We start from the raw sequence: 144179 nt of genomic DNA on the forward strand, positions 1-144179 counted from the left end.
ACCCTGTTGGCAGGGCGGTTTTGTTGGAAAAGTCTAGTATTTGACTTGTCTGTATGTGTGTGGAGTTGGAGTGGGAGAGGGAAGCAAACAAGGGAGGGGAAGAAATGTAAAAAAGGAAGGAAGGAAGGAAGGAAGGAAGGAAGGAAGGAAGGAAGGAAGGAAGGAAGAAGAGAACCTAGAGATGGTATTTGGGTAAAAGAAGAGGCGGAAGCTTTAATCCCAGCACTCGAGAGGCAGAGGCAGGCAGATCTCTATGAGTTTGAGTCCAGCCTGGTCTACAGAGGGAGTTCCAGGACAGCCTCCAAAGCTACACAGAGAAACCTTGTCTCAAAAAACCACACAACACACACACACACACACACACACACACACACACACACACACAAAAAAAAAAAAAAAAAAAAAAAAAGGCAGAAGGGGGGCTGGAGAGATGGCTCAGCGGTTAAGAGCACTGGCTGCTCTTCCAGAGGACCCAGGTTCAATTCCTAGCTCCCGCATGGCAGCTCACAACTGTCTGTAACTCCCGACTCCGGGGGATCTGACACCTTCACATCAATGCACATAAAATAAAATTGAAGAGGAGGAGGAGGAGGAGGAGAGGCAGAAACCAAGCCTTTGCATTTAAATGTTCAGCAGCTCTGGCTCTGTCCCTCTGCAGCTGGCTGCCATGCTGGGGCTTGTCATGGGTTGGGAGTGGTTTAGAATCTGCTTGTGTTTGGCAACTTGCTTTTCTCACTTAGTCATGGAGCCTGAACCTCTTTCCAGGTCACTGCTCTGGCGTTCCCCACTTTTGCTAACATCTCCAGTGCATACATGATGGTCAGTCTTGAGACCCAGTTTCTCTGTGTAGCCCTGGCTGTCCTGGAACTCACTCTGTAGACCAGGCTAACCTCAAACTTCGAAATCTGCCTGCCTCTGCCTCCTGAGTGCTGGGATTAAAGGCGAGTGCCACTACCCTCCCACAGAGTGATGGTTAGTCTTAACCATTAGTTTGACCCAGTCTACAATGATCTAAGAAGAGAGTCTTAAGGAGGGGTTGTCTAGATTAGGTTGGTCCTTGGGTGCATTAGTGAGGGATTTTCTTAATTGAGGTGGAAGACTCCTCTCAACTTCGGGCAGTTTCATTGGCTGGGCAATAGACCTTAAAAAGGCCTGAGCTGAGAAGTGCCCATTCAGGTGTTCTCTCTCTCTCTCTCTCTCTCTGCTCTTGGCTGTCATGTGACCAGCTCCTCCAAGCCCCTGCCACTGGAACCACCCTGCTGTCAGGACTTGAGCTTGCCAGTGTGAGCTAGGTTAGCCACCTCCCACCCCACCCCATTGCTTTTGTAATGACAGTTTATCGCAGGAGCCGAAATGAAGCTCATACAGTTTGTCACTGCGTAGATGCTTCACGGTTGATTTTACAGATGTCTTCCTGTGTTTCCAGTGGCACCCGGCCATTCACTGTCAAGCTGGAGGGCAGTCTTGCTTCTCCATTTTACCATTGTAGCTCATTTCCTATTGAGCAAAGCTTCCTCCTCAGGTCCATTCTTGCCACACCCTGCAGGGGTGAGCCCTTTTTCCACAGAAAGAAGAAGTAGAAGGATCTGCCCTGGGCCTGAGGAAACACACCCGTACCCCTGGTGCCTGCACACTGCCTCGTCCAGGGGCTCCCAAAGAGCTCAACAATCTGCTGGACAAAAGTAAAAGTCAGTATTTCCTCGGGCTCTAGTGCAGGTTGGTTGAACTTACAGGTTCTGGTTCTGGCAGCAGACGGCCCCTCCCATGGAATAATTTACTGCCTCAGTGCTGTCTGGGTACATGCTCCTGCTTTCTGGGTCACCAACAACATGATTCCTGTGTCAGGAATGCCCTTTCCTCTTCCTCCTGAAGAGATGAATTTTCCTTTGAGGATGAACTTGAACCTTGTCCACTTTTTAAAATGTCCTGGTTGTTTCAGCCTACATCAGTCCTTCCCCTGCATAGTGCCTGTGTGAGGGTGAGCTAGCCAGCCACATGTCCAGAGGGTTGTGGCTGTGGGAAGGTTTGAATGGAAGGCATAAGAAAACCTGGATCTAAAGGAATTATTATGGGTGTTCCATAAGCAGAGAGCTGCAGTGGGATAGGACGGAGTACCAGGAACAAAGGAGAATTGTGGATATCCAAAACTGAAGAACAAAAACCTAGTACAGTGGTTCTCAAAGTGTGGTCTGGGGGACTATTAGAATGCTGGTTCTCCGCCCTACCCAGGCCAGGCCTGTGGAATCAGAATCGATGGGCCAGTGATCTGAGTTGTGATGGGTGAGTCTGCCCACCCTGAAGACAGAAAACAGGGGAAGACTAGACTGATTAAGTTAGAGGCTCAACAGTCATGTCTTGATAAAGTAGTGAATTTTGTACTGAAAACTCCCAGAAGATATGAAGCAAGTTGAAAACAGTTACTATCATCCCATTTTCTGTACAAGTGGGTGCCATTGAGATGGTTCAGTGGCAAGGGACCCACCACCAAGCTGAAGGCAATTGACCCATGAAATTCACATGGTGGAAGGAAAGAACTGACTCGGGGGAGTTGTCATTCCAACTTTCCACGGGCACACCTGGTACATGCTAAGCTCCATCCCCACAATTAGTCAGTATTAATTCAAAATAAAACTGGTACTCAGGCAAGAACTGAGTAGCATTCTCTTCATTGAGGTTTTCTTTTTGGGCCACCAGTCTCAGGAATGACCAAGCATACAGATGTCACTGTCTATGCAGACTCTGGAGCCACAGCTTAAAGTATCACAGGAGGAGGTGCCAGGCTCAGCAGTGATCAGATGAAGGCCTCCGATTTGGAAGGAGAGAAAGAACTGCTGGTCCCTTCCACAAGGGGTGACAGGTTTTCAGCCTTGTGAACAAAGTCAGAGAGAAAGAAGTCCAAACTACAAGGGTAAAGCTGGATTTAAGCATAAAGCTTACTGAGCATAAATTTCTATAAAATGTGACTTGGTCATGCAGTATCCTATCTGTATGAAACTGTAGTTTGCAAACAGTGGCTCTCTCCAGTGGGCTCACACTCTTCCCTCCTTGACTTTTCAGGTTCAGCAGTGGGGTGATGACAGGGGAAGACTGGCGTCTTGTCATCCTACTTCATCTGCACTGCACTGATGGCCACATGACATTTTTATTGACATTCCTCTTACTGAAATGTGAGCTGCTTGTCCTCTATGTTCCATTACTGGGGATGGCACTTGGCATCTTGTCAGTGCTTGAAATGAATCTGATGAGTAGAGATGACTCTAACATATCCAGATAACCCAGCATCTTGAAGAGATTAAAAGGTGCCTGGAGGCTGAGCTAGGCACGTTGCTTAAGTTATAAAACATATTGCTTACATCCTTCTGCTGCCTAGTGAAAGGCACCTTTTGGTTAAGTTAAAAAAAAAAAATACTGCCCTCTGATGGTAGGTTTTTTTTTTTTTCTTCCACTTTTCGTTTTAGCAGCAATAAACATCCTGCTTTTCTTCTGATGAATATGTGCTGGGTGCAGGCTGGGCATGGTGGCACACACCTTTAATTCCTGCACTCTGGAGGCAGAGGCAGGTGGGTCTTTGTGAGCTCGAGGCCAGCCTGGTCTACAAAGCAAGTTCCAGGACAGCCAGGACTACACAGGCAAACCCTGTACTGGGGTGGGTGGGGCGCAGTGGGGGTGGTGTACTGGGTGTTATGGCTTCCAGCACTTTGGAAGTTAACACACGGGGACTATTGAGGACAGCCTAAGGTAGAGTAAGATGCTGTCTCAAAAAAAGGGTGGTGGGACTGGAGGTTTGGCTCAGTGGTTAAGAGAACCTATTCTTACAGAGGACCTGGGTTCAATTCCCAGCACCCACATGGTGGCTCACAACCACCTGTAATACCAATCACAGGGGATCTAAGGCCCTCTTTAGATCTCCAAGGATACAAGACACACATGTGGTGCATATGCATCGTGCATATTAAATAATAAAATAAGGGGCTGGAGAGCTGGCTCTGTAGTTAAGAGGACTGACTGCTCTTCCAGAGGACCTGGTTCAATTCCCAGCACCAGCACGGAAGCTCACAACTGTCTGTTGTAACTACAGTTCCAGGGGATCCATCATCTTCACACAGACATGAATACAGACCAATGCACATAAAATTAAATTAAATTAAATCTTTAAAAAAATAAATAAAATTTGCCAGGCAGTGGTGGCACACACCTTTAACTCCAGCACTCAAGAAGCAGAGGCAGACACATCTCTGCATTTGAGGCCAGCCTGGTCTACAGAGCAAATTTCAGGACAGCCAGGGCTACACAGAGAAACTCTGTCTTGAAAAACCCAATAAATAAATAATTTAAAAATTGCAATTAGGGTTGTATGAGATGTCTTAGTGGGTAAAGAAACATCACATTAAGCTGCATGACCTGAGCTCAAGTCCAAGAGTGGCAGGAGAGAACTGACTGAAACTAACTGTCCTCTGGTCTCTACACATGAAAGAAACTCAAGCTAGATATGGTGGTGCAGGCCTGTAATCCCAATATCCAGGAAACTGAGATAAGAGGAACAGGAGTTCAAGGCCAGCCTTGACTATCTAGTGAGTTTAAGGCCAGCCTGGGTTATATGAGACTGTATCACAAAAGAACAAAGTAATACTCAGATTGACTGCAGTAATGCATGCCTGTAATCCCAGATCCTTGGAGACTGAAGAAGGACTGTTTAAGCCCAGCAGTTTCAGACCAGACTGGACCACACAGACCCATTGTGTGAGTGTGTGTGTGGTGGGGGATCGTGGGGCATGGGGCAGGGCAGTGAGATGAATTAGTGAGAAAAGGCCACCAAGCCTCATGACTAGAGCTTGATCCAAGACTCACATGGTAACAGGAGAGGATTCCTGAAAGTTGTCTTCTGACTTCTATACAAGCATGTTTGAGCTAGAACATACACATTGGTGTACACACAAACACATACACAAACATACACACATGCAATTAAAAATAAAGAACTCATATAAATATAAAATGAATACATATTAAGATGTATTAACAGCCGGGAGTTGATGGCACACACCTTTAATCCCATCACTCTGGAGGCAGAGGTAGGTGGATCTCTGTGAGTTGGAGGCCAGCCTGGTCTCCAGAGTGAGTACCAGGATAGGCTCCAAAGCTACACAGAGAAACCCTGTCTCGAAAAACAAAAAACTAAAACAAAAAGAAAGAAAGAAAGAAAAGAAAAAGAAAAAGAAAAAGAAAAAGAAAAAGAAAAAGAAAAAGAAAAAAAGGTGTATTAACTTGGGCCAGGCAGGGGCATCTCTGTGAGTTCAAGGCTACCCTGTTCTACAGAGCACTCAAGCTCCAGGACAGTCAGGTCACTTCCACAGAGAAACCCATCTCAAAAAAAAAAATGTATTAACTAATTAATGAAGAGGATAAAAGGCAAGTCTGACTTAAATACTTTATTTAATACTCCTACATGTGTAAGTATGTGTTTGGATCAAATCCACTCACTATTCCTTCCCCTCTTCTCCTGTCCCTCCACTATTCTCTCTCCCAACTTTGTGTGGTCTTTCCCTTTCTCTGTTTTGATAATTTTGAAGACTGAAGAATTTACAGGCATTCACAGAAAGATGTCAAAATGATTTTTAGGTTAGATAAAGTGGTTAATGGCTATAGGAAAATAAACCAAATTCTCTGAGGTTATCTTCTTTATCAGACAGAGATTTTCAAGTTAACATATAAATGCACAATACCCAGGCTCTAACAGAAGCAAAAATAGCAAAGTTAAGCAGTCATTTCATGGAAGACTAGGGTTGGGGTATAGGTCAGTGCTAGAGTGCTGGGTTCAGTCTTCAGCTCCAGAAAAAAAGAAAAATCCCTAGTGAAGCTTATAAGCAATGCTCTAGAACAACAAAACTACAGGCCAGGGGCTTGAAGAGATGGCTCAGAAGTTAAGAGCACTGGCTGCTCTTCCAGAGGACCTGAGTTCAATTCCCAGTAACCACATGGTGGCTCACAAACATCTATAATGAGATTTGATGCCTTCTTCTGGCCTGCAGGCACACACATATGCAGGCAGAACATTGTATACATAATAAATAAATCTTTAAAAAGACAAAAAAAAATGGGCTGGAGAGATGGCTCAGCGGTAAAGAGCACTGGCTACTCTTCCAGAGGTCCTGAGTTCAATTCCCAACAACCACATGGTGGCTCATAACTATGTAATGGATTCTGATGCCCTCTTCTGGTGTGCAGCCATACATGTATATACATAACATACATTATGTATACAGAGTTCATATACATAATAAACAAATCTTAAAAAAGACAAAAAATTACAGACCAATTTTCATGAACATACATGTAGAAATTTTCAATAAAATACCTCAAAACTCATTAAGAAAGATCACCTACCATAACCAAGTTGGCTTCATCCCAGGGATGCAAGATTGTTAGTATGCCAGGCGTTGGTGGCACACACCTTTAATCCCAGCACTAGGGAGGCAGAGGCAGGTGGATTTCTGGGAGTTCAAGGCCAGCCTGGTCTACAGAGGGAGTGCCAGGATAGGTTCCAAAGCTACACAGAGAAATCCTGTCATAAAAAAAAAAGAAAGAAAAAAAATACTGCTTTAGTATATGCAGATCAATAAATGTAATATAATACATACATGGATAGAAATCACATGACCAGTACAGAAATGGCCTTTGATGAAGTTCAACATTCCTTCATGTTAAGTCCTAAAGAGACTAGAAATAAAGGAAAATACCACAATACCATAAAGAAACACATCACTGTTGCCACTTGCAATATAGAGTGTGCTTACTGTCTGCCTTTGGCTTTTCACTTGCTGAAGTAAATAGTGGCTATTTGTTCAAATGAAAAAAAAAATAAAGGTAGTCAATATATCCTACACGAGGAATTTTAAAGCATTTCTTCTAAATCAGGAATGAGACAAGAACACGTATAGTTGGATTTTTTTTTTTTTAAACTCTTTGGCTCTTTTGGAGGCCCACCACCCAGCTCCCAAATAAGCCATATGGAGACGTATTCTTACTTACGAATGCTCGACCCTGGCTTATTTCTCTCCAGCTTTTCTTAAATTATCCTGTCTATCTTCTGCCTCTGGGTTTTTGCTTTACTCCATTTCTGTATACCTTTCTTTACTTCTCACTCAGTGGCTGGCTGTGTAGCTGCGTGACTAGCCCCTGATGTCCTCCTCGCCTTCTTTTCTTGCTATCCGATCTCTATTCTTTCTGCCTGCCAGCCCCACCTATCCTTTCTCCTGCCTTGCTATTGGCTGTCCAGCTCTTTATTAGAACAGTCAAGTGTTTTAGGCAGGCAAAGTAACACAGCTTCACAGAGTTAAACAAATGCAATGTAAAAGAATGCAACACATCTTTGCATCATTAAACAAATGTTCCATAGGATAAACAAATGTAACACATCTGAAAATATTCTACAACAAGCACCTACTCTGCTTGAAATGTTCCCCAACACAGTGAACAAATGAAAAAGGAACAAATAGGAAAGTGTGCTGGTTAGGTTTTTTGTTTTTGTCAACTTGACCCAAGCTAGGATGACCTGAGAACAGGGAACCTCAACTGAGAAAAGAAAATGCCTTGATTAGGTTGCCCTGTAGGCAAAGCAGTGGAGCTTTTTCTTGACTAATGATTGATGCGTGAGGGCCCATCCCAGTGTGGGTGGTACCACCTCTGGGCAGGTGTCCTGGGTTGTATAAGAAATGAAGCTAGTGGTGGTTCACACATTTAATCCCAGCACAGGCAGAGGCAGGCAAATCTCTGAGTTAAGGTCAGTCTCGTCCACAGCATGAGTTCTAGGACAGCAAGGGCTACACAGGGACAGGGAGTGGGGAAAATGTCTAGCTCAATAAAAAAAAAAGTGACAAAAAATAAATAAATTCAAAATATCTAACAAACTCCAAATGGGTCAAAAACTTCAATATAAGACCCAAAACTCTGACAGTGCTGGAGGAAAACATGTTAGATATAGGTGTAGGCAAGGACTTTGTGCAAAGGACTCCAAGAGCATAGGGAATAATCCTAAACTTTGACAAAGGTTCTGTACAGAAAAGGAAACAATCTGCAACAAAGAGATTATCTACAAAATGGGAGGAATGGGCTGCACACACTCTTTTCTGGAATCCTCAAGCACCTGTACACACACACACTCTCTCTTCTGGAATCCTTAAGCACCCCCCCCACACACACACACACTTCTGGAATCCTCAAGCACCTGTTTTTCTCTCTCTCTCTCTCTCTCTCTCTCTCTCTCTCTCTCTCTCTCTCTCTCTCTCTCTCTCTCTCTGGAATCCTCAGGCACCCATTAACACACACTCACACACTCTCTCTTTCTTCTGTACACACACACACACACACACACACACACACACACACACACACACAATTTTAAAGAAATGTGTTGGTTGTTTTGTCAACTTGACAGAACCTAGAGTTACCTGGGAGGAGGAAACAACAGTTGGGGACTTGCATCCATCATACCGGCCTGTGGGCATGTCTGTGGGGCATTTTCTCCATTGGTGATTAATATGGTAGGATGCAGCCCACTGTGTATGGTGTCACCCCTGGGCAGGTGGCCCTGACTGTATAAGAAAGCAGGCTGAGCAAGCCAGGAGAAATAAGCCAGTAAGAGGTATTTCTGCCCTGACTTCCCTTCATGATGGACTGTAAACTGTAAGATGAAGTAAACCTTTTCCTCTCCAGGTTGTTTTTGTTAGTGTTTTATTATAGCAACAGAAAGCAAACTAAGACAAAAAATTAAAAAGAATGATCTAATGTTTGCCAACTATATATTATACAACAAAAAAATCTATCATCTATCTATGAAAGATCTTAGATTATATAAAGAACTCACAAAATTAAGTATGAACTCCCACCCCCTAAACCATCCAATCAATAAATGTCCAACAAAAAAACCTGAATAAACACTTATCAGAAGAGGAAATACTAATGGCTAGTAACTAATTGAGCAATGTTCACATCTGTGGTCATCAGACCCCAGTCAGAACGGCTATCAGGAAAGCAAATAAATGCTTTCACGTTTGCAAAGGAGGAGGAACCCTATGCACTAGTTGTGGGAATGTAAAGTAGAATAGTAGTCCTCATGTAAACTGTGGGAATCTGTATGAAATCTCAGAAGAAAATCTAGAAACAGGACTACCAAATGATACAGTTACAGCCTTCCTGGGGGGAAGACTTGAATGATTCTAAGGCAATAACTACAGACATACACACACATCCAAGTTTACAGCAGCTGTATTCACAATGTAAACAGCCTAGATAGATAGCCACCAATAGAGAAGTTGGTAAAGGAAATGCATACATATACCACACAATGCAATTTTATTTAGCCTTAAAGAAATGGAATCATGATATTAACAGGAAATGGAGAGAAAAGGAAATCATCATGCTACATAAAATAAACCAAGTTCAGAAAGATAAATACTGCATTTTCTCTCCTATACAAAAATCTAGGGGTTTTCTTATTGTTTATCGAGATACGGTTTCTCTGTGTGGCCCTGGCTGTCCTAAAACTCCCTCTGTAAACTAGGCTGGCCTCGAAGTTACAGAGATCAATCTGCCTCTGCCTCCTGAGTGCTGGGATTAAAGACATGCAGCACCAGCACCTGACCAAAATCTAGGTTTTTATAAGGGTATGGATGTGGGGGGGGCAGGGACTAGAAAGGGCACTATGAGAAGGGAGGAAGGAACTTTAAGTGGGTACAGAAGGTAATGGAACACACGGGACATGAAAGCAGAAGGGGCCGGCTTGGGAAGAAGGGGATCAGCAAGCAGACAAGGGACACAGGTGGGGTTGGAGTGGGGACAGAGGATACTGATGCCATAGTAAAGAGCCATGCTTTGTCTGCTAACTCGCACAAATCAGCAACACCCCAAACCCCAGCAAACAAAACACCAGACTGAAGGGAGGAAAAGAAAAACTGGTAAGACTTAACACTCACAGTTATAGCTTTATTCAATGAATAATAGCTTCCTTGTAGAAAACATATGATTTCTATCAATCAGTTAATATTCTAGCAAGAACAAACCATCTGCGCACGGTGGCCTTGTTAGATGGAGATCACTGTACATTTCAACTGTGCAGGTCTGAACAAGAAGACCTAGTGCTCACTCACAGTGGGTAGCTTCCCACTGTCTAAACCAGCCTCTCACAGGAAGTGGTTCTGGGTTTCACAGTAACATTTCCTGAGCGTGGAGGGACACAATTGCCTTTGTCTCTCAGTCTGCATGCACTTGTAGCTGTGAAGCACTTTGCAGGTGTTTTTGTCTACCCGAGAGTTAAATACCCATAGAGACATAATGAACACAGGTTAATCTCAATCTTGCCAAACTATAATTATTCACTCTTTCTCCAAATTTTCATGTCCTGTCTCTTTACTACACCCTCCCCCTTTGCTTCATCTACAAAACCACCTGTAGCATTCCAGGGCCATGCTCAGGTCCCTTTCTGCTGAGGGAAAACCTTCCTTGCTATGTCAGCCTTCATTGAAAATCTGATTCTAATCTCGTTTCTGAGTAATATTATTCAAATATCTTTTTACAAGTTTTTGAGTTACTTTCCTTTTAGATTGCCAACTCCTTAAATGGCATTCCTATACTGTTTGTTGTTGCTGTTGTTCCTCACAGGCCTACGCAGCACACATGAGTCTCTTGGTTTTATATGTACCTTCGTGTTTACAGATTTTCTAGGGCCAGTCCTTGTTCTTTGTGGAGACATGGATCAGCAGGTCTCAGAACTCATCGGCTGACTCGGTGTCCCAGCTGCAGGACAGCAGCTGTTCATCCTGAGGGAACTCAACTTCAACGTCATACACAAAACTGGGGTCATCCTTTCTCTTCTGATTTTTCTCAAAAAGTTCATCCATGATGCTCTTCCTTTTGGCGAGCTCCTTGTCATCTAGTTTGTTCAGGTCTTCCTCGGGGTCAATGGTCGTTTCCCGTTGAATTTGTTCCTTCGTTTCTGCCAAGCTCTGCCCCTGCAAGTAACCTCGTAAAAAAACAAACAGCTTCTCCAGCTGCTTCAGGGACACCAGTTCTAGGTAATTCTTGTGCCGTGGGTTATTCTTTAATTGTTCAGCAGCTCTGGTGCAATCTAGGAGGGAAAAAAGTGTATATACAGCACACATATCACACCCGTCACAAACTACTATGAGGCTGGAAATAGACCAAAACCTGAGATCACTAGCTCCAAGGTAGCCAAGTGGCTAAAGGGGTTTATTAAAATCAATTATTACTCTTTAGAACTATACTTCTAGCAATTCATTTATTTATTTTTCTGAGATTAAAACATACCAACCTGGTAGGGGGAGGGAAAGGGAAGAGAAGAGAGTGGGGAGACTGTGGTTGGGATGTAAAATAAATAAATAAATAACATTTAAAAAACAAAACAAACATTCTATCCTATAGGGAAGCTCCTTCAGACAAAAAGTAAACAGTTCAGAACAACTCCAGGAAGTCCCTAAAGCTGAGCAGACTCACTTGGCCCCTTCCTTCTCTAGAATAAACAATAAAGACTTTGAGAGCCTCTCCCAGAGGAGCCAAGCCACACAAAAGACTCCTGAGAGCCGCCAAACAGACCAAAAGAAGCAAAAACAAAACAAAACAAAATAACAACAGCAACAAAAAAACCAGTGGAGCTGCACAAGAGGCTCAGACCAACTGACTCAACTAAAAAGGACACTCTGCCACTTGTTAGGCTACATGTGGGCTGTGCAGTGAGCTCCAGGTTTCCAGCTTTTGTGAGCTGTCACCCATGCTGGGGTGGATTTTGGTGATGCAGCTGTCTTTAAGTCATTTCTTCCCCCATAAGTAACCCCTCACCCATATTCCGGTAAGTAACCCCACTAAAGCTGAGTGGTTCACCAAATTGAACTTTAATGGTATCCACACTTTGGTCTGCCATGGGCTCCCTATCTGAAATAAATACACAAAAATATGTTGTGTCTCCCTAGGAAAAGTTTGTCACACAACACACACATACCTGTAATCCTAGCATTTGGAAGAAATGGAAGATAGAACGTTTGAGGTTAGCCTGAACTACTTAACTAGATTCTGCCATATAAACAAAATCCACATCAGGCTGGGTATGGAGGTGCATGTTTATAATTGCTTCTTATCCCGGCATTAGGGATATTCATGAATTCATGACAGCCAAGGTGGCAGACAGAGATCCTGCCTCAAAACAAAACAAAACAAAACCAAGATAGCTGGTTGGTGGTGTCACATGCTTTTAATCCCATGCCTTTAATTTTATTTGTATGAGTGTATGTATGTGCACCATGTGTGTGCAGTGCCAGCAGAGACCACAAGAGAACGACAGTGAGCTGGAACTGGAGTTAGAAGATGGCTGTGAGCCACCAGGCAGGTGCTGGGAACTGAACCCAGCTCCTCTGCAAGAGCAGCAGGTGCTTTTAATTGCTGAACCATCTCTCTAACCCCCCAAATAAAAATTTTAAATAAACAAACAAACAAACAAACAAACAAACAAACCTAGCTTTGGTGTCAAGGCAGACATGTAGACTTTTTTCTTTTCTTTTTTACTTTCTTAACCAAAAATTACTTTGTGGGATGCTAAAAACTTTCAACTGAAGAAACTGTCTAATGATGAAAAATGCCATAATTTTTATTTATTTTAGAGACTGAGTCTCACTATGTAGCCTTTGCTGGCCTAGAAGATTACTCTGTAGACCAGGTCTGGCCTCAAACTCACAGAGATCCACCCACCTCTGCCTCCCAAAAGCTGGAATTAAAGGCATACAGATTAAATTGCCAATTTCTTTATTTTTATTTATTTGGTTTTTCAAGACAGGGTTTTTCTGTGGCTTTGGAGGCTGTCCTGGAACTAGCTCTTGTAGACCAGGCTGGCCTCGAACTCACAGAGATCCGCCTGCCTCTGTTTCCCAAGTGTTGGGATTAAAGGCATGCGCCACCACTGCCCGGCTAAATTGCCAATTCTTTAACTGTTAAAAAGTATAGAAATTCTTAGTTAGGGCTTCTATTGCTGTGATAAAACACCATGACCAAAAGCTAGTTGGGGACGAAAGGGCTTATTTGGCTTAAACTTCCATGTCATAGTCCATGACTGAAGGAAGTCAGGACAGGAGCTCAAACAGGGCAGGAACCTGGGGACAGCAGCTGGTGCACAGGCCATGGAAGAGTGCTGCTTACTGGCTTGCTCCCCCTGGCTTGCTCAACCTGCTTTCTTATTCCACCCAGGACCACCAGCCCAGGGGTTGAAGCACCCACAGTGGGCTGGGCCCTCCCACATCAATCATCAATAAGTGATTTCACCAAGATAACAATCTAGGCCCCAATTAAGTCATGATTTAAACCTAAGTTTATTTCTGAAGAAGTGTTCATTCTATTGCATGAAACTAAATACTCCCCTCCCTCCCTCCCTCCCTCCCTCCCTCCCTCCCTCCTCCTCCTCCCTCCCTCCTCCCTCCTCTTCTTTTTCCTCTCAGTGGGGACTGCTTCCAGGACCCTGCACATGTTAGGTACTCTACCACTGATCTATATTCCCTTCACAACCAATCTTTTTTTCTTTTCTTTTCTTTACTTTTTTTTTTTTTTTTTTTTTGAGACTGGTTATCTGAAGTTATCCAGGCTTAAATTTGCAATTTTCCCACGTCAGCCTCCTTAAGTGCTTGGATTATAGGTATATGCCACCTGATTATGTCAGGCTATTTTTATTAAGTGATGTAAGGATATTGAAGACAGGAAGCAAGGGCTGGAGATGGCTCAATGGTTAGGTGCATTTGCTGTTCTTGCAGGGTTCCCAAGTTTAGCAACCCAATCAGGTAACCCACACCTTGTAACTCCAGCTTCAGGGAGTCTGATGCCCTCTTCCAGTCTCTGTAGACAGCTACATAGATACATACACATAAATAAAAATACATCTTAAAAAAGATAGGCAGCAAGATAAAACAAGGGGTACCTGAGAACTTGGAGAAGTTTCGGACTGGCATGATACGCTGGCGACTCTTCCCCTCGGTTTCATTGTCATAAATTAAGATGATAGCTGGGGGCTGGAACCTAACTCCACATTTCTTGGCAATGTATTTCATTTTCACGTATAATTCAGGGTAAACTGGAGGAAAGCTGATAAAAATGGGATAGCTGTATAACAAGTTCCAGAAAAAGGAAAACTGAATGGAAGTAGGTACTGAATAAACCTGCCTTTTCCTTCTCCTCTTCAGCAGCTCTTAGCCCCGGAACTGTGTACTCAGCTAATGAAGTTCAGCACTTTGAGGGCCACCTGGACAGTTCAGTTGGCCCAGGCTGGCCTCTGTTGTTGGATCTCTGAGTCTCTGCTTCGTTGGGATGCGGGTCATTCTCACTTGAGCGACGTAATGCCACTTGGTCTGGACCCCTTAGTGTACTCCACTCTTACCAGAGATCACACATGAACCTCAAGCAAACCCAAGAACTGACCTACAGAACCATTTTGATCTTTCAGTCAAAGGATGTCTGAATCACCCTCTATTGATAGCAAGGTATTATGGTCTTTTAAACTTTTTCCTTTTTTGAGTCAGCGTCTCATTTAGCTCACACTGGATTTGAACTTGTTATGTAGTGGAGGGTGACCTTGAACTTCCCCAGTGTTGGAATTACAGGCATGTGCTAGCAAGCTTGGTCTAAGATGGAACCCAGGGCTTCATGCGTACCAGGCAAGCACTCTGCAGGCTATGCTACATGCCCAGCACTTTTTTCCTTTTAAGTAAACACTTAATACTGAGAGGTTCACTAGACCAGGTCTACCCCTTGTACTTTCTGAATTATTTTATACATCAAGAGGTTATTTTTAAAATAATTACTTACCATTTATCTTCCCTGTTAGTCTACTCGCTCTAGGAAGGCAAGAAGTGAGTTCATTTTCATCATGCCCTTAGCACAGGTCTGGAACATAGTAAGGGTAATATTTGTTTAATGTTGTGTAATCATATAAACTAAAGTTCCTATATATATGATCCTGGGGAACTGGGGCAGGAGTTAAGTGCTGTTACATACTGTGAAATAACATTAAGCACTGTTAACTGTTACTAGAATAGATGGTTTTGTGTTGCGGCTTCTTTCTGTGAATGGCTCAGACCATGTAGGGCAGTGGTTTCACAGGTCCTTCTCTTACACCTAGCAGCCTGGAGTGGGGAACTGTCAGCTAAGCATTCCTTCCTTCCCTTCCTGTTTCTCTGGGGATATATACTGTGGAACCACATCTGAAGACAGCTATCATGAGCACAGCAGCCACAAACCTCACTGAGTGTTAGTAATCCTATGTTCACCCAAATCAGAAGGGCACTAATCCTGGTGGCTAAGCAGCAGATCTGTGATGCAGATCACAATATTCATTTTCATGAAGGGTTGTGACATTATTGGTACAAATACCCTTCCCTTGCAGCCATCTAGCAGCTCACTTTTGGAGTCACCTGGGGTACACTCTCATTGTGCTGCTCCAGGTGTTACATGTTACAGTATTTGGCTCAATAAAAGTCTTTGCAAATGGCCTTTTCTTTTCTGCTTTTGATCTTTAGTATTAGCAGACCAGACTGAGCTATCAACACAAAGAAGACATAGTAAAATTGGCACACTGGTAGCAGCCTCCATCCTGGCAGTAGTAGTCCCCAAGAAGGCAACTGAAGGTCCTGAAGTAGGCAACTGTGGTGATCTGAATAAAAATGATCCCTATAGGCCCATAGGGAGTGGCCTTGTTGGAGCAGGTATGGCTTTGTTGGAGAAAGTGTTGTAGAGGTCTTTCTGCTGTCTGGATATCAAGTTGTAGAATTCTCAGTTCCTTCTTCAGCACCAAGTCTGCCTGCATGAACTAAACAAACCTCTGAACTGTAAGCCAGCCCCCAAAGAAATGGTTCCCTTTATAAGAGTTGCCATGGTCATGGTGACTCTTCATAGCAATAGAAACCCTACTAAGACAGAAGCTGGTACCAGAAGTGGGGTATTGTTATGACAAGGCTGATCATAGTTTTGTTTGGAGGAATGTGGACTTTTGATTAGAAAAGCAGTTGAAATATTTAAGTGGGGCTTAATGGGCCATGCTAGTGGGAACATGGAAAACAGTGAGTGGTACTGAGGGTGATTTGAACTGTGGGGGCCTGGCTCAAGAGGTTTCAGAGGAAAAGAATGTTATTATGTGGCCTAGAGACAGTTGTGATATTTTGGTGAAGAGTGTGTCTGCTTTCTGCCCCTGTCCAAAAAAACAAAACAAAACAAAACAAACAAACAAACAAACAAAACCCTGCCTTGGACTAAATTGAAGATTTTTGGATTAATTGCATTAGTAGAGGAAATCTCAAAATAGCCTAGTATTGACTTTGTTGTTCGGTCATTAGTGTTCACTCTTATGTTTTATGCAGATTAATAATGAAAAGAAGCAAACTGAACAAGGAAAATACAAAATGTACAATTCAAGGAGAAAGGGGGCACCAGGAAGTAGAACTAAATTCTGTGTTCAAGAGATACACAGATTAAAGAAAAGCCTGATGTTAAATGAAATAAAGGGAGTGGTGACTTCAGGGCAAGATCCTACACAGCTAAGCTTCTGATTTGTGAAAAGGAATTAAAGAAAAGCTCAGAGTCAGTGTGGTGGTACATGCCTGTAATCCCAGCACTCCAGAGGCAGAGGCTGGCCCATCTTTGAGTTTGTGGTCATTCTGGTCTACAGAGTGAGAGCCAGGATAGCCAAGCTCAGGCAGTGAAGACCACCTGAAGGGACCAGCCCCTCTGTTTTGTCCGCCATGACAGGCTAACAGGTGCTTGCCTGACCTTGTTAGGCATGCCTTGGTCACTAGGAGGTCAGATGCCCACCTTGTGGCAAGGAACCAATCAGAAGTTAGCTAGTGGGGCTATGCTTTTTGGCTCTGGGTGTGCTTTACAGACAAGTGCACAGCAGTGATGCTCAGAGCATAGCAACCACCCTGGGAGGGCCTATGGGCCATAACAACCAGTTGACCAATCAACACAGGGCAGGTCGTCTAAGCCTGAAGGCACACCAATCCTGAGACTGTGCGTACCCTTGGACACTCCCTTTTTGCTGCCCTATAAGATCTCTATCTTGTGGTTTCTCGGGGTCTTTCCCCAGCCATCCCCCAAAGCTAATGGGGTTAGCTCATTAAACAACTGCAATAAAAGACTCTCTGCTTTTTCATCGAAATGGGCCTCTTGGTGATTTTGGGGTTCAGAATTTGGGCACAACAACATCAAAACCAGAAAGCTGGTGAAGATGTATTTGAACGAGGGGGTCATGTTCCAACCACATCAAACAGCAGAGCTTGGCAGTTTCAGCCATGTGGTTCTGGCTTTAGAGTCAAGGATAGAAGAAAGGAAATCCCCTCCCACCCACAATGGCTAAGGAAAGCCATTGAGGCCAGGCATTTGTCAAGCATGTCCCTGCATGGAGGGCCTACAGAAGCCATTGTATGAAGCTGTGAAAGTGAAGCCTTGTGTTGGAGAACCCCAAGATGTTGGAGATGCCAGAGTCATGAGATACCTGCCAAGGAAAGCTGCTAACAGGGAGTGGAACCAACCCAAGAGAAAGACGTGTGCTGCAGTCGACAAAGCTGGGAGGAATTGGAGATCTGAAGAGAGTTTTGACATCAGACATGGAGATGCAAGAGTTTGGAGTTTGCCCAGCTAATTTTTGGTCTTGCTTTGATCTAATATTTCCTTGCTATGTTCCCTTCCCTGTATTTTGGAATTGTAATGTATATCCTGTATCATTCTATGTTGGAAGTATGTGATTTGTTTTTTTATTTTGATTTCATAGGGGATTAAAGTTAAGAGAGTGAATGAATCTCAGAAGAGACTTTGAACTTTGGCCTTTGAAACATTTTTGAGACTGTAATAATCTAAGAGGACTGTTGAAGTTAAACTAAATGAATTTTCATTATGTTATGGCTCCAAGCCTGTGTGGGTCAGGGAGTAGAATGTGGTGGTTTGAATAGGTATGACCCCCCATAGACTCATGTGTTTGAATGCTTGGCCCAGAGGGAGTGGCACTTTTAGGAGGTGTGGCCTTGATGGAGTGGCTGTGGCATTGTTGGAGGAAGTGTCACAGATCTCTTCCTGCTGCCTGCAGAGATGCAGAACTCTCAGTTACCTCTCCATCACTGGCACACTGCCATGTCCAGCCCTGATGATAATAGGCAGGACCTCTGAACTGTAAGCCAGCCCCAATTAAATGTTTTCTTTATAAGAGTTGTTGTGGCCATGGTGTCTCTTCACAGCAATAGAAACCCCAACTAAGGCAGTAACTAAAGCTGAGGCAGCAGAAGCTATGAGGCCTAGTTGCTGAAGAGTTTCAGGGGGCTTTCAGGCCTTGAGACTTAGGGTTCTCATGGCCTAGGCCCAACAGCAATAATAATACTAGCTATTGTAGGAATGAAGAATCTCAAGGCCCTTAGGAGTTGTAAGTTAGTTCTGTTGAAGAATAACTATAGGCACATTAAGAAATTGATAGTAGCCCCCCCCACCAAAACAAACAAACAAACAAACAAAAACAACAGCCAGGCATTGGTGGCACATACCTTTAATCCCACACTCTGGAGACAGAGGCAGGCGGATCTCTGTGGGTTCAAGGTTAGCCTGGGCTACAGATCAAGTTCCAGGACAGGCTCCAAAGCTACACAGAGAAACCCTGTCTCGAAACAAATAAACAAACAAACAAAAAAAAACAAAAAAAGAAGGAAAAGAAAATTGATAGTATTTATATCTGTTCATTATTAAAAAAATAGGGACAAAAGAAAGAGGAAGAAAACATAAAATATTCACCTAATTTCCATTCCTTTTTTTCTAGCTATAAGTATATATACATTTACTACAGTATATTTAAATGTCATATGAGTTCCTGAATTAAAATGCAAATTTTATGGTTGCCAAGTAGATTTGTTATATAGGACCATAATCTGTATTCTCACCCCTACTGTTAGATGTGAGAATTTTTACTTTTTTTTTGAGAATTTTTACTCTTAAGAGGTTAGTCATAATATAGAATTGTTTTTCATATTGCTATGCTCTGCCTTTGATCTGAGTCAATGACCAGATACTACTCCCAGTTCACCTCACTAAAGTATGATGCTAGTATGCTTTCTAAGAAATACGACTAAACACCCTATATGGTCTACAAACACAAACAAGAGGCCACACTTGTGAATAGAATTGACAATGTAGGGTTTTGACTATAGAGTCTTCATTTTTAAATTCTAGAGTTTTCCTTTTTAAATTTTTTGTTGTTGTTGGTTTTTGTTTTGTTTTTTCAAGACGAGGTTTCTTAGTGTAACTGACCTGGAACTCACTTTGTAGACCAGCCTCGAACTCAGATACCCACCTGCCTCTGCCTCCTGAGTGCTGAGATTAAAGGCAGCCAGCTTTTTTTGGAGGGCTTGGGAGGCTATCTCTCTCTCTTCCTTTTTTCTTTCTTTCTTTTTTTTTTTTTAAAGCTTTTTCTGTGTGACAGCCCTAGCTGTCCTGGAACTCGCTCTGTAGACCAGGCTGTCCTTGAACTCACAGAGAGCCACCTGCCTCTGCCTCCCAAGTGCTGGAATTAAAGGAGTGAGCCACTACATGTGGCTGTCCGCATTTCTTAACAGAGTGCTTGCAGTGTTTGTTGTATTATACCCTCTTCCCACCTGGAGACCTCATAGCCTGGCCAGCACCAGCACTCTCCACAACTGCTAACATATTCCAAAGAGTTGGGAGGAGTGACAGCACGTTTACCTAACTGTTCTTGGACGATATACTTTTCTTCCCAGGGATCAATGACTGTGTTCCCTACAACACCTAAGGGGGTACGGCTTTCCCACCTTATAGACCCGACCTTTCTCTACTGATGTCCTCACTAGGGCAAGGCGACCCTTCTTACCCTTGAAGAAGTACAGGAAGTGCACATCTGAACAGCAGCGAGAGGGCTGTTTCCATCCAACCGCATTGCACAGAGGATCACTTATATCATCTTTGAGGCGGAGTGGAGCCTGACGCTGCAGGAAGAGGCGACACCCATTTCCTACAGGGGTAACCATGGGGTGAGTTCAGAGGCAGGTGGCCCCAGCCCGCACGCGTCCGGCTGAGGACGGGAAGCTGGCCTGAGCGCGGCGTGTGCGGTCCTAAGTCTGAGCTTGGTCCAGAGGCCCGCCGGGCGCCCGCCTAGGCTGGTTTCCAAGGCAACAGCGCGAGCGCGCGGACTGCGCTTGCGCAGATTTTCGCCCCGCCCCAGCTGGGATGGCCAGGGGCGGCGCCAAATGCGGGCCTCCCGGGGACCTGCAGTTCGTGGGACTGAGCTACCCAGTGCGAGTGCTCAGTGGGTCCAGGGCCGTTTGCGCGCGGAGCGCTCCGTCCCAGTCACCCGGCCGGTGGGAGTGCGCGCTGCGACGTGAGCAGCCTCCTTCCGCGACCGCAGCTCGTCCCGCGCGCCCATTTCGGGCGTCGGCGCTCCGGCGTCCTGGCTGCGGGCGCTGTGGCCTGGCTGCTCCTCTGGGCGGCTGGGCTGGTCGTCAGGCTCGCCGCGGACTTGAGCGACGCCCCCTTCGGCTCTGGTAAAGGGCGGGGGGGGGGGGGGGAGGCTGAAGGAGCGCGCGCGGATCTGGGGCAGGGGTGGGGAGCGCCCGCGGCCCTTCAGCTCCGCGGTTTGCCGAGGTGTTAGACATACCAGGGGCGGGAGGAGGTTAGCCACAAAGGCCGCGTGCGTCCCTGACCTCCCTGTGATCTTTGCTTGGTGTTCCATCCCGGACATCGGAGCCATGCTTTGTCCCTCTGAGGCGGGGCAGGCCACAAAAGTACTAAACAGGTACAGCCACGGAGCATCTTGGGATGCTTGTGGTACCCCCGAAGCTGCTTTCTGCTGCCGGGAGAGGCCAGGGAACCCTTCGCGTCCCCGAAGGTGTGAACATGGCCAGTTTGTAGAGAAGGGATGAGGTGGTGAGTTGGTGTGTTTCGTGACAGACTTCCCAGGGAGATGCCGCTCTCCCTCCCTCCCTCCCTCCCTCTCTCGCTCCTCCAGAAAGGTAACCTTTGTACTAGTAGCCAATTTGATGAACCAATGAATTTTTTTTATTGGGGTTACTGGTAGGAATGTGGGTGAAGGGTTACTTGCAAGGAGCAGGGATAACTCAAAAGAATCTGCATCACTAAAAAATCCACCCCAACATGGTTGACCCCGCCCCTGAAACTGCAACCCTGGAGCTCCATAGCCCCAATATCTGTTTTTTTTTTTTACCCCCATCTCTTTCTCTCTGCAGTTTGTCCCCAGCAACTGTTGACTCCCTTTTATACTGTTGATAAGGACCCTCGAGAATCTTACAAGTTTTTATTCTCCTGGCTACACATGCTTTTTTTTTTTTTCTTCAAGTTACTGAGTAACAGGTTTATGTAGTGCTTCACTCTGGTTTAATGTTCTTCTCGAACATTTCTAGCCAAAGTTTTATAGCAAGGTGTCTAGCAACTGAATAGTGAGGTTTTTTTTTTTTGTTTTTTTGTTTTGTTTTGTTTTTTTGAGACAGAGTCTGTGTCACCCTGACTGTCTTGAAACTTAGTATGTCGTATTCTGGGACCAAAGGTGTGTGCCACCTCACCAGTCTTGAATTTTTAGTCATTGGGTAATAGTTTTAGTGTCCAAAATTTGCATGGCATCAGTTTATGACGACTCCTGTTTATCCCAAGTTTGTAAATGAACTCTGAATCTTCAGGTGCCTCTCATGTTCTTGTGCTTTTTACTTTTTAAAAAAACTTTTCCCAACATCTTCACAAGGCATGAGTGTACCATTTTCCAACATTTGTAGGTATGGACATAAGAAAACAGAAGTTGTCCTTATATCTCTAATAAGGTTTGGTGAGCTCGGATGATTTCTTAGGATGGTAAGGATAAAGTCTTTCATGTATGGTGGCTCTGTTCTGACTGATTCTACCTATATTAAATTACTAGGACAACCACAGAGAGAACTGTCTAACTCAAAGTGATGGACTAGGGTCTGAAACCAGACAAGTCAACTCCTGTGGTGATATTCACTACCTCCATGATGTACTTACTACTGGAAGTAGATTTATATGTAGCTCAAACTGCTTTCATTTGACATTGTTTTTTTAAAGATTTTGTTTATTATGAATACAGTGTTCTGCCTGCAGGTATCCCTGCAAGGCCAGAAGAGGGCACAAGATCTCATTACAGATGGTTGTGAGCCACCATGTGGTTGCTGGAAACTGAACTCAGGACCTCTGAAAGAGCAACCAGTGCTCCTAACCTCTGAGCCATCTCTCCAGCCCCTTTCATTTGAAATTTTTACCTTGCTGTTAGATGGTTAGATTTTTCTAGTTAGTAAAGCTTATTCTAGTAATTATTTTCTATTTAATATTCATTTTAATATGCACATTTTCATTTTTAACATCTTCATTTTTATAGGTATAAGGGCCACTTGTTCTGAAATCATTTTGAGGCAAGAATTTTTGAAAGATGGTTTCCACAGGTAAGTTGCCCATTGACTTCTACTTATATAAAAATGTTGGCTCATAATTTACATCAAGAAATGAATAGTTGAAATATAGATGAACTGAAAAATTGTTTCTATTTTTTGTTTGTTTGTTTGTTTGTTTTGAGATAAGGTCTCTTATAGTCTAGACTGGCCTCAAATTTGCTATGTAGTTTGGGATAACCTCAAACTCCTGCTCTTCCTGTGCATTCAAGTGCTAGGGTGATAGGTGTGTACACACACCACCAAGCCTGGCTGGCTGGCTAGCTCTCTCTCTCTCTCCCCCCCCCTCTCTTTCCTTTCCTTCCTTCCTTCCTTCCTTCCTTCCTTTTTTTTTTTGAGACAGGGTTTTACTATGTAGCCCTGGCTGTACTGGTTTTCACTCTGTAGACCATGCTAACCTCAAAACTCAGAGATCTGCCTGCCTCTGCCTCCCCAGTGCTGGGATTAAAGGCGTGCATGGCTATCTTTTTCTTTCTTTCTTGAGACAAAATATTGCTGAGTAGCTTACATTGGATTGGAACTTAAGGTGATCCTTCTGACTCAGCCTTCCAGCTGCTGGAATTGGAGGTGTCTACCATGATTTCTGGCTTGTTTTACTTTTATTTTTATTGTTAATTATCTTGAAAAATCACTTCTTAGCATTTTGTTTATGATCCAGTATGTTTTGCTTTTGGATAGCCAATTCCAGACTGATACGTCCTTTCTCTTCTGGCTTATCCTTGTCTTTGTTGTTCTCTATATTGTAGCTCTTTTGTTTTGATAGCCTTTGTCTCCAGTGACTGTACAGTAACATGCCTTGGTGTGGTTTTGTTTATGTATTCCCTGCTTGAGCTTCTTGGATTTATGAAATCATAGTTCTCACGGAATCTGAACAATTTTTGGCCCTTTGTATCCTTCCCTGTCTTTCCCAGGTGCCATTTAAGCAGATTGTGACCTTTGAGTTCACTGCTTTAGTTCCTTCTTCCTTGCCAGACTTTTTACTTTTTGTTTGTTTTTCTTCTTCTTATGCTCCAGTTTTCATGGTTTTCTATGGCTGTCTCCTAGTCATTGGTCTTTCATTATTCAATATTTAATTGCTTTTAATCACACATTTAGAAATTTTATTTTTACATATTTTGAAGTTACAGTCAAGTCTTTAAAAATTAAAAACAAAGTTGGGCTGTTAAATGGCACAGTGGGTAAAGGTGCTTGCCGCCAACGCCAAGGCTGATGACCTGAGTTGGAGCCCCAGGACAAACATGGTGGGAGGAGAGAACTGACTCCCATAAGTTGTGCTCTGACCTTCACATGTGAATCATGGCAAATGCATGCCCACACATGTATACACATAGAAAATAAATAATTATTAAAAACACTTCCCTTCCCCTCATTATGTTCTTGCTTATCTTTAAATCCCTTGACATATTAGGTATATTTATAAACATTTAAAATTTTTTTATTAGATTTATTCATTTGATTTTATGATGTTTTGCCTGCATGTATGTCTGTGTGTGTACCACATGCATGCTTGATGCCCATGAAGGTCAGAAGATGGCATTGAACTCTCTGGAATTGGAGTCACAGACAGTTGTGAAACACTGTGTGAGTGCTGGGAACCAAACCCAGGTCCTCGTAGGAGTAACAAGTGCTGTTAATTTCTGAGCCAACTCTCCAGTCCCTTATAGAGACTTTTAATGTCCACTTGCCATTCCATTTCCTTTTTAACATCATAAAGAAAAGAGGTTTGTTTCGGCTCCTTATTCTGGAGGTACAAGGTTTAAGTAGGTCTTGAGTTAGGGTTTCTAGTGCTGTGATTAAACACTAGAACCAAAAGCAACATGGGAAGGAAAAGGTTTATTTCATCTTAAAATTCTCAGGTCACACTCCATCACTGAGAGAAGTCAATTACCATAGAGGAGTGCTGCTTTCTGGCTTGCTCAGTTTGCTGTCTGTACAGCTGCCCAAGGGAGGCACCACCCACAGTAGGCTGGGCCCTCCCACATCAGTCGCCAGTTAAGAACCCCCCCCCCCCCCCCCCCCCCCCCCCCGCACACTTGCCTATAGGCCACTCTGGCGGATGCATTTTCTCAATTGCAGTTTCCTCCTCCCAGATGTCTCTAGCTTCTATTAACAACAACAACAAAAACTTTTAACCAGCCCAAGAGGCCACACCTGGTAGTGGCTTTCTTGCTGGCCACTTGTAAAGGTAGCACTGGACATCACAGGATGACGTGACAGAAAGCAGCTGGTCTCTTTCTGTCTGATTGGTATCTTCCTGGTGGTTGCTCATACGTTCTTGACTCTTGACATGTGTGTAATAACATTTGATTAGACTGGACCCTGTCAAAGCTTTGATATTTATAGACCTTGTTTTCTTCCTTTAAAGACTACAAGCCTCTTCCCGCTGTCAGTAAAGGTTTTAATATATCAGCTTTATCCTGTAAACTTTTTGTTTGTTTAGTTATAAAGTTACATGGAGCTAATTTGTCTCAGACGTTACCCTATTGGGGAGTCTGTCCTGAATGTTCTGTTTTATGTTTTGATTGGTCAGAACTTGAATGCTTTCTGATCATGCATGAAATTTTGAAATGTTTTACTTTTCATCTCCTTGGTCACTTTTTTGCTCAGTCTTCTGGGCTGCTTATTTATACTTATCCTTAGCATTCAGCAAAATAAAGGAATTTCTAGTTGGATTTTTTGAACTTTTAAAATATTTTATTTATTCTTCTCTCATACCATACATCCCAACTGCAGACCCCCCTACCCCCACTTTATTTTTAATATAAGCTCCTTTCTGGATTTAGTCCTGTGACTTCTCAGCCACTCCAGTCTCTGGCAACCCATCTTGCTGTTTCCCTAAGCAAAAGCACCATGCCATGCTTGGGTCCCTGCACTGTAGTGCAGAATTTGCCTCTGGAAAGAAAGCTTAGGCAATTACACATCTCATTTCATATCATTCTTTTGTTTGTTTTGAGATAAGTTTTCACCAAATAGCCTAGGCTGACTTTGAACATGGCAGAGATCCTTCTGCATAGGTCTGAGTACTGACTGAGATTATAGGCATGTGCCGGCTCCCCCAGTTTATAGTTTTAAAGTTATGTGTACATGACTGCAGGTATGTGGATAACTGTGGTATGTGTGTGTGAATGCATGTGTGTATGTGTGGGCATGTGTAAGCGAATGCATGTATGTGTGTACCTGTGGTATGTGTACATGAATGCAGGTGTGTGTGTACCTGTGGTATGTATAAGTGAATGCAGGTGTGTGTATCTGTGGTATGTATAAGTGAATGCAGGTTTGTGTGTAGCTATTGGCATGTGTACATGAATGCAGGTGTGTGTACCTATGGGCATGTGTGTGAATGCAGGTGTGTGTGTATGGTTAAGCCAATGCAGCTGTGTGTGTACCTGTGGGCCTGTGTGTGAAGGCAGGTGTGTGTGTACCTGTGAACATGTGTATGTGAGTGCAGGTACCTGAAGAGAGACATCTGATCCCTTGAATCTAGAGTTACAGGCTGTTGTAAACCACCTGGCATGGGTGCTGGAAACTGAACTCAGGTCCTTTGCAAGAGTAGCACTCTCTTGACGACCATTTCCAGACTTAATTTTTGTAGATGTTTATGAAGTAAACACTTTTTCTACAGTATTAGTACCATTGTTGAAAAGATGCTGCTTTCCTGTCAAATCATATTAATTCTTTTCTTGGAAATATTAATACATGTGTAGCTACTTTTGATTTTATTCCTTTCAATTGATCTTCATCTGTTTTTACACTAATGCTATGCTATGGCTCATGACATGAATTGTGAGACATCTAATGGGTGATCTCTTGTGGTATAAGTATTTCATTTGACATGATAATCTACTTTTGGAAAACGAATTTAAAATATAGTACCTGTGCTATTATGGATGTAATATTAATCTATCTTATTTAATAACTGGGTGAAGAAATTTCTTCTAAATGTCCTTTTCTTACAGAGACCTTTTAATAAAAGTGAAATTTGGAGAAAGCATTGAGGACTTAGAGACTTGCCGGCTCTTAATTAGACATCGCATCCCAGCAGGACTTTTTGTGGATCCATATGAGTTGGCTTCATTGCGAGAGAAAAACATAACAGAGGTACAGCTATTGGAGAATTTAAAGAGAAATAATATAGGAGTGCTATGATTTGGATTAAGGAAAATAGTAAATAAGACAACATTATACTTTAAGTTTTGTTAAAGTTTTTAAAGACCTTTTTTGTAGTTGTATAGGCACATTCTTCAACAGTTGTCAGGACTAAGCCAACTAACCTGAGGTAGTCGAATGCTTTTCAGTGTTAAGTTCATAGTTTAGTGACTAAGAAAGTTAATGTATATCTGTGTAATTCTCTATATCTAAGAAGATTAGGGATTGATAATATTGCTCGGCTTTGTTAACAGCAAAGGCATATGGCTTTTTGCTGTACTTCTTAGTGTATATGTGTGCTTGCATCTGTACATGCACATGTGAAGGCCACAGATTGACATGGGATGTGTTCCTCTGTCTCTCTCCATCTTATTTTTTATGGCTGAGTCTGTATTAGGTACTTTCCTATTGCTGTGATAAAATATCAGAGCAAGACAAATACAGAAGAGATTTTCATTGGGTTTATGGTCACTGATGTTAGAGTCTGTGGCAGGCGACTAGAACAGCAACTGAGAACTCATCCATAAGCAAGAGGCATAGCCCATAACACTGGGGTGAGTGGAAGCTTTTGAAACCTAAAAGCCTACCCCAGTGACACACCTCCTCCAATAGGGCCATATCTCCTCATCTTCCCCTGATAACCACCAACTGGGCACCAGGCTTTCAAGTATATAACCCTGTGAGTTTATATACTGTCATTCTCATTCAGACCACCATAGATAGCAACCATCACTGACTCAGAGTGTGGCCTTTTTTGGCAAGACTGGCTGGCCAGCTAAGACCAGAATCCACCTATCTCCCCACATCCCTCACCAGCTCTTATGGTTAAAGGTAGGCAGGATTGTGTCTGGCTTTTATGTGGGTTCTAGAAATCTGAACTCAAGTCCTCAAATTCTCAGTGAGCATTTTACCTACTGAGGCATTTTCCAGGCCTCAGGTATTTGAGGACTAATAACATATTTCTTTTTTGTTTTTGTTTTTCAAAATAGGGTTTCTCTGTGTATCCCTGGAACTTGCTGGCCTCGAACTCACAGAGATTCACCTGCCTCTGCCTCTGCCTCCCAAGTGCTGGGATTAAAGACCTGTGCCACCATGCCCAGCATAATGACATATTCTAAGGGAAATAAAAAAATAGTGAATTAAAGATAAGTGAAAAAACACCTTTACAATTAGGAGGTTGCTACTAAAACTTCTTAGGAAGAAATTCATAGCACTAAATGACTATATAAGAAAGAAAGTTCTCAAATAAATAATTAAGGGTCTGAGCCAGGAGGTGGTAGCGCATGCCTTTAATCCCAGCACTTGGGAGACAGAGGCAGGTATATCTCTGTGAGTTTGAGGCCAGCCTGGTCTACCGAGTGAGTGCCAGGACTGTAATACAGAGAAACCCTGTCTGGAAAAACAATAATAATAACAACAACAACAATAACTGAGGCTCTGAAGAGAAGGCTCAGTGGATGAAAGCACTTGCCATACAAACATGAGGGCCTGGATTCAAGTACCCACAATCCATGTAGTGCAGGTGCTAAGGAGTAAGCATCTGGGTTACGGAAGGTTTGCAGATGCTTGCTCTTCTATAGGGAGAAGGGAGGCACAGGGAGATGGATTAATGGGGATCCCCAAAGCTCACAAGCCAGCGATGCTGGCATAGCAGTGTCCCAAATAAGTTGGAGGGCAAGGACTGACACCTGAGGTTGTCTACACAAATACGCGCATGTTTGTTATGTGAGTGTGCACACACACACACACAGAGACAAAAAAGACTTCAGCTTCCTAAGTGCTGGGATTATAGGTATGAACCACCATGCCTGGCTCAGGATAGTTATTTTTAAATGGTTCTAACACATTTAATTTTTGTTTGTTTTCATTTTTTGAGACAGAATCTCACTATGTAGCACTGGCTAGCCTTGATCTCACTATGTAGACCAGGCTAGCCTTGAATTCATAGAAATCTACCTGCTTCTACCTCTCAAGTGCTAGAATTAAAGGCATACACTACCATGCTAGGCTATTAGAATTTTTTTAAAAAACACATAATATTTTGTTGTTTTGAAACTTAATTTTGTTTTTAGTTGTGTATACATATGTGTGTGTTGTGGATGTGTGCATGTATGAGTGGGTGCCTATAGAGATCGGGAAAGGAATTAGATCTCCTGGAGCTGGAGTTACAGGCAGTTATAAGCTGGCCAACATGGGCACTGTAAACCAAACTCAAGTCCTTCATAAGAGCTCTTACCACTCACTGAGCCATCTGTCTCCAGCCCCTATTTTATTCAATGTTGTGTGCATGCCATGTCACGCATGGAGAAATCAGAGGACAACTTTTTAAAACATTTATTTATATTTTTATTATTGATATTTACATATGTGTCTGTGTGAGTTTATGTGTACATATGTGGGTGTCCAGAGTCAAGAAGAGGGTGTCAGCTCTTGTGGACTAGAGTTCACAGGCGTTTTTGATCTACCCAGCGTGCTCCATTGATGGTTTAGAAGGTAGAGAAGCTTGTGCTCTTAACTACTGAGCCGTCTCTTCAACCTGGTGGAAAACTGGGAGGCAGCTCTCTCCTTCCACCATGTATTCTAGAGTTTGAAGTCAGGTGGTCAGACTTGCATGGCAAGTCCTCCTATGTATGGAGCCATCTTGGAGCTTTTTTAAAAATGTAATTTGCTGTTTGGGAATGATGATACATACCTATAATTTTAGCAAGGTGGTAGGGTGAGGTTTAGCACCCTTGGTAGGGCAAGGCAGAAGATTTTTCAAGTTTGTAGCCAGTCTGAACTTCAGAGTGAGTTCAAATCCAGCCTTAGCTAAACAGTGAGACACTCTGTGTGTGTGTGTGTGTGTGTGTGTGTGTGTGTGTGTGTGTGTGTGTAATTTGTTTGAAGTGGTTAAGTGTTGTTCAGTAGTAGATCCCTTGCCTGGAGTGTAAAAAACCCTGGTTTTGAGCCTCAGCACCACAAAAATAAAGTTGTTTTTAACATTTCCATTATATACCCACTCTAGAAAGTTGCTGACCTTTTCTTGGCTTCCTGCCTGCCGTGCTCTGTCTTACTCACTACCATTTTACTTCACCAAAGAACAGGAAATGGCCAGGATGATATCAGTCATTTTAACCTAACACAAATTAAATGGTTTTTGTAATAGTTGATCCCTCGTTTACTTTTCTTATTCAAGGATCATATCCTATGTTTTCTACATACAACTGAGGATGAAAAGGGAATGGAAATGGCCTATAACAGAATAAATACACTTGATGCTTCTGCCTATGTGTACAGCAGTCTTGGGGTTTTACTTTTGTCTTTTTTATTTTTCTTCATTAGTATTTTCTTCTTGATTAATATTTGTTTTCTCTTCAACAGGCAGTGATGGTGTCAGAAAGTTTTAATATAGAAGCCCCTGACTATTTGTCCAAAGAATCTGAAGTCCTCATTTATGCACGGAAAGATGCTCAGTGCATCGATTGTTTCCAGGCCTTTTTGCCTGTGCATTATCGCTATCACCGGCCACATAGGAAAGATGGAGACACCCTGATTGTGGTCAGCAATCCAGATTTACTGATGTACTGTGACCAAGGTGAGGGTTGAAAATAAGAGTAAAGGCATGGTGGCAGGCCTTAGTCAAGGACAGGGATGCCAAACGCATCTTCCTTTAATAACTTTCAGTGAATTGTTATAAGTACCACCTAGGTCAGGAAATAAAACTCTACAGGCCCCTAAGATGACTCAGCAGGTGAAGGTACTTGTTGCTAGGCCTGACCAGCTGTGTGCATGATCCACCAGCCCCACATGATGGAAGGAGAGACCAAGTTGTTCTCTGACTTCCACATGTGTGCAAGGTACACATGTATACACGCACACAGAGACACACACACAATGTAGTAGAACATTTAAAACGAAAAACAACTTTTCCATCTACTCAGACAGCTATCCTATGCATTCTGTCCCTATCATAGTCTCTTTCCTGTAAGATTTAACTCACTTTACTGAGTTTAACACTTGCTTCCTCTTTTAAGATTTTTTAACATTCTTTGTATATTTGTGTGTCTCTGTGTGGGTATGTGAACCTGTGAACCTGTGAGTACAGTGCCCAGAGAGGCCAGAATCAGGTGTCCAATCCCCTAGAGCTGGAGTTAAAGGCAGTTGTGAACCAACCACCATGCATGCTGGGAACCAAACTCAGGTTCTCTGGAAGAGCCAGAAGTGCTCTTAACCTCTGAGCCTTCTCTCTATCCCCAGCCCTCACTTCCTTAATGGTCATGATTCTTTTGCGGGGGGTTTTCGAGATGGGGTTTCTTTGTGTATCCTGGAACTTACTTTGTAGACCAGGCTGGCCTTGAACTCACAGAGATCCACTTGCTGCTTCCTCCCAAATGCTAGGATTGAAGGCTTGCACCAACACTGACAATGAACACGGTTCTTAAATAGTATGATTTTAGTATTGTCCATAACAACAACAACAAAAATGTTGTTTCTCTTAAGTCTTTAGTTTGCAGGTTCCCTTCTATCTCTGTTTTCTTGAAACTCTTTTGGAAGGCCCATTGATCTGAAGGTTTTTTCTTCTGGTTTGGGCTTTTCTGATTGCACTCATGTAAAACGCTTATTTCCTGGAATTGACTGATGACTCCAGAGATAGGATCAGTCATTCATGTTTGGTTCCTTTGGGGTAATATAATATTTTTTATGAGTAGACATGTAATAGCTGGTCGGTCCTCTTTTGGTTTTTCGAGACAGGGTTTCTCTGTGGCTTTGGAGGCTGTCCTGGAACTAGCTCCTGTAGACCAGGCTGGTCTCGAACTCAGAGAGATCCACCTGCCTCTGCCTCCCGAGTGCTGGGATTAAAGGCGTGCGCCACCAACGCTGGTCGTTCCTCTTTTCAGGGGAAGGGGATGAGAGAAGATCTTCCTGTATAGGCCACTCTTGCCTTAAACTTTTTCTTTTCTTTTTTCTTTGTTTTTTTTGTTTTTTTTTTGAGACAGGATTTCTATGTGTAATAGTCCTGGCTGTCCTGGAACTTACTTTGTAGAACAGGCTGGCCTCAAACTCACAGAGATCTGCCTGCCTCTGCCTCCCAAGTGCTGGGATTAAAGGCATGTGCCACGACTACCACCAGGAGCCTTAAACTTTCTTTGCAGTTCACAGCTCAGCCTTGAAAGTTTTGATCCTCTTGTCCCATACTCGTTGAGTGGTGGGGTTGCTACTCTAAGGGTGTCTCCTGTTTATAGTGCTGCTTTGATTATTTTACTTATGAGTGTTTCCCTGCATGTATGTATATGCACCACATATGTTGCCATATGATATGGGTACTGGACCTGGGTCCTCTGTAAGAAGAGCAAATTCTCTTAACTGCAGAGTCCAGAAAGTGCAGAGCAAAAAGAAAGTGAATAGAGCATAAAACCTCTAATAATCTCATCAGGAAAGGCATAACAGTGACAATCTAAGATTAAAAATTCCCTGCTTTCTGTTTTTAAAACTGGCTCATAGGACTGTGAGGGTTTGTGTGTTGTTCTTGTGTCCTGTGCTGTTTGTGGAGATACTTGATCACCTACACTGGCTACAGACTTAGCTCATGAGCTGTGGGGCTCACTCTGCAGTTCTGTTTCTATGTCAAGATGTATTTGGTGGTACACACCTGTAATCCAGTATTCTGATGGCTGAGATAGAAGGATCAAGAGTTTGAAGGCATTCAGAACTGTGTAATGAGCCTCTGTCTCAAAAATACAAGAGGGGAAAAAAAAAAAACCCAAGTGTTTATACACCTGTAAAACTTAGGTTCTAGAGACAGGAGGATCAGGAGTTGAAGACCGTCCTTGTCCATGTAGTGTGTTCAAAGCCAATTTAGGCTACTTGAAATTGTTCTCAAACAAGAAACTAAAAGTCCTGTCGTTGATTATCTCTTCACAGTGCCTCAGAATTGAGGTCTTTTTTTAGTTTAAGAAGCTCTTTCAAATTTTGCTTCTTCCTCATCTCCAAATGTGGGTTACTTATAAAAGCTAACAACATTGTTACTAATAACCAGCAGAGGGAATTTTTAATCTTAGGTTGTCACTGTTATGCCTTTCCTGATGAGATTATTAGAGGTTTTATGCTCTATTCACTTTCTTTCTGCTCTCATATTTTCTGTTCCTGTTAATGACACCATTGTTTGTCCTAAATAAACTTTGAAGAAGTGTTTCTGCTGAGAGAACACAGAATTCTATAGTTTGTTTTGATCTAAGTGCTCTTCTTGTTGTCCGGGTTTGACATGGAAATTTATCAGGCTGTGTACTGAATATGTGTTCATTTTTCTGAATATAATTCTTATCCTTCAGAACAGGTTTTTGAAACAATATGTCTTTTTTTTTTCTGAAGGTAACATTATATCTTTAATGGAATCTGTTAACAGACCGTGCTTCTGGAATCTTCATTGCAATTTCTTGTATCTTAAGCATCCACATAAGAAAGGACATCAGCACAGCAGCCTGTGATGGATGCGGTCCAAATCTGCACCCTGTGTTGAGATGTTTCAATTCTCATATCCCAGCATGAATGATTCCTGGTGAGGTGCAAGACGATGTTTCCTGACATCTTGTTTCCCCCCCTTTTTTTCAGAGTTCCCTATTTTGAAATGCTGGGCTAAGTCAGAAGTAGCAGCTCCCTGTGCTCTGAAAAGTGAGGAGATCTGCCGGTGGAACAGCATGCAGTATAAATCAGTAAGATGATTTGTGTGCTTTAAATAGTGCTGCCTCATTCAGTCTTCCCGCTATACTTAATTCAGGGTTAGCATGTTATATTCTAATACAGAGCACGTGGTTGTTTCAGTATTGCTTCTTTGCCACTGATGGCCTCAGTGGATAAAGTCAGTATCATCAGCTGGTGGTGAGTGAGTCCCATGCCTCATTGGTTCAGACTGTAAGTGTAGCTCGGATCTTTTCTAAAGGTATGAAACGGCAAAGAAAAACTGCAGATTCATTGAGTTTTCCTTCAGCAGGAAGATGAGAAGTTTAAGGCCATCCTCAGCTATAGTGAGTTTAAGGCCTGTCTAGGCTGTATGAAACACTGTATCAAACTAAAACAACACAAAGCCAAAAAAGAATGTACCATTTCTAGAAAAGGAGGACTTAGGATCTAGGTTAGTGGTGGAGTGCTTGCCTAGCATGTGCAAGGCTCTGGGTTCAAATCCCAACATAGAAAAACTAAAACTTTAAAATGGAGAAAGGGCCAAGTATGATGTAACATGTCTGTAATCCCAGCACACAGGAGGTTAAAGCACAAGGAATGTGAGTTCCAGGCCACTATGGGTGACACGGAAAAAAAAAAGTTTTCTTTATACAATGTATGTTGATAATATCTATCTACCACCACATCCCTCCAGCTTCCCCTAGTGCCACACACCCTCCCAAGCTCATGTCCTCTTTAAAAACTTATTTATGGGGCTGGAGAGATGGCTCAGGGATTAAGAGCACTGACTGCTCTTCCAGAGGTCCTGAGTCAATTCCCAGCAACCACATGGTGGCTCACAACCATCCGTTATGAGATCTGGTGCCCTCTTCTGGTGTGCAGATATAAATGGAAGCAGAATGTTGTATACATAATAAATAAATAAAATATTAAAAAAAAACTTATTTATAACATGATGATGTAGTCACTGCTGTTCGTGTGCTGTCCACATGGGTGTGTGGTGTGGCCATCCACAGGGGCATGAGCCACTCACTGCCAGTGACATGTCCCCAAAGGAGAGTGACTCTTCCTCCCTGAGCAGCCATCAATTGCCTATAGTTCCTCCACCTGCAGTAGGTCTCCAGCGGCCCCTCCCCCAGCCCCTGCAGTGGGGCCTCAAAGGCCCTTCCCCCAGCCCCTGCAGAGGGGCCTCAGAGGCCCCTTCCCCAGCTGTGCTGGGGTGCTGCCTGGCTTGATCTTGCTCATGTCTGGTGCATATCACTCCAGCTGCTGTGAGCCAGTACAGGCAACAACCATGTCATGTCCAGAAGTGTGCACTTCACAGCTGTCTTCACATATTCCGGCTCTTTCTTTCTGCCTCTCTTGTGAGACGTTCTAGAGCCTGGAATGGTAGGAGTTGATGTAGATGACCCATGTATAGTTGAGCACCCAGAGTTATTAATGTCTCTAATTTTCTGTTCCCTTCTCTCCACAGATACTTAAGAACTTGACCCTACAAGTTCCAGTGGGACTGACTATACACACTTCTTTAGTGTGTTCTGTGACTCTGCTCATTACAATCCTGTGTTCTACTTTAATCCTTGTAGCTGTTTTCAAATATGGCCATTTTTCCCTGTAAGTTTTATACAGTTACATGTTTTCTATGAACCTAATAAATGAGACCTATTCATTTGTGACAAGAAGTGTTCCTCTCATAATTAACTGGCTATTTTGTCTTCGTTTATGGTTAAAATTATGTTTCCAGGCAGATCTCTGTCACTTCATGGCCAACTTGGTCTACATTGTGAGACCCTGTCCAGTAAAACAAACAACAAAAAAATTAGATTTCCCATAGGAAATTTTGGATCATTGCCAGCTAATTGCAACATTTAGCATTGTGTTCAATAACCCTCAAGTGTTCTTGGGTAGTCTAGTAGAGGAGGCTTCGCTCTATGAGATTAATACTTAGAAGAAATGGCTGTCTTCATTTGGCATGGAATAAGTTCATTGCTTATTCAATTATTTACTTGTATTTTATGTGCATTGGTGTTTTTTCTGCATGTATGTCTGTATGAGAGTGTCAAATTCCCGAACAAGAGCTGCAGATAATTGTGAGCTGCCATCTGGGTGCTGGGAATTGAATGTGGGACCTCTGGAAGAGTAGCCAGTACTCTTAACTGCTGAACCATCTCTCCAGCACTGAGTTCATTATTGGTGTCAAATTGCTCTAATTTTGTGCATAGAATCTTTTAATTTACACTAAACTTGGAGACACCCTTATAATTAAGAATAAAATAACTTAGATTGGGTGGTGGTTGTGCATGCCTTTAATCCCAGCACTCTGGAGGCAGAGGCAAACTCTGAGTTTGAAGCCAGCCTGGTTTACGGAGCGAGTTCCAGGACAGGCTCCAAAGCAATACAGATAAACATTGTCTCAAAAAACAAAAACAAACAAGCAAAAAGAACAAAATAATTTAGATGAAAATTAGAGTAATTTACAGTTGTTAAGAGCATTTGCTGGTTGGGCAGTGGTAGCTTACTCCTTAAGTACCAGCACTCCAGAGGCAGAGACAGGTTGATCTCTGAGTTCAAGGCCAGTCTGGTCTACTGAGTGAGATCCAGGATAGCCAAGGCAGTTACACAGAGAAACCCAGTCTCAAAACAAACGAACAAACAACCACCACCACAACAAAGCATTTGCTGATTTTCCAGAGTACCCTGGGTTCAGTTCCTAGTACTCACATGGTGTCTCACAACCATTAGTAAGTCCAGTCCCAGGGGACCTAGTGCCCTCTTCTGATCTTAGACACTGGGCACACAAGTGGTACACAGACATGGATGCAGACAAACACCCATACTCATAATTTTTTTAAAAAAGTAATTTAAATTTTAGCTTCATGAAAATACTAAAGTCACTTATACAAAGTTTTAAAAATTATAAAGTTGTCATTTAAGCAATTATTAATATAAGCTGGACTAGGTAGTACACATCTTTAATCCCAGCACTGGGAGGCAGAGGCAGAGGCAGACAAATGTCTGTGAATTGGAGGCCAGCCTGGTCTTACAGTACTGTTCTAGTGCTCTTACCCACAGAGCCATTTTTTTAGCCCCTAAAGTGAGCACCAGGATTTATCACCTCATTTAACACCTCATCTGTTTACTTATTTATTTTTAGTTTTTTTGAGACAAGAGCTCTTGTGTTCCAGACTGGCCTGAAACTGGCTAAGTATATGAAAGTGATCTTGAACTCCTGATCCTCCTGCCTGTGTCTCTCAAATACTGTAATTACACAAATCCCCACCACCCCTGGCTCAGATTGTCATTTTAAGAAATATATTTTATGAACTTAGTATTTATAAAAAATACTCCCCAACACCCATGTAAAACACTGTGTGCTAAATGCTTATCATTTGAGTCCTGGAGGGAAGAGGTGGGAGGCAGAGGTCCCAAGCCAGCCCAGACTGATTGGTGAGCCCCAGGTCCCAGGGAAGGAGAGACTTGGCTGAAAAACAAAAACTAATCACACTAGGTGGATGGTAACTCGGGAGCACCTATCCAAGATTGACTTCTGGCCTCTACAGATGTGTGTGTGTGTGTGTGTGAGTACACACACACATACCCTTTAGAATAAAGTTGGCGAGGTGTGGTGGTGCATATCTTTAATCCCAGCACTTGGGAGGCAGAGGCAGGAGTCAGAGTGGATTGACATTGTTTTATATTGAGTAATGGGAGATGATTGTTTATATACTTAGAATTATTTATTTTTCCAAAGTATTTGTGTTTTTATGAGAATAAATCTTATAATTTTACATATATGCTTTGATTTGCCATAACCCTTCTTGAAGTCCTATTTGGATTTAAATATTAGAAGAGAAAACCCAGTGCCATAAAGTTAGGAATATTAGAAATCTTTTTTTTTTTTTTTTTTAAGTTTTGTTTGTCTAGACAGGGTTTTCCCTAGTCCTGCCTCTGCCACTCAAATCCTGGGATTAAAGGCATGTGCCACCACCACCACTAATCTTTAAAGTGACTATAATGTTTAATGTTTCACCCTAATCTAATTCTTTATCTGTTGTGTGTTTTTGTGTAAGAATTCTAAGCTGGGTGTGGTAGCACCTGACTACTTCTGTGCTAGGGAATCTAAGTCAAAAGAAGGATCAGGGTTTTGAGGATAGTCTGGACTACATAACAAGATTCTGTTTCTTGTATACATATGTATTTCATATGTATTTGAAATGCATGTATATATTTGATATTTATATATATATTTGTTAATTTTTTTCTTTCTTTAAATTTTTATTTATGTGCATTGGTGTTTTGCCTGCATGTACATCTGTCTGAGGGTTTCTGGTGCCCTGGAACATGAGTTACAGATAGTTGTAAGCTGCCATGTAGGTGCTGTGACTTGAACCCAGGTCCTCTGGAAGAAGAGCCAGTGCTCTTAATCATTGAGCTGTCTCTTCAGCCTACTATGCCTATGCTGTACAAGCATCACTTGCTACTTGTTACTTGAAGAGATGAAGAACTGGACTCTTATCAAGGCTACAACTGCTAGTGGTGGTGTCATCCTGCACCTTCACAAACCTGTAACTGGGAAGAAATGACAACAAAAGAAATGACTTGGGTACCTTGATAAGTATTGTCTTAGGACACTAAGTTCTCTCCCTCCCTCTCCCTCTTCCTCCCTCTTCTTCTCTCCCTCCCTTTCTCCCTCCCTCCCTGTCCAGGCTGACCTTGAATTGGCTCTACAGTGAAGGCTAGCTTTGAAAACTTGATTATCTTCCTCTGCTATTAAGTGCTGAGATTATGGGTGTGAGCTATCAACCCCAACACCCTTCCCACTCTAAATAGCCTGTTTTTGTTAATTTGGGGAGTTTGGGGTTTGTTTTGTTTGTTTTGTTTTTTGAGACAGGGTCTCAAAAACACAAAACTCTGGCTGTATTGGAACTTACTGTGCAGACCAGGCTGGCCTTGAATTGATAGAGATTTGCCTGCCTTTGCCTCCCAATAATAAAATTAGAGGCATGAGCTACTCCTAGCTCTAAAAATTTCTAGCAGCTGTCCAACATTGGTGAATCTAGTGGACTCTCTCTGTGAAGACACAATTGTACCTCTTTGTGATTCTGTTTAAGCAGGCTGAAGTTTAATTAGCTTACCAACCAACCAACCAAACTTCTGCATTTAATTCTTAAATCCTATTTAAGTATTACTGTGGCTTAAAAGAAACTATTGATTCAGAAGTAATGAATCAAGTTTTTTTAAAGATTTATTTATTATGTATACAACATTCTGCCTCCATGTATGCTTGCAGGCCATAACAGGGCACCATATCTCTTTACAGATGGTTGTGAGCCACCATGTGGATGCTGGGAATTGAACTCAGGACCTCTGGAAGAACAGTCAGTTCTCTTAACCTCTGAGCCATCTCTCCAGCCCCATGAATCAATTTTTAAAAGCCACTTCACCTCCCACCCCCACCCCAGTCAAGAGTTTCTCTGTGCAGTTCTGGCTGTCCTTGAACTCACAGAGAGCCACCTGCCTCTGCCTCCCATGTGCTGTGACTAAAGGCGTGCACTGCCACCACCTGGCAAAAACCACTTGGATTTTAATTGTATTATGGAAGATTGTAACGATAAATCTTTCCACAATGCCACCCGAGCCCCGCCATCATGTGGGTGCTCAAAATAACACACAAGAGACTTATATTAGGTACAATGCTGCTGGCCAATGACTAGGATTTCTTATCTGCTAACTCAGTCTTAATTATCAACCATAACTACTAATCTATATATTTTATAAGACTTATCGAGGACACCAGCCTTAGCGTCCTCTCTTGCCAGCAATCACATGGTGACTCCACAGAGAAGAGAGGAGGGGGAAGATAGAGAGATTTCCTGCTTGTCCCTACTTATATTCTGAGTCTGCCTGCTATGTCACTTCCTGCCTGGATCACAAGACTTCTCTTTACTACATTTCCCAGAATCTTCTTCGACTCCTAGTCCTGCCTAACTTATTTCCCCATTGGCCAACAGTACTTTATTTATCAACCAATAAGACAAACATATACACAGAAGGACCTCCCCCATCAGAAGATAGTAACAAACATTTGGATGTTTATAAACACTATTTCCACTCTAGCAGATAAACTCAATAAATGTCATATAACCACTCCAAAAAAAAAAAAAAACCCAAAAAACAAAAGGTAATCCCATTTCAATGTCTCATTACTAATCCCATTGTTAATGCTTGTTCAGCATAGGCATAGTAGACTGAAGAGATGGCTCAGTGATTAAGAGCACTAGCTTTTCTTCCAGAGAACATGGGTTCAATTCCTAGCATCCAAATGGTAGCTCACAACTGTTTGCAACTCAAATTCCAGGGCACCAGACACCCTCGTACAGATGTACATGCAGGCAGAACACCAATGCACATAAATAAAAATCTAAAGAAAGAAACACACACACACACACACACAGACACACACACAATGACTTAGAGGTTAAGAGCACCTCTTCCAGAGGTCCTGAGTTCAATTCTCAGCAACCATATGGTGGCTCAAAACCATCTATAATGAGTCCTGGTGCCCTCTTCTGGTGTGCAGGCAGAACACTGTATACATAGTAAATAAATCTTTAAAAAAGATCAAATATAAACATGCATTTCAAATAAATATGAAATTCATATATATATAAGAAACAGAATCTTGTTATGTAGTCCAGACTATCCTCAAAATCCTGATCCTTTTTTTGACTTAGCACAGATTCCCTAGCACAGAACTAGTCAGGTGCTACCACGCAGTTTTTAAGTATAAAGTTAATATTTAAAATTGTGTCTTACTATATAATCCAGTCTTGTATTCACTTATACAGGTGTCAAGAAGTACAAGAAAATCATGTGACTGAACCAACACAAACTTTGATATGACTCTTATTGCCTGTTGAGTAGATGATGCTAATTTTGATATATGCACATGCCTTGGTTTGGCCTCCTTATATTATCTTCCTTTGATAGACACAAGTAGGTTTTATATTTCAGTCAGTTTTGTGTGTGGTCTTTTTTGTTTCAAGCCAAGAGAATGGATACTGCTCTCTTGTTCATTATGTCCTAGTATTTTTTCCACTTTTATGATTTATTTATCTTAAAGAATTTTGTTAGGTTCTTTTGGATGCAGAAAACAAAAAAACAGCTCATCTCAACTAGGGGTGGTGGTAGGGTGTGTATTAATGTTTATCTTAGTCATTTATCTATTTTGGAAAATATTGCATGCTTTAGGAACTAGAATGATCTTTTGCCTCACTAATGAATTGGAAGCTACTTATTTTGATAACCCATGTTCAATGCTAATTATATGGGATTTGAATTAAAGTAGCCAACATCTGTATCCCTCAAATATACATCCTGTGTTGCTAGCAGGTGGCTGAATGTAGGATTTGATCGACTACAAGAGAGTAAATGGTATGCACTAAGTACGCACTTCAGAATTGACCTAAGTAGTGATAGCACTGGTTAGTCATCTTATTTCTTGACGCTTTACCTTAATACATTCATCCCCCCGTCCCGCCTCAGGTGTCAAATAGCTCATCTGGCCTCCAACTCACTATGTAAACCTTGAACTCCTTCCTCTGCCTCCCAGGGGCTGGGATTTCCAGCTGGCATCACTATGCCTGGCATGAATTATATCTTTTCTAGATCTCTGTTGGCAACGTTTCTATTTTAGTTTGATGATTTAGCTACGGGTACATTTCTAAATTTAGTTACGTCCCTCAGTACTTTTAGGTTTTTATTCCATTACAGACTGTGACAGGGTGTCATGTTATAGTACAGGCAGGCCTCAGATCCACAGGTGTGAATCACTCTGCCCAGCTAAGAAATCTGGTGTGAATTCAACAGTTGCTCATCTGTGGAGAACCGTTTGGGTTTTTTTTTGTTTTTTGTTTTTTTTTTTTTTTTTCCTGTCACTTTATCTTTGGTATTCTGCAGCTTCCCTGCCATCTAAGTGGCTATCAAAACCCCTGAGATTTTCAAGGAAAGTTGGTATCTTAACTGAAACCAGCATGGCTTCCTTCACTCTGCTTTTCTCCTTGTTTGGGGCTGAGCTTGGGGTTTGGAGAACTACCAGAGAGAGGCATTCTTCTCTAGTGACAACTTAGCTATGTTTCTACTAGGATGTCACATTTTAGCAAATGCTTCTATGTTTGACAGTGAGAACACTTCGAGTTATCTTGTGTCTTTCTCTGCTCTTCATAGCAGTTTTTCTTGAAACAGAGCACAAACCACTACTGTTTTCTAGAATTTTTTGGATCACTCTCCCTAGTTCACTTCTCCCTCTCTCTCTCTTTTTTTTTTTTTTTTTTTTGGAAGTGGGGCAGGGTGCAGGTGTGGAGATCAGAGTTCTCTCCTACCATGTGGATGCTGAGGATCAAATTCAGGTGGGGAGTCTTGATGGAAACCCCATTACCTGCTAAGCTATCTAGTTGCCCCTCCCTCCTCCCTCCCTCCCTCCCTCCCTTGCACCCTCGCTCCCTCGCTCCCTCTCTCTTTCTTTTAAGGTGAGTTATTATATGTGATCTAGGCTGGTCTTGAACATTCCTGCCTCAGCCTCCTAAATACTGGGATTGCAGGTATGCAACATCACATCTGACAATCTAATGAGCTTAAAGGGTAAACCAGGTAACGTTACTTCTCTGCTTGAAATTGTTTAATGGCTTCTTGAAGTACACACTTCTTACAGCAATCCTGTCTGCTGTGAAGTTTGTTTGGCTTGGTTTTGTTTATTTTTTTGAAATGGGATCTTGGTTTATAGCCAGCCCCATCCTCAAATTCCTTATCTTACCTCAGTTATCCAGGTGCTGGAATTGCAGGTTTGCTCCATCATATGTATTGTACTCCAGTGTTTTCTAATATACCCAACTTGAACCAAACTGCAACTACACAGATCTCAGCCTTTAATGGCTGAGTCATCTCTCCATCCCTACATGAAGCTACGGACTGAACCCAGGACCTTGCACTTGCTAGGCAAGTGCTCTACCAGTGAGCTGGATCTCCAACCCTATGTGGGTCTTCTTAACTGACCATGGCATTCCTTTTCCTTCCTACCTGTAATCCTTGCCTCTGGGTGCTTCTGGCTTTCTCTTCCTGTTTTCACTTTAAATGTCACCTTCTCTGTCCAAAGTAATCTCCCTCGGTTTTTGCAGAGTAACAGATATCAATACTTTGATTATTCCGTTTTCATTCTTTACAAACTTTAAAAGGACGAGGTAAAGCATTTCCAACTTCAAATCCCTAGTACCTAAAGGTGTCCTTTATAGGCATTAGACACTGACGAAATTATAGAATAAGAATACTTAGATTAACTCCTCCGTTGATAAATACAGAGGTTTTTGTTTGAGAAGAGGGAGGACATAATTTAGCAGTATAATTTGATTTGTAGGTTTAAAAAAAAGCAAAGTGGTGAATGAATGAATTCTCAGAAACAAAGATCCTGTATACACAAACATATATGGATCAGATGTTCTCCGTCAGTATCTTCAGTAGGTAAAGCGTAACTGCAGACAATGCAAAATGATGAATTAAATGAGGGACAAGTTTTCTCTGTAATCCCAAAACGACCTCTGCGCCCCCCACCCACCCTCCCATCCCGCCAGCAGATGACTGGACTACGATTCCCAGCAGCCCTGTGCAGGCCCGCCCATCTGGAGTGACGCAGGGGAGGGGCGTGTCTTTACTTCAGGCCCTGCCCCGCGCCTCGCCGCCGCCCTCCCCCAGGGTTGTGGCCACGCGCAGCGGCAGCGGTTGTTCCGCTTCCCCTCCGGCCCGGGCCGTCGCCATTGCCGAAGGCTCCTGCCCTCCCCTCCCTGGCCCGCGGGGCTCCGCGCCTCACGGCCTCGGTAGCGACGGCCGCGCCCCGAGCCGCTCCCCTCTGCCCTGCCCTCCTCCCTCTCTGTCTCTCAGAGCAGCGCTCGCTCGCGTCGGCCCGGCAGCCCGCCCCGGGTCGGGCGGAGACCTTCCCTCTCTGGTAAGTGCGGACGCTCTCGATCGGGCCGGGCCGCCGCCCTCCTCCCGCCTCCGCGGCCTGGGCCCAGCTGCCCGGGACGCAGGCACCTGCGAGCGGGCCCTCGGCTCCGGGCGGTGGCTCATTGTCTGCGCCCGGGTTCTCCTCAGCTTCGACCGGGAGGAAGCTTGCCGGGCTGCGCGGACCGGCTGTGCCCGGCCCCAGTCCGGCCGCCCTCGCCCTTCTCTGCCGCGGGCGCTGCACCGGACGGCTCGGGTTTGTTCCTGGATGTTCCCCCCTCTACCAGCTGCGTTCGCTGCAGCCTTGGGGCTCCGGAATCCTGTCGCGAACCCCTTAGGTTCCGTCTGTAAGCTCTTCCTCATTCTCCACATCAGGAGAAAGTTTTGCAGGGCTCCGGGAGCCTCCGCTTGAGAACAGAACTTAAGGATCTTCTCACAGTTTTTGCTTGATCTTCAGCCAGGAGGTGAATATTTGCTTCTTAAGGTTAACTTGGACTGAGGTTGGCTTTTCACCATGTTTGGCTGTCTGAAACACGCGCGCCCTCACTCACAAAAACGTTGCCGCAAGTAACTTTGTGGACTCCAACCTTTTGATTAGTTCTTTAGAGATCAAGTCATCCAAGACAGCAGTGTGTAAAAATAATTGCCACTGTGGCTTGATGAGAGGCTCTTGCCATCCTCTATCTTAATTTTAATAGGAATAGATAGAGTGGGAGAGATTTGTTTCTTCTTTGGTAAGTAACTCCCATTGGTAGCGGCCAGGTTCTTCTTTACAAGTGACCTGTAGATTTTCTATCATTTCGTTTCTAACCTTTTTAAAAAGACAACCAAACCGGTTAGGCCCAAAATTAGACGGCCCACGACGAACTGTGTTTTGGATGAAGGTTGTGCACGTCACGTTTTTCCCCTGCTGTGTTTGACTCTTCCGCTCTTATAAGTAGGCAGGATATTGAAATAAATACACAAGAATTTGCTCTGGGGATTTTTTTTTTTGTAGTTATCCAAAAGAATAGCATGAATAAAATTAGGTCGGAGTGAAGGCAGTGAATAGTAATTTTTAAAGCAGGTTAGGGCATGTCAACTTTGCCAGAAGCCCTGTGGCATCTGTAGAACATTCTTGCCCATCTCTATCCCAGCTCTTCAAGGTGTGTGTGTGTCTGTATGTAAAACCCTTTTCATGTGGTTTTACACCGATCCTCTCTTTTTTTCCTCCCCCTGGACAGGGCTTCATTCCTGCTCAGTCTGGCTTGACACTTCCTTATGTGCCGGGATTGCACATGTGAACTAGCATATTTGGCAATCTCTGCCTTTAAGTCTTTCTGGAGATTAATTAGCCAAGAACACTATTGTACATTTACATTATGGAAACTGAATTTCATGCTGTTGTTTAGACAGCTAGGTAGGTAGACAGGTCTGTAGATAGATACTGAATTTCATGTTGTTGCTTGGATAGGTAGCTAAGTAGGTAGATACTCATTTTAAAGTAACTTTTCAATTTTGGTAAAAGAGGTTGACCTAAATTCAAAATGTTTCATTGTTTTCATTAGACTATTATCTTTCCCTCTACTAGGCTGTGGGGAAAGTTCTCAAGTACTGTCATTCTTCGGTACTGTCAATTGGTTAATGAGATGCCTTGAGATCAGCTTCTGCTATTTCTTTGTCTTTTTTAATCCCTTGGACTAGATTGCACCAAAGTCCTCCCTATGTCTCTAGGCAAGCACTCTCACTGAGTTACAACCCCAGCCCTTTTTAACTTTTTGAGACAGAGTCTCAGTTTTCTAGGCTGGTTTTCTCGTTGTCGATGAGGCAAGTCTTGAACTGGTGTTCTTTCTCTGTCTCAACCTTATCTGGGATCACACGCATGTGGAATTGTCTTGCGTCAGCTCCTAGTCACTGAGATTAGAGGTGTGTACCATTGTGTTGGTCAAGCAGACATTAAAAAAAAAAAAAAAAAAGAATTCTTGGGTATTTCACTTCTTGGGGCTATGATTCCAATTTTCGATCAGAGGAAAAAGATTAATTCTTCTGGACTTTGTGTTATATGATACTAACACTGCAAACCTAAATTCATGAAGTATGGTTTTTAGTTGATGTATGTCTGCCAAAGGAATGGGGTTCTAGTGTTTCTTTGATCTTTATGATAGGCAGATTGCCAAGTAGATATGTTGGGGTAGTTTATATTTCAGTTCAATTACATGTTTTAAATGAGGGAACTTAGAACTTGTTCTGGTTAGGTACGGATTAACTTTGAATTATACTTTCACAGAACCTAAGAGCTAGTATAAGTAGCCAAGTATAAAACAAGTAGGTATGGTTGAATGCTTACTATCTTTATCATTATTGGTTATTACAGTAATAATATTAAGTGTATATTTCTTTGGCTTTCTGAGTTTTCTGGTTTTGGTTTAAATTGGACTGGTTCGTCTTGAGACTAGTTCAGGTCTTTTCCCCTCAAGTGTTTCTGTTTACAGAATTAACTGATTCTTGTCTAATGAGAAGGAGGTTGTTACTTGCAAATTGTGCTTCTGAGTTCTTCTTTTATTTATTTATTTTTTTAATGGTCAGTGATGTTTTGATTGCATGTATGTCTGTGTGAGTGTGTCAGTAGTTCTGGAACTGGAGTTACAAACAGCTGTAATGAGCTGCCATATGGGTGCTGGGAATTGAACCTGGGTCTTCTAGAAGATCAGCCAGTGCTCTTAACTGCTGAGCCATCTCTCCAGCCCCTCCTTTTTAATTTTGAGGAATTGGATTTTATGTGTATGTGTGTTTTGCCTGCACATGTGTATATGCACCACCTGGAAGCCTATGAAGGCCAGTATAGAGGTCAGATCCTTGGAACTGGAGTTACAGACAGATAATTGAACACCAGTTCGCACTCAGTGCTTTTAACTGCTGAGCCATCCCTCCAGTCCCCATTGCTAACAGTCTTATTTAATAAGTTAGAAGTAAGCTTCTGGTGAGGGTGTGTGTTTTTTACTTGATTTAAATTCTTTTGTTTAGTGCTTCTGGGACAGTGTCTTCATAAATGTAGTCTGGTGGTCTTCTTTTTCTGAGCCATCCAAGTGCTAGCTAGGATTATAGATTGGGGAAAACTCTTGTATATTGATTTCCATATCAATAACCACAGTGGCCCCTCATCTCCAACAGTTATGAGTTACCCCATTATATAGTACTCCTACTATCTGTGCTCATTATGGTTTTCTAGTTCTGAGTGGGGAGAGCCTAATGCCTGTCCCTGTCGTGGAGTTTTGCACATGGGTGTGTTCATGTGCTTCCTCTAAGAAGATTAAATGTTTCTTATTTTATTTTTGTGTGTATTGTGGGGAGGGACATGTTAAGATCAGAGGACAACATGTGGGAGTCAGTTCTCTATGTTCTCTCCTTCCATGTGGGTTGTATCGAACTCAAGTCATCAGGCTTGGCAGCAGGCACCGTTTACCCACTGAACCCATCTTCATGACCAAGAGGATTTTTAAATTTTTATTTATTTATTGGCTTGGTTTTTCGAGACAGAAGATTTCTCTATTAAGCATGTTTCTTTGTGTAACAGCCCTGGCTGTCCTAGAGCTCACTCTGTACCAGACTGGCCCCAAACTCACAGAGCTCCATCTACCTCTGCCTGCTGGGATTAAAGGCGTGTGCCACCACCGCCTGGCTTGATTTTCAGGTGTTTCTCTTTCTGTCTTGTGGCGGTGAGGTAAGGGGAGAGAGGCTCTCAGATGTCTGTCTTTTGTTGTGTAGCTCAGACTGGCTTAGAATGCATCAACCTCTCATAGTGCTGGCATTCCAGACCTATGCTGTTACCACACTTGACTGCCTTTCAAGGTGGTTTGTGGTTGGTTGTTCAGGTCCTGAGGAATAAACTCAGGTGGTTTAAGTTTGGTTGCCTTTACCTGTGTTTTTTGCCCATCTCATTCTACATTTTGATGGTTGGTAAACTGACTTCTAAAAAGATTTCACTGATATAAATGTCCTTATCTATATTTCTTTATTGAATGGATATTTATTTTGCTTCTGTTACCTGTTATACTTTCACAAAAAAATCTATTTTATTTTGAACTTCTAGTAATATTTATATGTGTGTATGTATTTGTGTGTGGTTTGAATGAAAGTCCCCTCCACCATGTTTGAATGTTTTTCTTTCTTTCTTTGACCCACATCTTCAAACAAGTAGATAGACAATAAATACTGTTTGTTGAGTAAATGTGAATTTCTTACATTTTTAATGTAATGATTTAAAATTTTATTTTAGTAGACTTTATATAGCAATTTTAGGTGTACAGCAGAATGGAGCAAAAAGTATAGAGTTATCAGTTTCCCACCATCAGTAACTGTGCTAGTACAGTAGTTCTTTGATACACTTAGGAATGAACAACAGTGACATGTTAGTACTACCCAGAGTCCAAGGTTTATGCTAGCATTCGATCATCATGCTTTGTGTGGGTTTTGACAAATGTATAAGAATGTGTTGAAGATTTTCCATTTGTACAGGGGTAACGCACTGTATTAAATATGTAAGGTCTTAAAAAAAAAAAAAAAAAGAAGGGATTTTGAGAGCCCATCCCATGCGAAGGGATGCTCTCTTGGCCTGGACACATAGGGAAGGGCCTAGGCCTGGCCCAGGATGATGTGGTAGACTTGGGGAGCCCCTTTTGAGGGCCTTACCCTGCCTGGGGAGTGGAGGGGGGATGGCTAGGGGCAGGTGGGATGTTGGGGGGGGGGGAGAGGGAGAAAGGATTGACATGTGAAGCAAGCTTGTTCCTAATTTGAACTAATAAAATAAAAAAAAAGAATGTGTTGAAGAAACACACACAATCATTTCATTCATAGTCAAAATTCTTTGTGCTGGCTGGGCATGGTAGTGCAGATCTTTATTTTCTTTTTTTTTTTTTTTTAAGATTTATTATGTATACAGTGTTCTGTCTGCATGTGTGCCTGCAGGCCAGAAGAGGGTACCAGGTCTCATTACAGATGGTTGTGAGCCATCATGCGGTTGCTAAGAATTGAACTCAGGACCTCTGGAAGAGCAGCCAGTACTCTTAACATCTGAGTCATCTCTCCAGCCCAGGTAGTGCAGATCTTTAGCCCTGGCACTTGGCAGACTTGGTCTACGCAGTGAGTTCCAGTATAGCCAGGGGTACATAAAATGAACCTGTCTCAAAAATTTAAAAAACACCCCCCTTCAAAAAAATCTTCTCTTCTTTCTGTTCATTTTTCTTTCCTTGAATCCATGTCAGAAAGTGAACTTGGGCCCTCTGAGAAATCAAGAAGCCACCTTACCTACTGAGTTATCTCTTGGTTCTGTCTGCATGTGTTCCGGATGGGCCTCCTGTCTTTACTCCTGACCCACTGTAGCAGTGCATGGCACACACAGCGTCTAGCTTTTGTGTTCTGGGAATCAAACTCAGGTCATCAGGTTTGCATGGCAAGTGCTTTTACACACTGAGGTGTCTTCTCAACCCAGGATTTTGTTTTCTGTTTTTTCATTGTGGTCTAAAATATACCTAAGAATGCTTTTGCCATCTTAACAGTTGCTAAGTTTACAGTGCCATGGCATTACACAAATTCACTCTGTTGCATGGTACCACTAAGACATCACTCTATAGCTCTTTTCATCTTTGTTTGGGTTTTGGTTTTTCGAGAAAGGGTTTCTCTGTGGCTTTGGAGCCTGTCCTGGAACTAGCTTTGTAGACCAGGCTGGTCTCAAACTCACAGAGATCCTCCTGCCTTTGCCTCCTGAGTGCTGGGCTTAAAGGTATGCACCATCACCGCCCAGCAGCTCTTTTCATCTTATAAAACTAAAAGTTTGTGCTTGCTAATTAATAATTCTTTGCTTTTTAGTCTCCATGATTTTTACTTCTTATGTAAGTTAGTTTTACCTTTGGCTTATTTCACCTATCCTAAGATGTTCAGTGTCCATCCATGTTGTTGTAGCATGGGTACGTATACGTATACTCTTCCTTTTATGGCTGAACATTTCATTCTGTGTATGAACCACATTTGCTTAACCTAAAGAGCCAAAGAACACTTGAATGATGCAATATAGAAAACAGTATAGATATACAGGTACTTCTTCAGGAAATCATTGTCTCCCAAACGGAAAGTGCTGGCTTGTATGGCAGCTACTTTTACTTTTTTGTTTTTTGTTTTGTTTTGTTTTGTTTTTTTGAGAGAGGGTTTCTCTGTGGCTTTGGAGGCTGTCCTGGAACTAGCTTTTGTAGACCAGGCTGGTCTCGAACTCACAGAGATCTGCCTGCCTCTGCCTCTGCCTCTGCCTCCCAAGTACTGGGACTTAAAGGCATGCATCACCACTGCCCGACCTACTTTTACTTTTTTGAGGAGTCACTAAACTGTTTTCCGTAGTGACTGTATTGTTTTACATTTCTACCAGCTGTGCACAGGGTCTTCAGTTTCTCCACACCCTTGCCAGGTCATAATTTTCTGTCCATTTTTTTAAAATAGTAGCCATCTTACTAGTATGAAATTAGTTTGATTCACATTTCCATTATTAGTGACATTGAACGTCTTTTCAGTATGTTTGTCATTTATATATCTTTGGAGTAATGTCAGCTCAGATTCTTACTGATGGGGTTAAATTAAGGAGCTAGATTGTGGTGGTAATATATTTAGTTGCATGAGAAACTTCGATACTGTTTTTCAAAGCTGCATATTCTTGCATTCCACATCCTTGCCAGCATGTGGTGGGTTTTAGTTCTTCTAAAACGTGTAGTGGCAGTATATGCTTGGCCATTGTTTATTAACCTCTGATAATGATGTGTAATGTTGAACATCTTTTTTGGTTGTGAGCCTAGCCTTTAACGGCTGAGCTATCCGTCCAACCCTGTTGAACATCTTTTCATATGCCATTTGTGTGTCATCTTTGATGAAGTGGGTCATTAGCTATTTTGTTCATTCTTAAAAATTTGTTCATTTTCCTATAGCTGGGTTTTGAGGGTTTTTTTTGTATTTTTTTCATGTAATAGTCTTTTCTATCAGGAACATTTTTTTGTGAGTGTCTTTCCTCATCTGTGACTTGTCTTCTTCTCCTATATATAATGTGTTCTGATGTGAGATTATTTGATGACTGTAGGTTCTTCGCTGCTTGTTTTTGTTTTGTTTTGTTTTTTTGATTGTGTGTTATCAGTAAAACAATTGTCCTATTTAGTATTTTTTCATGAAATGTGTATTTTTGGTATTTATTTCTGTGGTGGGGCACAGGTGCAGCAGAGGACACCTGGCAGAGTTCTCCCCATACGGGTTCAACGGATGAAACTCAGATTGTCAGGGTTGGCAGTAGGTGCCTTTCCCATCTCACCAGCCCCCTATTTACTTTTTGAGAAGGAGTCTCATGCAGCCCAAGCTGATCTAGAACTCACTGTAGCTGAGGATGAGCTTGAACTCCTGATCCTCCTGCCTAGCCCCCCACTCCCCTCAAGTGCTGGGATAACTGGCATTACAGGTGTGTGCTATGCTGCCTGGTTGTTTCAGGTTTTGTCTCAAAAATCTTATCTGTCTTATATATTAAGCTTTGTCTTTCTGGCCATTTTGATTTTGTTCTCTCTTTTAAATTGCATGTAGTATCGTGTGGTAGCACTTGGGAGACTGAGGCAAGAGGATGAAGAGTTGGAACCTAGCCTTGGTTATATACTCATAAGAAAAACCTGCATATAGTTTATTTTGTTTCATTCTAAAATGAATATTCAAAAATTTTATGTTTTATTGTAGTAGGCAATAATAAATGATTGCTTTCTGATGTTTATTTTACTTAATGATTGCCTTTTAAATTGCTGTTGGAAGGTATTAATAGTACCCATGTACTATTAAATGATTATCTTAATGTTTTTGTTTTTTATGGTACAAAGCTAGTTTATTACAAGGCATATGTGGTGGTGTATGTCTTTAATTCTAGCACTTGGAGACTGAGGCAGGAGGATCTCTGTGAGTTTGAGACCATCCTGACCTGTGAGTTCCAAATCAGCCAGGGCTACATAGTACACCCTGTCTAAAAGAAAAAAAAATGTTGCAAAATAAATGCAACCAAAACATCTAGTAATTTACATTGTCACCAGTGCTAACTCCAGACCCTTCTGTCCCTCCTTTCCTGCCAGAATGGGGGTGTCGGGGAGGGGCTGTTCTCTAGTTCCCCAGTTCTGGGAATAACAAGGAAATGAATAACCCCCAGTGCATGAACCATGTTGTCATGTGTAAAGTTCCCATTCCAAAACTGACAGATTGAGCTGTCCCCCGACCAACTCCAATTACTCTTTTTGTTTTATTTATTTACTTAGAGACAGGGTTTCTCTGTATTGCTTTTGGAGCCTGTCCTGGAACTCACTCTGTAGATCAGGCTGGCCTCAAACTCACAGAGATCTTCCTGCCTCTGCCTCCCAAGTGCTGGGATTAAAGGCTGACACCAACACCTCTATCACCACGGCCCGGCTTATTTTAGTTTTTCAAGACAGAGTTTCTTTGTGTGGCCCTGGAACTCGCTCTGTAAACCAGGCTGACTTCCAACTCAGAGATCTGCCTGCCTCTGCCTTCCAGTGATAGGAATTAAAGGCTTTCTTTGTGTTTAGATTACATTTATGGTTTTGGGTTGGGCCACATTTACTGCTACGAATTGAACACTGGACACTTTTCTCTAGGCAAGGATCCGAGTATGAGAATAAAGTGGGACCCTGGCCAGGGGTGGAGATGAGGGTGTCTGGTCCCAAAGATGAGGGAAAAATTGAGATTTTTCCTTTCTAGAGGGGTTGGTTCCCCAGGGATGGACAAGTCAGCCTCTGCTCAGGAGTTCTTATCTGCCCCCATCTCTTTGAGCTGCCTGCTGGGGCCGGTAGTAGGCACAGGCCAGCCAGCCAGCCATGCTTTTGAAGGCATGTGGTATTGTGTGTGACAGGAAGTTATGGGGAGACTTGCCATGCTAGGAGTGGTGACTACACAGAAGACTGTTGAAGCTGTGGAGGCTGCTGCTGTGGGGGAAGGGAGGGTTGGTGACCTGGTAGGAGCTGGCACCAGTTTCACAGGTGTGGCCCTTAAACACTAGGTACATTCACAACTTTGGACAGTATCACCGTCATTCCTCTCCAGAATTTGCCTCTTCCCCAACACCACTTACTTCCTTAAAAACCTCTTAGCCAGTCTGCCTAGTTGTTGTCCTCTGATAGCCTGTCTAATCTGCTTTCTGCTTCTGAATTTGCCCTTTTCTGGGTGTTTTATAAAAATGGGATCATACCCATGAAGTCTTCAGGGTTCATCACACTGGCATGTACTAGTACTTAATTCCTTTGTAAGGCTGTTATATTCCACTGTGTGAAATATACTAATTCATCTACAAATGGTTTATGTTTTTAGTTTGTAAAGTATATTATGTTTCCTTTGATCTCAGATGTTTGAAATGAATGAGTCCTATAAAAATACTGGATTGAATGAATATTGATGTCTAATCTCCCCCTCTTTTCAAAAATCCAAAGCAGAGGAAAAGCTCTGGTCCTTTTCTCCCTGGTAACTTAAGTCTTTTGTTTTTTGTTTTTTTGTTTTTTTTTGCTTTTGTTTTTGTTTCGTTGAGACAGGGTTTCTCTGTGTAGCTCTAGCTGTCCTGTTTGTAGACCAGACTAGCCTCCAACTGAGAGATCTGCCTGCCTCTGCCTCCAGAGTGCTGGGATTAAAGGTGTGTGCCACCATAGTCAGCCGATGTCTAAATCTTAGTGGAAAAATGCAGAATCATTTCTGATTTGTCAGTCTGAAAATTCTGAACACAGCCATACTTTATTGCTCTTGGTTTTCCAGGACAAGCTTGAAGCACGATATTTAATACATCATTACATTTTAACTTATTTTTCATATTTTACTGGTAATTACATTCTGTGAAAGTAGATACAGGTTTTACATTTAGGTTGGCCATGTGTAAGTCAGTGTGCAGCAGGAGCACTTGAAAGCCTCGACTAGCATTTGCAGCATTGCTGACCTCAGGACTTCTGTCAGTATTATCCTGTGTCATCTTGAATAGTGACATACCAGATGTACATTTTAAGAAATGTTTGTGAGCTGGCCATTGGTGGTGTACACCTTTAATCCCAATGTTTGGGAGGCAGAGGGTCAGGGGACCTCTTGAGTTCGAGACCAGCTTGGTCTATAGAGTGAGTTCCGGGAGTACTGGAACTACAGTCAGGGCTACATAGAGAAACCCTGTCTCAAGAGTAAGGGGGGGGGGTGTGTGTGTGTGTGTGTGTGTGTGTGTGTGTGTGTGTGTGTGTGTGTGTGTGTGTGTGTGTGTGTGTGTTCTCTTGCCTCTGCGGCTGACTAAATCTGGATGAAACTTCTGCTAGGGGATGAAAACACAGCTATTAACTTGACTTCCAGTGGTGTTGTTATAGGCATGCTGAGTTTTGATGTGGTCTGTGAATATCCCCGATCTTTAGAATGTGGTGTTGCAAGGGGTTCTTCTGACTGTGTGATTGTACTTCCCAGGAAGGGATGCATCACATCAGCCCAGGTTTTCCTGCTCTTACACTCTGTATCCAAACTCTGTTTACACACAAACACATAGGATTTTCTGGAATTTTCATGGTCATCTGAAGTGTGTAGAAAGATGAGAGGAGAAGATGAGGAACTGCCTGCAGTAGATCCTGTGTCTGTAGCGTAAGATACAGGTTGAGAGCCAGGAGATGGTGGTGCATGGTCTACAGAGTGAGTTCCCGGCCAGGCTCCAAAGCAATACAGAGAAACCCTGTATCTGAAAACAAAACAAAACAAAAAAAGATACAGCTTTAGATTATTAGGGTATCTAGTAAGTAGAGAGGAACAAGGTATTTATTTAGACATATGGTTGAATTTCATTTTATGAGACAACATACCTGATGAGGTCATGAAATCCCTTTCAACTAATAATGATCTTGTAGCTAGTAGAAATCCACCATCAAAGATCAAACATGCTGTCTTTGTAGAAACCTGAGGCCAGCTGGCAGTGGTGGTGCACGACTTTAATCCCAACACTTGGGAGGCACAGGCAGGTGGAATCTCTGAGTTCGAGACCAGTCTGGTCTACCTAGTGAGTTCCAGGACAGCCAGGGCTATACAAAGTGTCTCAAAGAACCAAAGTAAAGACCAGAGACCAACTATTTTGTGTAACATCAGATTGTTTAAAGACTTCAAAAGGTTGGTTTTTTGCTGTTGTTGGTTTTGTTTTGTTTTATTTTTTGAGACAGGGTTTCTCTGGCTTTGGAGGCTGTCCTGGAACTAGCTCTTGTAGACCAGGCTGGTCTTGAACTCACAGAGATCCGTCTGCCTTTGCCTTTTGAGTGCTGTGGCCAAAGGCATGCACCACCACCACCCAGCTGTGTTTTTTTGTTTGTTTGTTTGTTTGTTTGTGTCTTTTTTTTCCTTTTGGAGATTTCCTTTAGATTTTAATGATGTGTCTACATGTGGGGTTGTACAATGCCCATGAAGGTCATAAGCATCAGAACTTTTGGGAACCAGAGTTACAGGCAATTGTGAGCAACTTGACATGGGTGCTAGGAACCAAACTCAGAGAGCAGTGTGAGCTCTTACTCTGAGCCTCCCTCCAGCCCCAAGACTACAAATCTTTTCATTCCAAATTATCACTTACAGGTAAGTTTTTTAGAGGATTTATTGTTGTTTGTTTGTTTAATCCCTGTCAGGCTGGAGGGAAAACTCAGTGCTAAGAGTGCTTGCTGCTCTTCAGAGGACCTGAGGTTTGGTTCCCAGAACCCACATCTGGATTCAACACCCACTTCTGGCCTCCATGAGCACTTCATTCCCCCACACAGTGACATACATATACATTAAAATCTTTTAAAAAATCTTTTTCTCTCAAAACGTGACTTTCCAGATTTGGTGCTTGTTGTTACTAGAATTACTTGCCTCACACACACACACACACACACACACACACACACACACACACACACACACACACACTTTAAGACTGCATACACTAAGAAAGTTTTGTGCCACTGAGCTACATTCCCAGCCGTGTTTGTTTTGTGCGCCTGTGTGTGTGTGTGTGTGTGTGTGTGGTGTGTGTGTGTGTGTGTGTGTGTGTGTGTTGTAAGAGAGAGAGAGAGAGAGAGAAAGAGAGAGAGAGAGAGAGAGGTTCATGTGTGCTTGCATGTGTGTGGAGGCTACAGGCTGACATGGGGTGTCTTCCTTGATCCCTCTCTGCCTTATCCATTAAGTCAAATTTAAGGAAAGCTAGATTTCTAGTACTTTGTCCATTTTTTAATTTTTCATAATCTTGGTTGCTTGCCTGATCTCTTTCAGAGCGTTTTCTGAGCCACGCTACACTTGGCTTCACTGTTGTAAGGTTGTGTGCTATGAGTATGGTGCTTGGGTGGAGACAAAGGAGAAAAAAAAGTATCAGTGTGAATAATGAAATTTCTTTACACTTGCTGTTCCCTCTGAATACCTGGCAAATTCCTTCTTTAGTTTCAAAAGCCAGGTGTGACATAAGGCATAGAATCAGGAGCCTTTTCCCATGTGTTTCACCAGCCCCTGTTAGCGCCTCGTAGCCTTGCCTTGTTGCAGCATGATGTTATTTTCCCATAGACCAGTCTCAAAACCAGGACTAAATCCTTGCTCTTTAGGATCTGGCAAAGCTTGTACACCAAATAAGTATTTTAGTATTTTGTTGTTCAAATCTGTCTGTCTATTTGGGTATAGGGTTTCTCTGTGTAACCCTGGCTATCCTGGAACTTTGTAGACCAGGCTGGCCTTGGACTCAGAGATCCAACTGCCTCTGCTGATGGGGGAAGTGCTTCTGTGTATGTGTTTGTCTTAAATAAAGTACTGTTTGGTCAATGAGGCAGCAAGTTAGGTGGGACCTAGGAGTCAAGGAGGATTCTGGGAAATGTAGTAAAGAAGTGGTGATTCAGGCAGGAAGTAACATAGCAGGGAGACTCCTATATAAGCAAGGACAAGAAGGAAGTCGTTCCCTTCTCTTCTTCCTGGTCTCTGCTCTAGAGTTGCCATGTGATCCGCCAGCAAGAGCGGATGCCAGTGGAAGGCATCCTCTATAAGTCTTATAAAATATATAGATTTATGATAATTAAAACAGAGCTAGCAGATGGGAAATCCTAGTCATTGGCCAAGCAGCATTTGTACCTAATATAAGTTTCTGTGTGTTACTTGGGACCTTAACGCGACATTGGACGGAACTTGGGCAGCTGGCAGAAAAGCACCCACGTGGCCACAGGGCTCTGGTGGCTGTGTCGGAAAGACTTATTGTTACAGAATGGTGGAGTGGGATGACCCGAGGTTCCCAGAAGAAAAGGGGAACCTGCCGCCGCAAGCTGCCAGTCACTGCAAGTGCCGCCCACATGTGATCCTCATATTTAAGGCCTTGCTACGTCACTGACCACTCCATAGTGTGCGTGGTCTGTGTCACCTGTGCCAGCCCCCAAGAGGACATGGCTAAGATTTCCCCTATACTCTGCCTCCCAAGTGTTAATATTAAAGACATGAGCCACTGTGTCCACCTTAAGTAAATATTTGAATGAATGAATGAATGAATGAATGAATGAATGAATGGAGAATTAATAAGAATCTTTATTCTCAAGTAGTGTCATTTAACTTCTTGTGTAAAAATATAAAAAAATAGGTTATTTCTGGAAAGTAGGATAATGAGTATTCTTTTTATTTCAGACTATTCTGGATTGAGAAGGGTTATTTTTGGATGGTTATTAAGATATTTTAAAGTAGGTTTAAGAGAAGATTAAGGGATGGGACCCTGGGGAGACCTGCCCCAGGACATGGGTGTGGTCTCTAAGAGAGCATTGTAGGGTTTGGGATTTTGTAATGAAGGGCTGTATACTGCTTTTATTTTCAGAATAAAACTCTAATAAACTAACCCCTCGCTGGGCGTTGGTGGCGCATGCCTTTAATCCCAGCACTCGGGAGGCAGAGGCAGGTGGAGCTCTGTGAGTCTCTCTGGTCTCCAGAGCGAGTGCCAGGATAGGCTCCAAAGCTACACAGAGAAACCCTGTCTCGGGAGGGGAAAAAAAAAAAAAAAACTAACCACTCACAAACTTGTAGGTGTTTCCTGGTTGCCTAGGAACTGCAGATGTAGCCACATTTCCTACCACCTGCCATGTACCCTCTGACCTTACTGTCTCATGAGTTGGATCACACTTGTTTCTCTTGCCCAAATCTACCTCCTGCCAAGTGCTACTTGGGTGAGTAAATTGAGAGCATTTACAGCCCTGGTTTTGTCTTGAACATGAAGTGGTGAAAGTGGGAGGCTTCTGGACCTCTTTGGCTAATTATTAGGATAAAGATAAATGAAAACTTTTATTGTCTTGGTTTTCTAGAGTACAACCTTAAAGAATAGTGATATGACTTATAATATCAGGGTCTTTATCAACCTAAAGACCAAAAAAGCCCATTTTCAACATAAAAATTCTTTCATCCATGCTTACTTTACAGATAATTTAAGTTTTTTTCAGTGTGTGTGTGTGGGAGTGTGTGTGTGTGGGTGTGTGTGTGTGTGTGTGTGTGGGAGTGTGTGTGTGTGTGTGTGTGTGTGTGTGTGTGTGTGTTGTGTGTGTGTGTGTGTGTGTGTGTGTGTATGCTAGAGGGTGCACAAGCCCAGGTACTCAGGTATGTCAGCAGGAGTCAGTGTTCTCCCACCATGTGGGTCTTGGGGATTGAACTCAGGTGGTCAGGCTTGGTAAGCAGGTGCTTTCACGTGCTGAGCATCTGGCCAGTCCAACTGATTGTCCATTACTATTGTGGACTGAGACAGTGCTAAGTGAACAGTCCCATTAGTTAACCAGATGATTCACTGGATTGCGCTTGTGGGCTGTGTAAGTAGCTAGGGAAGAAACATTGATTCACTGTAGTATTAAGTTAGAAGAAAATGGATGCCATAGGCATAGTTGTTAGTTTCCTGGGAATATGACAATTCCTGCAGTCCTTAGAGTGGGTAGAGTGGGTGCTTACCAGATAGCATTGAGGTAGAGAAAGTATGGTGATCAGCTCTTCCTGGTTTGCCCCAGGCCTGATTTTAGCACTGAAAAGTCCTGTGACCCAGGAACTCCCTTGGTTCTGGGGAGGAGCGTATGTAAATGTTTTAGGTGGTTGGTAGAAAAACTAAAGAATGGACAGATATACTTAAAGCTTAAAGAGAAAAACTGAAATGATACACATCTGGATAGAGTGGCCTGGTCCTGAAGGTGTCATTGGGTTTTATCCCAAACCCTTTTGAAAGGCTTTGTGAACCGATCCCTTGTGGTCTTTCTAAAGTTACTAACTACCTTGTGAGGGCTAGACTCTGGGAATCTGAGAGTGAAAGTAAACTTGGGGATAATTGGTAGCAGTGATTAAATCATAGGCAGAGATGACTTGAGAAATGTGTGTTGGAAGGCATGGACAGTTTGGGGATTGGAAATTGGAGCAAGGTATGAAAACTTAATGATTTAAAAAATCTCTTCTATCCATGTAATTATTCTTCCAAAGCATCCTTACTGTGTTCCCTGGGCTTTGGTCTTCCATATAAATTTTAGAATTGGTTTCCATTGTTTCACAAAGGCTTCTTGGAATTGATGATCATTGTAATGAATCTGTAGATCAGTTTGAGGAAAGTCTGCATGTATGTATGTATGTATGTATGTATGTATATATTCTTGGGTATTAATTGATAGTTGTTAAGGCTCATTTCTCTTGAAAAGGTTTGTATGGTTTTGTTTTTTGTTTTTTTTTGACTCACCAGAGAATGCTACCAAATCAAACTATGTCCCACAGAGTAAGTTTAGACCACTGAAATGCATTTAGAGCTGGGTGAGGTGGTTCATTCCTATAATGTCATTGTGCACAAGGATCACAAGTTCCAAGCCAGCCTTAACTACACAGCAATCAAAGACACACAAGTGGTTTTGTTTGTTTGTTTGTCTGTTTGTTTTGGCTGGGCAGGGTGGGGGTGTAAGGTTGTATTAGGATTTCTTAGTGGTTTTGTTTGCTCCCTTTCACTATGATGAGGCTAACTGATTAAGGCTTTTTTATTTTTCTGCCCAGAGATTTATTTTGATTTGGCCCAGTAGACCATAGTTTTTAGATCCTAGCTTTATGTGAAAGGTACTTCTATTAAAGTTTTCAAACTTAGGCAGACTCAGGTTTTGTTGCCTGTCCCTTTTATCCCATCAAAGTAGAAGCTTAGTGAGTTTAGTCAAACATCATTGAGAATAAGTGGCCTAACAAATGACTTACTCTTTTGAGTAACTTTTAAAACTTTTTTGTTTTTGGATTACTGAAATCATCTCCTTTTATTTACTAGTATCATTTGTGTACTAAACTTTTTTTTTTTTTTTTTTTTTCTTTTGGTTTTTTGAGACAGGGTTTCCCTGTGGCTTTGGAGGCTGTCCTGGAACTAGCTCTTGTAGACCAAGCTGGTCTCAAACTCACAGAGATCCACCTGCTTCTGCCTCCCAAATGCTGGGATTAAAGGCGTGCGCCACCACCGCCAGGCTGTGTACTAAATTTTAAAAACTTTTCGTTTTTTACACTCAATTAATTGGTGTATGCATGCATGTGTATGGAGATCAGAGAACAGCACTGTGTAGGCGCTGTTTCCACCATGTGGATTTTGGAGTTAGAACCTTGTTGTTAGGCTTGACAGAAAGTATATCTGCCCACTGAGCATCCCTCTGGTCCTGTGATTTAAAATCTTTTCATCAGTCACCCAGACTTGTATTCATTTAAATTTGATGCAGTTTATTTCCATTTGTTTCTTACAAGTCCTCTCTGCCTCACCTCTTTGCTTTGGAGCTTTGCCGTATTAGCCTGATGATCTGCCTGGTGTTCCCATCAGGTGGACACACTGCCTCCTCTCCAGTGTGGAAGCCTGTCCCTGTGGCAGCACCTGCAGGTAGTTTGGGTGTGTTTTCATTTGTACTCACTGAGGTTCTTAAGGTTTGGGGTGCAATGGTATCAGCTGATGGAGAGATTGTTAAGAGTTTTGGTCAGTGTTACCACATTAATAAGTTACTGAAAATACATAAAATTTAAGTAAAATTTTGAATCAGAATTCCACTTTCTTATCATGTTTTCTAGTAATGTGTTTTTTCATTTGCTATGCCATTATTTGGACTGACTGGTTCCAGGCACCACTTCTTTATTTCTGCCATGTATTTAACTACTCCTGGTCTTCTTCAGTACACAATGAGTAATTGTTGTGCTTGAGGCTCGTCACACTTAAACAATGGGCCTGCTAAAGAGTACAGTGTGTTTTGGGCACACTTTTTGTTTCGCCTACTTGTTTGTGACTGAAAAGTATCAAAAAGTGAACAGATTGGAGAGAGGCACTACTTATTTGCTTTTTTTTTTTCTTCCATATGTCATTTTTAAGTAGTAGTAGAACAGAATCATTTTATCATGAAGTTTATTTGGCTTGGCTTGATTTGGGGCAGGGTCTCATGTATCTCAGGCTGGCTTCAACTCCTTGAGCAGCCAAGAATGACTTTGAACTTCTTGCCTCCAACCTCCCTTTGGTAGGATGCATGCACCCACCCCTTTGTCTGGTTTTATACAGTACTGGGGTTGAACCCGGGGCTTCTGCACACTAAGCAAGCACTCTACCACCTAAGCTACATCTCCAGTGAATTGTTTTTGTGCCTAATGTTCTTGTCTAAAATATAAGATTAAAAAATTTTATCGCGACCTTAATAGGGACTTTTCAGGCACTTAGCACTGTCAGTAGAAGCAGTGTACAAAAAGCTGCTTTGTAGGAAAGAGACTAAGGTCATAAGTCAGCTGTGAGGGGCAAGTACAAAGCTTTTCAAAGGTAATCCTGTTAATATGGCTTGCTTTGTCTGTGTCTAGTGAACTGCTGTGTGAGAAAATGACTACTACATTCAGGAAGGATAGACTTCATCGGAGGATAGAATATGGTCCACATGAGTCAGTCAGCATTCCTGTCTAAGACATGCAAAGCCCTTGCCCTTTGGACTGAGTGAAGTGTTGGGGAGGAAAATGACATAAATCATGACTAATTGTCACAGTTGTAATTCAGTGCCAAAAGTCATCCAGTACACTGTATTAGCAAAGAGAAAAGCATGAGGAAGGAGCTAGGATACTTGGATAGGGTCCTAGTATTAGATCTGTTTGCAGGTTTTTAGTAAGTCTCTTTTTGGGTGGATTATTTCTTTGACGTGCCAAACGTGGCAGATAATGTATGTCAAAGTAATGCACCAGAATAAGTAGCATTTGTGACATACTCTGTGAAAGAAATAAAAGCTGCAAGATTCAGAGGGAAATAATAATGTCTGCATCTCAGTTGTTCTCAAATTATAGCAGCTTTTCTCCAAGTCTTAGAATTTGAGCTAAATTGAAGAAGTAAAGATTACTTTAAATTTTATGTGGATGCAGTAGCCTTCTTTTTATTGTAGATAAACAACGGTTTCTTCACAAAAAAATCAATATCCAATTGCCATTCAAAACCTTGTTTACTGAGGAGTTGTCTGGTTTCCTAACATACATACTTTCATATCAGAATTTATGTAAGGTAGAGATATTTTACGATGTAACCCACTCACTGTTTTAATAAAAGAGAGCCAGTGAGATGGCTCAGCTGCTTCCAAGCCTGATGAACTGAGCCTGACCCTCAGGACCCGCACAGTGAAAGGAACAAATGCACTCCTATAAAATAGGGCTGGAGAGATGGTTCTATGGGTAAAGCACTTGCCAAACGAATGTCAGGATCTGAATTTGGATCCCCAGAGTCCATGTAAAGCCATGCATGGTAGCACACATTCCTGGTATTCTAAAACAAGATAGGACACAGAGATAGGATTCCCCAGAAGCTCATGAGCCAGATAGCCTGGCATGCACAGCAATAAATGAGACCCTGGTTCAAAAGATGGTGGAAAGCAAGGGCTCATACCTGAAGTTGCCCTTTGACCTCCACATGCACACATATGGACACTCTCAGGAAGACTAAAAAACAGAGACAATGGAGACTAGGAGAGGCAGCTAGCTTAGCAGTTGTCTTAAAGAAGACCAAGTTCAGTTTTTGGCACCTACATCAGGTAGCGCACAAACTCCAGGAACTTCAGTTTCAAGGGGATTAGACACCTACTTTTGGCCTCCTCAGGCACCCTCGCACAGACTGAATACCCTACCCAAGCATAAACACATAAAAAAATTTAAATATAAGAGACAGAATATATATCTGTACTTGTCTGTAAATGAGATTAAAATTTTCACCAAGTTAGCTATGGGGAATATGTCACCTGTGTATCGGAAGGGAGCGTTACAAGGTGACAGATGGAGTCTTGACATTACAACCACACTAATTCTTTGGAATGCTGTACATTTAACTTTATCACTGTCAGGATCCTTATGTCAGATTTTCAGAGACTGATTCTTGTATCCATAAAGCACATCCCTTCTTTAAGTTTTAGTGTGAGTATATATTGTATTTGAGCCCTTAACCCCCAACAGTGCCCTATGCTCCCTTTTCTTTGCCTATCTCATTAGTCCTCTTTGTCCCTTTAGACACTTGTACTTCCAAGTCACATGTTGTCTAGATTTCCTTTATCCTCTTGTTGGATGCCTATGTCCATGCCATAGTGTAGCTCCAGAATAGTGAACTGGCCTTCTAATGTCTCTCTGACATGCTGACTCGGAGACTGTTGGTAAAAGCATCAGTGATATAACTGGGTCTTAACAGAAGTTCTTGTTTTAGTTTTGGAAGAAACCTCCACTGGCCTGATAGTTTACTCCCACCAGTAAATGTTTAAGGGCTCTGTTTGGACTCTGATAGATAGCATTTGTTACTTGTTTTTTTAATGACTGCCATTCTGACTACCCTTAAGATGGAATCTCAGTCTAACTTTGATTTGCATTTCCCTGGTGGTTTCTTGAGGTTGAATATTCTTTATATGTTAATTGCTGTTTGTATTTCAGATTTATTTTGTGTGCATATGTTTATGAATGTGACAGTGCCAGAGGACATGGTTGGAATCAGTTTGCATCCTGTCACCTTAGCAAGGTTCTATCAAAATGTTGTCAGATCTGGATGCAAGCACCTCCACCTACTAAGCCACCCCTCTGGTCCTGGATTTTTTTTTTTTTTTTTTTTTTTTTTTTTTTTGAGAACTGTCAATTTCATTAGCCCACTTATTGATCAGGCTGTTTTGATTTTTTGTTATTTAATTTTTTTTTTTTAGTTCTTTGTATATTCTCCCAGGCATGTCCAATCTTCAGTTCATGGACCACATGGGTAGAAAGAGACAAAAAACAAAATATTCAGTTTAGTTCAAATATTATGAGTTTGTGTGTGTGTGTGTGTGTGTGTGTGTGTGTGTGTGTGTGTGTATGTGTGTGTGTGTGTGTGATTCAGTGGTTTTGTTCTGCTTTGTAGATGACAACAAACACACGTTTGATATTAAGCCTCTATAAGCTATAAAAGCAGCCAAGTTTTCCCCTTGTTATCTGGCAGTCTCTCATTTGATTCACTATCTCCATCCCTGAGCAGAAGCTTTAATTTCATGATGTCCCATTTGTCTTTGTTGACCTTATTTCCTGAGCAAGTTGGGCCCATTCAGAACAGTCTTGAGTATTTGCCCTAGTTTTTCCTCTTGCAGTTTCAAAGTTTAGGGGCCCTGTTTAGAACATCTTATGCCAGTATTTGCCTATGTCAGTATTTGAATGGTTTTTCCTCTAGCAGTTTTAGAGTTTCAGTTCTTACATTAAGATCTTTGATCCATTTGGAGTTGATTTTTGTGAGAGATAAGTATCAAGTTCTTCTGTCTATGGACATCCGTTTTTCCTAACACCATTTATTGAAGAGGCAGTCTATCTTTTCTCCAGTGTGTGTTTGTATTTGTGGGATTTCATCTGGATCTTCTGTTCTGTTGATCTGTGTGTCTGTTTTTGTGCCAGTACCATGTTGATTTTATTACCATGGCTCTATAGTGTAACTTTTGCTAAGGATTGTTTTGGCTCCCTTGGTATTTTGTGCTTCCATGTGGACTTTAAGATTTTTATTTATTTATTTATTTTTGGCGAGGGGTGTTCAATGTAGTGGGGGTTTTTTGGAGGGGGGTTGTTGTTTTTGTTTTTCAAGACAGGGTTTTTCTGTGTATCTCTGGCTGTCCTGGAACTCTCTCTGTAGACCAGCCTGGCCTCAAACTCAGAGAGACCTGCCTGCCTCTTGGGGAGGGGGGTGTTTATTGTTAGTGTGTAGGGAAATTGTTAATCTCTTTCTATCGAAGACGAAGTGCTGTCTTGAAATACGAATTGAGAAAGTAGATGTCTCATTTGGGCCTGACTTTGCTTGGTTGGAAGGGTTTTGTTGTTTTAATTACTGTTTCATTATCGTTGCTTATTATAGACCTACTTAAATTATTAAGGTATTTATTCTCATCTTGGTTTAATTATGGTAGGCTATATGCATGTCCATTTTTATTATGGAATCATCTGTTCGTTAGTTAAATTGTTTGTAATGTGTTAGTGTGCACATATTCTTCAAATGTTTCTGTGGTTAACTATTTAGTGGAGATTGGTTTTATTAAGACAAATTTGTTTTGATCATTTATTTATCCAAATTTTGCTAATGTCACTAACTGGATCACATTTTCTAATTTACAGCTGTGGTGGTTGTAATTACTGTCTGTGCTGTCTTTAACCTTGTTATTAATTGAATGTTTTGGGGGGTGTTGCCTCTCTTTTAGGCCATTTGATAATTCTGAATCATGTCTGATAACGGAGAACTAGAAGACAAGCCTCCAGCACCTCCAGTGCGAATGAGCAGCACCATTTTTAGCACTGGAGGAAAAGATCCTTTATCGGCCAATCACAGTTTGAAACCCTTGCCTTCTGTTCCAGAGGAAAAAAAGCCCAGGAACAAAATCATCTCCATATTTTCAAGCACAGAAAAAGGTAAACAGCTGCTGTCATTTCAGAAGTCTCATATTGACTTATGGTATGTTTCCCATCTTGGTGTCTTCTATGGTGAGTATAAACAGATCTAGGAAAACACTTGAGGGCTGGAGAGGTAGTCCAGCAGTTAGGATCACTGGCTGCTCTTGCCGAGGATGACCCAGGTTTGATTCCCAGCACCTATATGGTGGTTTAGCACTGTCTAACTCCAATCCCAGGGCCTCCAACACCCTTTTCTGGTCTCTACAGCCTCCACCAACACTAGGTGCACATGTAGTGCACATGCATACATACATACATACATACATACATACATACATACATACATACATACATACACACACACACACACACACACACACACACTCAAACACATAAAAATAAATAAATCTTAAAAACACACACACACACACACAAAGAAAACTCTTGATGTGGATAATAGACACTGCTGAACAGACTTTTGTGGGCTTGATGGCACAAACCCTTACTTAGTGCTTGGAAGACTGAGGTAGGAGGATCACTTGAATTCAAAGTCAGTCTAGAGGACACAGGGATACCCTGTCTCTGAAACAGAACAAAAACAAACAAGACTTGTTCACCCAGCATTTTACTGTGTGTAGCCAAAGCTGTTGGTCCTCCTGCCTGCAGGTGTGTGCTGTTATGCCTAGCAAGACTACCTTTTAAAGTGTAATTGACTCTTCAGTGTGCTTGCTACAGGCACTGAATTTCTATACTTATCTTCATTTTCTGATAACTTTATACAGCTTCCTGACATTAGTTAGATTTGTGATTGCCCTAGTCTATTTTGTGTGGCTTTAACAATCTGAGGTGTGGTGGTGCACACTTATAATCCCAGAACTCAGGAGGCAGAGGCAGGTGGTTCTCTGAGTTTGAGGCCAGCCTGGTCTACATAGTAAGCTCCAGGTCATGCAAGGCTACATAGTGAACGTCTCAACCCTCACCCCACTCCCCAAAAAGATGTTTATTTTGTCTGGACTTCTGGTGGCTAGAAACGCCAAACAGCACAACCCTGGTGTCTGAGGAAGTCATTGTAAAGCATGGTGAAGATTTAGGAGAGGAGCCAGTTGCTCATGGGAATGTTCAAAGGGTGGGGGGGCACATGACACCAGTCACCCTTTTTGGGAATCTGCTCCCTCAGAAATCACTGTGCTCTCTGACACCATTAATATATTCTGAAGGTAGTCATCACCTCCTATGAAGTCCTTCCCCTTAAAGTTCCAACTACCTTTCTATACTATTTTTATTGATGTTCTTTGGTTGATGTTTGTTTTGTATTGTTTAGACATTTTTCTATAGCTGAGGCTGGCCTCAAACTCTGTGTAACTGGGATAGACCTTATGACTGGTAGTCCTCCTGCCTCCACCTCTCTCAAAGAACATGAACCCCACTCTTTTCTCTTCTGCTGACTGGGGATCAAGCCTCTAGGATATGAGCCATTAGAGAACAAGCCATATCTAAACTACAGCAGTGATACTGCAGTACATCCTCATGATGGAATGTCTCGATTGTCAGCTTGATCTAGAAGCAAGATAGTAACACCTGCCCACTGTGGGTGGCCCTATTACCTGACTGGATCCTGGACTATATGTGGGAAAAGGGAGCTGAGCCAAAGGAAGCATTCATCTCTTTTGGTTCCTGGTTGTAGGTTCAACATGACAGTAAGAGAACATAAAACAGTGGGTGTTGGTGGTGCACGCCTTTAATTCCAGCTCTCGGGAGGCAGAGGCAGGCAGATCTCTGAGTTTGAGACCAGCCTGGTCTACAGAGTGAGTTCCAGGACAGACTCCAAAACAATACATAGAAACACTCTCGAAAAACAAAAAAACAAAACCAAACAAACAAAAAAAAGAGAACATAAAACTAGGATACTGCTGGTATAAGAATGGTAACATGGAAGCCTGAGTTCAAGTCCCAGCACCCACATAATGAAATAGAACAGACTCCCACAAATGGCCCTTTTATTTAATCACACTCCACGTGCACACATAAAAGAAGAAAGGAGGCAACATGGGATGGGATTCGGTGGGTAAAGTGCTTGTTCTCAAGAGTGAAGGTCAACACCTACATAAAAAGCCAGATGTGTAGTGTGTACCTGTAACCCCAGCCTTAGGAGGGAGGGGACATATCCGAAGGGTTCTGGCCAGCCAATCTAGCCAGCTGAGGAGCTCCAGGCTCAATCAGAAACACTGTCTCAGAAGATAAGGTAGAGGATGATAAAGACAGTGTAGACCTCTGGCCTCCAAGGTGTGCTCACATACATAGAAAAAAGGTTGACAATGCAGGAGGATACATTCTTCTGAAATCTTTACTCAGTTATGATTTGAAATTAAGAATTTTTCTTATTTTTCAGTGGTAATGTAACATTTTGTTCTATGTTCTGTTATAGTCAGAAGTAACTGATATAGCTTCAACATGTATTCTTTTAAGAACTGTCTATCAGGGCTAAAAGTAGTGGCACATACCTTTAGTCCCATAGTGCCAACACTGAGGCAGAGACAGGCAAGTCACTGTGAGTTCCAGGCCAGCCAGCCAAAGCTGCAGAATGAGACCCTGTCTCAAAAAAACAAACTGGGTGTTGGTGGTGCACTCTTTAAACCCAGCACTGGGGAGGCAGAGGCAGGCAGATCTCTTGTGAGTTTGAGGCCAGCCTGGTCTACAGAGTGAGTGCCAGGACAGGCTCCAAAGCTACAGAAAGAAACCCTGTCTCGAAAAAAAAAAAAAAAAGAAACAAAGAGGGGGGAAAAAAAACCAACCAAATAAGCAAAAAAAAATCTGTTCACATCACCAGTCCATTTTTAGTCAGTTATTTGTAAGGTAAGTTCTTTTTTTTTTTTTTTTTTTTTTTTAATTGTTGAGTTCCTCGTATACTCTGAATATTGATCCCTTATTGATTAAATAGTTTGAAGATTTTTCTCCCATTCAGCAGTTTCTTTCCTCTCTCTCTGTTGACTGTTTTCTTTGTGTTGGAAAAGCTTGTCAGTTTGACATAATCCCATGGAATTACATCTTTTATAACAAATTCACTAAGGAACCCTTTTTGCTTGCCTATTAATGTTTTCATACTTTATGTAAATCACCAAGAATTGAATGATAAGCAGAGTAGACAGTGTCTCTACCCTTGTGACACTAGTCCAAAAGCTAGTGGAGCTTGGACTATTACTCATGTGTAGTGCACTTGGCTAGCATGTTGTAAGGCTGTAGGTTTATTTTGGGTGATGGCAAGAGTGTTGTAGATGTAATTATGAACTGTGAAAACTGATACAGTGATAGTGTAAGATGCCTGACTAATTTGAAATATTTAGGAAGGCTACCTAAGGAAATGAAAACAGAATTTAAGACTAAAGGGTTAGAATTAAGTAACGGCTAAAGCATATTCTATGGCCAGGCAGTGGTGGCACATACCTTTAATCCCAGCATTGGGGAGGCAGAGGCAGGCCGATCTCTGTGAGTTTGAGGCCAGCCTGGTCTACAGATCGAGTTCCAGGACAGCCTCCAAAGCCACAGAGAGAAACCGTGTCTTGAAAAACCAGGGGGGAAAAAAAAAAGTGTATTCTATGCCTAGAAAAGAGTCGTCAGTACCCAGCCACAGGGTCCTGTATACTCATGGGACTAAATGCAGGCCAATGTAATTTAGAAACAGAGAGGACACTCGATAATTACAGGCAAGTGTGATATCCACATGGAACTGCACACAGCAGAAACTGAAAAAGTGGGAAAAGATCTGGTCACAAAGGGCCTTGTATTCTGTGCTATAGAACTTGGATTTTTCCTGTTTCCTGAGGAACCATTGCAGAATTTAAACCAGGGCAAGAGCTGGCCACATTTCTACTTGAGGTACAGGAGACTGGTAGCTGTATAGAAACTAGGTTTTGTTGGAGATCTAAAATTACCTTGGAAACTGTTAGGCTTTTGCAGGAGCCATAGCCAGTTTAGTAGTTTTAATAATTAAAATGGCAATGAGCCCTTGTCTCAGCTTATTATAGGCTCCAGTCAGACTGCTAGTGTTGAGTTGATTGCTCATCAACGGAGGCAGTTACACCCAATAATTCAGCCTGTGTGCACTTTTTATATCTGTTATAAAGATATGTGTAAGCATCCTTTCTTGTCCAGAAATCCAGTATTAATACTAATACTAGCTTATACTTTGCCTACTTCCTTTAGAATAAATACTCTTCTATGTGATGGAATAAGTTTAGTTTCACTAATTTGGAGCTGTCATTACTGATTGTTAGACTAGAAACAGAGGAGTCTTCCATTAAGTATTCTTTTTTCCTCTTTTCTGTTCTGGAATGCACAGCAGTCTTGTGCCTCATTGTGCCAAGTGCTGAGATTGTAGGCATGAGCCTCTAGGCCTAGCCCCACATGAGGCTGTTAACTGTGACCCCAGCTAGGTCAAATGTAGGACAAAGCAGTGGCCTTAAGATTCCATGTCAGCATATGGCTCAAGATTTTACCTTTTGCTGCTGCTGTTTTGTTATTTAGTAGGTTTCAGAAGTGATTCAAACAAGTTTCTGTGGTCCATTATTTCTCATCAAGTGACCTGTTGTTATAGATTGTTATGTTTGACAGGCAAAAGTGGGAAGTTGACTTATTTTTAAACATGGACAGATTTCTTCTCCAAAACTAGGTAGCTTGCATAATTATTTATTTTGCCCAGTGTTGGCATCTAGAGTTGCAGCCAGTCTGTAGGGCAGGTCTATCCAGCACATGTTGACTCTAAAGCTTGCTTTCAGAAATTTGTTTCAGATACTGTTTCTAAAACTTCAATCCTCACCCAGGGGCTACTAAAATATGACCAGTATGTGTGAAAAACAAGTGGAATAAACAGATATTTAGTTTTAGGATATTGTATCACTTTCTTTCTTTAAAAAAAATAAACACAAGAATATATGGTGCATGCCTTTAATCCGAGCACTGAGGAGGCAGAGATAGGTGGATGTCTGTGAGTTGGAGGCCAGCCTGCTCTGCATAGTGACTTCTGGGACAGCCAGAGCTACACAGAGAAACACTTTCTAAAAAATATATTGTTATTATTAGACCAGGTGACATGTCTTTAATTCTAACACTTAGGAGGCAGAGGCAGGTAGATCTTTGTGAATTTGAGGACAGCCAAGGCTAGCTAGAGCTGTGTATATGTATATGTATATGTACATGTACATGTATATGTATATAGAGAAAAAGAGACAGACAGACAGACAGACAGACAGAAAGACACTGTCTCAAAAAACAACAAAGATTTCTATTTATTGTGGGTGTGTGCATGCATGTGCCTGCTAACTCTGGTGCATGTGTAGGATCATAGGACAACTTATAAGAGTTGTTTGTCTCCTTCCACGATGTGTGTCCATGAGATTGAGCTCAGGTTGCCAGGCATCTACACCAATGGAACCACCTGGCTCCCATCATTTTCCTTTGAGTGGACTAATATATCTTGATATATCTCTAGGCTGTTCTACATCACTAACATTCATGAAATGTTCTTTCTGATATAGGCTAGACTTCTTCCTTGTCTTAGCAGAGGGAACTTTCAGCACCAGCTGACCTTCCTTATAATCTGCTCACTCTGAGTCTGGCATAGCTTTGTTACCCTGTGAATCAGATGGCCAGGATATTAGATGGGGACTGGGGCTGATGTGGCCTGAAGTTGATGTCCATTTTGGATTAGGTGTCTGTGATGAAGGTCATATAAGAAAATGGAATTTTTCCCAGTCATACCCATTAGGAATGGTGAAGAAGTTCCTTTGATGACAGGAGAAAAGCCTCTGCGACAGACTTTTTAAAAAGAAGAGACAGATAGTTTCTTAGTACACATGCTTTTGTTTCTCTGTCATGTCTACAAAATGGTATACAAATTAAATTGTTAGTTCTTAGCCATTAAATACTTTCTCCTGTTTGCAGTATAATGAGTTAGAAGCCCAGGGACAGGCCGGGTGTTGGTGGTACACGCCTTTAATCCCAGCACTCTGGAGGCAGAGGCAGGCGGATCTCTGTGAGTTGGAGGCCAGCCTGGTCTCCAGAGTGAGTGCCAGGATAGGCTCCAAAGCTACACAGAGAAACCCTGTCTCAAAAAGCAAACAAACAAACAAAAAATCCAAAAAAACCAAAACAAAACAAAAAAAAAAGAAGCAGCAGCCCAGGGACAAAAAGAAGACTAGAGGTCCTGACCTCAGAGTACTCAAGTCAGTCTGGTAGAAGATGAAAGGTTGCGTATGGTAGATGTAATTGTGTGTTGTAGTAAAGACAACACAATTTCATGCAAGCTTAATAATTGCCTTTCCCTCTGCTCCCTTCCACAATTGATGAGACCTGCCTTCTTGCCACATATCCTGTTGGTAAATATGTGTACCTGGAGAAGATAAAGGAAGCATGGACATTTTGCAGCAATGTGTCTTTATTAGTCAAAAAATGGCATTGTTTCTTGTGAGTGCTAGATTAGTAGTATCTTTGTGAGCAAAGAAAAGCATGTGCTAGCATGTCTATGTACAGATTTATCAAACAGCAGTACAGTAGAATCATATTGACCACATTTTTAATTATTCAGATTCTGTTTCAAAAACACTTTGCTCTTCCCACTGAGACTAACATACAGCAAGTACTTATGAAAAACAAATAGAATTAAACAGGTTTGGGTTTTAAGATATTGCAATTTTTAAAAAATATGTACACTGTGTATACTCGAATACGAGTATTTTCTAAACCCAAGACCCAACTAAAATGTCAGTTTAAAAGTCATTTGTTTTTAAAGTCATTGAAAGGGTAAAGAAAAAGGGAAAGAGGCAGCAGTGTCCAAGGACTCTCAGCACACACTGAGAGGATTGCTGTGGAAAGAACATACCTGCCCAAGTGGGCAGAGACAGTGATTGCACAATGGAGTGTATGACTTAGGATTTAGAGACTATAGGGAGGGACAATGTGATATCCAGGGTAAAAGAGGGAAGCCACTTAAATCTACATAGGAATTTACCCAGCAGTCACACTGTTTCACTCCATATAGCCAGCCATACATATATTCTCATTGCAAATCCTGGTAAGTTGAAACATGAGAGTAAACACTTCTTTCCTCTGCCTTGTGAGTGTTCAGAGTACTTTCTGCCTGTCCTGGCCCTCACACTAGACACTGGGAGGCTTTTCTCTGGATAAACAGAATGTTCTTGGGGAAAGAACTTTAGATACCCTGAGCCCTGTCCTCATCTTTGATCTAGCTTGTTCTAAGAGTGAACAGCAGAGGGTCACCAGACATCTGAAGAAAATGTTCAGACATTAGAACCCAGAGCCATGGGCAACACCAGATAGCACACGCCTGTGAGGCCTGCCTGGATTACTAAGTGCAGTCTAGGTAGGCCATGGCCAGATAGCAAGACCCTGACTCCAAAAATCAGGTCATTTTGTTAAACAGAAATTTAGAAAAAGTATTCCACTTCAGGAAAAAACCAACAAACCAGAAAATCCAGCTGAGATACACATGTATACAGGATGATGTTTGAGGAAGGAAGACAAATTCATGAGATAAGAAAAGAATTTTCAGAGGGAAAAAAATGATGGAAGAATGATGAGAAATAATTCTTGGAAAATCAGTATTTAAAATTAACAGAACAAATGTGATACCAATACGAAGGTGAGAGAATAATCAAGAAAAATCTCCCAGAGTTAAAAAACAAAAAAACACCCAGATAGGAAATGTAAAAGAAAACAGTTATGTGTTGCAAATAATGGATAAATAAAAATAGAATGAGGGAAATTAATATATATATATATATATATATATATATATATATATATATATATATATATATCCAGGGGATGGAGAGGTGGCTTAGTTTGGTGCTCCTGCAAAGACCTGAGTTTTGATTCCTAATACCCACAGGATGGTTCACAACCATCTGAAACTCCAGTTGTAGGGATCTGATTCTATTTTCTGACTTGAGTGGGCACTTCACATAGGTGGTACACTTATATACATACATATGGTGTAAAATACTGATACACATTAAGAAAAACAATTTTATTTTTTGAAAAACTGGGGAGGATCAGAGGTGAGTCAGCAATTAGGAGCACTGAGCACTGCTGTTGTTGCAAAGGACCCAGGTTTGGTCCCCAGCACTCATCTTGCAGCTCAGTGCTCTCTGGAATCTAATTCCAAGACATCTCGTGGCTTCTTCTGGCCTTTGAGGACACCTGCACACAAGCAATTCACATATTCTCAAACAGGCATTTACACATACACATAAAAATAAGTATGGTACTGAAAAAGATTATTATTTGATGAAGGACTGCAGTAAGGCAAGAGTAGAATAAGGAGTAATTGCTAATGGATACAAGGTTTCTTTAGGGAATGACAAAAATATGCTAGTTACATGGTAATAGTGTTTATGGAATTCTGAATATACTAAAATTTATTGGATTATACTATTTAAACAGGTAAACATAACTCAGGAGAGGGAAGAGAATAATAAAACTTGATTCAAACAGTTGCAAAAATGATCAATAAAGCAACTGAAAATACAGCCTCTAGGAAATCTACTTCTTTTTTTTTTGTTTTAAAGATTTTATTTATTTATTATGTATACAACATTCTGCTTCCAAGTATATCTGCATACCAGAAGAGGGCCCAAGATATCATTACAGATGGTTGTGAGCCACCATGTGGTTGCTGGGAATTGAACTCAGGACCTCTGGAAGAGCAGTCAGTGCTCTTAACCTCTGAGCCATCTCACCAGCCCCGGAAATCTACTTTTATGTAAAGTTTTTATATGAATCAAAGGTTTTCTGGGGTTGGAGGTGAAAGTCAGGGTAGAACATACGAGGTCCAGGTTCTGTCTCCACTGAGAAGACACAAGGTAACGTAGTGTACAAGTATGTACTGATAAATTCAAGTTATGAAAATTTAGTTTCTTTTTATTTTTCAAGACAGGGTTTCTCTGTGTAGCCATGGCTGTTCTGGAACTCATGTTGTTGACCAGGCTGGCCTTGAACTCACAGAAATCCACCTGCCTCTGCCTCACGAATGCTGGGATTAAAGGCGTCAGTGTTTCTAACAAGTCCTTATCAAATTTAGTATATTTCCTTCAATTTCAAGTTTGTTCAACACTTACATTAGAAATGAAAATTGGATTATGTCAAATGTCTTTTCTACATCCACTTAAATGATCATATGGCTTATCCTAAATTACTCCAATCTTCAAATGTTTAGCTTGCCTTACAGTCCTAAAACAAACTCTATTTGGCCCTAATCTATTGCCTTTTTAATACACTGTTAGATTACTTAACCACTGTTAAAACTTTGCCAAGACTGTCCATCTATGTTCAAGCAATGTATAGCTCTCTCTCTCTCTCTCTCTCTCTCTCTCTCTCTCTCTCTCTCTCTCTCTCTCTTTTGTAATGTTTTTGGTTTGGGTATCCTGGTAACTCATTAAATGTGTTGGGAAACATTACTCATATTCAATTTTCTTGAAATTGTATACAACTGGTAATAAATTCAGAATTCCAGGATAGCCAAGGCTACACAGAGAAACCCTGTCTCAAAAAACCAAAAACCAAAAATATAATAAAAAACAGTGGCTGTTTTTCACTCCCTGGATCAGTAAAACACAAAAATTCCTATTAACACCTTTATTGAACCATGTTGTAACTAGGGACTAGCCAGTTCAATAAGGTTAAATAGTAAACAAGTAAGTAAATAAATAAATAATTCAGATTTAAAAAGAACATGCACACTTTTCCTTAGTTTACCACAGCGTATTACTTTATAGAATATCCTGTGATACCCTCAAAAGTTTTAAAAAGTAAGTAGAGGGGGCTGGAGAGATGGCTCAGAGGTTAAGAGCACTGGCTGTTCTTCCAGAGGACCCAGGTTCAATTCCAAGTTCCCACATGGCAGCTCACAACTGTAATTCTAGTTCCGGGGGATCTGACACTATCACACCAATGCCACACACACACAATATATATATATATATATATATATATATATATATATATATATATTATATATTAGAAAAGAGTTTCTGGATATAAGATGAGTCCTGAAGAATTAATGTTGTATTTTCTGGTGGGGCTGGCCCAGGCTGCAAGCATGCTAGGTAAGCAAGCTACCTCTGAGCTACATCCCCAACCCCAAAACTGCCATTTTTAGTAGCATCAAAAATTAGTAAGTACTCCTGTGCAGAAGTGTGATGAAAGGAGTGGTGTTTTCTCTCTCCCGGTACTAGCAATCATTGCTGAGAGAAGTCAAAGACCTAATTAATAGAGATTTGCTGTTGGTCCTGGATCAGAAGGCAAGGTGTCAATAAAGTCTAAAGTGATTCTTGTAGAAATTTAAAATATTCTTAATTTCGTATAGTATTGTAGAGGACCTGAAATAATCTCAGCTGATTTGAAAAAAGTTTAAAAAAAAAAAGCTGGGGTGGGGGGGCTTAGACTGTACTTTCAATGTTTGTGTAAAGATGACAGTAATCAAGGTAGACAGGATTGGCATAATGATAGATGATTTCAAGAGAGCAGAGCATCCAGAAATAGATCCATGGTTTTAGGAGCTACAGATTAAAGGAGGAGAACTGGGGGGAGGAGAAATTGGTGTGTTTGAATTTGCAAAGAATTTACTGATGCTGTAAGAATGTTGCAAAAAAAATTTTTTTTGCAGTGTAACCATAGGAAAGTTGGGCAATTTACAAACTGTTATAAAAATGAAAGTGTACCTGAGCTAACATGGGGTTAGCTCGTTAAACAACAATAAAGCCTCGTGCAGTTTGCATCAAAAAAAAAAGAAGAAGAAGAAAGTGTAAGCCAGGTGTGGTGGCTCATGCAATCAATGGTAATATCCATAGCCTAATACAGAAGAATTACCATGAATTTGAGGCCAGTGCAGGCTGGAGAATGAGATCCCTGTCCCAGAAAAACAAGTTGGAGGAGGAGGGAAGGAAAATAGGAAGAATTCGGTTTGCTCAAGTGTCCTCTGTAAAATGTCTTTGGAGGCACCCTCCAGCAGGTCACATGTTGTGTGTACAGTTTCCTATCAGCCACTGTTCCCAGCAGAAGATTCTTCTGCAATAACTTCATTTCTAATCAGTTTCAGGAAAAATACAGACATGTAATAAATGCCGTAATAAGCCTTGTTTAAAGAGGTTGTTTTCTCTCCCCACCCCTATGCCTTCTAGGAAGTAAAAAGAAAGAAAAAGAGCGGCCAGAGATTTCTCCTCCATCTGATTTTGAACACACCATCCATGTTGGCTTTGATGCTGTTACTGGAGAGTTCACTGTAAGTTTACCTAATTGAGGTTTGTTTATGATAGTAAAACAGTGCTGAAGGGATGTGGGGATCGATCAGTGAAGAGAAACACTACAAGTGTGAGGACCCAAGTTTAAATCTCCAGAATGGGAACAATCAGATGAAGTAATTGTAGTCCTATTGTGTGATGGGAGACAAGAGAATCTTTGAAGGCTCACAGGGCGATGTAAGTAGTAAACACAAGAGACCTTGTCTTAAGGTAGAAGACAGTGATGTCTGAGATGATCCTCTGACCTCTGCAAATGTACATGTATACTCAAGAAACCAAAAAGGGTTGTTAGTATTAGGTTTGAAATCAGTTTTTCCTCTGTGGTTTTTTGAGACAGAATTTTTATGTAGTCCAGGCTGGCCTCCTGTGAACTCATTTTGTTGAGACTGGTCCTGAACTCAGTCCTCCTATCTGCACTGCCTTCCATGTGCTGTATGACAGCTATAGGCTAACAGGATTGGTGTTGAACTTTTCTATCCCATGTGATTCTTTTATTCTCGTTCGTTTAAAGCAAATTCTCGATTTGCTCCCAATAAAACCTGGAAACTGAATCCTCCTGAGAGTGTGTGGGGTTACATGCTGACTACCATTGGCTGGCATTAGTTTTCATTTCTGTTTTTTGCTTGTCATAAAAATATTAGTAATTGGGGCTGGAGAGATGGCTCAGAGGTTAAGAGCACTGGCTGCTCTTCCAAAGGTCCTGAGTTCAATTCCCAGCAACCACAGGATGACTCACAACCATCTATAATGAGATCTGGTGCCCTCTTCTGATGTGCAGGCATATATGGAGGCAGAATAATTGTATACATTATAAATAAATCTTGGCTGGGAGGTGGTGGTACACAACTTTAATCCAGCACTCAGGAGGTAGAGGCAGGGTGATCTCTGTGAGTTCGAGGCCAGCCTGGTCTATAGAGAGAGTTCCAGGACAGCCAGGGTTACACAGAGAAACCTTGTTTTGAAAAATAAAAATGAATGAATGAATGAGTGAATGAATGAATGAATCTTTAAAAAATTAGCAATTGGGGCTAATTGGGAGAGGTGGCTAAGAACTATTATACATATAGGCAAAATGTTCGTATACATAAAATAACCACTAAAGAAATTAGTAATTGGTTGATCTTTTTCTCTAGAGAGCTGAACCTACCAATTACAAATAAACAGATACAGAGAAATGGACTTTTAGGGGTAGGGTAATGACTCGATTAGCAAAATGCTTGCCTTGCGTGCATGAAAAGACCTGAATTCAGATCCCTAAAACTCAAATAAAAAGCCAGATGTTGTGCTGTGGTCCTGCACTCCCAGCCTACTTGTAACATTTTACGTCAGTTGTAGACCCTGTCTCAAACAAAAGTTGAAAGACACCTGAGAACCACACTAGAGCCTGTCCTTTGACCACTTAGACCTTAAAACAAACAAACAAACAAAAAAACTATACTTTTAGCAGGACAAAAGAATACCAGCACTTAAGAGGCAGAGGTAGGCTGATCTCTGAATTCGAGGCCAGCCTGGTCTACAGAGCTATCCAACCACAGCCAGGGTTACACAGAGAAACCCTGTCTTGAAAAAAAACAAACAAAAAATTGTATGCTTTTTGTCATCCCAATACTAAAGCACCTGAGGAAGTATTGTGCGTTTCCAGGCCAGGCTGAGCTATATAGTTAAAACTTTGTTTGAAAACTAAATAAATAGGGGCTGTAGAGATGTCTCAATAGTTAAGAGCACTTGTTCTTACAGAGGACCTGGGTTTAATTCCTAGCACCCACATCGCAGCTCAAAACCATCCATGACATATGCTGTACAGATAGGCATATATGTGGGCAAAACATTCATACATAAACCAATAATAATAATAATACATTTTTTTAGAAAAACTTTTTTAGCCAAACCTAAAACTTGTGTGTATTGGTTGGTTGTCATTGGTCTATGAAAATGTTCTTTATTTGAGCAACTCAAATCATAACTGACTTACGAATTTCTTCTTGTTAGGGCATGCCAGAACAGTGGGCGAGGCTGTTGCAGACCTCCAACATTACCAAACTAGAGCAGAAGAAGAACCCTCAGGCTGTGCTGGATGTCTTGAAGTTCTATGACTCTAACACTGTGAAGCAGAAGTACCTGAGCTTCACTCCTCCTGGTAAGATCCGGACAGTGGTGAGAGCTGGATTGAATGGAAAGTGCCAGCGCCCTGCTGGATAAAAAGATTCCTTCTGGGAAAATGAAAGATGGAAGGACAGCCGTTGTCCCTCCTCTCCTGCATAATTCTGCCTTTAGAGAGTGATGAAGTCATGAACAGGGTGTCTGGAAGTTTAGAGAGTGATGAAGTCATGAACAGGGTGTCTGGAGGTCATATTAACCACATCGTTGTGCCAGAAATGGAGGTGGTGCATATTTTGGATCTGTTCTTTTAATCTTTTCCTTTTTGATGTTTTTAAATGACTGCCAGAAGGCAAAGGGTCTGAATAGACAAGCTCATGCTAGAGATGGTTGTTAGTGGGATAAAATGGAGATGATTATTTAATGTAAATAAATGGCAGACTTAGAAATGAAAAATACTTTTCTACTCAGCTGGGTGTGCTGGAAAACACCCTGAATCTATCTCCCATCACACAGGAGACCGAGACAGGCCTATCTCTGTGAGTTCAAGGCCACTCTGGTCTTCAGAGTGACCTCCACACCAGCCAAAGATACACATAGTAAGACACTGTCTCAGGGGGGAAAAAAAGCTTTTCTATTAAAAAATTGAAACTTGCCTGGGGTGGGGGGTACATACCTTTAATCCCAGTACTCGGGAGGGAGAGGCAGGTGGATCTCGGGGCTACAGAGTGAGTTCCAGGACAGCCAGGACTATTAAACAGAGAAACCCTGTCTTGACAAACAAAAAACAACAACAACAAAAAAGAAACTTTCTGGACTAGAAAGATGGCTCAGTGATTAATAGCACTTGTTCTTAGTGGACCCAGGTTATATTGTTCCTGGTACCCACTTGGCATCTCATAGCCATCTGACCATCTGGAACTCCAGTTCCAGGGATCAGATATCTTCCTCATCTGGCTTCTGCAGGCACCAGGCACACCTGTGGTGTGCATACATAAACACAGGTAAAACATTCATATACATAAAATTTAAAAAATAAGTCCTTTTTTTTAAAAAAAGGAACTTTAGCCAGGTGGTGTTGGTGCATGCCTTTAATCCCAACAGAGGCAGGCAGATCTCTGTGAGTTCAAGGCCAGCCTGGTCTACAGAGCAAGTGTCAGGATAGATTCCAAAGCTACACAGAGAAACCCTGTCTCGAAAAACCAAAAGGGCAGGATAAATATAATATCAGTCTATATTTATTCTAAAAACTATATTGGACCAGAAAATGTTAAGATTTTTTTCTATTTAATATAAATGTATTAAAATCTGTAGACATTTTAAAAGAAAAGAAGAAACATACTAAGTTTTGGCATTGCTTGAATGATAGCTTTACATTTCTTGGTGGGCAATTTCCTGGAAAGGTATCTAATATAAACAATAAATTTTGCTTTAATTAATAAATACAGATTAACAAGGTAGTTTAATTAAAATTTAATTTTATTAAGTTTTAATATACATAAGAGTAAATTCACTTGTGTAAATGCTGGTGGTGTTGTTTTTCTGCCCAACAATCTATGGAAATATATTAAACCAAACAGTGGTTTATCAGCTGTCACTTTTTAATGGTGAATCTGAGTTTTAAATGCCCCCAATGACTTATAATAAATTTACAGGATTTCACAGATTTGAGAGTTTTTTAGCTTGGTCACATACAAATATCATTTGGATACTGGTGTTGCCATTTAAAATGATACCAGTTCAGGAACCCTTACTCACTTGCTGGGTGCTGTGGTACTTGCCTCTAATCCTAGCGCTCAGGAGCCTGAGGCAGGAGGATTGCCAAGAAATCTAGGCTAGGGGGTGGAGAGATGACTCAGCTGTTAAGAGCATTGGCTGCTCTTGCAAAGGGCCTGGGTTCAGTTCCCAGCACCCACATGGTGGTTCAAAACCATTCCTAACTCCAGTTTCAAGAGATCCAATGCTGCCTTCTCACCCCTGGGGATACCAGACACATGTGGTGTACATAAATGCATGAAGGCAAAACACTGGTATAGACAAAATAAATAAAATCAAAATTGGGCGTGGGGGTAAAGGAAAGAAAAGCAAACACCAGGCCAGTCAGGGCTACATATCAAGACTTTACCTGTGCCCTCTACCCCCTTTTTTTGGCTATATCCCAATTTTCTCTTTCAAATTAACAATATCTTTTCTGTTTTACATTTAGAGAAAGATGGCTTCCCTTCTGGAACACCAGCAGTAAGTTAATTATTCATTATAGTTTCTGTTCTAAGGTTACCTAAAACAAATCTTTTTCTTTTGCTTGCTAAGATATAAAAACAGATGTGATAGCCCATGCCTCTAACTGCATTACTCAAGAGGCCAAGGTAGTGAACTCACTGTGAATTTTGAAGGTCTGGGTGACTAGCAAGACCATGTCTCAAAAAACCAAAAGTAAAATAAAATTAGCCTTCAGACAAACAGCTACATAGTTGCTGTTTTTTTCTTAAGTTACCTACTTGATTAATTGAAAAAGTCACGTTAAGTAAATAGAATTTTATGGGCACTTTAAAGCAATAAACTTAATAATAACTTCCAGAGCAATTTAGCTACTTCTCCAGTGTTGCCATATTGAACGTGAATATGGTGAACTGGTTTGCATATTCTCTTTTCCCCAAACCTCCTTCCAGTACCTTTCTGGGTATGGTAAACTGAGGCACATTCTAAATAGTTCACACATGTCAGCTCCTTTTCTTGCTTTATTAACTGTTGTACCTAGATCTTTTAAATGCCTCAAAATGAGGTTTTTTTACATCGTCCAGAGGGCCTTTGCTTTGGTCCAGTGAAATGGATTGCTTACCTAGGAGCTATGGATGTAGCTCAGTAGTAAAGCTATTACACCATACACAGGCCTGGGTTCAGTCCTTAGCAGAACCTCCTCCCCACTAAAAATGATACTTGCCGTACATATTCATTTACTTTTTAATTGGTTATATCAGAACCAGTGGAGTTCAGTTGTTTTTAAATGAGCTGTTGAAGAAATAAATTTACATTTTAACCTTTTAATTTTTCTGGCTTGTCCTCCTTTTTTGCTCCCATGATGAGTGCAGCTGAATACTAAGGGATCAGAAACGTCAGCAGTAGTGACAGAGGAAGACGATGATGATGAAGATGCTGCTCCTCCTGTCATTGCCCCTCGGCCAGACCATACAAAATCAGTGAGTGAAATGTTTAAAGGCCCTCGAACTTAAAATACTGCAGTATGCAGAAACTTGGTTGTTTATCAAAGCCTACTTTTTGGTGCTGATGAAATGGCTGAGCAGGTGCTTTCCACCAAGCCTGACAGCTTGCATTCAATCCCCCAGACCCACATGGTAGAGGAAGAGACCTAACTCCTCCAACTTATCCTCTGACTATCTCATGCACAGTATGGTGGGTGTGCACACACATGCACACAATAAGTAAATTAAAATGAATAATAATGACTTAGAAAAGTAAAGTCTTTTTTTTTTTTTTTAAGATTTATTTATTTAGCCGGGGGTTGGCGCACGCCTTTAATCCCAGCACTAGGGAGGCAGAGGCAGGTGGATCTCTGTGAGTTCAAGACCAGCCTGGTCTACAAGGGCTAGTTCCAGGACAGACTCCAAAGCCACAGAGAAACCCTGTCTCAAAAAAAAAAAAAAAAAAAAAAGATTTATTTATTTATTGTGTAAACAGTGTGTTCTGCCTACACGTTGCCTGCAGACCAAAAGAGGGCACCAGATCTCATTATAGATAGTTGTGAGCCACTACATGGTTGCTGGGAATTGAACTCAGGACCTTTGGAAGAGCAGTCAGTGCTCTTAACCTCTGAGCCATCTCTCAACCCCTAAATGTTTCTTTTTTTGTTTGTTTGTTTGTTTTTGTTTTTCGAGACAGGGTTTCTCTGTGACTTTTGGAGGCTGTCCTGGCACTTGCTCTGTAGACCAGGCTGGTCTTGAACTCAGAGGTCGCCTGCCTCTGCCTCCTGAGTACTTGGATTAAAGGTGTGCAACACTACTGCCTGGCCTGAAAAGTAAGGTCTTGAGTAAGCATGGTGGTGTCCATCTTTAATCGAGCATAGTAGGTGTATCTCTCTTTTGAGTTAAGAGGCCACAATTTAGTGAGTCCCAGACCAACTAGAGCTACGTACGAAGACCTAGACCCTATCTGTAAAAGCAGACAAAAAAGAAAATTACAGCTTCTTTAAAAGTTAAGAAACTTAATTTACTGGGTTTTTCTTCCTTGTTTCTCTCTTACTCTAAAGAGGATCTATTTTTTTAGCTTTCTCAATATAGATAACTATTATATCTAAAACTAGATCATTGCTGTTTTCTGAATTATGTATTTTACCTTGCTTTCAAAGGCTATGTTTATTCAAGAGGTGTTTAAGAATGAAATTACTTACCATTAAGAGAATTTTAAGAGTAAGGGCCTTAAGTAGAGCCAGGCAGTAAGAACGGGCTCCAGTACTGCCCTTCCCGCTGTGATGGAATGGAAGGCTGCCCCAGGGTTCTTGCTCCACTCAGCAACAGAACTGAAACTGATGCAGTGGTGGAAGACTGTGTTTTCTTTATGACTTAGGACTGGCTGTTTGAAAGAATATGATCACTGTTGAATTTATGTAAATCTTACAGAGGGAGGTGGTTATAGTTATCTCAACATCAGCATTATTACTCTTTTCTGTTTCTAAGCTGTGTTGGGTTCATTTTGTTTTTGTTGTGGGTTCATTTTGTTTTTGTTGTGAGCCAGGGTCTCGTGTGGTCTAGGCTGGCTTCAGTCTCGCTATGTAGCTGAGGCTGGCCTGGAATTCCTGATCCTCCTGCATCTGCTTCTCAGGCACCCAAGTATAAGTGTGTGCCCTGTGCCTGGCTGCAGGTATGCTTTTTTTTTTTTTTAATTTATTTTTACTTTATGTGTGTGGATGTTTTGCCTAGGTGTATATTTGTGCAGCACATTGTACTTGTTGCCTATGGAGGTCAGAAAAGGACATCAGATCCTTGGACCTGAGTTTCAGATGGTTATGAGCAGCCATGTGGGACCTTTGGAGAAGTAGCATGTGCTTCTTTTCATTACATTGTTCTCAGTACTTTAGATGTAGTCACACTGGAAGGAGTTTCATAGACCTATTTTGCTAGATATTTTCAAAATACATACATGCTGTGTCAAAAAAAATACATTATACATTATTTTCCTGGTTACATGTTTTGGGGAGGTGGAGTATTTGTAACAGGGTCTTATTGTAGCCTGGGGTGTCCTCTTACTTGCCTCCTGAGTGCTAGACTTACAAACAGGCACCACTATGCCTGTGTTTCTTGTGTGAGTATACTGTCCCATTCTTCAAAACAGTGGGAAAGATAACTTAGTTTGGTTTTTTAAAAAAATCAAAGAATACATTTTCTGCTACTAAGACTATCTGAAAATGGTTTTTTCTCAAGTCTCAACAATGAGCTATATCTTTTCAGATTTACACACGGTCTGTCATCGACCCTATTCCTGCTCCAGCTGGTGATTCTAATGTTGACGGTGGTGCCAAGTCTTCAGACAAACAGAAAAAGAAAGCCAAGATGACAGATGAAGAGATTATGGAGAAATTAAGTATGCAGTCTATACTTTATTTTCTTAAAAACATTTGGAACAGAGCTGGAGATAGTTGTTGCCCAGTGAGAAACACTTGCTGAGTGTGTGCAAAAACCCTTGGTCCCTGCCAGCCACATCTAAAGGACATTGTTTGAAACTCTATCACAGGGGCTTGAATATAACTTCTCAATACAAACCTATAAAAATGTTCCTTATAGGCCGGGCGTTGGTGGCGCACGCCTTTAATCCCATCACTTGGGAGGCAGAGGCAGGAGGATCTCTGTGAGTTCAAGGGCAGCCTGGTCCCCAGAGCGAGTGCCAGGATAGGCTCCAAAGCTACACAGAGAAACCCTGTTTCGAACCCCCCCCCCCAAAAAAAAAAATAAGTTCCTTATGGGCTGGCAAGATGGTTCAGTGGGAAAGGGCACTTGCCACCACACCTAGTGTCCTGAGTTCAATCCCTAGGGTCCACATGGAGGAAAGAGAGAACCAACTCCCAAAGTTTTCTGACCTCCACACATACACATACACACTAAACAAAAACAGATGTAAAAGCCGGGCAATGGGGGTGCACACCTTTAATCCCAGCACCTGCAAGGCAGAGGCAGGAGCATCTCTGTGAGTTCAATGCCAGCTGGCTCTACAGAGCGAGTTCCAGGACAGCCAGGGCTACACACAGAGAAACCCTCTCTGGGGGAGGGTAAAAAATGTCCCTAAAGAACATGACCTTCTGTATTTTGTGTCATCATAAAGTATGTAGGAGGTGGGTTCTTTTTCTTTCCTTTTAATCCACCATTGTTGGCTTAGGTCAAGCATTAAAAGGTAACAATGATAGCTGCTGACAAATCTACAGCAGCTTCAAAGAGCAATGACCTAGGGGTCAAGGAAAGATCGTGTTTAAATTGTGCGTGTGCTCTGGCTATTGCTTTTATCCCTCAGTACTTTCACGTATGAACCTGCTTTTACTCTGGCATTTTTGTAGAAATACACAATGTTCCTTGTCTTAGGAAAGCTGCTACTTTTAATCAATAAACCAGAACCGTGGTTGGCACCATTTAGTCCTGACCTCTTGATCATCTCGTACCCTCTTTTGCTACAGTTCTTTTTTCAGTATCTTACTGTTTGTCATGACTTTGTTTTATAGCTTGGAGTTAAGTTGTTGGTTTGAGGTAGAGTACTTAGGTAGATTATAACTTTGCTTGATATGTTCATGTCTTACCTTGAGCAACTGATAATGCTGAGTCATTTTTTCCTTTTTTGATTTAATTGTAAAGATGAGTTTTGATTAAGATTTTTTCCAAATTCCTAAATTTAATATTTATTTTTTAATATATTGAAGTTTTTTTTCAAAAGATGGGAAATGGAGCCAGGCAATGATTGCACACACCTTTAATCCCAGCACTCAGGAGGCAGAGGCAGTCAGTCAGGTCTCTGAGTTCAAGGACAACCAGAGCTACACAGAGAAACCCTGTCTCAAAAAGCCAAAAAAGAAAAAAAAAGTCTAGCTCCATGGAAAAGTGTGCCACCACCTTTTATTTATTTTATTTTTTGTAATTTCTTTTCAACTGTAAAATTTTACGTCTATTAAGTATTTTGCCTATATGGATATATATGCACCATGTGCATGCCTGGTGCCAGCAGAGATCAGAAGTGGATGTTGGATCCTCTGGAGCTGGAGTTATGGGTGGATGGATGTAAGCCACTATGAAGGTGCTGGGAAGTGAACCCAGGTCCTGTGATTTTAACTGTTGAGACATTTTTCCAGCCCCTGCTTATTTTTCTTTTGTGTTGATTGTTTAAGCAAATTATTTTTGAGATTTGGTGTGTAGAAAAGCACTTTTATAATCAGTGCAGACTATTAAAAGGAATAATTATCAAATTTTATTTGCATTTATTTGCTTGATTGACTTATAATTTTTGTTTGTTTAAAATAGGAACTATTGTGAGCATAGGTGACCCTAAGAAAAAATACACAAGATATGAAAAAATTGGACAAGGGTAAGTTTGAGTCTATTGATGTCATACTGAGTATTCCTTGGTATACAGTCTTCCCTCTGACACCTAGCACATTAACTATTCTGAGTTACGGTACCTTAGGAGATTGTGTAATACATAACACAGTTGAATGTAGAGACTATTAAAGCAAAACTATACTTCTGAGTTGGGTATAATGATACACATTTGTGACCCTATCACTTGAGGTGCTGGGGCAGGATTGCTACAAATTGTAGGCTAGCCTGGGCCATAGTAAGACCCTGTCTCAAAAAATCAGAGTAATGGCCAGGCAGTGGTGGCACGTGCCTTTAATCCCAGCACTCAGGAGGCAGAGGCAGGTAGATCTCTGTGAGTTTGAGACCAGCCTGCTCTACGAGAGCTAGTTCCTGGATAGCCTCCAAAGCCACAGAGAAACTGTCTTGAAAAAACCCAAAACCCAAAAACAAAAAAAATAAAATAATGATGCACTGATTAATGGTAGCTTTACATTATCTGTCTTTCCCTGACTGTTCTCCCCTTCACTTCCTCCATGTCATCATCATCATCTTCAACAAGGTTTCCTTATGTAGCCCAGGCTAGCCCCACAGTCACTATATAATCCAAGTCTTAGTGTTCCTCCATCCTTGGCTTCCCTGGTGTTAGAACTTAAGGTCTGTGTCACTATATGCCATTTCCCATAGGTGGTGAGGGATCAGATAGGTAGAAAAATCACACATATAATGTATTTTAAAGACAAAGTATTTATTGCAGGCTATTGACAGTTAAAAATCTTTAAATCAAGTATTGGGGTTTTTGTGTTCTTTTTCCTCTTTTAATCTTTTTTTTTTTTTTTTTTTTTTTTTTTTTAATGTGCATTGGTGTTTTGCCTGCATACATGTCTGTGTGAGGGTGTCAGATCCCCTGGAACTGGAGTTACAGACAGTTTTTGAGCTGCCATGTGGTGCTGGGGATTGACCAGGGTCCTCTGGAAGATCCGCCAGTACTCTCAACCACGGAGCCATCTCTCCAACCCCCTCCTCTTCCAATCTTAATTTAGCACTGATTTTAATAACAACAACAACAACGAAATTGAAAGTCACCCTTTGTTTTCAGTGCTAACGATCTAGAGCCTTCTGCCTGCCTGGCAAGGGCTCTACCACTAAGCTACATCTCCAGCCTTTTTTACTTTTGTATTCTTGTATAATAGATAATGATGAATGAACAAGAATAATGCTTATGCATATGAATGACAATCAAAAATCCAGTGTTCAAATTGCAAAGAAATTCATGAAACAAAATTTGTGAAATTTAAAAATGAAGTCAAATATATTTTCTTGAGAAATATGTATTTTGTGATTAGAAGTTTAGAGAAATGATCTACAAGAGCTAGTTCCAGGACAGCCTCCAAAGCCACAGAGAAACTCCTCCCCCCCCCAAAAAAAAAAAAAAAAAGTTTAGAGAAATGTTTAAGGGAGGCACATATCAATCCAGAATACATTTGGAACATAGCCAGAAGGTCCTGTCACAAAGGGTAGAGAGGCAGCCTTCAAGTTTTGTCATAGTTCATTGTTTGATTTTGTTGTTTGGTTTGAGTTTTGCTTCTTGAGACAAACTCTCTGAAGTCCAAACTAGTATTGAGCAAGCATCACCCTCATGCCTTAAACTCCTGAGTAGGGGTCTCATAGACATGTATACCCTGGCTTTCTTCTTCGTTTAGGGGAGCTGTTGTTTGTTGTTTTTCTTTTTTTGGTGTGTTTTTTGGTTGGTTGGTTGGTTGGTTGGTTGGTTGGTTGGTTGGTTGGTTGGTTGGTTGGTTTTAGGTTTTGTGTGACAGGGTCTCTCTACCTTGCTCTGGCTGTCTTGGAACTCACTATGTAGACTAGACTAGCCTCAAATTCACAGAGATCTGCCTCTCTGCCGCCTACATGCTGGCATTAAAGGTGTGGGCCACCATGCCCTTCCACTTTGTTTCTTAAGCATAGAAGTAGATTTGTGTGCTGTTTCCCTCCCTCCCTCCCTCCCTCCCTCCCTCCTCCCTTCTTTCCTTCCTTGCTCTCCTTCTTTCTTTTTGTTTTTTTGTTTGTTTTGTTTTGTTTTGTTTTTTGTTTTGTTTTTCGAGACAGGGTTTCCTCTGTGGCTTTGGAGGCTGTCCTGGAACTAGCTCTTGTAGACCAGGCTGGTCTCGAACTCACAGAGATACACTTGCCTCTGTCTCCCGAGTGCTGGGCTTAAAGGAGTGTGCCACCACTGCCCAGGCCTCTCTTTGTTTCTTACATTTTTATAGGTCTGAAATATTTTGTGTGTAAGTTTTGGCCATTAGGATTGCATCTTTGTTTTTCCCCTCTTTTTGTTTTAAAAGTGATGAGTCTAAGATGTTAAATCTTTTTTCAGTTGTTCAAAGCCTGAAGTGTTTGAATAGTGTAAATGGTGTAACTTAATTCTATTCTTTTTTCTTTCAGGGCTTCTGGTACAGTTTTTACTGCAACTGATGTGGCACTGGGGCAAGAGGTAGCTACTGTTCAAGTCTGCATGTTAGCTCTTTGTAGGGAGAAGGGATATGAATGGAACCATGTTGTGGGCACATGGGGTATGCATGCTTTCATGTGCATAAATGTGTAGTAGCCTGAGGCTATCTTCACCAAATGTGAAGCTGGCTGACCAGAGAACCAGGGATCTGCCTATGTGAACTTCCCAAGCACTGGATTTAAAAATTCGTGCTACCACAGCAGGGTTTGGGGACAGAAGACGCTCAAGTCATCTTTGTACTTGGAAGTGCTTTAGCAGCTGAGCTGTCTCCCCAGCCCTAGAATATATTGTAAGAGTTGATCTGTCTATTCTTAGCAAAAGTTACTATGTTAAGGGAACAAAGAATGAAATGCGCTCAGTATCATGAATAAGAAAATATTTTTAAAATAATTGCCAGTTTACAATTTTAAAAAATAATTCCTTGTATAGACTGACCTGAAGTTGGTTAGTAAACTTGAATATAAATCTCGGGCCAGTGAGATGGCTCAGCCTGTAGTCACCACCAACCTTAGTTCATTCCTTCTGTCTCACTCTGTGTGCACATGCCTACCCACACATGAAACAACAATATGTCATTTTAAAAATGTTTTAAATACAAATTCAAATATAATTTAGAATCTGTATCACAACATTATGCTTAGGCAATATTCATATAAAAACATGTATGTGTAAGTTACAATGTCACTGTGTGAGGTATACATATTAAATGACTAGTTAATTGGTGCTTGTAATTGTCAGAGAATTAGGAATGCTGTTTTGATGTTTCAAATATGTTTCTATTATAGGTTGCTATTAAGCAGATTAATTTACAGAAACAACCAAAGAAGGAATTGATCATTAATGAAATTCTGGTGATGAAGGAATTAAAGAATCCCAACATAGTTAACTTCTTGGACAGGTAAATATGAATATTTTCTTTAAAATTGAGATCAACTTGGGGTAGTGATTGATGACTAATTCCAGCATTGGAAGGCTAAGACAGAAGGATGAAGAGTTCGGGGAGAGCCTAATGAGGTCCTGTCTTTAAAAATGAGAATGAATGAAAGGAAATAAAAAGCAAGAGAGGGAAGCTGGAGAAATGACTGGTTCTCTTGATGAGCACGCGCTGCTCTTGGGGTGGACCCAGCACCACATGGCAATTTACAACTGCCAGTAACTCTGCTTCCAGAGGAGCCTTTGGCCTCTGCTAGCACTCATAAAGTGCACAGAAATTTAGTTAGACAACCGTATACATATAAATTACGTAAGTAAATCTTAAAATGTAAAAAATAAATGAGAAAAGAAACATATACATTGGGATAAAAATATGGACATTTGGGACTAGAGAGGTGACTGAACAATTAAGAGCCCTTGCTGCCTTTTAGAGGACTCACAGTTGGTTCCTAGCACCCACATAATGGCTTATACCCACCTGTGACTCTGGTGCTAAGGCATCCAACTCCCTCTTCCGGTCTCCGTACAGATACAGGACACATAAGCAAGACACACAAAATAAATTTTAACAATTAGTACTTAACAATCTTCAAAAAAAAAAAAAACCAGGAATTAATAATCTCATTATTTGGTGCAGGCATAGCATTTTAGATTGAGATACCAATTCTGAAAGTAAGCAAAAGGAGGAGGGGAAAGAAAGGTGAAAACTACACTGCAGTATAGTGCTTTTTCTGCCAGGGTCTCATTGGCAGGTGAGAGGACACTTGATTGCTGGTGGAAACAGAGCAGAAACATTAAGGAATGGCTGGCTGTGACTCATGCTGTGATCTCAGAGGTGACTAGCCACACAGTTTTTAAACTGTGAGATTAGTTTTTATCCCAGGAAAGCTTGCCTTGTGCTTTCTTTGGGCTCTCAGGAAGCTGGGGTTAGAGCATGTATCACCATGGCCAGACAGTTTTTATTATAGGTGTTACTTTTCATGTTTCCCTTTCAGGTTGCTATCAAAAGATCTCTGAGCTTAGGTATTGTGTTAAACAATAGTTAAAAGGCAGAATATAAAACTATATATTACAACTGGTTTTTTAAAAAAGGAATCACATTTACTTGAGTAAATGACAACATAGATTATATTAGATAATAATACTTTAGTGAATGATTAACTGTATTAGATAAATTACTTTAGTGAATAATAGCATAGGTTGTATTAGACATAATAGATTGCACATGACTTCTGTTTTTACATTTGCTTAGAGGGCAAAGAGAATGTATTTTGAGACTTTTAACCCTTATTTGTAAGGACTATATTCAAAGGAACAAAATTTTCAGGTCCATGTCGTTGTTTGCCTTGGAAACCTTTTATGTTTTTGAAATTATATGACTATATCACTTATCCCTTCTGCGTGCACTGCTTCGCTTCACATGATGGTGCCTGGAGAAGCCAGAAGAACGTCAGAAATAGAACTGAAGTAGAGTAGTTATTATCCCCACCCCACCCCCAGCTGTGGGTGCTAGGGCCAAACCCCCCTCCTCTGGAAAGAAGGCTTCTCTTGACACTCTCCAGCCACATAGGGACGGAGAGACCTCAGTGGTTAGGAGCATTGGCTGCTCTTCCAGAGGACCTGGGTTCAATTCTAAGCATCCATGTGGCAGCTCACATGTACCCTCTTTTTGCCTCTAGACATGTGCATTGGTACATAGACACACACAAGCAAAACACCCATATACATAAATTAATTTTTTTAACTTTTAAATAAGGGGAAGGAGGGGAAATTTTTTTTAATAAAATATTTCACATCAGCATAGCATGAAAGCTTTGACAAACCCAAGGCTTTGGGCTTATTTGCTTGGCTTAGTATTTTGCTGTTGTCAGTTTCTATCTGTGACGTTGGATGAGTTACCGAACATTTCCAAATATCCCACTTTGTTCAGCACACACATGGAGGGAAGGGAGTCTTGTTTTTTCTTCTTGTTTGTTTTTGAACTTGTAGTTCCCTACCTCAGTAGCTACCATCCCTAGCTTGCCCCATGAAATAATTCTTTCTCTCTCTCTCTCTCTCTGTTTTTTTTTTTTTAATTTTCTGTTGGATTCTAATTGCAATAACATATTTATATACTCAATGTGGGCAAACTGTAGTGTTCTGGCTTTCATTTCTTTGTTTTTTGTTTGTTTGTTTGTTTGTTTGTTTTGAGACATTGTCTTACTCTATAGTCCTTCTAGACTCCAAATCAGGTTGATCTTCCTGACTGCTTCCTGAATGTGGAAATGTAGTAGATGTCTGCTATGCCACCCAGTTGGTGACATCTTGATTTGTTTGTTTTTGTTTTATTTTGTTTTTTCGGGTGGGGTCGCACTATGTAGCTCTGGCTGTTCAGAAACTCACCATGTAGACCAGGCTGGCCTCAAACTCACAGAGATCCAAATCACCGGGATTAAAGGTGTGCACCACTGCATCCCCTTTTGATTTGTGCAGTTGTGCCTATCTAGTGCTCTTCCTAGTTCTAAAACACTTGGCTCTGGAATTGTACTTGGCATTTTAATTCTTCAATACAGAGAGCCATGTTCTTAGAAAAACAATAAAAACCCATGTGTATTTTTTATGTTTTGTTTTCAGTTACCTGGTAGGAGATGAGTTGTTTGTGGTGATGGAGTACCTTGCTGGTGGGTCACTCACTGATGTTGTAACAGAAACCTGCATGGACGAAGCACAGATTGCAGCTGTGTGCAGAGAGGTAGGTTGCTTCCTATAGTGTTAGGGTGTGTCCTTAGCAAGGGTGAAAAAAGAAAGGATTTCTGTGTAGAAACTTTTTTCTCTGTATAGTTTTTGTATTTGTTTTTTTGCAAGTTTTTCCTCTATTATTTCATCCCAGACAAGAGTTTCAGTCCTACTGGCCATGGAAGTGCATATCGGGATCTCTATAAAATTTGAGGCCAGCCAGGACTTCATAGTAAGACCCTGTCTCCAGTAGAAACAAAAAGAACTTTAACCCTTTCCTTCCTGTGGAAGATAATTTGAGAACAAGACATGGTCCTGTGAGGTATAGAAGTCACAGGCAGATTTTAGCAGTTTATCATCCAGAATAGGACAATTTCCAGAGGAAAATGGGATACCATTTAAAAAGTGTGACTCAGTAGTAGAAACTAGAACCAATGTGACAAACGATGTATTTATGCTTAGCCTGGCGGTGGTGGTGCACACCTTTAATTCCAGCACTCAGGAGGCAGAGGCAGGTAGATCTCTGTGAGTTTGAGGCCAGCCTGGTCTCCAGAGCAAGTACCAGGATAGGCTCCAAAGCTACACAGAGAAACCCTGTCTTGAAAAACCAAAAAAAAAAAAAAAAAAGATGTATATGCTTAAATATCTGTGCATTGCCCTTGGCTTTAGTAAGACCACTGAAGGCGAAGAAACCATTATTTTCATATATATATATTTGTAAATTTTTATTATAGTTTTCCTTGTGTGTGTGTGTGCATGTATGTGGGCATATGCATACCATGACACATGCATTGAAGTCAGAGGACAACTTGTGTAAGAGGTTTGTGCTAAGTTCACAGGACTGTATTGTGCTCCCTGTGGTTTGAATTTAACCTTCAACAACTCTACAGTAATGCAAGTGTGAACTAGAAAGACTGCACATAGGAGGTCTTTCTTTTTCAGGTATTTAAAACACAATTCTTAGAAACTACCAACTGGCTGCTGTGTTAAGATAGGGCCTCATATGGTCCTGGCTGGCCTCAAACAACATGCAGGAGGATGACCTCATTGTAATACTCCTGAGTGCTAGAATTATAGGCCTGCCCCACTGTGCCCAGTGTCACAGTACCAAAGACCTACCCGCAACTTCATGCATTCTAGGCCAGGATTCTACTAACTGAGTTCTTTAACAGTTCCAAATAGCATACATCCCTTAAAGAGTGTCACTTAAAAGCTGGCTAAAATTGAAAGATTTGTGTTTCACTGTTTTGGTGTTTTTGTTTTGTTTTTAGTAGTTCTTTTCAGGTGATCTAATAGTTGTTGTTTTTTTGTTTTTGTTTTTTGCAAGACTTTGGTTCTTTTTTATTTTGAGGTTTATTTATTTATTATGTATACAGTATTCTGTCTGTTTGTATGACTGCACGCCAGAAGAGGGGACCAGATCTCATTACAGATGGTTATGAGCCACCATGTGGTTGCTGGGAGTTGAATTCAGATCCTCTGGAAGAATAGCCAACGCTCTTAATCTCTGAGCCATCTCCCCAGCCCCTAGAAGTTGTTTTTTGTTTTTGTTTTTTATTTATTTATTTTATTTATTTATTTATTTTTGGAGACAGGGTTTCTCTGTGTGGCTTTGTAAACCAGGCTGGCCTAGAACTCACAGAAATCTGCCTGCCTCTGCCTCCCGAATTCCAGGATTAAAGGCATGTGCCACCACCTACTGGTTACTTTGATTTTCTTTATGTGCCAGAATTTTAGAACTGTGAAAAATTTGTAAATTTGTATAAATATTCTCCCACTTTTTGTCCTTTCCAAGAACATGATTAGGTGTACTGAGATAGACGTACTTTTTTCCCTACCTTAAATGAACAGTTGATAGCCAGGAATGCTGATGCACCATTAATCCTAGCACTCAGAGGCAGAAGCAGGCAGATCTTTAAGTTCAAAGCCAGCATGGTTTACAGAGCAAGTTTCAGGACAGCCAGGGCTATACAGAGAAACATGTCCTAAAACAAAGAAACAAAAGAGTATTTGAGTATTTGAAATAAGATTTTTAGTTGTTTTAAATGGTATACAGATTTTTGTTTTACTCTTATGGGAATGGGAATAATAAAAAAATACAACTGACTTTTCTCAGATTTACAATTTACAGTCTTCTTTATAGTTAAAAACACTGGACCAGAGTTTTGTTTTGTTTGAAATTTTACGTATTTTATTTTGTGTTATGGGTATTTTGTTGTTGTTGCTTGTTTTTTGTTTTGGGGGGGGGTTGAGAGGTTTTTTTGTTTTGTTTTTTGTTTGGTTTGGTTTTTCAAGACAGGGTTTCTCTGTGACTTTAGAGGCTGTCCTGGAACTATCTAGTTCTTGTAGACCAAGTTGGTCTTGAACTTACAGAGATCCACCTGCCTCTGCCTTGAGAGTGCTGGGACTAAAATGGGTCTTTTTATCTGTATATTTGTCTGTGTACTGTATGCATGCAGTACCTGAGGAGGCCAGGAGAGGGCATTGGGTTCCCTGGGACTGGAGTTACAGTTGTAAGTTACTGTGAACCCACGTTCTCTGGAAAAGTGGCCAGTGCTCTTAGTGACTAAGCCGTCTCTCAAATCCCCTGAAAATCTCATTTTCTGTTTAAGGAAGGAAGAAAAAACTTAGTTTGGTTTTGTTGTTGTTGTTTTACTCAATACTTTCTGGTGTGAGGCATCAGAGGAAAGTTACTCTTTTATTTATTTGTTTGTTTGTGCTTTTGTGTTCATTGGTGTTTTGCCTGCATGAGGGTGTTGAATCCTGAAGTTACAGACAGTTGTGAGCTGCCATGTGGGGGCTGAGAATTGAACTCCAGTCCTCTGGACGAGCAGCCAGTGCTCTTAACCGCTGAGCCATCTCTCCAGCCCAAAAGTTGATCTTTTATACTAAGGATTCTTTATTTTGTTTTTTCAGTGATGACATTGAACCCAGAGCCTCATGCCCTACTGAGCCCTACCACTACCCTCTCCTTTGTCAGGCTGTGGATGAACTCCACCATGAAAGTATAAGGATGTCAACGTAGACCAAATTGAAGCCCTGAACAGAGCCAAATCACCCAGTCTAACCTACTTTTACTGTCTGACATTAATTAAGACTTTGAGGTATGGGCTAGAGAGATGGCTCAGAGGTTAAGAGCACTGGCTGCTCTTTCAGAGGTCCAGAGTTCAATTCCTAGCAACCACATGGTGGTTCACAACAATCTAATGAGATCTGGTGCCCTCTTCTGGCATGTAGGCATACATACAGGCAGAACACTGTTTACATAATAAATGAATCTTTAAAAAATAAATAAATAAAATTAAAAATGAAGACTTTGAGGTCACCGGGTTCTAGTGGGAATAGTCACAGATTCACTCTGTGTGTGTGTGAGAGAGACATGGTCTTACTATGTAGCTCTGCCTAGCTTCATAAAAATCCTCCTTCCTCTGCTTCCTAAGTGCTGGGGTTAAAGGTATGCATCCCCATGCCTGTGCCTTGTCACAAGTCCACTTGAGGTTGAGATAATTTCTCAGAAACCTATGTATGCTTACCAAGTGTATTGTAGCTCCTGACATTTAAGGCCTAAGAAGTTAAGAAGGCCCAGTCATCATTGTGTAAATGAAGCCACTGAAAACTAGGTTTTGAAAATCAGTGGGGCTGGGGAGTAGCTCACGCCTTTAATCCCAGCACTCAGGAGGCAGAGGCAGGCAGATCTCTGAGTGTGAAACCAGCTAGGTCTACACAGCTAGTTCCAGAACTGCCAGGGCTACATTGAGAAACTCTATTTTGAAAAACCCAAAAAAGAAAGAAAAAAATCAGTGGTAAGTGGTGTAAACAGAGGTTTCCTGTCCTGAAGCCACTCTCAAATAATCATTCATAGGCTTGTATAAATTACAAATGCTTGGCTGATAACTCAGGCTTATTACTAACTAGCTCTTACATTTTAAGTTAACCCATATTCCTTATTTATTCTCTGCCATCTGGTAGTACCTTTATTAACATGGCACGTTCGTCTCCTGCTCCTTACTTTGCCCTTATCCTTCCATTATCCTTAGTTTGGTCGCACCCATCTATACTTCTGCCTGGCTACTGATTAATTTGAGTAACAAATCTTTTCAGTGTACAAGAGGATTCCACAGTAGACTGAAGCTTGGAAAGATGACTCAATGGTTAAGAATGCTTCCTGCTCTTGTTTAGTTCCCAGCACCCAAATCTGGCAACTTTCAATTGCCTGTAACTCCAGCTCCAGTGAATCCCATTCCCTCTTCTGGTCTCTGAAACAGCTACCCCCTCCACACATAATAAAAAGTAAAGTGTTGTTCAAAAAATCTGTGGGGAGAAACAATCTCCAGGTAGAGTGACTGGCACCTGTAGTCCAGTACTTTGTAAGACTGAAGCAACAGGAATGCTAGGAGCTCCAAGCCAGCAAGGGGTACAGAACAAAAACCCTACCTGCCCATCCCCCCAAAAAGCAGTGATCAAGAAAACAGATGGGGCATTATTTAATAAGCCTTACATAATAGGCCATTCTTGTAATCCCATCACTGTGGAAGCTGAGGCAGGAGGATCAAGAGTTCTAATCCTCCTCTGCTACATGGCAAAGTTCAAGGGCAGACAGAGGAAGAAAATCTTGTTTTTTGAGACTATTTGTTTACTTATTTATTTATCAGAGACAGAGTTTCTCTGTGTAGACCCTGGCTGTCCTGGAACTCTCTGTAAACCATGCTAAACTCAAACTCAGATATCCGCTGGCCTTAAACTCATAGAGATCCATCTGCTTCTGCCTCCTGAGTGCTGAGATTAAAGGTGTGGGCCACCTTGACCCACCCTCCCCCCCTATTTTTTAACCAGTGTTGCTTTGTGCGGCCCAACTTTAGCTGTCTTGGAGCTCTCCATTCTTCTCCCTCAGCCTTCCACTGCTGAGATCGCAGGCATGTTGTAGCTTCTGTTTTCTTAACTTTGCAGGGAAAGGATATCTTTTCTTTCCAAATGTTAAATCTTGGAGATCCTCCTGCTGGCAGAGCAGTAATCTCCTGTTGCACTATATGTGACCTCCCTTGGACCTGTTGGGATATTGATGTTGATAGGTGTTTTCTCTGTTCAGTGTTTACAGGCCTTGGAGTTCTTGCATGCTAATCAAGTGATCCACAGAGACATCAAAAGTGACAACGTGCTTTTGGGAATGGAAGGCTCAGTTAAACTTAGTGAGTAGCAATGAAGTGATGTTTTAATATTTCTGTGATTGACTGTGTGAAGGGTGGTGGCTTGTTAAGTGTGTGTTGTGAACCCAGCTACTTGTGTTCATAGCAGATCTTACAACTTGATGAGGATTTGAGCAAGTTACTTAATGTCTCTTTTTTTAAATATGAACAATAAGGGAATTATTTTTGGACATTAAAATAAAACAAAGTGATACACAGAGGACTGGTGTCTGGGCTACCCTGATAGGACTCTGCTTTATAGGAAATGTGGCTGGGCGTGATTGTTTGGAGTATTTTCTCAGCTGGCCCCTTCACCCTCATAGAAATTTTGGAGAGAGCCTAATCATGAGAAGACTATGTGACCTCCTGTGACCTTGACCTCAGGGTGACATAGAACAGTCTCCTTTCCAAAGACCTTATCTGTCACAGGAAGTTATGAAACAGCCAGATTTTTCCAGGGGCCACAGTCCCAACTGTATCCTCTAGAGGATGGACTCACCAGGACCTAAGATTTCTCCACTTTGAAAATCAAAGATTATCTTGACTCAAGAAACAAAAGCTTTTTTATTTAAATCTGATCTGCTAGAAGGGCCTACCCTCCCCTACCCTCTCCTCTCAGCTACATTCTCTAAAATGTTATTTGGTAATCTAATGGTCAAAACATTTGTTACTCTTTTACAGTGGGGCTTGCTGTGTAGCCTGAGCAGGCCCTAAACTCACTACATAGCCCAGGCTAACTGTTAACCTGAAGCAGTCCTGCCTTTTGCCTCCCAAGTGCTGAAGTCACAGGTGCCACCATACCCAGCTTAGGGATCAGTTTAGGGATCAAACCCAGAGTACCAAACTGTGTTTCTTCACCGCACCACTATGTTTTTGAGTTAATATCATGTATCTCATCTGGCCTCAAGATTGTATATATTCATTCATTCATTCATTCATTCATTCATTCATTCATTCATATATGTGTTCTGCCCCAAACATACTAAATAATTTTTTAAGATTACTTGGAATGTCCGTGGCTTATTGTAAATACTCATTTTCACTATAAGTACTATTTTACCTAGTATTTATCCTTTTAATAATCTCATTAATAGGATTACTGAATATATGTATAAGGAGGGTCCAAACATTATAAAGAAAAACTGAACTATCTTAAATGTTGAGCAGAACATTAATAGTTAATATTTTTAGTTTTAAGAATACAGCTGGTAAATATACCAATATGAAAAGATATCTAAAAATAATTTTCCGGGGGGCTACGACCCTATCTCAAACCTCCTTTAATCCCAGCTCTTGGGAGGCAGAGGCAGGTAGATCTCTGTGAGTTCAAGGTCAGACTGGACTATAGAGCAATTTCTAGGACAGCGTGGGCTATTACAGAGAGCAACCCAGTCTTGAAAAAACAAAAAAAAGAGTAACAAAATAAAACAAGCCACACAATTTATTTGTATTTTTTTATACATAGTAAAATTAAAGGATAACAAGGTTACAAAAGGAGTTGGTAGATGCCAGATAGACATGGCGGCACATTTCTGTAATAGCACTCAGAAGGCTGAGGTAAGTTAGGACTCTCACAAATTCAAGGTCATTGGGGGGGGTTGTTGCTATTTTTGTTTTCGTTTTGAGATAGTGTCTTATTATGTAGCTCTGGCTGTCCTAGCACTCACTTTGTAAGCCAGGCTAGCCTAGTTTATGAATATACACCTGCCTCTGCCTCCTTCTTGATTGCTAGTATTAAAAGGCATGCATTACCATGACTGGCCTTCAAGGTCATTCCTGACTACATTTTGAGTTCAAAGCCAGCCGAGGCTACAATGAAACCCTGTCTGAATAAATCTAAAAAATAAGGAGTTAAATAGGTGTAACAACACAAGGAAAGAAAAAATTGTAAATTCTCATCCCAGCTAGTTTAGTATCAGGTACTACAGTAGGTGTCTTTTTCCTTGAACATAAATGAGATAGTTGGAGCACTTTCCCTGTGCAGTTACAGTTAAGTGTGGTCTTTTTCTAGGCCTTCTACTGAGTTGGATGAATAATGATTCCAGCTTTGATTGTTTTATTAAAATTTAAATTCCTGTTGGCCAGGTGGTTCAGCCAGTAAAGGTGTTTGCTCTCAAGCCTGACAACCTGAGTTCTGTTCCCAGAACCCACATGGTGAGAGAAAATGAACTCTTGAAAATTGTCCTCTTAACTCCCACATGCTCTATGAAAGTACCCTACATACACAAAATAAATGTTGAAAGAAAGTATTAAAAACAGCAACCAAGCTAGGCAGTACTAGTGCACGCCTTTAATCCCAGCGCTCAGGACAAGCGAATCTCTGTGAGTTCTAGGCCAGCCTGGTCTACAGAGCAGATTCCAGGACAGCCAGAACTATTACATAGAGAAACCCTGTCTTAGGGGGAAAAAAAGGAGGAGGAGGAGAAGAAAGAAGAAAAAAGAAGAAATGTAGTTTCCATGTCCTGAACATTGCCAGATTCAATCACTGCATCTATGTTTTTCTATTTGTAGACCAGGCTGGCCAGGAACTCAGATATCCCCCTGCCTCTGCCTCCCAAGTGCTAGGTAAAAATGTGTGTGTCACCACCACCCAGCTCACTGCATTTAATTTTATTATTCAGCTTGAATAATTTTTTTCTCTTTCAATTTTAACTTTTTAGACTAGAATTAGTTATTCAGAAGAAAGGCTTGTTAATGTGTGTCAGCAAAAGTAAATGTGAAAATTATTAGTAAATAACATCCTCAAAAAGTTTTAAATTTATTCTGCTTTGCATTATTTTCAAATTCATTCCAAAGAAGAAGGAGGATGATTGCGCGCAGCCCTGTTTGCTGAAGTGGACATGAAACCATTAACCCTGGTACTTTCCTTTCTTCTGTAGCTGACTTTGGCTTCTGTGCCCAGATCACCCCTGAGCAGAGCAAACGCAGTACTATGGTTGGAACACCATATTGGATGGCACCAGAGGTGGTTACACGGAAAGCCTATGGCCCCAAAGTTGACATATGGTCTTTGGGCATCATGGCTATTGAGATGGTTGAAGGAGAGCCTCCATACCTCAATGAAAATCCTCTTCGGGTAAGACTCATGAATCACTAACTTTACTGTAAGAAAACACTTTTGTTTGTCTTTTAACTGTTTTTGCATTTGTTTGTTTGAGTGGAGGGGGCATATGTGTGTCATAGCATATGTCGGGGGTCAGAAGACAACCTGTGGGGGTGGCTTCTCCCCTTACACAGGCTGTCAGACTTGGTAGCAAGTGTCTTTCCCTGGAGCCATCAATCAGGCCCAGGAAGAAATACTTGCTTGTGTCAATCATTGCACAAAAATTTAGAATGTGGTTGGTGAGGTCTAATCTTTTTGTATCTAAAAACTGCTCCTCTGAGTTACAGAGTAGAAAGTTGTAGGTTTCTGGTAGTGAGTCATACAGTTTTGTATGACTTCTACAGAGTTGAAGTACCCTAGACAGGTGTTTTTGTTTTGTTTTGTTTTTTCCTTTGTTGTGTGTGTAGCTGAAGATGACCGTGAATTTCTGATTTTCCTGCCTCTACCTCCCAAACACTGGTCATGGAGATGTGTACCATAACCACCCAATTTTTTTTATTTGGTTTGGTTTTTGTGGGGTTTTTATTTTTGACCTTTGGTTTTGGGTTTTTCAAGACTGGGTTTCCTCTGTGAAACAGTCCTGGAACTTCCTCTGTAGACCAGGCTGACCTTGAACTCACAGAGATCCACCTGCTTTTGCCTCCCAAGTGCTAGGATAATGGTGTGTGCCACCACTGCCCCGCTTAAATGTGTGGCCTTGAACTCCTGATCCTCCTGCCTCCTCATCCTTTGGCAAATCCTGCTAGCGTGTGACACCACAACCGGCCACAACCAACCAGTTTTATATGGTGCTGAGAACTGAACCGGTGCCATCATGTATGCTAAGCATACTCAATTGAGCCACAACCCCAGCCCATTAGGTACCTTTTCCTACACATTTAAGGTACTACCCTGGGTTTTGCAAGAAGGTTATCACCAATGAGCCTTGGCTCCTATGTCCCAAGGATGAGGAAAGTTAGATCTCTGAGGTAAGATGCCTAAATGGTAATGTTAAAGCCTGTATTCAAAGCAAAGAGTAGACTGGACTGAGTCTTCCAGCAGCTGGCGGGGGTGGATTCTACCACTCTCTCCTCCCTTTAAATTTCCTTACAGTAGCCCAGGCCTATAATGCAGTACTAAGGCTGAGGCAGGAGGATAACCCAAGTTTGAAGCCAGTGTCAGCTACGTAGTGAACATTAGGTCAGCCAGAGCTACAAAGCCAAGATGCTGAATGAAGAGACAAAGAGAGGGTTGGGAGAGATGGCTTAGCAGTTAAGAGCATTGGCTGCTTTTACAGAGGACCATGATTAGGTTTCCAACACTCACATGGCAGTTCACAGCCATCTGTAACTAGTTCCAGGAGATCCAACATCCTCTTGGGGTCTCCACAGGCACTAGACATACACATGATGTACAGACATACATGTAGATAAAACAACTGTACATATTTGATGTAATAAAATTTAAAAAGAAAGAAAGAGACAGGGTGAGAGAGGTTATTTTCTAGCATGAACCGTTGCTGTGCTACAATGAAAATAACACTGATCTTGCCGGCGTTGGTGGTGCACGCCCATAATACCCAGCACTAGGGAGGCAGAGGCAGGCGGATCTCTGTGAGTTTGAGGCCAACCTGGTCTACAGAGTGAGTTCCAGAACAGGCTCCAAAGCTACACACAAAAACCCTGTTTCGAAAAACCAAAAAAAAGAAAGTAGCACTGATCTTAATGTTAGTCTAGTTATGAGAAATGAAATATATCCTAGAATTTTTTGTTAAAAGAATAGCCAGCTGGAGCAGGCCTTTAGTCCCAGTACCTGGGAGGCAGAGGTAGGTGGATCTCTGAGATTGAGCCAGCCTGGTCTACAGATTGAGTTCTAGGATAGCCAGGACTACACAGAGAAACCTTGCTTCACACACCCCCCCCCCATATAAATAAATAACAAGGAGAATAAATGGAGTATGGGAATTTTATATAGTCGTTGGAAACACTAAGAGCCAATATGAAGTAATAACTGGTATTTCGTGTGTGTGTGTGTGTGTGTGTGTGTGTGTGTGTGTGTGTGTGTGTGTGTGTGTGTTTGATTGAGAAAGGGTTTCTCTGTGTAGTCTTGACTGTCCTGGAATTAACTATGTAGATCAGGCTGACCTTGAACACAAAGAGATCTGCCTGCCTCTGCCTCTGGAATGCTGAGACTCATGCCCAATTTAAGCAGGTGTCAGTTTTAAGGGATGTCAACCAGAATGGTTTTGCCTTTTCTTTTTTTTGTTTTTCTTTTCAGAACATGCTTTCTGTGTGTAACAACCCTAGCTGTCCTAAAACTCTAGACCAGGCTGGCCTTGACAGCAAAGTACTTTCTTTTTTTGTTTTTTTTTTTTGAGACAGGGTTTCTCTGTGTAGCTTTGGAGCCTATCCTGGCACTCACTCTGGAGACCAGGCTGGCCTTGAACTCACAGAGATCCGCCTGCCTCTGCCTCCCGTGTGCTGGGATTAAAGGCGTGCGCCACCAACGCCCAGCAACAAAGTACTTTCTAACAAGTATGAGGTCCTGGGTTCTGTCCCCACTATGCACCCCACACAAGAGTGAAAAAGATGAGGTGTAGAGTAGATCAATTACTTCAGTTCCTAGTTCTGTTGAAGAGAGGGCATGTGACCATAAGCATACGTCTGAGGAAACATCAGGAGAGAAAAGGTCAGGGAATGTGACGTGCTTCTCTGTGGCTACTGAAGTCACCACAGATGAGGATAGGAGTAACGTTAGAGATGGCAGCTTAAAGAGCTGTAGTAAAGGAGTGAGGAGGAGTTGCCCATAGTTCCTGGGTATTGAACCAAAGATCCATCACAGCATGAGCTAGGAGGTGGGTGGTGAAGGTCTCGGAGCAGCCAGGAGCTGAGAGACCTGGGGGGGGGGGGGGGGGCTCTATAGTCCCTGAGTTGTGGGAAAGAAGAAGGTTGCCACTGAAGAGTATGAAGACAGGCCAGGGTATGAAGAAGCTTGATGCACTGGCATTTTATGAGTGACCTTAGTGTGTCAAAATGTTCTGTTTTTAGGCTTTGTACCTGATAGCAACAAATGGAACTCCTGAACTACAGAATCCAGAAAAACTTTCCCCAATATTTAGGGATTTCTTAAATCGGTGTTTGGAGATGGATGTGGAGAAAAGGGGTTCAGCCAAAGAACTGTTACAGGTAAATTTGGTGAAGGTAAATTTTGGGGGTGAGCTTTGTAGTGCTGATGTTTCCCATATTCGCTTGCCACAATCTGGCAGTTGCTGCATTTTAGGCTTTTATTTCTGGCAATAAAGTTTTTTTTAAAAACTTGGTGGTGATGGCTGGGAGATGGTGGCACATACCTTTATTCCTAGGAGGCAGAGGCAGGTGGGTCTCTGAGTTTGAGGCCAGCCTGGTCTACAGAGAAAGTTCTGGGATAGCCAATACTATACAAAGAAACCCTGTCTCGACAAAACATTTAGCTGTGCATGTATGTGTAGACAAACATTTATGGAGGTCAGAGGAAACTTGCAAGAGTTGGTTCCCTCCTTCCACCAAGTAGGTCTCAGCGTTGGGATATGCGTCATTACATCAGACTTGCCAACAAGTGCCTTTACCTACTGAAGAGATGTCTTCAGCCCTTAACAAACAATTTTTAATTGCATAAAAAATTTTTTTTGGTGGGGGGTTTTGAGACAGGGTTTCTCTGTGACTTTGGAGCTGTCCTGGAACTAGCTCTCGTAGATCAGATTGGTCTTGAACTCACAGAGATCCGCCTTCCTCTGTCTCCCAAGTTCTGGGACTAAAGGCATGTGCCACCACTGCCTGGCAATAGCATAAAATTTTAATCACAGTAGTGTCTGGACCTGTTCAATCCTGTCATGAGTATATTTATGAATCTCAACTCTGTAGAACTATTTTATTTCTTTATTCATTTGTTTATATGTGGCCCAGGCTGGCCTACAGCTCACCAATATGGTTTGAAGATGGAGAGTGATCTTGAGCTCCCAAGAACTGAGATTACAGAGATGCACCACCATCTGCCTGTGCAGACACTCTGCCGTCTCAGCAATACTCTTGGCCCCTTAAATCTGTAGACACTATGCAATTAGGAAAACTTATTGGGGGTAGGTGAAATGGCTCTCTGGGTGAAAGTGCTTGCCACTAAGCCTGAATACCTAAGTTCCATAACACACACACACACACACACACACACACACACACAGTCACACAAAGTCACACACTAAATAAACATAATTTAAGGGGAAAAAAGGAGCTAGGCGTGATAGTACACACCTTAATCTAATCCCAGCACTAAGCAGATCTCTAAGTGAGAGGACAGCCAGAGCTGCACAGAGAAACCCTGAAACCCTGTCTCTAAAAGCTGAAAAGAGAAGATAGAAGGAGATGAACTTCTTAGGTATTAGACAAAGATTACTGTGAGTTCAAGGTTAGGATAAGCTACAGCTCAAAAATCAAAACTGGGGGCTGGGGAGATGTCTCAATTGAGCATCAGGACTTGAGTTTGGATACCTGGCACCCATATAAGAAGCTAGGTGTGGCTATATATGACTATGTACTGTATATGTCTATAAACTCTAGTGCTAGGGAAACAGATCCTGGAACTTGTTGGCCAAAGTAGCCCATCAGTGGGTGCCAGGGTCAGTGAAAGACACAGGGAAAAGTGATAGAGGGGAGGGCTCTCATTGACCTGGCCTCCACACATGCACACAAATAGGAAAACAACAAACAAGCTCACGCACCACACACAAACCGACTCCCCTTAGAGCTGTAAAAGTGATGTACTGAGTGTGAGAGTTTTAGGAAGCAAAAGTACATCTTTAGTTTATTAAATAATGATCCATTTGGGGACTTCAGCTTCTAAATGAGTAACATTTCTATACTTCCTTTCTCCCCTCCATTTGGCAGCATCCCTTCCTGAAACTGGCCAAACCATTATCTAGCTTGACGCCACTGATCCTGGCAGCTAAAGAAGCAATGAAGAGCAACCGCTAACATCACTGAGGCCTCATAGTCTTTTATCCATTTTCTAAAAGAATTTTTTTTAAAACATGAAATTGTTACTCTGAGGGGTATAAAGAGACAGTCTGCATCACATGGAGAAAAACAAGCAAACTACTATTTTCTAAAGATGACCAAGAGAAATTGCAGTAAGAGAATTATGACTTCCAGATGAGCCCCTGCTTTAGGGTCCAAAAGGAGTCGTGGACTGCATCGCTAGCCTTACATTTCCAGCAGACAGCGCTTGATGTTTGCATACTGTTGTGATGACTCTGTCACTACAGTAGATCCTGTTGGTTGTCTCCTTGGGGTATTTCCATACTTGAATGTCAGATTCGAGTTTTTCTGAGTATTTTGTCTGCTGGTCTTCTCTCCCCTTTGTAGCCTTCCCTTCCCTTAACCCGTTCCTTCTGAATTGTTGCTTTGAGTTTTTCTTGTGCCTAAATTCAAGGCAAGTGTGATAGGAATTATGTAGCTCTTTATATTGGCAAAGGAGCTTGACATGTTTTAACTTTTTATAGAAGTTAGGACCAGCTGTTGTACATGTAGTATTTCAGTTTAGAGCTTAAACTGAAAGGGGAAAGTATGTGATTTTTACCTTTTTTAACAAATGTGAAAGAGTCAACTTTAGAAATTCATGGTAGTGAGTTTGACATTTGTTACATGTATAGAAAGAGGACTAATAATCTATATTTATAACTAAATCATTGATACAGAGCAAGAATCCCACTGACTGTATGTTCTTACCGTTTTTGTCTTCTCTTATGCCTGTTTCTCCTCAGATTTGGCTTTAGGAACCAAAGTGATCTATTCTTCTTCCGCTCGGGCTTTATGCCTTTAGTGCCGCCCACTCACTTCCCTTCTCTTCCCTTGGAAACGAGTGTCTGTATATGCTGCGATTTTAGGTGTTGGTTTTTGTTTGAATCAACCCTATTTTGCATCCACCCCTCCACCCTCTAGGGCAAGTAATAACCATTGAATTTTCAGGATTTAAAAGTTAAGAACTTTTTTCTATTTAAAAGGAAAAATATTTGGGAGTAGCAGAAACCAAGAGAGATTTGAACCTTGGTAAGTTCTAGGCTAGTTGTAATAATGAAATGTCAATATTGTAGAGATGAAGCTCATGGCAGTAAACTGTAAAGATTTATCTGGTTTACAGTGTTCCCAACCCATTATTGATGTTTTACTGTGAGGGATGAAATAGCAAAGTACATGGTGGGTCATTTGAGGTGTTGGGGGTACTTTAGTTTTTGTTTTAACAAGTGAGTAGAATATTCATGTAAAAAACTGGAGAAAGAAAACTGCAATGTGCGTATTGATAGTAATACTTTTTATTTTAAAGATTTAATGAAAGGTCTGCGACCTATAGCATTAGCTGTTAGCCTGCCAGCCCCCTCCTATCTTTCCTCTCTGCTTCTCCTCATTGCTTTGTTGTTTTGCCTATGGAGGAGGAATTGTCCATTCTATGTTCCTGTGGCCACAGAGGAGAAAGCTCTATGGTCTGCTTCAGACACCTGTCCCCACCTTTCCTTTTCAAAGAACTTGACACATGCTTGCCATTCTGCATAGTACAAATCATGAATGAATAAGTTTGGGGAAAGGGTCAGAGTTTTATTTCCTGTTGTGCCTATTAAGATACAGGATAAGAAGTCTCTGGGGTTTTCATAACAGAAAGATTTTAAATGAAACCCAACATCTAGAGCACTTAATGGCCCGTTTTCCATGTGAGTTTGTGTTTCTCTGAACTATATTTGGCTTTCTACAACGGTCACTAAATTACAACAACAAACTGGTTGATTTCTGGTGGGAAGCTGTGGTGCCTCTTGAGCTCCAGATGTAAGCATTGTTTGTAAACAGTTTTCTGGATAGATTATGATGGTGATGCTGCCAACAAAGTAGGAAGCCAGCACGATGATGGAACTGGAACTGATGGTCTGTCTCATGATTGCACAAGAAGGCACACCATCCTAAGTCATAGAGAGAGACCACGTGGGACACATGCCAATGCCCCGCCTTATGCTGTGACTCCACAAGGGCTTTTCCCTCAACAGAAGCAGTTTGGGGTTTGTAGTTAACAATTTCTTGGATGGTTATTTGCATGTCCATTGCTGGCGACGGACTTTGTCATTCAAACCTGACTCCGAGGTTAAGGGGGCTGCACTGTTGTTTATTCTCTCCTGACCTGGATAAACTAACCTGTAATAGTTAATAGTAATGGTTCATTTTGAGATGTGTCATTTTTAAACAAAATAATCTTTTAAAGCAATATAGAATTGTGATTTATTAGTTAATTTTAAATTAAAATGTTGAGATTCTGTTGAAAGACAATTGTATGAATTGAGATTCGTATTTTTTTAATAATTGCCTTCTGTACTCGTTCTCTTTTGTCATTGAACCTGTTAGTAGTCCTCTGGTGTCGTTAGGAACTGTCCCCTGCCTGCTTATTTAGTATCTTACTTTGTGGTAGTCCCCAAAGGTATCTTGTCCTTTTGCTGCTTTTACAGAACACTTATCCTACCTAGAATAGTAAAAAGTGACTGCAGCGTTCTACACCATGACCATCATAGCTCTGCCTTTGTGTATTGAGTTCCGGAACAAAGTAGGAGTCCTGTTCCCTTCAATGTAAAATATTAAGCTGCATGAAATCTATCTAGTGACCAGTTCTGAACATGCTTTGCCTTTTTGATAGGCAATGCTTTTAGACCTTCTCAGACCATGGTTAGACTTGAAAGACAGGTGTTTAAAGAGTTTGCATATGATTTTGAATATGAAAATGTCTGAAGCATAGTGAGATCTGTAGTCAGTAAACTGTGAAAAATGTTATGGAGCCATCAAATGGTTGAGGGCATTTTCTGCCAAACCTAGCCACTTAAGATTTGAGAGAACTGATTCCTACAAGTTGTCATGTAACCTCTATATGTACTCACACACACAACCACATGGTTAAATATAATTGTTCTTTCTTTCTCTTTTGAGACAGCGTCTCGATATATAGGTCTAGCTAGCTTAGAATTCATGTATATGAAACTGGTCTCGAACTCACAGATATCCACCTGCCTCTGCCTCCCAAGTAGTGGGAATAAAGGCGTGCACCACCATGTCCTGCACTTAAACTGGTTCTAATGCAGTTTCAGACTGTAGTTAATGGGACTGGAGCTGTAGCGAGGTGGTGAATCACTTGTGTAGCATGCACAAAGCTCCAGCCTTGATCCCTAGCTCCACTAAAGACAGAAAAAATACAGGCCACTATTTGACAGTTTTGTGTAATTTCAAATCTAAAAAAATTTATTGCTAAAATCCAGATAAGAGCTTCTTTTTGGTTTTTTACCAGAATCTTATAGCACTATACAAAACAGATTGGTCTTCCTTGCTACCCCTGTGCCTCTAATACTTAAATGGTTTTTCTGAAGCCTCTGTAAGGAAAATCCACACATGCTTTCCCCCTCTTGTCAGTACCTTTGTTGGCCACTCTAGCAAAGCTGCTGTGTTGGATGCCGCTGGAGTTAGGGAGCAGAAGCAAGCACTGGCCTGCCCTTGAAAGAACTCAGGTCTTTCCCATTCACTGATCTACAATACCCAAAGAGCAGAGAAGATACATGGTAGCCTTGTCAAACATGTTCATTCTGTGTCAGAAATAATAATATTCTCAGCCCTTATTTTCAGTTTGATTCATAATAAGAAAAGATGTCTCTGCAACTGTCTAGTGTCCAAGCATATGATCAGCTCTTACAAATGTGTCTTGGGTTTATAAATAAATAAAAGTAGCTGGTTTGGATGGCAAGTTCAGGGCCAGTCTGGGTACATACATACTGTGATTCTGTATGGGAAATGAAGGGGAACCAGAAGGGAAACATAGGTTTGGTTTTTAAAATAACCCTTTTTTTCACATTTTGTTTGTTTTGATTTTTGAGACAGGGTTTCTCTGTGTAGCTCTGGCTGTCCTGGAACTCACTAGATAGATTATGCTGGCCTCGTGTATGTGTGGTTGAATAATGCATGTCACAGGTCATGTGTGGTCAGAGGACCATTTCACAGTGTGGGTTCTAGGGACTGAACTCAGGTTGTCAGGCTTGGAGGTAGTCACCTTTCCCACGAGCCATCTCACTGGTCCACATGTTCTCTTTTTAAGGGGTATAATGATCTATGAATCATATACTACTGCAGTTCTACGGAGTATACTAAGTTTTGTGAGCTTACTTACTGTCTATGAGGTTAACTCAACGAGGGACATCTCCCACTAGCAGTGTGTTTTTATTAGTGTGTGTCTGAGTGTTGTATATCCAAGCATGTGTGTGTATCTGCATGTGAGCCTAGGTGTCTGAGAGGGCCAGAAGGCACTATGTAACAAGGCTACCCTCCAGCTTTAAAAGACCCACATGCCTCTCAGTGGGAGTGCTGAGAGCTGTGGATTAAAGGCATGTACCACCATGCCAGCTTCATTTGCTAGTTCATTCTGGTGTGTGTTGCCCAGAACATCAGTTACTCGTCAATTTATTTTCAAGAATACATTTTCATATTATTTTGTTAATTTCTTGGCATTTAGTATATGGCTGGACCTTTTTTTAGTTACCCTAATTTGAGAATTCAGAGAATACAATATTTTTTTTTCATTTAACAAAGTAATGTTTATTTTGCAAATATTTCCTCTGAACATGGCCAAGGGTCTCTAAGCAATCATGCCTACCTAATGACCCTAAAGATGGTAGAGTTTGGGGAGCCAAGCATTATATGTGCCAAAAAAAGCACATGTCCTGTGATATTTATTATCCACACACACAAAAAAATATGAATTTTAAAATGTAAAAACAAAGCTAGTCACAGTGGGACACATCTTTAATCCAAGCACTCAGGAGGCAGAATATAAGGCCAGCCTGGTCTACAGATCTAGTTCCAGTTCAGCCAAGGCTACACAGAGAAACCCTGTCTGGGGGAAAAATAAACAAAAAAACAAAAAACAAAGCGATCCTCCCCTTCTGTCTGTTTCGAAGTCTCCACAGGCAAGCTCTATTAATCACTCTCTCATTAGCTTTTACTTACTGGCTGATGTGTAAGTGCCATGAGATAGAGCAAGGGCTTTCTTCTTAATGGTGTCATGATACAGCATTTTTCTGTATGTTTGAATTCATGTCACCCAAGCCTGTAACTTGATATATAGCTGGAGTTTGTCTTGAACGCCTCCTGATCCTCCTGCCCCACCTTCAAGGTGCTGGGATTACAGGCTGTGCCACCACACTTGGCACTATCTCAACTCCGCTCCAGAGCTCCAAAATAAGAAGACTCTTCAGAGCTGACCAGGGGACTGGAGAGAGGGCTCAGGGTGAAGAGTACTTAATCTTGCAGAACATTCTCACAATCATCTGTAAGTCCGGGAGATCTGATGCCTTCCTTTGTCTTCCCTGGCCACCAGGCATGCATATGGTACACATACATTCATGCAAGCAAAACACTCATGAGCATACAATTTTTAAAAATCAACTACAGTTAAACAAGCTCTATCCTTCTCTGTTCTGATTCATAATAAACTTCTAAAAAAATACTCAGAGCTGGGCCAGGAATTCAGCCAGTAAAGTGCTTCTTGCCAAGCCAGCATGAGGACAGAGCTGAGTCCCAGCACCCACGTAAAGAGCTGGGTGTGGTTCCCTGCACTTAAACCCCAGCACTAGGATGGTACAGACAGGCAGATCCCTAGGGCTCACTGCTCAGCCAGTCTAGCCGATTCCATAAGCTCCAGATTCAGGGAGTGACAAATGTTCTACCTCAAAATACAAGGTGAAGAGTGGCCAAGGGAGACACCTGACATCAACCTCTGGCAGGGCACAGGTGGACATAGAACCCACTGCCCTGACTGCCAGAGGGAAGTGTTTCTGGTGTGCCTGTGTGCCTCAGAGGTGATGGTTACTTGGTTGAGATAATAAGGGTCTAGCCAGAATTTCTGTCACACACCAAGAACTCCTTAAGAGGACATTACTAATGACATGTCATTTGTAATGGTGGATAGCATAACTTGGGTGTGACACCTGCAATACAGAGAAAGTCCACTGTGAAAAAGCATAAAATGTGTATTGTTTTAGGCTGGGATCCAAGGTGTATGCAATGATTGCTTGTGACATATTTGTTAAACTATTTGGTTTGGTTATATTCTAACATTAAATACGTTCTTGGGAGTGGGAACAGATGAATTAATGCATGTTCTTAACATATGGCATAACTATATATACATGTGTTTCTCACAAGTTTTTGTTAGCATATATTATATATAATGGATTTCATTATATTTTCTTAATATGTATAATGTCTTTGGTCCCACACATCTCGTAACTCTCACGTCACTAGTCCCTTTTCCATTTCAGGTTTGGTTTTATTCGGGGAAGTGGAGAGAGACCTTAATGAACTTAATTAGGGTTGCTTATAGGCTAACCATGAAGAAAATGTCTGCCTGCAAGTCCTGGAGGTGGAGTGCTAATGAGTCACTTTTACTTACATTCATGTGTAGGGGACAGTAAGCCACGCCTGTTAGAGGCTGGCTACAGGTGTGCCTGACCAAGCCTGTCTGGGAGTTGTCAAGGTGAGGTCAGGATGACGAGTGATGAGTTCTTAAGGGGCGGCAAAGCACATGGGACCCCCTTCTCTCTCCAGCACACCTGTAGCCAGCCTCTAACAGGCATGGCTTACTGTCCCCTACATTCATGAGTACATACATAATTTTGTTTTAATGACTTTTTTTTTCTTACAGCACGGTCTTTTCTGCTCCCCAGACTGGCCTTAAAGCATCCCCCTTACCTCAGCTTCCCAAATAGCCAGAGCCATAGGCACAAACTACCATACCTGGCTTCATTTTACTGCTCTCAAAGCATTTGCCTAAGAATGGTTAAGAAGTGCCTCACCAAGCCAGGCATTGGTGGCACACACCTTTAATCCCAGCCCTTGGGAGGCATAGGCAGGCGGATCTCTGTGAGTTCGAAACCAGCCTGGTCTACAAGAGCTAGTTCCAGGACAGCCTCCAAAGACACAGAGAAACCCTGTATCAAAAAAAAAAAAAAAAGAAGAAGAAGAAGAAGAAGTACCTCACTGGCTGATAGCAACTATTTCTGTGATTTACTGTGTGCTTCTCCTTGATGTCTCCGACATTTCCCCTCTGAAGCAAAACCACACTTGCCAACATCACCAGTGACTTCCTGATTTAAGTTTACCAGCTCTTTATTTTTGGTGTGGGTCTGTGCAGGAGCGTGTTCTGTGCCATCAGGAAGTGTATCTGGTGTTGGGGTCATGCGGGTCTGTGGAATGAAGAAACAGGCACGCTGCCATACGGGAACCAGCTTCTGGCGAACTGACTGGGCTCTTTTATTATGATTCAGTTTCACACCCTTTAGCTAAAGTCAATTTCTGTATACCAAAACCTCTTATCTGAAGCCCAAAGAAACAATGCCAAAGCAGTTTCTAGTCACAAGACATCTCAGTTTGCTGAGTCCTCCTGTAACCAGAGTTTACATAGGCATTGAACCTCCAGGAAAACTCTCAGGTAAGATTTACATACGTCGAAAGAAGGTACCGGACACAGAAGGCGGATCAAAGCCAAGTGCTAATGCTCCAGAATCAAACCAGCTCCGGAGCTCTGCAGGAACACTGGTCACAAGGAAGTCAGAGAACAACTTGCAGGAGTCAGTTTCTCCTTCCACTGCTGGTTCTGAATGACTTCTGTCACATTAGGCATAGTTGACGGACTCAAAAAAATAAATAACATAATAAAAATAAAAAAAGTTGTTGCTGTTCGGGAGAGGTGGACCAGTGAGTTGAAGTGCTTGTTGTGAGCAAGGCTTGAGTTCAAATACCCAGAGCCCACATAAAAGCTGTGTAGCCAGGTGGCTTTGATGCATGCCCACTGCACTCAGGAGGCAGAGACAGGCAGATCTGTGAGTTCTAACACAGCCTGGACTATGCAGAGAAACCCTCTCAAAAAAGCCAAAAACAAATACCAAACAAAACCTGGCTGTGTAAGCATTTGTAATCCCACATGCCAAGGGCAGGTAAGAGGTAAAGACAGAGTAATCCCTAGAAGCTAATGGGGCTTGATGGTCTGGTGTACACAGCAGACAAGGAGAGAGACCTGTCTCAAGTTTGTTTTGAGACAGGGCTTCTCTGGATAGCTCTGGCTGTCTACTTGCTATGTAGACCAGGCTGCTGTCCTCAAATTCACAGAGGTCCACCAGCCTCTGGCTTCTGAGTGCTGGAACTAAAGGCATATGCCACCATACCTGACAAGTTTTTGTTTCCTTTGGAAAAAGACTGTCTCAAGGTAGATGATCAACACCTGATGTTATGTACCTACATTTACACACAACTACTCAACACACAGCACACATGGCATACATGCACCAATTGTTTGGGAATTGGTTCTCTTTCTACTGTGGGTTCTGGGAAAGAGCTCAGGTGTCAGGCTTGGCAAATTTTTTTAAAGATTTATTATGCATAGTGTTCCACCTGTATGTATGCCTGCCATGTTTACCTGCAGGCCAGAAGAGGGCACCTGATATTATAGATGGTTATGAACCAACATGTGGTTGCTGGGAATTGAACTCGGGACCTCTTGAAGAGCAGCCAGTGCTCTTAACCTCTGAGCCATCTCTCTAGCTCCCGGGCTTGGCAATTTTTATAACAGGTGCTTATTTTTTAAATAAGCCTGAGTGTAGCTCCTTGCCATGTGGGTCTTAGTTTGGTTAGAAGAGTAAAATGTTGCATTTCTAGAAAACAAAATTTGTCCAGCAAATCAAAGTATTTATATAAGCTTGTAACACAAAAGTATGGTTATTTTGGTTCCCCCTCCCTTTGTTTTTTGGGGGACAAGTTTCTCTGTGAAGTAAGGATGGTTATTTTGAAAACATTCATGCATTACATATAATTCCCTTTTTGTTGTTTTGAAACATTGTCTACATAGCCCTTGCTGGCCTCAAACTCTCATGTAGCCAGGCATATATACCTTACACACATAGTCTGAAGAGATTTTTATATATTTGTTAGTGCAGCTGTGTCTGTGACGTGTCACATGAGGTCCAAGTGTGAGGTTTTGTGGCGCCATGTCAGTGCTCAAAACACTTGGATTTGGGCCATTCTGATTAGGGCTGCTTAACCTGTTCTCCAACACTGCCTGCTACATACATCACCTGCTGTCACTTTGCCTGGTCATGTTCCGCAGCAGGGAAGATGTTTCCTGCTTTGTTGCCTTCTAAAAATTCAAACGGAAAGAATGTCGTGCACACTTATCTTCACACTTAGATTTGGTTTTGCTTTTGAGATAAGGGCTCACTATGTTGGCCTCAACTTAAGAGCCACCTGCCTCGTGATGTTAGAATTACATTTGTTCCCAAGATGTGTACAGTGTGAGTGCTCTGCTGGAGCTGGTGAGACGCCGTAGCGGCTGAGAGCTTCCCACTCTGGAGAGCCCAGGCAGGTCTAAGCACCCACCTGGTGTAGTTTACAGCTGCCTTTAACTCCAGCTTCAGGAATCTGATGTCTTCTTCTGGCCTCTGAAGATAGCTACCTGCACAATCATAACCATAACACACAACACAGACACAAAATATTTAATCTTTTAAAAAAAAAATGCATTGCTTTGCCAGCAAGATGTAGCTCACTGGGTTAAAAAAAAAAAATGGCCATGTATGCTGATTTGCTTTTTGTCAAGTTGCTAGAGTCATCAGGGAAGATGGACTGCAATTGAGAAAATTCCTCCATCAGATTAGTCTGTAGGCAAGACTGGGGCATTTTCTACATTAATGGCTGGTGTGAGAGGGCCCAGCCTACTGGGGCAATGCTATTCCTGGGCAGGTGACCAGTAGAGTAAAGCTGTCTCAAAAAATAAAGAATGCCAAAATGGGAGTAGGTTTATTCATTTATGAAACAGGGCCTCTCTATGTAGTCCTAGCTACCCTGGAACTAGACCAAGCAGACTCAAAAGATCCACCTGTCCCTGCTCTGGAGTGCCGGGATTAAAGGCATGTGCTGTTAAGCCTCTGGGACTTTGGGACATAGTCTCTCTGTTTGGCTTAGACTGACCTCAAACTCAGCAACCCTCCTGTTTCAGGCTCCTAGGTACTGAAATGATAGACATTAAGCCCCACATTGCCATCTTTCCCAATTTCCTCGTTTGCTTTTACATCTGTTTACTTGCATAAGCATGAGTGTGGCACAGCATACATGTGAAGATCACAGGACAACTTGTGGGAGTCTGCTCTCTCCTTCTGTCACATGGACTGTGGGTATTAAACTCAAATCCCTCTAGGCGTCAAGTTCCTCAACACACTGAGATATCTTGCTGACCCCTCAATTCCTTCAATGACTTCACTTCCTCTTTCCTGTATTTAAAAAAAAAAAAAAAGTGCACTGTTTTCAGGGTAAAACTACATTTTGAGAACGGAGACAGATCACCTTCACATCCTGAACAAAACCATGTGGGTGATGAGAATAAGGTTTGCCTAGCTGGTCGTGGTGGTACATGCCTGTAATCATAGCATATGGGAAGTAAAAGGAAGATCAAGAGTTTGGCGTCAGGCAGTGGTGGCACATACCTTTAATCCCAGCATTCAGGAGGCAGAGGTAGGTGGATCTCTGAGTTCAAGGCCAGCCTCATCTGCAGAGTTCCAGGACAGCCAGGTCTACAGAGAAACTCTTTCTTGGAAAAAAAAAGAAAAGAGTTCTAGGTCTGGGCCAGAGACATGGCTCAGTGATCAAGAGCACTGACTGCTCTTCCAGAGGACCCAGGTTCAATTCCCAGCATCCACATGGCAGCTCACAGCTGCCTACAACTCCAGTCTCAGGGGATCTGACACCCTCTCTGGCTTCTTCAGGCATGCTTGTGGTGTGCAGACATACATGCAGGCCAAACACCCATACACATTCAAAAAACAAAAGAAAAAACTTTTTTTCAAGACAGGGTTTCTCTTTGTAGCTTTGGAGCCTGTCCTGGCACTCAATCTGTAGGCCAGGCCTGTCTCTGTCTCCAGAGTGCTGGGATTAAAGGCATGGGCTACCACCACCTGGGTAAAATGCCAAAATAAACAAATTTTAAAGAGCCAGGTGGTGGTGATGCACACTCTTAGTTCCAGCACTCGGGAGGCAGAGGCAGGCGGATGTCTGTGAATTCGAGACCAGCCTGGTCTACAAGAGCTAGTTCAGGACAGGCTCAAAAGCTATACAGGGAAATGAGGGAGAAGGAGGGCGTGAAGAAAGTAGGAGGAAAGGACAGGGGGTTCAGGGCAGGAATCAGTGATGTGGAGCCCAAACAATACAAAGAGTTAATAAAACAGAAGAGTTGGCTGTTTGGAAAAGACTCACAAACCCTTAGGCAAGAGAAAAGGATAACTCAGATTAATATAACTGGAGCTTCTCACCTACCTCTGCACATTGATCAGCCATATGAAGTGACAAGTAGAGCCCCTTTTTATTTGTCTCTGCTCTGTCCATGCTGTGGGGACAGTGTTTTCTTCTTTAAAAAAAAAAAATTATGTATGCAGTGTTCTGCCTGAATGTGCACCTGCATGCCATAAGAGGCACCAGATCCATTATAGATGGTTGTGAGCCATCATGTAGTTGCTGGGAATTGAACTCATGACTTCTGGAAGAAGAAGAGCTAGTGCTCTTAACCTCTGAGCCATCTCCCCAGCTCATGACAGTCTTTTCTTGGATGAAATTTGGAGCAAAAAATCAAGCAGCTTTACTGTGATACTTGTGCAAATATTCAAAGGAAAAGTCATTACAGCCCTGCCAAACTAGTTCAGAATACAGGAAAAAAAAAAAAAAAAACCTCACCCCAAATTCTGTAATGAGCAAAGCCATGCAGGCAAGGGGGAATTGTGAGGCAACTGCTCCCAGCAGCAGATCACAGTTCTAGCAATTTTTTCAAAAGATAGTATAGAATATCTTGAGTGTGCAAAGTTAGTGACATTTTAAAAAAATACAAGTAGATTAAGCATCTTCATGAAAAAAGTAATAAAATTCAAACTCATTGCAGCTTAAAATACATATTTAAGCAAACTGGAATCAACCTTATTTACATGAGGTGAATCTATAAACAACAAAAACTACAGTTAGTATTTGTAAGTAGCATGGTGGTACAGGTCTTAATCCCTGCTATTTAGGATGCTGAGACAGAGGGTGGCAAATCTCATGACAGTTTGCCTTTAATCTCAGCACTCGGGAGGCAGAGGCAGGTGGATCTCTGTGAGTTCGAGGCCAGCCTGGTCTACAGAGTGAGTTTCAGGACAGCTGGGGCTACACAGAGAAACCCTGAATCACAAACAAGCAAAAAAATTTACATATACTTGTGAGCGTGTGTATTCTAGTTCTTTCTGTTGCTGTGATAAAACACTCTGACCAAAAACAGCTTATGGAAGGAAGAGGGTTTACTTCCTGTTTGTCTCCAGGTCACAGTCTGTCACTGAAGGAGGTTAAGGCTGGAACTCAAAAGTCGCTGAAGGCAGGACCGTTGCATTACCTCTGACCAAGGAACTCACAAGTGGGGAAGTACAATAGCAACTATTCATTAACACTGCTTGCTGGCTCACTCATGCTCTCTAGTGTTCTTATACTGCCCAGGACCACTTGCTAAGGGATGGTGCCACTCACAGTAGGTTGTGCCCTCCTTCATCAATCAACAATTCAGATAGTTCCCAAAGACATCCCTACAGATGAATCTGATCAAGGTAATTCCTCAATTGAGCCTTCTTCTCTTCAATGGCTCTAAGCTGAGTCAACTTAATAATGCTAACCAGGACAGAGTGTGTGTTTGATAGTTTCCCAGGGAGCTGTGAACAAACATGTACTCCCCGCAGATAGATAACCATGGACATTGTGTGTATGTGCGCACACGTGTTGTGTGGCAATATTCTTAGGGAGAAGGGAAGAAATATATACTCCCTCCAGATAGATAACCATGGACAGACTGAAGGATGCCACCCAAGTCTAACTCAGGTTAGGCCGCATCCTCCCCAAGCTTGTTTAAGCCATGAGGACTGCTGAGAATCCCTCTCAGAGCAGCTGAGCTGCCTGAGGAGAGAGACTCTCCAAGCTGTCCAGCTGCCTGCAGGCTGTGCAGTGAGCTACCATTCCTGCTCGGTGGGCTTCGGTGATGCAGCTATCTTTGAGTCATTTCCATTCCTGTATGTGATCCTTCACCTACACTCCTGTAAGTAACCCCAATAAAACTCATGAACTCATTGCTTTACTGTTGCTCTTGTTCTCTCCTTTTTTTCTCTTTGCTTTTTTAGATAGGGTCTTACGTAGCCTAGGCTAGCCTTAAACTCCAGATCTTTCTGCTTCCATCTAGCTCCCCAGTGGTGGGATTTCAGGTGTGTACCATAATGCCTGGCTGTTTTCTTTCTTTCTTCTTTTCTTTTTTGAGATAGGGCTTCTCTGTGTAGTCCTGGCTGTCCTGGAACTTGTTCTGTAGATCAGGCTGGCCTCAAACTCAGAGATCTGCCTGCCTCTGCCTCCCAAGTGCTAGGATTAAAGACCTGTGCCGCCATCACCCAACAGACTGTTTTCTTCCTTAAACTCCAAATAAAATTCTCCTTCCTGAGTGTCCTTCTGAGTATCTTTTGTCTCTTGTAAGAGACTTAAACCGGAGTGTTTTAGGGCAAAATATTGCCTGAACAGCCCCTCAAAGCTAGGCTCTGCCTCCTGTCTCATGGACAGCAATTTCAGAGACTTGTGGCAGTGAAAAGCAGAGAGGAGACTTACTCAATGTGGTCACAATGAGAAGAAGAATGGATGGAGCCCAGTGACCCTACTATATCTGTGTCTAAGAGTCCGGTGCTCATCTTCCAGGTTCTGATGTGAGGGCTAGGTTTAAATAGACAGCAAGTGACATGCATAATTAAACAGTCCCTGTTAAGATGGAGTCCAGGCCATCCCAGAGTTACGGTCAGCTCCAGTCCTGACCGCTGGGTGTTCTGATGCATTGTTAAATTGCTTGTCAATTTGAGAGGGGGCAGTGCTTACCACATAGATCAGTGGTTCTCAAGCTGTAAGTCATGACCCCTTTGGGGAGGTGGGGTGGAATGACCCTTTCACAGGGGTCACCTAAGACCATCAGGAAACAGATATTTATATCTGTTAGGATTCATAACAGCAAAATTACAGTTATGAAATAGCAATGAAAATTTTATGCCTGGGGTCACCACAACATAGGGAACTGTATTAAAGGGATAAAGCCTTAGGAAGGTTGAGAACCACTGTCTTCATCTAGGGGTGGCGCTGGGCCCTGTTATGTAAGGTTTTGTTCCTTATGGAATTCAAGATTCACAAAGAGGGCTAGAGAGGTGGCTCAGTGTTAAGAGCACTCAATTCCCACCATCCACAAGGCAGCTCAAAGCTGTCTCTAACTGTAGTTCCAGGGGATCTGATCCCTTCACCCCAATGCACATAAAATAAATGTTAAATAAATATGTTTTTAAGAAAAAGATTCAAGAAGAAACTTATCACTGTGCCTCCTGCCAGAGTACAGACCAAATTTTAGTTACGTTTTTGGCACAAGTGAGTAACTGATGCTGTTTGGCAAATGCTTGTAAATGTCTGTCCTCGGTGACAAAATGGCTTAAAAATCATTGACAAAGAAAATGTAATCTCTCTATCTCTCCTCTCTCTCTCTCTCTCTCTCTCTCTCTCTCTCTCTTCTCTCTCTCTTCTCTCTATCTCTCTATCTCCTCTCTCTCTCTCTCTCTCTCTCTCTCTCTCTCTGTGTGTGTGTGTGTGTGTGTGTGTGTGTGTGTGTGTGTGTGTGTGTGTGTATGCTAACCATGACAATGCCATTTTGTAAAGTGCTTCCATTTTGGTTAAACAATAACAGTTCCCAAAACTAAAGTAACTCGTTTGTCTAGATTCTTCCCCCAGTAATGGCTGCCCAGGGGAGGTGTTTGTCTATCGCTTGATATTCTTTACCCTGCTGCTCATCTTATTTCCCTAGATATCCCTAGCAACGATCAACCATGGGCCAAAAGAAAAAAATTGTGGTCCTCTTCCCACTTCTGTTTCTCTGCCCTGTAACTAGGGCCTGGCTCCCTGTCACAGTGTGCCATCTTTTTCCCGAGTCAAGACCCTGCTGCCCTGGAGCGCTGTCTCTCGTCTGTCTGTTCTTTTTGTTCACACAGCTTGTCCTGGCCCACATAAGGAATCAGGATGTGGGCCCTCCTGTTCTCCACTCCTTCCCTCCCACCCTTTCCTGGCTCCTCATGTGCCCTGCTCCTCAGGCAGCTCCAGGAGTGACTGTCACCATTGTAGTCAGGTTTCCAACACTAGTTGATTCGATGAGATTTCTCTCTTCTCTGAAAGCTTACATTCCCATCATCTACCAGATAGACTTCTCAGAATCCTTGGGCAGGGTCTGAGGAAATGCTGAAGGAAGACTCCAGACTCAAATAGTATGTTTATTAATATTCTGGCATACATGTGTGGTCTTTCACCTGTACAAAATGGTGATGACCCTGAGAGTGTGCAGGCTCCTTTTAAGGAACAGCTAAGGGAATTTCAGGAGCGATTAGGTCATCTCAAACATGACTGGTTAAGCAAGCAGCAGTTGCATTAGTATACTTTCATTGGCTGAGTTTTTATCTTTGGACATACTTGGATAAGTTTTAAGGGGGTTGCAGGAACTGTCCTTGAGACATTGTGGGGCTGACTCAGGCCTTGTTTCTGTTTACTCCCTCATCCCTGAATGTAATTTGTTGATAAATGGCCCTTTGTTCAAAGAGACACACCTGTTTGCCCCTCTCAGAGAACTGAAACCTAAATTCAGTTGTAAAAGTGGGAAAGTTTAAACCCTTCACTTCGAGCCAGACAGGGCCTCCCCCACCGGGCTGCTTCTCTCGTGGAGACCAGTGGACACACCCTCTTCATCTCCATGGCCATCTCAGAGAGCAGAGTGTCTAACTTGTGAGGATGTCCTCCTTTTTGGCCCACCTCCTGCCGGGAAAATTTCCTTTCTAACCCCTCCTCATTTGAGCTTTGTTTATCTTTGTTCCCACCTCCTCTCTGTTAATACAGCTCTTTCAGTTTCTCCATGAAAATCCCCACCAGTCTCCCAAATCAACCCCTCTGCTCTAGTTAGCTTTCTGCTGCTTTGATAAATATAGTAATCAAAAGCAACTTGGGGGAGAAAAGGGTTTATTTCATCTTACAGCTTCCATTCCATCATCAAGGGAAGTCAGGGCTAGAACCTGGAGACAGGAGCTGAAGCAGAGGCCAAGGAGGGTGCTGCTTACTACAGTGTTCTGGATAGCTCTGGGCTTGTCCCCTCTCCCCGCTTTGATACAGGGTTTCTTTATGTATCTTTGGCTGTCCTGGAACTCATTCTATAGACTAGGTTGGCCTTAAACTCACAAAGATCCTTTTGTCTCTGCTTTCCTGAGTGCTGGGATTTAAGGTGTGCACCACCACCATTCAGCTAAACAATAACTTCTTCTTCTTCTTCTTCTTCTTCTTCTTCTTCTTCTTCTTCTTCTTCTTCTTCTTCTTCTTCTTCTTCTTCTTCTTCTTCTACTTCTTCTTCTTCTTCTTCTTCTTCTTCTTCTTCTTCTTCTTCTTCTTCTTCTTCTTCTTCTCTCTCCTCTCTCCTCCTTCTTCTTTTTGGTTTCTCGAGACAGGGTTTCTCTATCCTGGCACTCCCTCTGTAGACCAGGCTGGCCTCAGACTCACAGAGAGATCCACCTGCCTCTGTCTCCTGAGTGCTAGGATTAAAGGTGTATGCCACCACCACCTGGCCTTCTTATTCTTCTTTTTTTAAACAAGCCAGGGATAGCACTGTCCACCCTGGGCCGGGACTTTTGCACAAATCATTAAGAATCAAGAAAATGCTCCAAGGACTTGCCTACGGGCCAATCTGAGAGAAGCAGTTTCTCAGTTGAGGTTCCCTCATCCCAAATGAAACAGACTGATCCATTAGTGTGTAGCCTTCCTCATCATTCCCAATTGCCTGACCCTCTCCTGGGATGGAACATTCTGGAAAAGTCCCATGCCTCTATCATCTTTTAGTCACCAAACTCCACAACACGACTTCACCACTCCTCTGCGGTTCAGACTTTTGCCGCTCTCAGGACACCGGCACAGCTCTCTCACCCTCCATTTATTCTTGGGTCTGGGACCCCTCCTTCCTCTCTGTCACTATCCACCACACTTCTACTCTGCTCAAACCACAGGACCCCTCCCTTAAGTCCACTGTCCTCTTACTCTGTATGGACTCTGGATTTAAACCTATAATTATCAGACTCCTCAAAGTCTACATTCCATGGCTTACGAACTCTCCACACAACACTCCCATTTTGGCCATCTGGAAGCCAGACAGCTTCCCCCACTTAGCTAAAGACATATACCTGCTTAACCAAGCCTCAATTCCTATTGGCCCAGTGGCCTGCCAATCTTCCACCTCTCCAGCCCTTGTCCCTCTTTTTACCTCTCATTTCTTGGTTCTGGGTCAAGACCTTTTCACATTTATTTGGCCAGAGCCTGACATCCAAATATCTTGGACAGTCCTTCCCCAGGGGTTTCCCTGGAGTGTTTTCTTCCACCAGTCTCTTGCTGGCAACCTGGAAAACCTCAACCCTGTGCTCAGCACTTTCCTCCAATATGTAGAGCACCTCTTCTTTGAACTGCTTCTAAGCACACCTATAGTGTCCTGCGTTTTCTGGCTGACCGGGGATACTTGGTGCTCCCTCCTAAGGTCCAGATAGCATCTTCTACACATCGAACCTTGGTCTCCTCCCCCTCCTCCCATGGCATATCTCAAAGCTGCAAAGCTGTAATCTAGGATCTACCTAACTCTCCCCAAACCAACCAACCTGAACACTACCTTCTCTCCTTCCAAGGCTTAGCAAATGACTTTTGGATCTGGATTCCTAACCTGGAAGTCTCAGCCAAACCTTGTTACCAAGCTTCTCGTGATCCTCACAGATCCTCTGGACACTCCTAACCTAATCCTCAGTCCCCAATGTCAAAGGAGCCCTTTCAACCTCTATAGCAGTAAAGATTCTAGACCCCTCTAAATCCTTCACTCTGTTTTTGCAATCCTCTCATAACCCGGCCTTAGTCTTCTTAGTTCTATGGAGAGACACCTCAAGTAACATATATATATCCAAACAATGGCCTGTAAATCCAAATGATAGCCTGCATGTCCAAACACATTCAGTATCACAGGGGGCTGTCTAGTCTTAGTGCTTTAGACTCTTGGAGCTGCCTCCCTCTTCACTTTTTTTTTTTTTTTTTTTTGAGCTGGGTAGTGTGGCACACACTTTTGGGGCAGGCAGATCTCTGTAAGATCAAGGCCAGCTAGGGCTACATAGAAAAACCTTGTCTTGAAAAGCCAAAGGAGAAACAAAAATGGGTTTTTTTTGAGATTTATTTTTAATTTTTATGACGTGTGTGTGTGTGTGTGTGTGTGTGTGTGTGTGTGTGTGTGTGTGTGTGTGTGTGTGTGCGCGTGCGTGCCAGCGCGCGTGTGCTCGAATCTTAATGTGAGTGTCCTTGGAGGGCAGGAGAGGGCATTGACTCCTTTGGTACTTGGGTTGCAGGTGGTTGTGAGTAGCCTAGTGTGGGTTATGGGAATTGAACTCAGGTCTGGTGAAAGAGTAGTAAGCACTCTTTACTACTGAGCTATATCTTGCCAGCCAGTTTTGCCCTGATTCTTTTTTTTTTTTTTGACAGGGTCTCTCTCTGTGTAGTCCTGCCTGTCCTGGTGTCCTGTAACTCACTCTGTAGACCAGGCTGGCCTAGAACTCACAGAGATCCTCCTGCCTCTGCCTCCTGAGTGCTGGGATTAAAGGCATTCGACACCACTGCCTGGCTTCTGCCCCGAACTTAAAGTTTTCTTTTCTTCTATTGTTTTGGGTGTTTTGTTTGTTCTTTCCCCCACTGCCCTGGGATTTAAGGTGTATCATGAAGTCATTGGAGATTTATCTGTCTTGAAAAACCTGAAAAAAGAAAAAAGAAAGAAAAGCAAAGAAAAAAAGCCCTTTGCAAAGCTACAGACAGTTTGCCAGAGGTTGTCTCCCCTTGAAAGGCTGAAAATCACCCCAGAGTGTGAGCCCAACACCAGATACAACAGTCATATTGGGTTGCTCCCACAATCAGTATAAAGCAAACTTCTTTACTCTGGTTCACTACTTTTGCTTTGAAATTTTTACCCTCAGGTATTGAGACAGTGACATCTGCTTGTTTCCTAGATGCACTTCACTTGGAACATCTTTTTCTATCCTTCTGCCCTAACACAGTGGTGTATTGTGTTTCTTGGAGGAAACCAATAGATGGTTCCTGCCTTATGATCCAGGGAACCAGTCAGGATCTGTTGGTTGGGAATGGACACCGCCAATGTACACAGCTGGAATTGAAAGCTGGTTATTGACTGCTGCCGTTTTGTTGAGCTGGTAGTGTTTGGGGTTTTCTTCTTTCCCTTTCTTGCTTAACTATTCTTCTTGTATGGGTTATTCTTTCCTGTGGCCTCACAGATGGATTTGTTTTTTTTCTCTTCAGTCCTAAGGATTCATGCAAGTATCTTCTGTGGAACTGGGTTATTGGCTATACATTCCTTTAGTCTACTCCTATTGTGGAAAGTTTTTATTTTTATTCAGTTAGACAGTTTTTCTGGGTATAGAAGTCTACATTGGCAGTTGCTAGTTTTCTTATTAAATGTCTTTAGATTTAGTTATCTCATTATGTTATGTGTGTGAGTATTTTGCCTGTGTGTGTGTGTGTGTGTGTGTGTGTGTGTGTGTGTGTGTGTGTGTGCACCACATGAGTGCCTAGTAACTGAGAAGGTCAGGAGAGGGCACCACATCTCCTGGAAGTGGAGTTGTGATGTTTGTGAGCCTTCATGTGGGCACTAGGAATTGAACCTGGATCCTCTGTAACAGCCAACAAGTGGTATTTACCACGGGGCCAACTCTCCAGCCCCAGTGGTTAGCCTGCAGAACTTGAAATACGCTATTCCAAGTTCTTCTGACTTTTAAGGTGAATATCTTGTGTTCTTCTGACGGACAAGACTTTGTCTGTGAATTGGTGTTTTTCTCTTGCTACTTCCATATACTTTCTTTGTTCTGTATATTTGATGTTTTAAGTGTAATACGATGAATGCAAACTCATCTTGTTTCTTAACTCTGGGAAATTTTCTATGATTGTTTTGAAAATATTTTCCAGGGTGGCCTGGACCTCACTGTGTAGACTAGATTGTCCAGGAACCAGAGACCTATTTGTCTCCTCCTCTTGAGTCCTTCCTAGATGCTTATTAATCCCACCAAGTTCACAATTGAAATTAATCATCCCAGTCTCACTGGGTAGACTGGGCTGGCCCTCAAATTCATGGCAATCCTTCTACCTCACCTCTCTGACTATGGGATTGCAGTTATGTGCTACCATGCTCAACTTAAAAATGAAAAGTAGTTTTGAAGTAGAATGAAGTAAAAAGATCAATTATTAGATACTGATTTGTTGATTTATTTAGTGATTTACTGTTTGTACTGCTTATTTGCAGAGCATGACTTCACTTGCTAACGAACAGAATGACCTGTTGAAACAATGGGTTGTTGTTCCTAACAACCTGCTGACTGCCATGTACTCTTAGGTAAGATCTTGCTTGCCGGCCTGCCCCAACTTGTGCTTTTGGAGTATAAAGTGAGTATACAAACTGGATGGTCCTGGGATCGAGGCCTTTCTAAGAAGTCCTGGCTTAGGTTTACTGGGATACCTCCATCTCTTCCTCTGTCATTGGTATTGGAGTGCTTATTCTAGGATTTCCAACAACAATTTTATTGAGTTGCATGGGGTGGTGCACACCTGTAATCAATCCCAGCACTTAGGAGGCTGAGGCAGGAGGATCCATGTCTAAGGCTGGTCAGTGCTGCATAGTGAAACTATCTTTAAAGAAATAGTCCATTGGGTGAATGCTGATGCACCATACCAGAAAGAGAAATTTTATTGTGGACTTCCTGAGTTCTGGTAGGCCAATTACCATTGAAATGGAGGCCCTTTCCTCCTGGGAAAACGGTAAAAGAAGTCGGTTTACATTACTAAGAGGTAAAATCAACATGGGAAAATAGAATGGGAAAGCCTGGGCCAGTCCAGAGCAGGAGTGTGAGGGCTCAGTGGATCATACATCCGCTGTGGTCTGTTTTAGCTTTTCTTCCTGTTTTAGTTTTTCCTATTAACAGTCCTGGCTGTCGTGGAACTCGCTTTTTAGACCAGGCTGCCCTCGAACCCACAGAGATCCGCCTGCCTCTACCTCCCAAGTGCTGGCATTAAAGGTGTGTACCACCACCGCGCGGCTTGTTTTGGCCTTTCTGACCGCAAAAGCCTAAAGGGAGCGGATGAGCGGAAGTGGGAAACCTGCCTCCAAATCCTCTGTTGCAGATGCAGGCCTTGGGCAGCACGAGCACACCTGGCCCCTAGAAGCAGGCGCCTCTAGCCACGCCCTTCGCACAAGGCGTGGGCGGAGCTTCTGGCGGAAGGGCAAGGAAGGAGGAGGAGGTGACGCGGAAAGCGGGCGCCGGTTTCGCTCAGTGGCTGGGAGGAAGCTCGGCTGCCCAGCCGGCCGCGAGCAGGCCGGAGTCCCGGTCGCTGGCCGGGCTTCTCCGGGTGTGGGCGTGAGCAAGGCAGCGGTCCCGGCCGCTGCAGCGTTCGTCCAGCCAGCGCGTTAGGTGCCGGGAGCAAAGAACGTAGGTAAGCGGGAGCGGGGCAGCCCAGGCGTCCGCAGCGCTGCTGACCAGCCCTTCCCCACGCCAGCTCAGCGCCGCCCGAGGCCCGCACGCTTCCCCACGGCCGCGCTGCAGGCCGCCTAGTGGGCGCTGGTCTCCGGGGACCGCGGCCCTCCTTCCTGCTCTGCAGCACGAGCCTTGAGATCCAGACAGACAGAGGACCCGCTCCCCGGGCCGCTCCTTCTGAAGCCGGGGGAAGCTGTGCCTGAAGCTTAGTTGTCAGGCTCTCAGCTCTTGCCGAATCGGAAGTCGAGGGCTTTAAGTTGATCGGACACCGTTGCTTGCTCCTTGCTTCTTGCTTTGGTTCCTTCCCACCGTGCTTATGCTTGGTATTCTTGGGCTTAATGATGGTGGGAGGGTACTTTTTTATTTTATCTGTTCTGTGCAGTGTTAACCCCGATTCCACTGCGGGGCCATTCTGTTGGGGGAAGTGGGATGCAGAAAGGTCATGAGAGTTTGTACTTAAGAGTCCGGAGAAGCTGAATTGAAGCTCTAGCCTGCCATTTGGCATTGTTTTTAATTCACCGCCTGAATGTAGGCATGTTCTTACACCTATACAAATTACTTGGAATAATTGAATGAAAATTTTCGAGGCTCTGGTTAAAACGCCATTTAAGAATATTCAGGACACAACGGTACATGTCCTAATTATGCTTTTGCCTTTTGTCCAGATTAAGCTTAGTGTCGAGAAGAGTGCCAGGAGAGATACCAGGATCTTGTGTGGTTGGAACTTAACTGCAATCTGTGCTTTGAGTGTGCAGCATCCAAGAAACCTAGTCACTCAAATGCCTTGTGCTTATCGATAAAGCACTAGTATAAGAAAGATAACTCATCAGTTTCTCTCATTATGAGATATCGCTTGTGCACTAGGCCTTTGGAAAAGGCCTGGGAGATGCTTGATCTATGTTTCATTCCATTTAGGAGTCCTTTGCACCTATATCTCAGATTCCCGATACTCTGCTCCTAAAACATTTCATGTGTCGCTCAGGTTGGGAGGCAGTTTGCCTTGTGGATTATTCTGGCCTTGAACTTGCAGTGTTCCCTGTCTCAGCCTCCCAAATGTTGGGATTACAAGTCCAATTTGTACATCTTTTCCCTCTTCTCTCACTTCTGCTCCCACCATCTTTCATATTAAAAAATGGGTGTGCATATTTTGCCTGCATGTATGTGCACCATATGCTTGTCTGGTGTCTATGGGGAGCAGAAGAGGGTGTTGGATTCCCTGGAACTAGTGCTATGGAGGGTTATGAGGCACTGTGCGGTGCTGGGGACAGAACAAGTGCTCTTGAGCACTGAGCCGTCTACCCTGCCGGCCCACTTGTTTTTCATAGTAGCCAGTCCCCTTGCCTTTCTTTTCTTTGCCTTTCTCCCTCACCTTTAATTTATATTGTTATTATTATTATTATTATTATTATTATTATTATTATTATTATAGTGAACCCAAGGTATTACACATGCTAAGCAAGCACTGAGCCTGGTTCCCCAGCCCCTAGCTCCCATGTCTTCTTGATTTTCTCCCTTATTTTTGTCATGGTACTTCTTATCTTGTAGCCCTTTGAGAATGGTATATGGGGGGGGTGTATACTTTGATAAGTCACCAGTCTGAAAACCTTTTTCTGTTTTCAGTCATTAATTAGTTCTTAGGTGGGCCTAAAATCTCTTGTTAAATAATTTTCCCTCAGAACTTGGAAGGCATTTCTCCATTGTTTTCTAGTTTCTAGTCACATGGGGGTGGGGTGCTCTAGACTGTGTGGGGCGTGCTTCCTGAATTGCTTCTACACTCTATTTATTGAGACAGGATCTCGCATTAAATGTGGAACTCACCCATTTGGCTGACTGGTTGACCATCAAACCCTAGGATCTGTCTTCTGTTACTATCCAGGTCTGGGAATATAGGAATGTGTTGTTGTGTTCAGCTTTTATGTGGGTCCTGGGGACCCAAAATCAGGTCTTCATGTTTGTGTAGCAAGCATTTCTCCTACTGAGGCAACTCCCAGCCTCCATCCCCCCCCCCCCATCCTCTTGCTCTGGTCTGGCTACTTAGCTGATCTTGAAATCTGTCTACCTTAGCCTCTTGAGTACTTGGGTTATAGGAGTGTAGCTACACCTGGCTGAGTCAATTACTTCTTAAGAGAGATTGCAGATCTTTTTCTGTTTCTTTCATTCTGTTTTTGTGTTTGTTTGTTTTTTGAGACAAGATTTCTCTGTGTAACAGTCTTAGCTATCTTGGAACTCACTTTGTAGACCAGGCTGGCCTCAAACTCACAGAGACCCTTGCTTCTACCTCACCACACCCGTGCTGGGATTAAAGGCATGTGCCACCATGCCCTGCTCATTCTGTATTTTTTTTATTTGAAATTATAAGGAAAATGTGCCTTGTACCTGTTTTGTTCCCCTTTAAAATTATACAAGGCATAGTGATGCATGCCTTTAATCCCAGCACTCCAGAGGCAGAAGCAAGCAATCTCTATGAGTTCAAGGTCACCAAGGCTGCATGATGAAACCCTGTCTTCACTCTGTTTCTCTTTCACACAGAGTATTTAATATATTCTTGGGTTCTAACTAACATGCATTTGGTTGCTAGGTGGATTTTTGAGCATCATGAGACTGTCTTTGTATATCTTTTTGACATGGCATTATTTATTTTTTGAGCCCCTGTGTATGTTCTGGCACTACAGTGACATTTCAGATTCATATTTTGCTTTCTCTGCCCAGTACTGATTTTTTTTTTTTTTTTTTTTGAGACAGGGTCTCCTGTAGTTCAAGCTGGCCTTCTAATAGGCTATGTAACTAGTGATGATGTTGGTTTCCTTATGCTCCTGTCTCAGCCTCCAAAGTGCTGGGATTTCAAGCTTGAGTCACTATGCTGTCACTTCTTTGAGTAGAGGAGTATATTTAGAACCCAAGATCTGGTGGTTAGAGTGCTCATTGTTTACTGAACTGTGCTCTGCATTGACAGTCAAGAAATGTATGTCTGTGTATGCACACATCCATATCTATGTCTGTATTAAACACTGAGTTCTACCTCCAATTTTTTTCATCATTTCATGGTTCATTGTTTCTCTAGTGGTGGAAAGTCTAGCTTTAATTATCCACAGCATATTTTACTTTTTGCTCAACTTTAGAATACTGATAATATCAGAATTGACTCCTACTTCTATGGAAAAGCAGATTTTTCTGTGCATTATGCAATATCTGTGTGCACTCTGTCTTTAGCTCTTGAGCATATAGTCAGAATATTGTTGTCTATTAATTTTCTCCTTTTGTGGTGTGCTTGTATTAGACATTTGAAATAAAGGGGCTAAGAGATACAGCTCATTGGGTGAGTGCCTGCTGGGCATTCATGAGGACCTAGTTTAGTCTCCAGTACTGCAGAGAGGAAAAGCAAGCAAGCCAGGTTCATTTACGATGTGAAGCTTTAAGTTTGTCCTACAGCCGGACCAGCAGGAAAAACATACAGAGAACTAGCCCTTCCCTCCTCATTTCTTCTACCCCCCACCTTTGGAACTCATCTGAACTTTGCCTTCTTCATCTAAGAATGGATCCTGTAAATCACTGCATGCTGGTTCCTAAAAGAATGCTTGCCCCAATGAAGCTTTATTCATCATGTAGATAAACTAGTTATTTCAACCATGCTCTTGCTGAAGGCATTGGTTGAATATTTGCTATTATAAACAATGTTGCAACAGGCAGGTAGCCTTGTCATTATTATCATAGCTGTGTCTTCTGTTCAGATTGCTTCAAGTAAGGTTGCCAGATTGAAAGATAAATACTTTTGTGGTTTTTATGAAGTTTTACCAAATTCTCTTCCAAAATGATTATGTCAGTATGGAATTCCATCAGCAAAGTTTGAAAATGTCCTGTTCTGACAGGTGACAGAGTCAGGAGGATTGCATATTTGAGGTAGATCTGGGCTACAGAGGTGATACCTTCCAAACAAAGTATCTTTTGGATAGAGAGATGGTCAGGTTGAGGTTTTCCAGGTTGCCAGCAAGAGACTGGTGGAAGAAAACACTCCAGGGAAACCCCTGGGGAAGGACTGTCCAAGATATTTGGATGTCAGGCTCTGGCCAAATAAATGTGAAAAGGTCTTGACCCAGAACCAAGAAATGAGAGGTAAAAAGAGGGACAAGGGCTGGAGAGGTGGAAGATTGGCAGGCCACTGGGCCAATAGGAATTGAGGCTTGGTTAAGCAGGTATATGTCTTTAGCTAAGTGGGGGAAGCTGTCTGGCTTCCAGATGGCCAAAATGGGAGTGTTGTGTGGAGAGTTCGTAAGCCATGGAATGTAGACTTTGAGGAGTCTGATAATTATAGGTTTAAATCCAGAGTCCATACAGAGTAAGAGGACAGTGGACTTAAGGGAGGGGTCCTGTGGTTTGAGCAGAGTAGAAGTGTGGTGGATAGTGACAGAGAGGAAGGAGGGGTCCCAGACCCAAGAATAAATGGAGGGTGAGAGAGCTGTGCCGGTGTCCTGAGAGCGGCAAAAGTCTGAACCGCAGAGGAGTGGTGAAGTCGTGTTGTGGAGTTTGGTGACTAAAAGATGATAGAGGCATGGGACTTTTCCAGAATGTTCCATCCCAGGAGAGGGTCAGGCAATTGGGAATGATGAGGAAGGCTACACACTAATGGATCAGTCTGTTTCATTTGGGATGAGGGAACCTCAACTGAGAAACTGCTTCTCTCAGATTGGCCCGTAGGCAAGTCCTTGGAGCATTTTCTTGATTCTTAATGATTTGTGCAAAAGTCCCGGCCCAGGGTGGACAGTGCTATCCCTGGCTTGTTTAAAAAAAGAAGAATAAGAAGGCCAGGTGGTGGTGGCATACACCTTTAATCCTAGCACTCAGGAGACAGAGGCAGGTGGATCTCTCTGTGAGTCTGAGGCCAGCCTGGTCTACAGAGGGAGTGCCAGGATAGAGAAACCCTGTCTCGAGAAACCAAAAAGAAGAAGGAGGAGGAGGAGAAGGAGGAGAGAAGAAGAAGAAGAAGAAGAAGAAGAAGAAGAAGAAGAAGAAGAAGAAGAAGAAGAAGAAGAAAGAAGAAGAAGAAAGAAGAAGAAGAAGAAGAAGAAGAAGAAGAAGAAGAAGAAGAAGAAGAAGAAGAAGAAGAAGAAGAAGTTATTGTTTAGCTGAATGGTGGTGGTGCACACCTTAAATCCCAGCACTCAGGAAAGCAGAGACAAAAGGATCTTTGTGAGTTTAAGGCCAACCTAGTCTATAGAATGAGTTCCAGGACAGCCAAAGATACATAAAGAAACCCTGTATCAAAGCGGGGAGAGGGGACAAGCCCAGAGCTATCCAGAACACTGTAGTAAGCAGCACCCTCCTTGGCCTCTGCTTCAGCTCCTGTCTCCAGGTTCTAGCCCTGACTTCCCTTGATGATGGAATGGAAGCTGTAAGATGAAATAAACCCTTTTCTCCCCCAAGTTGCTTTTGATTACTATATTTATCAAAGCAGCAGAAAGCTAACTAGAGCAGAGGGGTTGATTTGGGAGACTGGTGGGGATTTTCATGGAGAAACTGAAAGAGCTGTATTAACAGAGAGGAGGTGGGAACAAAGATAAACAAAGCTCAAATGAGGAGGGGTTAGAAAGGAAATTTTCCCGGCAGGAGGTGGGCCAAAAAGGAGGACATCCTCACAAGTTAGACACTCTGCTCTCTGAGATGGCCATGGAGATGAAGAGGGTGTGTCCACTGGTCTCCACGAGAGAAGCAGCCCGGTGGGGGAGGCCCTGTCTGGCTCGAAGTGAAGGGTTTAAACTTTCCCACTTTTACAACTGAATTTAGGTTTCAGTTCTCTGAGAGGGGCAAACAGGTGTGTCTCTTTGAACAAAGGGCCATTTATCAACAAATTACATTCAGGGATGAGGGAGTAAACAGAAACAAGGCCTGAGTCAGCCCCACAATGTCTCAAGGACAGTTCCTGCAACCCCCTTAAAACTTATCCAAGTATGTCCAAAGATAAAAACTCAGCCAATGAAAGTATACTAATGCAACTGCTGCTTGCTTAACCAGTCATGTTTGAGATGACCTAATCGCTCCTGAAATTCCCTTAGCTGTTCCTTAAAAGGAGCCTGCACACTCTCAGGGTCATCACCATTTTGTACAGGTGAAAGACCACACATGTATGCCAGAATATTAATAAACATACTATTTGAGTCTGGAGTCTTCCTTCAGCATTTCCTCAGACCCTGCCCAAGGATTCTGAGAAGTCTATCTGGTAGATGATGGGAATGTAAGCTTTCAGAGAAGAGAGAAATCTCATCGAATCAACTAGTGTTGGAAACCTGACTACAATGGTGACAGTCACTCCTGGAGCTGCCTGAGGAGCAGGGCACATGAGGAGCCAGGAAAGGGTGGGAGGGAAGGAGTGGAGAACAGGAGGGCCCACATCCTGATTCCTTATGTGGGCCAGGACAAGCTGTGTGAACAAAAAGAACAGACAGACGAGAGACAGCGCTCCAGGGCAGCAGGGTCTTGACTCGGGAAAAAGATGGCACACTGTGACAGGGAGCCAGGCCCTAGTTACAGGGCAGAGAAACAGAAGTGGGAAGAGGACCACAATTTTTTTCTTTTGGCCCATGGTTGATCGTTGCTAGGGATATCTAGGGAAATAAGATGAGCAGCAGGGTAAAGAATATCAAGCGATAGACAAACACCTCCCCTGGGCAGCCATTACTGGGGGAAGAATCTAGACAAACGAGTTACTTTAGTTTTGGGAACTGTTATTGTTTAACCAAAATGGAAGCACTTTACAAAATGGCATTGTCATGGTTAGCATACACACACACACACACACACACACACACACACACACACACACACACACACACAGAGAGAGGAGAGAGACGAGAGGAGAGATGAGAGAGAGATAAGAGATAGAGAGAGAGAGAAGAGAGAGAGAGAGAGAGAGAGAGAGAGAGAGAGAGAGGAGAGATAGAGAGATTACATTTTCTTTGTCAATGATTTTTAAGCCATTTTGTCACCGAGGACAGACATTTACAAGCATTTGCCAAACAGCATCAGTTACTCACTTGTGCCAAAAACGTAACTAAAATTTGGTCTGTACTCTGGCAGGAGGCACAGTGATAAGTTTCTTCTTGAATCTTTTTCTTAAAAACATATTTATTTAACATTTATTTTATGTGCATTGGGGTGAAGGGATCAGATCCCCTGGAACTACAGTTAGAGACAGCTTTGAGCTGCCTTGTGGATGGTGGGAATTGAGTGCTCTTAACACTGAGCCACCTCTCTAGCCCTCTTTGTGAATCTTGAATTCCATAAGGAACAAAACCTTACATAACAGGGCCCAGCGCCACCCCTAGATGAAGACAGTGGTTCTCAACCTTCCTAAGGCTTTATCCCTTTAATACAGTTCCCTATGTTGTGGTGACCCCAGGCATAAAATTTTCATTGCTATTTCATAACTGTAATTTTGCTGTTATGAATCCTAACAGATATAAATATCTGTTTCCTGATGGTCTTAGGTGACCCCTGTGAAAGGGTCATTCCACCCCACCTCCCCAAAGGGGTCATGACTTACAGCTTGAGAACCACTGATCTATGTGGTAAGCACTGCCCCCTCTCAAATTGACAAGCAATTTAACAATGCATCAGAACACCCAGCGGTCAGGACTGGAGCTGACCGTAACTCTGGGATGGCCTGGACTCCATCTTAACAGGGACTGTTTAATTATGCATGTCACTTGCTGTCTATTTAAACCTAGCCCTCACATCAGAACCTGGAAGATGAGCACCGGACTCTTAGACACAGATATAGTAGGGTCACTGGGCTCCATCCATTCTTCTTCTCATTGTGACCACATTGAGTAAGTCTCCTCTCTGCTTTTCACTGCCACAAGTCTCTGAAATTGCTGTCCATGAGACAGGAGGCAGAGCCTAGCTTTGAGGGGCTGTTCAGGCAATATTTTGCCCTAAAACACTCCGGTTTAAGTCTCTTACAAGAGACAAAAGATACTCAGAAGGACACTCAGGAAGGAGAATTTTATTTGGAGTTTAAGGAAGAAAACAGTCTGTTGGGTGATGGCGGCACAGGTCTTTAATCCTAGCACTTGGGAGGCAGAGGCAGGCAGATCTCTGAGTTTGAGGCCAGCCTGATCTACAGAACAAGTTCCAGGACAGCCAGGACTACACAGAGAAGCCCTATCTCAAAAAAGAAAAGAAGAAAGAAAGAAAACAGCCAGAGCATTATGGTCACATTTATCCCACCACTGGGGATCTAGATGAAGCAGATTAAGATCTGGAGTTTATAGGCTTCACTGCCCAGGCTACAAGACCCTATCTGTGGATATAGAGATAAATAGCCAGAAGAGCAGTGTGATAGCTGAGTTCATGAGTTTTATTGTAGGGTGTACTTAGTCAGGAGATGTAGGTGACCAGGTCATAGGACCAGGCATGAAATGACCATCTGTAGCTGGCCACCTCAATTTCACTGAGCAATTGCTTGGTGCTCACTGTTTTGCCACTGCCTGCAGGCAGACTGGACAGACTTCCGGGAGTCTGTCTCCTCAGGTCAGCTCATCTCTGAGAGGGATTCTCAGCTCCCATGACTTAAACAGCTTGTCTAGGATGCCAGCCTAACCTGAGTTGATTGGGTGGTGCCTTCAGTGATGGTTTCTAGGTGGACTGTGGAGTGATATCCATTTCTTCCCTTCTCCCTAAGAAGTATTGTACAAACACGTGTGCCACCACCTTCCATGGTTATCTATGCTGGGTAGTTGATGCTGTTCAAGGCTCCCTGACTATTCTAGATTGTCCTAATTTTCATTATTCCTTCTCACCCTTCACCATTGAAGAAAAAGGCTTCTTGTGTTACCTTGATCAGATTTGTCTGTAGGTCCGATTTACTTGGGAACCATCTGAACTGTTGATGATGAAGCAGCTGCACAAACTCTGTTCTTTATGGCACTTAGATCTGACCTTAGTCAAGTGGAGTCCTGGTCAGTTAAGGTTGATGGCTGGTGAGCCAAAGCAGTGTTAAGAACACTAGTTGCTTTGTACAGAGACTTGGAGTTCAATTCCAGATATGAAGCTCCAACTTCAGCACTTTTGAGTTCCAGGGACTATCCTTTCAGTGACAATGTGACCTGGAAAACACAGGTCTGTAAATGTTGCCTTCCATAAGGATGTATTCCTGCACAGAGTAAAAAGTTTTGTCACAGTAACAGAAAGTACTAGAAAACCCTGTATACTGTGAGAAGTTTTTTTGCTTGTTAGTGATTTGAGACCAGGTTTGTTGTGTAGTCCTGCTGTCCTAAACTACTCTGTAGACCAGGCTAGCTTTGAACTCACAGAGATCCCACAAGCCTCTGCCTCCTGAGTGCTGGATTAAAGGTGTCAGAGCCACCCTCTGTCTGACCTCCTCAGGCAGTAAGGTCTGTATGTGGTGCACCTCTACCTGTTGTTTGTTCACCTGTTAAAAAGAAATCCAGTTTGCTTAAACTATGTATAAGCTGAATGAGTTTGGTTTTATTACGAGATGCTCTACTTGGTTTTTTGTGTACAGCCTAAGAATTCTAACTCTGTGCTAGACTTCTCACAGAGACTTGCCTCTGCCTCCTGTGCTGGCTTTGGTCATTACCCTGTAGAACTCAGAAGACTTAGCTGTCAGGAAGAGCTGGTTTTGAGGCTGGAGAGATGGCTCAGAGATTAAGAGCACTGGCTGCTCTTCCAGAGGTCTTGAGTTCAATTCCCAGCCACCATATGGTGGCTCACAACCATCCATAATAAGATCTGGTGCCCTCTTCTGGTGTGGAGGCAGAATGTTGTATACATAATTAAATTTTTTTTTTAAAAAATAAGAAAGGACAGTACTCAAACAAACAAACAAAACTCAAGCATGATATTGAGGTCCACCTGGCCTCAGCAGATTAAAGATGTGTGAATGCCCTGCCAAATGATTCTTGAAAATCCCCATCCGGGCAGGTATAGAGAAAATGGGGCCTTGTTAAATGCTCACTTCTTTCCAGTTCTCCTTACTTGGGAACCTCGATAGGTAGGATTTCTGAGGTCTTTAATATATTCACATTGAATTTTAACTTCGCCTATAGGTACATTAGTTCTCAGAAGCTTCTATGGAAAAAAGGAATTCAGCCTTACTGAGAAATGGAATACTGGGTTTAGAAGCTTTAAGAAGTTCTATTTTCCTCAAAATGTGTGCTTTCTGAGTTAAGGCCAGTTGTTTGGGGTAGACAGTTGAAGCATTTTCTCTTCATATCCAGAAATCATGGATCCAGGATGTAACTTTGTGCAAAGGCGAAGTCTGGAGTGTGTTAGTACTTTGTATGCCAAAGTGAAAAGAAAGAACAGCACTTCAAAGGAGTCTCCTTCCAAGCAGATGTTTGTATTGGAATGAATACTCAGAGAGAAAAGCCTTGAAGGCAGTGTAGCAAATACTGTTTAGGGCTCACAAACCTAGGACAGGCCCACAAGCTCAGACTTTCCCATGAAGTTCAATGGGGAGAGCCAAAGTGGTGAGAGTGGCAAGATTGTGGTCTTGAACAAACATAGAAAGCGCATTTGTTATGGCTGCCCAAGGGCTAGTCCCTTGATTCCAAAAAAGTTCCAACTTACTTTGTCTCTTATGATGTATGAGAAATTATCATGATTAGATTTCGGTATAGGATTTTCAGATCCCAGCACTTCAGAACGAAAAACAGAGTTTGCAAGCTAAGAAAAGCCCAGAGGAGCTGGGTGCAGAAGGTCACTGGGGACCATCAGGAGAACCTCAGTAACACTGAGGGTGGCAATTGCAGCCCAGTCCCTGGAACCTGAAGACCCTTGTCGGTGTCAGCCATACTTTTCAGAATGGATGGCAGTGTTGCCGTAAAGGGAATGAACTCTCACGTGCCTGATGGCCACAGTAAAGAAAGCCCTTTCTTGGACAAGGAGCATAGTTTAGATGAAGCATCCCTGACCAACAGAATGGCAGTGCCACATATGACCAGTCACCCTCTTCTCCTAAGTGGGAGTGTACAGAGCAAATTCATGAGATCCCTTTAACAGAGCATCCTTCTGGTAACACATTCACTTCAGAGTGACTTTGGGTCAAAAGCGGGACAAGTGCTGTGAGTGACGACAGAGTGAGACTGTCAGTGTCTGGAGCAGACACATCTGTGAGGAGTGTAGATGGGCGTGTGTCTAAAGGCTCCTCAGAATGAGAACTTCCAATGGAGGAGGATGGGTCGCTCAAGCAGAACATTTAGTTCTAAGCTGCTGCCACCCTTATTGTAAAAGTCCCTGGAGGGTGTGCAGTGAACTCAAAGTAGAAAGCCAAACAGCAGGTGGCAAGAGCAGTCAGAAGGCTTCTCCAGTGGATGATGAGCAGCTCTCAACCTGCCTCTCTGGTATGCACTGTTCTTTGTTGCTCTCCAACCTCTGGCCCACACTTGCTGTCTGTTACCCTTTCCAGAAGAGTCTTGCTTTACCTCCCACACCTGGCTTTCCCTTTAAGCCATCAATGTTCGTGATGCCTTTTATGCTGCTCCATCATGGAGATGTTGCTTAGCTCACTTCTCGGTTTGTTGATGGACACTGTATTGATTTTGCTATAAGGGTTCAATGAACTCTCTAATCAATTGTTTCTGTAAGTTAAATTGCCATTCAAATTGCTGGTAAAAGAATATTGGTACTTAAACATTTTAAAGGATGACCAAATTATCTTTTAAACTTGTTTCACCAGTCAGTCTTACAGACTACAGATGAGAATTTTAAAAGATTGTCTTTGTTTTTAGACAGAATCTTAGGTAGTCTAGCTTGGCCTCAGACTTGCCAAGTTGTCAAGGATGACTGTGAGCTTGTGCTCCTCTCAGTGGAGACACAGGGGACTAGGTTAAATAAATTTATTTCGGGGAGAAGTCACTTACTTACACAAGAAACAGATGGCTGCCGAAGGTTCAGGTTCTAAGGATAGGCCTGCTAGGGACCCCAGACCTAAACTCCTCCCCCCTCACCTGTCACCACTACAGGTGCGGGCGGGGTGGATATCTCTATACAATTCCTCTCTTAGTCTAAAGAAAAAGATTTAGGCTCGCTACAAACTATATACAAGGATAGCAAATATTAAGTATGCTCTAGGAGAAGGAAAGGTAAGAACAAACACACTTAAGATCTGTTGCAGTGAAGCAGCTACAGCAAATGGCAAAAACTACACTCTCAAGTGCTGGAATTACAGGTATGTTAATAACATACATGATTTATGTGGGGCTGTGGATTGAATTCAGGGCCTCATGCATGCTAGGCAGACATTCTATCAGCTGAGCTCTATCCCCAGCTGGGATGACTTTTTTGTGTGTCTGCATTTTATTGTACATAGTTTTTCTTTGCCTAGTTTTCCTTTGGATTGTTTGGATTGTGTTTTGTTTTCTACGAACATAGCAACAAGCAGAATACACTGGTCTCTGCTTCCATTGACTACTATTCAGTCTAGTTATACTAAATTAATTTTAATTGCCAAAATTGTCTCTTCTAAAATATAACATTCTTTAATACCATAACATTGTTTATTGTTGCTTTAACAGAAATTTTTAAGTTTTTGTTGTTGCTTCTCCTCCTGCCTCTGCCTCCCAAGTGCTGGGACTAAAGATTGTGTGCTACCACCTGGTGTTATACAGTGTGTCTTGATTATATGCAACCCCAGCTTTCTCTCCCTAGCACCCCCAACACATCCCCTTCTTCCCTTCTTGTTCCCTCCATCTGTTTCTACCCACTGAGTTCTAATTGGACACTGCTGCCTGTGAGGATGTTGACTGGTTTTGTTGGCTTTACCTTGTGCTGGTAACCATAGTTTGCAGTGAGCTCACGAGAGCAATGGTCATGACATGTCTAGAGGACAGCATTTCACAACACCTACTCTGTCTCTGCGCATTATAGGAGTTGCCATAGATGTCCCAGTTACGGCTGACTGAGCACTGAATAGTTGCTGATTTTCAGCATTTTTTTCCCCTCCAAGACAGGGCTTTTCTGTGTAGTTCTGCCTGTTCTAGAATTCACTCTGTAGACCAGGCTGACCTGGAACCCAGAGATCTGCTTGCCTCTGCCTCCTGAGTGCTGGGATTTAAAGGTGTGCGCCACCACTGCCCTGCCTAGTCGCAGCATTTTGACCAGTTACAAGTCTGCGTTAAACACTGTCAACTGGAAAAAGAATCTTTTCTGGTTGAGGTTAAGTACTAATCTCTGGTTCTAAACATAAATATTTAGAAGGCAGATTGGCAGTTGTCCATTTAGCAAAAAACAAAATAAAACAGTAGCAGGTTCCCCACTAAGCCTGTAACTTCCCAGCCCATGGGATTTTTTTTTTTTTAAGATTTATTTATTTATTATGTATACATTGCATGCCAGAAGAGGGCACCAGATCACATTACAGATGGTTGTGAGCCACCATGTGGTTGCTGGGAATTGAACTCAGGACCTCTGGAAGAGCAGTCGGTGCTCTTAACCCCTGAGCCATCTCTCCAGCCCAGCCCGTGGGATTTTGATCAGGTTTTCAGTATCAGGGATGAATTCATTCCTGTGGAGCAGGTCTCAGATCCAGCCAGAAAGTTGTTGGTTACATCGTAGTCTTCATGCCAGTGTTTCACCAGTGGGCACATCTTGTGTGGCCTGTTAGTATTGGAGCATTCAGGGTCCAGGGTCAAGCGCTGGTAAGACTATTCATATCTTTTCTTCTCCTTGACTGCACAGCACTCTGAAAGCTAGCCAGTAGGAGGAAGCTGTCAGGTCAGTTCCAGCCTGATTTCTCTGTAAGAAGACAGCCTTTTTAAATTTTTTTTTTTTAATTTAAGGAACATCAGTCAAGATTGTAGAACCTAAAATTTAATTTTTGTTGTTGTTTGGGACATTTCTCCCCTACCCCATTTTTCTTTAGGATATAATTTTTTATGGTTTCATTTTGTAATTTAAAATATTTGTGCTATAAGTTAGCATACAAACTAATGGATTTTATTACTGCATTTTAAAAATGTTTTTATTTATTTATTTATTTATTATTTTAAGACAGGGTTTCTCTGTGTAGCTTTGGAGCCTATCCTGGCACTCGCTCTGGAGACCAGGCTGGCCTCGAACTCACAGAGATCCGCCTGTCTCTGCCTCCCTAGAGCTGGGATTAAAGGCATGCAACACCAACGCCTGGCCAAAAATATTTTATTTTTAATCGTGTGTGTGTGCGTGTGTGTGTGTGTGTGTGTGTGTGTGTGTGTGTGTGTGTGTGTGTGTGTGTGTATGTGCCATGCAAGTGTAGGTGCTAGTAGAGGCCAGAGGATTCACAGGTGATTGTGAGCCACCTGGTAAGGGTGCTGGGAATTGAACTATGGTCCTCTGAAGAAGAATACACTCTCCTAACCACTGAGCTCTGGTTCCAACTTTACTACATTTTAAAACAATTCGATTTTTTTTTTTTGAGATTTTATTTATTATATATACAACATTCTGCTTCCATTTATATCTGCACACCAGAAGAGGGCACCAGATCTCATTACAGATGGTTGTGAGCCACCATGTGTTTGCTGGGAATTGAACTCAGGACCTCTAGAAGAGCAGTCAGTGCTCTTAACCCCTGAGCCATCTCTCCAGCCCTTTTTTGGTTTTTCGAGACAGGGTTTTTCTTTGTGTTTGGAGGCTGTCCTGGAACTTGCTCTTGTAGACCAGGCTGGTCTCAAACTCACAGAGATCCACCTGCATCTCCCTCCTTAGTACTGGGACCAAAGGCGTGTGCCACCACTGCCCAGCAACAATTCAGATTTTTATTTTTACTTTATTATTGTATGTGCATACATGATGTTTCTGTGTGGGTGGTTAGAGGACAGCTTTTTCACTTAAATGTAGTCTTCCCAAATATTAAGATTTCCTGACTTCTGTTGGGGCCATTCCTTCATGTAGAAATAAGACCTCTGTGTAGAAACAAGATAGCTATTAAGATATAAAGGCTGGGAATATAGCAAACATATATACTCTTGGGACTGGAGAAATAGCTCTGTGTTAACAGACCTGGCTTATACAGAGACCCAGGTTCTAGTCCTAGCACCCACATGATGACTCATAACCATCTGTAACTCCATTTCCAGGGGGCCTGACACTTCTCTGGCATCCTTGGGCATCAGGCATACATGTGGTACACAGACATATATACAGACAAAACACCCATACATATAAAATAATAAGAATAGAATATGTTAAAACATTATGTGCTTTATTCTTAGAACCTCCAGTAGACTTGGGTGGAGAATCAGGTAATGATTTCAAAAAAACCTAGGGCTGGGCTTGGGAGATGGCTCAATGGGTAAAGGGTAAAGGCACTTGCTCCCAAGCCTGGTATCTTGAGATCTATCCATGTCCTTTGACCTCTATTTGTATGCTGTATACACACAAGCACAATGAGTTAATGTAATAAAAATAAAGAAATAAGGGCTCTGGGTGCAGTTCTGTGCTTTGTCTAGCATGTTTGGGGCACTGAGTTGGGTTTCCAGCATTGCAAAAAGTTGGTAGCCACTCTGGTGGGAGATTAACAGGAGGCAATACAGGGTTTTCATCTTTGTTTCTCTGTGCAGCAGAGTCCTTTCCATTCTGAATCGATGGCCTAGCAGAAACCATTATTTGGAGCCACAGAAGGAGCTGGTTACGGCTTTCCCATCATAGTCCAGATTTAACCGTCAGCCTGGCAGGCTGTTGCTCTTCGTTATCAGCATCATCCCCAAAAATCACGTTTCCACCTTTGTGAGCCCCTAAGCCTTCCTCAGCTTCTTTGTTACCTGTTTACAAGTAATGTTGGGTTTTATTTCCTGGGGACTTTGCTTAGTGATTATCATCATTGAAACCTTTAATGAATATATACATGAATTGGCTGGAAGATGGACTTACAATGGCTGAATGGTCCTTTTGAAATTGATTCCCTGGGGTAGATGTAGCTCTATTGGGAGAACTCTTACACAACAACTACATAAATAATAAAAGTTGTTTTCTTAAAATTCCGTTTTAAACAGGTCTCTCTAGAGCTAGGCCTGGTCTATAATCCCAGCTGCTGTGGAGGCTGAGCTGGGAGGGTCTTAGAGCAGCCCAGACAACAGAGGGAAGGCCTTGCTCACTGTCATCCTGTCAAGCTTCCCTTACAGGCTATTCAGTGTCCTGAGTAGTTAGTGAGTTTGCCCTCTGTTTGGAGACAAGGTCTCACTATGTAGTCTGGAGTTTGCTGTATGGATCGAGCTGCCCTCAGACTTGCCATGATCCTTCTACCTTGGCCTCCTGAGTGTTGGGATTACAGGCACATGCCACTGAGACCAATTCAGTGTTGTATTAACATGATCAAATGGAAATAATACAGCGATGGCAATCTTACCAATTTTAATTTTTTTTAAGGCATTACTCCTTTTTTAATTACTGGGGGAAAAGATATATTTAACCAGATGGTTAGCTCTCATCCTCTCTCCCTCCCTTCCCCTTCCTGTCTAAGAGAATGTCTTGCTATGTTGCCCTGGTGTTTTGGTCACTGTTCTATTGGTGTGAAGTGAGACCATGACCAAGGTAATTTTTAAAAGAAAGTATTTAGCAGGGCGTTGGTGGCACACACCTTTAATTCCAGCACTCGGGAGGCAGAGACAGGTGGATCTCTGTGAGTTTGAGGCCAGCCTGGTATACAGAGCAGTTCCAGGACAGACTCCAAAGCTACAGAAAAACCTGACTCACCTAAAAAAAAAAGGGGGGGGGAAGCATTTAGAGGTTTGGTCCATTATCATGTCAGAGAGCATGGTGGCACTCCCAAGGACACGGTAGTACTGGAAAAGTAGCCAAGAATTCTATCTCCCCGATCAGCAGGCAGTGAAGCACTTCAAAACCCACCCCTGTGACACACTTCCTCCAACAAGGCCA

At 42.2% G+C, this 144179-nt stretch overlaps 4 protein-coding genes across 6 annotated transcripts in view; 3 read left to right on the forward strand and 1 right to left on the reverse strand.

Moving 5' to 3' along the window:
• Window positions 1-9960: 9960 nt before the first annotated feature.
• Cep19 (centrosomal protein 19) lies at window positions 9961-20223 on the reverse strand. 2 transcript variants are annotated; one of them, XM_027412864.2, is made up of 4 exons: window positions 19901-20223; window positions 14851-14928; window positions 13967-14148; window positions 9961-11122 (listed from the first exon to the last, which is right to left on the reverse strand). In XM_027412864.2, the coding sequence occupies exons 3-4, from the start codon at window positions 14094-14096 to the stop codon at window positions 10761-10763; spliced, it is 492 nt and encodes a 163-aa protein (XP_027268665.1). In that variant the 5' UTR covers window positions 14097-14148; window positions 14851-14928; window positions 19901-20223; the 3' UTR covers window positions 9961-10760. The 2 variants fall into 2 exon arrangements, with proteins under 2 accessions (XP_027268665.1, XP_027268664.1); XM_027412863.2 differs by having other exon boundaries at window positions 13967-14130; window positions 19901-20220.
• A 91-nt stretch (window positions 20224-20314) lies between these two features.
• On the forward strand, window positions 20315-34981 carry Pigx (phosphatidylinositol glycan anchor biosynthesis class X; the record flags this gene model as incomplete). Its single annotated transcript, XM_035444638.1, has 6 exons — window positions 20315-20570; window positions 22430-22493; window positions 26456-26597; window positions 30006-30219; window positions 33234-33334; window positions 34777-34981. Coding segments are annotated over 6 exons (921 nt in total), but the record flags the coding sequence as incomplete, so codon positions are not given.
• An 8081-nt stretch (window positions 34982-43062) lies between these two features.
• Pak2 (p21 (RAC1) activated kinase 2) lies at window positions 43063-107907 on the forward strand. Of its 2 annotated transcripts, none has more exons than XM_027412865.2 (15): window positions 43063-43296; window positions 64982-65189; window positions 76364-76464; window positions 78473-78620; window positions 80787-80818; window positions 81670-81777; window positions 84043-84175; window positions 86092-86155; window positions 88591-88639; window positions 89443-89555; window positions 92204-92321; window positions 97392-97491; window positions 100368-100564; window positions 103618-103755; window positions 105487-107907. In XM_027412865.2, the coding sequence occupies exons 2-15, from the start codon at window positions 65003-65005 to the stop codon at window positions 105571-105573; spliced, it is 1575 nt and encodes a 524-aa protein (XP_027268666.1). In that variant the 5' UTR covers window positions 43063-43296; window positions 64982-65002; the 3' UTR covers window positions 105574-107907. The 2 variants fall into 2 exon arrangements, with proteins under 2 accessions (XP_027268666.1, XP_027268667.1); XM_027412866.2 differs by lacking the exon at window positions 43063-43296 and adding an exon at window positions 43626-43756.
• A 30166-nt stretch (window positions 107908-138073) lies between these two features.
• The window catches only part of Senp5 (SUMO specific peptidase 5), a 24646-nt gene continuing 18540 nt past the window's right edge, over window positions 138074-144179 (forward strand). Inside the window, 3 exon segments of the mRNA XM_035444641.1 lie at window positions 138074-138228; window positions 138231-138521; window positions 138524-138667. Coding sequence (XP_035300532.1) covers window positions 138129-138228; window positions 138231-138521; window positions 138524-138667 — 535 coding nt within the window. The 5' untranslated portion in view covers window positions 138074-138128.

The sequence above is a fragment of the Cricetulus griseus genome, chromosome 4, assembly GCF_003668045.3.
Source record: "Cricetulus griseus strain 17A/GY chromosome 4, alternate assembly CriGri-PICRH-1.0, whole genome shotgun sequence".
NCBI classification, from domain to species: Eukaryota; Metazoa; Chordata; class Mammalia; order Rodentia; family Cricetidae; genus Cricetulus; species Cricetulus griseus.

Excerpts from the sequence above, each read along its gene's own strand:
- Pak2 (XM_027412865.2), top strand. The coding sequence starts at position 65,003 with ATGTCTGATAACGGAGAACTAGAAGACAAGCCTCCAGCACCTCCAGTG. Across the intron at positions 65,190-76,363 it reads ATTTTCAAGCACAGAAAAAG|GAAGTAAAAAGAAAGAAAAA; the intron begins GTAAACAGCTGC and ends TATGCCTTCTAG. Across the intron at positions 92,322-97,391 it reads TTGCAGCTGTGTGCAGAGAG|TGTTTACAGGCCTTGGAGTT; the intron begins GTAGGTTGCTTC and ends TTCTCTGTTCAG.
- Cep19 (XM_027412864.2), bottom strand. The coding sequence starts at position 14,096 with ATGAAATACATTGCCAAGAAATGTGGAGTTAGGTTCCAGCCCCCAGCT. Across the intron at positions 11,123-13,966 it reads AAACTTCTCCAAGTTCTCAG|ATTGCACCAGAGCTGCTGAA; the intron begins GTACCCCTTGTT and ends TTTCCCTCCTAG.